At 47.6% G+C, this 115,631-nt stretch overlaps 3 protein-coding genes, 2 long non-coding RNA genes and 1 pseudogene across 10 annotated transcripts; 4 read left to right on the top strand and 2 right to left on the bottom strand.

Moving 5' to 3' along the window:
- Nucleotides 1-9,462: 9,462 nt before the first annotated feature.
- On the bottom strand, nucleotides 9,463-10,877 carry LOC101829562 (annotated as a pseudogene).
- A 1,211-nt stretch (nucleotides 10,878-12,088) lies between these two features.
- LOC101829291 (cytochrome P450 4F5) lies at nucleotides 12,089-30,864 on the top strand. 2 transcript variants are annotated; one of them, XM_005083389.4, is made up of 13 exons: nucleotides 12,105-12,483; nucleotides 12,838-13,036; nucleotides 16,367-16,511; nucleotides 18,157-18,210; nucleotides 18,302-18,429; nucleotides 19,802-19,923; nucleotides 21,189-21,459; nucleotides 22,252-22,318; nucleotides 22,534-22,663; nucleotides 25,606-25,739; nucleotides 25,831-25,895; nucleotides 26,047-26,129; nucleotides 26,404-26,659. In XM_005083389.4, exons 2-13 carry the CDS (start codon nucleotides 12,839-12,841, stop codon nucleotides 26,579-26,581), a joined length of 1,575 nt encoding a protein of 524 aa, XP_005083446.1. In that variant the 5' UTR covers nucleotides 12,105-12,483; nucleotide 12,838; the 3' UTR covers nucleotides 26,582-26,659. The 2 variants fall into 2 exon arrangements, 1 of the variants encoding a protein (XP_005083446.1); XR_005873810.1 differs by lacking the exon at nucleotides 26,404-26,659 and adding an exon at nucleotides 30,813-30,864 and having other exon boundaries at nucleotides 12,089-12,483; nucleotides 25,606-25,895.
- Nucleotides 25,710-31,096, bottom strand: LOC121136726. Its single transcript, XR_005873811.1, has 3 exons — nucleotides 30,934-31,096; nucleotides 25,952-26,002; nucleotides 25,710-25,821 (listed from the first exon to the last, which is right to left on the bottom strand). It is a non-coding gene; the product is annotated as an uncharacterized LOC121136726 (long non-coding RNA).
- Nucleotides 31,097-36,377: 5,281 nt separating this feature from the next.
- Nucleotides 36,378-53,599, top strand: LOC101830103 (cytochrome P450 4F5). Of its 3 annotated transcripts, none has more exons than XM_040739061.1 (14): nucleotides 36,378-36,532; nucleotides 36,853-37,051; nucleotides 40,424-40,568; nucleotides 42,905-42,958; nucleotides 43,050-43,177; nucleotides 44,364-44,485; nucleotides 45,615-45,885; nucleotides 46,191-46,257; nucleotides 46,458-46,587; nucleotides 48,846-48,979; nucleotides 49,091-49,155; nucleotides 49,310-49,392; nucleotides 49,640-49,751; nucleotides 53,329-53,599. In XM_040739061.1, the coding sequence occupies exons 2-14, from the start codon at nucleotides 36,854-36,856 to the stop codon at nucleotides 53,452-53,454; spliced, it is 1,635 nt and encodes a 544-aa protein (XP_040594995.1). In that variant the 5' UTR covers nucleotides 36,378-36,532; nucleotide 36,853; the 3' UTR covers nucleotides 53,455-53,599. The 3 variants fall into 3 exon arrangements, with proteins under 3 accessions (XP_040594995.1, XP_040594996.1, XP_005083448.2); XM_040739062.1 differs by lacking the exon at nucleotides 53,329-53,599 and adding an exon at nucleotides 51,379-52,493; XM_005083391.4 differs by lacking the exon at nucleotides 53,329-53,599 and having other exon boundaries at nucleotides 49,640-50,679.
- Nucleotides 49,637-84,657, top strand: LOC101830370 (cytochrome P450 4F4). 3 transcript variants are annotated; one of them, XM_040739065.1, is made up of 14 exons: nucleotides 49,637-49,751; nucleotides 66,134-66,332; nucleotides 70,612-70,756; nucleotides 73,572-73,625; nucleotides 73,716-73,843; nucleotides 74,302-74,423; nucleotides 75,965-76,235; nucleotides 79,735-79,801; nucleotides 79,969-80,098; nucleotides 81,373-81,506; nucleotides 81,596-81,660; nucleotides 81,818-81,900; nucleotides 82,226-82,430; nucleotides 82,839-84,657. In XM_040739065.1, exons 2-13 carry the CDS (start codon nucleotides 66,135-66,137, stop codon nucleotides 82,425-82,427), a joined length of 1,599 nt encoding a protein of 532 aa, XP_040594999.1. In that variant the 5' UTR covers nucleotides 49,637-49,751; nucleotide 66,134; the 3' UTR covers nucleotides 82,428-82,430; nucleotides 82,839-84,657. The 3 variants fall into 3 exon arrangements, with proteins under 3 accessions (XP_040594999.1, XP_040594997.1, XP_005083449.2); XM_040739063.1 differs by lacking the exon at nucleotides 49,637-49,751 and adding an exon at nucleotides 55,600-56,669; XM_005083392.4 differs by lacking the exon at nucleotides 49,637-49,751 and adding an exon at nucleotides 65,530-65,693.
- A 1,286-nt stretch (nucleotides 84,658-85,943) lies between these two features.
- Nucleotides 85,944-94,761, top strand: LOC121137067. The gene is made up of 3 exons (XR_005874281.1): nucleotides 85,944-89,116; nucleotides 89,211-89,282; nucleotides 93,769-94,761. It is a non-coding gene; the product is annotated as an uncharacterized LOC121137067 (long non-coding RNA).
- Nucleotides 94,762-115,631: the final 20,870 nt, after the last annotated feature.

Genomic DNA, 115,631 nt, shown 5'->3' with positions numbered 1-115,631 from the left:
CATCCCCATGGCTATGTCTCTGTGTGCCACACATGAACAAATTCCCTTTTCTATCATTTCCAGGATTTGATTTTCCCCACTCTACAGGGAAGTCATTAAACACAGTTGGAGTTGGAGAGTAGCCTGGGCTCTATAGAAAGTTTGAGGCCAGCATTGAGAGATCGTAGCTAAAACTAAAAACAAACAAACAAATAAACAACAAAACACACACACACAAAAACAAAACTAGAGTTTTACATCTCTTTGACTTGAGAAATGACTTTAGAGCAAAAATTGGCGCCTTTTTTATTTAATCTGTAGCGTTTCTTGTTTATAGAGTGAGTTTCTGCTTTTGGCAGCACTCTGGTTGAAGCCCAGGTCTTTTATGCATTAGGCAAGTCCTCCACTGGGCTATACACCTTGCTGATTCTGCTATTTCATCTATTTATTTGTTAGTGGTGTGTGTGTGTGTGTGTGTGTGTGTGTGTGTGTGTGTGTGTGTGTGTGTGTGCCAGAGGGCAGCTTAGGTGTTGATGTTTAGGAATGCTGTCCACCTCCCTTTAAACAAGGTCTCTCATTGGCTAGGAGCTCACCATTTAGGCTAACGTCATTGGCCAGGGCACTCTGGGAATCTTCTTGTCCCTGCCTTCCCAGCGATGAGAGTACAGGTGCATACCACTTCATACCCAATTTTATGAAGGTGAAAGGCAATCACATTATTCATTGAGCCGTATACCCTGCCCCTTAAGTGAGATTTTAAATCAGCATGATCCATTTTCTCTAGTGACTCCACTCTGGATGTTCAAGCTGATAATTACTCTTGATTTTATAGTTTCTAGACCACAGTCACCCACATCAGAACGTGAGGGGAAAGTTAGTCATGGTGTCCCACATCTGTAATCCCAGAACTTGTGAAGAAGAGACACATGGATCTTTTTGAGTTCAAGGTCAGCCTCATTGACATAACGAGTTCCTGGAGAACCAGGGATATTTAAAGAAAACTTGTCTCACCCCCTCCAAAAAAAAAAAAAGAACATGAGTGGGAGCATTACTCATTACTAACAGGTTTTGAACTTTGGGAAAAATAGAGGTGTAATTTTAGGTCATCATATTCTGTATGATTTCCCTATATTTTATAGTGTCTTGAAAGGATAATGGGAAACCTGAAACTGTACTTTTATTTTTGGATAATTTTTGGATCTCTTATGCCCTTTGTGTTTTCATATAAATTTCACAATCAATGTATTTACTCATACAAGTGGTCCTGCTGTGATTTTGAGTTTTCAGTAAATTTACCATTACTGAGCCATCCTGTCCATGAACACTGTACCTCCGCATACAGTATTGGGTTATCCTGGCTTTTTGTCATCTGTGTCTTGACATTTTCATCACAAGTGTACCACATTTATTTTGTTTGACTTTTTCCTGAGTACACTTTCATAGTGTATCTTCAATAACCATTTTTGAAAAATTGTTTACTATTTATTGTTATACAGAGAATGAATTGGAACACATTTTGTAAAAAATGATTTACTTATGTATCTATTTTATGTACATGTCAACACACAAGAAGAGGGAATTGGATCCCATATAGTTCTAACCAACTGTCTGTAGCATGAATTTGAATTGTTTTTAATAATAAAAGGTCAGAGCCAGATATTGGCATTAATTCTGAAAATCAGAGAAGCAAAGCAGTCAGGCACTAGAGAGCTCTTAACTCAACCAATGCTCAGACCAAAGGGGCGACCCTGTCCTCAGACTGCATCCTCAGACTGCATCCTCACACTGCACTGCATCCTCACACTGCATCCTCACTCTGCATCCTCACACTGCATCCTCACACTTCATCTTCACTCTGCATCCTCACACTGCATCCTCACTCTGCATCCTCACACTGCATCCTCAGACTTCATCTTCACTCTGCATCCTCACACTTCATCCTCACTCTGCATCCTCAGACTGCACTGCATCCTCACACTGCATCCTCACACTTCATCCTCACACTGCACCCTCACACTGCACCCTCACACTGCACCCTCACTCTGCATCCTCACTCTGCACCCTCACACTGCATCCTCACTCTGCACCCTCACACTGCATCCTCACACTGCACCCTCACACTGCATCCTCACACTGCACCCTCACACTGCATCCTCACACTGCATCCTCACTCTGCACCCTCACACTGCATCCTCACTCTGCATCCTCACACTGCATCCTCACAATGCATCCTCACTCTGCATCCTCACACTGCACCCTCACACTGCATCCTCACTCTGCACCCTCACACTGCATCCTCACACTGCATCCTCACTCTGCATCCTCACTCTGCATCCTCACACTGCATCCTCACACTGCATCCTCACTCTGCATCCTCGCACTGCATCCTCACTCTGCATCCTCACACTGCATCCTCAGACTGCATCCTCACACTGCATCCTCACACTGCATCCTCACTCTGCATCCTCACACTGCATCCTCAGACTGCATCCTCACACTTCATCCTCACTCTGCATCCTCACTCTGCATCCTCACACTGCATCCTCACACTGCACCCTCACACTGCATCCTCACACTGCATCCTCACACTGCATCCTCACACTGCACCCTCACACTGCATCCTCACACTGCAACCTCACAGTGCATCCTCGCAGTGCATCCTCACTCTGCATCCTCAGACTGCATCCTCAGACTGCATCCTCACTCTGCATCCTCACACTGCATCCTCGCACTGCATCCTCACTCTGCATCCTCACACTGCATCCTCGCACTGCATCCTCACTCTGCATCCTCAGACTGCATCCTCACACTGCATCCTCACACTTCATCCTCACTCTGCATCCTCACTCTGCATCCTCACACTGCATCCTCACTCTGCATCCTCACACTGCATCCTCACTCTGCATCCTCACTCTGCATCCTCACACTGCATCCTCACACTGCATCCTCACTCTGCATCCTCGCACTGCATCCTCACTCTGCATCCTCACACTGCATCCTCACACTGCATCCTCACACTGCACCCTCACAGTGCACCCTCACACTGCATCCTCACTCTGCATCCTCACTCTGCATCCTCACACTGCATCCTCACACTGCATCCTCACACTGCATCCTCACACTGCACCCTCACACTGCATCCTCACACTGCACCCTCGCAGTGCATCCTCGCAGTGCATCCTCACTCTGCATCCTCAGACTGCATCCTCACACTGCATCCTCACTCTGCATCCTCGCACTGCACCCTCACACTGCATCCTCACACTGCATCCTCACACTTCATCCTCACACTGCATCCTCACACTGCATCCTCACTGCATCCTCACACTGCACCCTCACACTGCATCCTCACTCTGCACCCTCACACTGCATCCTCAGACTGCATCCTCACACTGCATCCTCACACTTCATCCTCACTCTGCATCCTCACTCTGCATCCTCACACTTCATCCTCACTCTGCATCCTCACACTTCATCCTCACTCTGCATCGTCACTCTGCATCCTCACACTGCATCCTCACTCTGCATCCTCACACTGCATCCTCACTCTGCACCCTCACACTGCATCCTCACACTGCATCCTCACTCTGCACCCTCACACTGCATCCTCACACTGCACTGCATCCTCACACTGCATCCTCACACTGCATCCTCACACTGCATCCTCACACTGCATACTCACACTGCATACTCACACTGCATACTCACTGCATCCTCACACTGCACTGCATCCTCACTCTGCATCCTCACACTGCATCCTCACACTTCATCCTCACTCTGCATCCTCACACTTCATCCTCACTCTGCATCCTCACACTTCATCCTCACTCTGCATCTTCACACTGCATCCTCACTCTGCATCCTCAGACTGCATCCTCACACTGCATCCTCACACTGCATCCGCATCCTCACACTGCATCCTCACATTGCACTAGTCCTCACACTGCATCTCTCTCCTGTCTCCTCCTACCTTATATTCCTCTCTCTTCCAGCTGTATCACTCCTCTCTCCACCTCTTTAGTGCCAGGATTAATTGCATGCCACTGCCAGTGCTGTGTGAGCTCGGTTTCTCGTTTGGACTGGATCAATTTCGTGTAGCCCTGGGTGGCCTTGAGCTAACAGATTTGTCTTCCTTTGTCTCCCGAGTTCTGGGATTAAAGGAGTGAGGCACCACTGCCTGGCCTCTATGGTAAACTAGTGCAGCTAGCATTGTACACTGATCTTCACACAATCTTTGTTTGTTAGATCATTAAAAAATATCACCACAACTGTCCATAATGTAATGTGGGTGCTGGGAATTGAACCTAGGTCCTCTGGAAGAGCATCCAGTGCTCTTAACCCCTGAACCATCCCTCCAGCCTGGGCCTTGTTTTCTAACCAGCTGACACTCCTTCTGTTTTTCAAAATGAAACAAATATCTCTATAGAACAATCTGTATCTGGGGTGTTCAGTCTCTCCTTTCCTGTCCTGAACAGGCTTTGAGATATGGCCTAGGATCATGACAGTGAATGAATAGAGAGGGGGAGGGTGGGTCTGCGGGTCCTTGAGGCTCTGCTACAGCTTCCTGTTTAACTGTGAAAGGTTCAGCCACAGCTTCCGTCCTTGGCTACTGGGGCTATGTTGGTCTCCTGAGCAGGGAGGAGGCTCCTGCTACTGGAGATTATGGGGACAAGAGGTTCTAGTATTCTGGGGGATCTGGTGGTCTTTGGTTCAGTGTCCATGTCCTGAAAGACTGTGGGTAAATTTGATTGTGTGTAAGTGTATGTGTGAGTATATACATTTGTGCAAGTATATGCTTGAACATGTATGCTTTATTAAGCACTACATGTCCTTATACACTGTACTGATGTGTGAGCACATTCATGTGTGTGAGTGAAATTGTCCACATGAGTTGTGCTCATGGTCAGTCTGCCCTAGTCTCCACACTTGACCTTCCTATCACAGGCTCCACACTCCAGAGTGACGCTCCTGGGAAGTCGTGAGCTTCCCTTATCTCTGTTAAGTGGAGGAACTTGCTTATAAATGTAGGAATGCACACTTCGGTCAGGCCTCAGCAGAACTGGCCTTCTGCACTTTTTTGAACATTATCTCAGGGGAAGAAACCACTTTTCAAGATGGCTGACTTTCCTGATAGACAAGTGGCTGAGGGTCTCATGTCCTTCCAGATAGCGATTCTCCACAGGGCTGCTTGGGCTTCCCTTGTTCATGCGTGCTCTGGCCAAGAGTGTATATTCCAAGGGGATGCAAATGAAGTTGTACTGACGTTATGACGTGAGCCCTGCAGTCCAAGAAGTCATAGATACCGCATAGACCCAAGGAGAGAGGACTTTGGCTTCGTCCTTGAATCAGTCAGGGTCTGAATTCATAGAAGCAGAAAATCAACCTCTCTCTTTCTTCCCCCACCCTTCTGTGAGTGTATGTGTCCAAGGAGGCCAGAGGCACCGGATGCCCCAGGGGTGGAGTTACAGACCGTTGTGAGCCGTCCGTTGTGCCTGCTGGAAGCCGACGTCCTCTGCAAAAGCAGAAGATGCTCTTTAACTACCGATTTGGTGCTGCAGCCTCATCTCTTTATGGTTATCGATTTCTAAGAGTCCTGATGTGACCTTAAGTATTTAACTTATTAGTAACTTTTGTATGTGTCTGAGCATACACATTTGTTCATGGATGCAGAGATGAATGTGAGTGTGTGGCAGCCAGAGGACACTTTGGGTTGGTCACCACTTTTCTACAGGTTTGAGACAGGTTCTCTTGGTTTTTGCTGGCCCTTGAACATCCAGAGCAGTGGTTCTAAACCTGTGGGGTCTCAACACCTTTGGGGGATTGAACAACCCTTTCGAGGGCTTGCCTAATATCATCAGAAAACACAAGTATTTACATTATGATTCATAACAGTAACCTAATTATAGTTATTGTAGGAGTGAACCCCAGAAAGCTATCCACCCATGAGGGCGGAGACATGTAAACTGACACAGGTAGATATAAAAGGAAGTGAAAGAAGAAGGAACCTCCCTTTTTTTCTCCTGGAAGCCAGCCACGCTTCTGACTCCTGGTCAGTGCATCTCTCTCTCTCTCTCTCTCTCTGATAAATAAATATATTGTTTTCCCTTTATAGCCTCGATAAGTTATGAAGTAGCAATGAAAATAATTTTATGTTTGGGGGTCAGCACAACACGAGGAGTTGTACTAACAGGTCACAGCATTAGGAAGGGTGAGAACCACTGATCTAGAGATTCTCTGGTCTCCAGCTCCCATCTACATGCAGGGGCACAATGGGGCTTACAAACATTGCCCTATGAGCTCTAATTTTGATCTCAATGCAAAATGCATTTACACAGTTTCTAAACCTGCCATCATTTAAAACAATTTCAATGCCGAAACATCCCATTTTCCTGGCATCTCCCAATATACTGGGGTCTCCATATCAATTAAGCACTGAAGTTCTTAGTAGTATACACTAGCGTGTCAAGTCCTTCCTGAAACACATCACCAGGCTTCAACGGCTTCCTGGCAGCCTGGTGCAAGCCTCCAGGTCCCCCACCAATCTCTTATGTTTCATGCTCAGAACTACGTGATGTGATGCTGTTGATAGGCTCTGCTGCTGTGTCCTGGGAAAACAGTCCCCTAGGTGACCACTTTGCAGCAGGGAATCCTGCCATTAGCATTCTTAGTCCAGACTCCCTCTTTTCAAATGTATTTCTTTTGTTTCAAGTGGAACCATTGTTGTGCCCAAATTCTGAAACCCCAAATTACCAAGAGACCCATTCCGATGCAAAAGTAAGGAGTCTTTTATTGTTTAGCTCTGTCCATCTGACATAGCTGGTGGGGTGAGACTGGGGGGGACCAAAGGGTGGGGAAATTTATTGGGGGTCCACAACAGTCTCAGGACTGGTGCACTTCCAGGCTTGAATGGCCTGTCCTGCATTGATTGGCCAGCTGCAACAGGTCATTACAGTTCCCAGAACATGAACAATATGGGGTCATTCAGAGATTTACCATTCTGACCATAAATAAAGTTTAAGCAGTAAAAGGCTTTATTAAACATTGGCCAGGTCCATAACCGAGATTCATGCTCAAGAGTATAGCACCAAATACATTCGTCGGGGACTTAAAAAGATAAACTTATAGGGCTATGCATTTCCTGTCTCCAATCAGAGGCAAGCACACATCCTGACATACTTCCTGTCTGCATGTGATCCAGCACACATCCTGAAATACTTCCTGTCTGCATGTGATCCAGCACATATTCTGACATACTTCCTGTCTACATGTGATCCAGCACACATCCTGTGCAACTCAGTAGATTTACAGATGTGAAAACACGTGGCTTATTATCTTCCATGAACAACAGTCCCCAGGATTCCAGGAAGGCAAGTGGGGCTTATAGGCTAGAGGTGTTTTTTGTTTTATAGATCTCTTAAGCAATTTAAACTTACAATGTTAGCCATCACAATCAGACTGTCCCATTCAGCTCTGCTTATAGTAATTGAAATGGAAAAATTAATAAAAGTCTAATAACTTAGACTACAAAAGCCCAAATAGAAAAAAGAAAAACTCTTAAGCCTCTCTGAGTTCCCAAAAAGAGTCTGACAAACAGGCTAAACAAAGATCTGAGTACAGAGGCCTGGGAACAGATAACACACCCCAGCTGTGTCAACATTTCTCTGTTCTAAAGAAGATCAGATAGTTGTCAATTCCTAGTTGTAAAAGTCCCTGCCTAGGAGATAATTAATAAACTTATTTCTTATACATCTTCCTGCTTAATTGCATCCTGCCTAAACATACATCTGTTGTTTCGTCCTTTGTAACCATAAAACATTGTAATCTCAAGATATCCAGTCTTTTGAACTTTCGCCTTTAAAAACCCCATGAGCCAAAAAGTGGCTTTCTGCTTTTTCCCGAACGAGTGGGGTCCTTGCTGCAGCTCGATACAATAAAGAAACCTCTGTTCTTGCATTCGGTGAGTAGGTGAGTCGGCTCCTTGGCTCCTTTTTTGGGTTCCAAGATCTGGGTATAACAGTAATCTAAAAATTTGACAACACAGAATTTTAAACTCTTCCATGTTCCTTCAGCAAATCAGCCCCAAATTCCTCCTAATATGGTCAGGTTATCACACCAATGACCTCATTCCTCATACAAATTTCCTGTATTGGTTAACTTTTCTCTTCTCATTGATAAAATACCTGGACAAGTAAGCTAAGGAAGGAAGGATTCCTTTGGCTCACAGTTGAAGGGTCTAGTCCTTCCTGGTGGGATGGTCATGGTGGCAAGAGCATGCGGCAGCTGGTTACATTATATCTTAAGTCAGGAAGCCAAGAGATTGCCTCTCCTATTCAGCTCACTTTCTTATTTTTGTTTAGCCGGGAAAGACAGTTCTGGCAACAAAGTTGCCCACATTCAGGGGTGTCTTTGTTCTCAGTTCAACCTTTATGAAAGACTCTCATGGGCACCCCCAGAAGTCTGCTTCCATGGTAATTCTAGATCCAGTCAAGATGTCAGTGTTGATTAACCATCATTACCATTATATCAGTGTCCATATAATTTATCTGAAGAGTAAGTTATGCTGTATGTCATGCATTTATCTTATCATACGTAGCCTAGGTTGGCCTTGGTTCATATTCCTCTAGTATTAACCTCACAAATGGCCTGATTATAGGTGTAATCCTTGCTTACTTATAGCTTAATAAGTTAATTTTAGAAACTGGCACCTGTGATTATAGGGTTGGCAAGACCAAAGTCTGTATGGCCTCAGCAGCCTGAGTAGGGCTTCAGACAGACGCGTTTAGGGCAGACTTCCTTCTACCTGTGAAAGTCAGTATTTGATCTCAAGTCCTTCCAAGTAGTTCACAATGTCCTGAGGAGGTCACTAGTTTCTTCTGGTCTTGACTCCAGCAGCAGAACCTGTTACTGTGTGTTGGAAAGAGAATTTGGTTGGGGCAGTGTCATAGAAAACACTCAGGATTTTAATCAGAGCAAGGAAGAAAGAAAGAATATACTCTGAGAAAATGAACAAGCGTGAGAGTCAAAGATACATTTAAAATTTTAATTACTATGCCATAGACATCCATGAAACAAAAATGCCTCTGATCTCTGCAAGTTCCTTGCCCAAGCACAGATAGTTCCTGAAATGCTGGAGGGTATTGTTTACAGGAGATAGCAAGCCACATGTGTTTACTCCCCTAAACAAGTTTGTTTGACCCATCTACACCAAATGTGCTTGATCACATGTGGGCAGGAGGTACATAGGCAGGAAATACACCAGGATGTATGCTTGCCCCTGATTGGACCTGATGGGAAACACAGTGAATTATGGGTTTTCCTCCTTCTTTTCTTTTTCTTAAAGCTTTTTACTTTGAGACATCATGGAAAATCTGTACAGGGACACAGACAAGACATGATCACAGAATGAAGATAACACAATTAGAGGAATCAATGTCTGTCAGCTAATGTTGGAGCTGAAGTTCTAGGAGTTTGACATGATCCAGGGGCTGAAAGGACAGATTAGTATTCCTCTCCTTCTTCTTCACCCTCTCCCTCAGCAGAATCCACACCAACCTCCTCCTCATCCTTCTTTAGGGCAGCCATGTCTTCACGGGCCTCAGAGAACTCCCCCTCCTCCATGCCCTCACCCACATACCAGTGCACAAAAGCATGCTTGGCATACATCAGATCAGACTTGTGATCCAGGCGAACCCAGGCCTCAGCTCTCTGGACCTTGGCCAGGTCTCCACCAAGTACCACAGTGGGAGGCTGGTAGTTAATGCCAACCTTGAAGCCAGTGGGGCACCACTGCACAAACTGGATGCTGTGCTTAGTCTTGATGGTGGCAATGGCAGCACTGACATCTTTGGGAACCACATCCCCACAGTACAGCAGGCAGCAAGCCTTGTATTTACCACGGCGAGGGTCACATTTCACCATCTGGTTGGCTGGCTCAAAGCAGGCATTGGTGATCTCTGCTACAGAAAGCTGCTCATGGTAGGCTTTCTCAGCAGAGACGACAGGGACATACTGGGTCAGAGGGAAATGGATGCGAGGGTAGGGTACCAGGCTGGTCTGGAATTTTGTCAGGTCAACATTCAGTGCCCCATCAAATCTGAGGGAAGCAGTGATGGAAGACACAATTTGACCTATCAACCTATTTGGGTTAGTGTAGGAGGGGCTCTCAATGTCGAGGTTTCTACGACAGATGTCATAGATGGCCTCATTGTCTACCATGAAGGCACAATCAGTGCTCCAGCGTGTTGTGGGTGGTGAGGATGGAGTTGTAGGGCTCAACCACAGCGGTGGAAACCTGGGGGGCTGGGTAGATGGAGAACTCCAGCTTGGATTTCTTTCCATAATCGACAGAGAGCCGCTCTGTTGGCAGGGGGTGAACCCAGAGCCAGTCCCCCCACCAAAGCTGTGGGAAACCAAGAAGCCCTGAAGACCCCTGCGCTGGTCAGCCAGTTTGCGAATTCTGTCCAAGACAAGATCAATGATCTCCTTGCCAATGGTGTAGTGGCCACAGGCATAGGTGTTGGCAGCATCTCCCTTGCCTGTGATGAGCTGCTCAGGGTGGAAGAGTTGGCGGTGGGTACCAGTGCGAACTTCATCGATAACAGTGGGTTCCAGGTCTACGAACACAACCCGGGGCACATGCTTGCCAGTGCCTGTCTCACTGAAGAAGGTGTTGAAGGAGTCATCTCCTCCCCCAATGGTCTTGTCACTTGGCATCTGGCCGTCAGTCTGGATGCCATGTTCCAGGCAGTAGCGCTCCCAGCAGGCATTGCCGATCTGGACACCAGCCTGGCCAGCGTGGATGGAGATGCACTTACACATGATAGCTACGGGCTAGAAGGCGAGGGTGACAAAAGCCAACACCGGGTCACGGTTACCGTTCCCGACAGCTAAGAGTCGAGGTAAGTGACGCAGTCGGGTTTTCCTTCTTAGGCCCTTGCCATTCTTGATTCTGGGCCATTTCCAGGGAACCTGGCTATGGACCTGGCCAGAGCCCGTCCATCCGGCCAGCATTTAATTAAAGCTTGCTTCAGATTTGGCTTCACATTGTGGTAGTGGTCTTATTCTCATCGTCGGGATTAACACTACCAAGTTCCAGCTATCAAAGTATTGAAGTCCAGCAATTAAAAACCCCCTTTGCCTCACATGATTAACAATCCCAGTTAAAATTAAACACCTTATCCTAACACAGGGTTTCCCCCTTTACCTTTATAAACCACCATTTCCCTATGGGCCATGACTGTCTCCTCTCTATCCAGAGGCAGTCCTATGCCTTCTGGGTCAAATATCCCCGCCCCTGCCTCCTTTGTTACCTTTCCTTTCTCCCTTATCCTCTGTCTCCCATCCTTGTCTTTTATTCCCTTGTTCTGAGAACTTGGTCTTGCGGGTCCTGAGCTGATACCATTTCTTACAGAAACAGTTGTGTAAAAGCTAGAACACACATACAGGTGTAAGGAGTGCTGAGGCTGAGAGCTTCCTAGTAGAAAGGGGGACAGAACTCTGTGCAAGCCCCCATGGAAAGGGAGTCATGAAGTCACGTTAGTCTGACCTCATCATCATGGACCACTAGGCTCCATTGTCCTTCAGTCTGGCTTTCGGGCCCTGACCTGGCCCATCAGGAGTTGACCGCTGACCTCTTCCCCTTTCTATATATTGACTGTCACCATTCTCTTTACACCCTGTTTCGGAGCCTTGAGCTAGCCTACTCCATTGTTCTTTATACCCTATTTTGGGGGATCTGCTGGAGTTCCTCAAGAACCTAGTTTCCTGTCTAAGAAATAGATTTCAGTGGCTGATAAGTCCAACACAGCAAATCCAGGAGAGTTTCTGGAAAAATAAGTGTGTACCCTTTACTGGTAATGCTAAGCTTCCATGCCGGGACTCCTGGCTGTCTTGCCTGCACACTGTCTGCTTCTGGCCTTTTTCAGTTTGACCCCTCCCCTCCATGTTTCTGTTTTGAGCTCTGACTCCTTAGTCTCCAGGCGTGTTTTCTCAGCTAGGCCAGAGAAGAGAGCAAAACTGGTGGAGGGTCCTGTTGTTTGTAAGGTGTTAATTTGAAGCGGATGGAGGGCATGTTAGCTGCAACAGCCTGAGAACTAGTGTAGGGCTGCTACCTGTTGGAGGCTTGTTTGCGTAAATAAAGAACTAACTAGATGTCCTCTCCCGAGGTCGGGGGCTGTAGGAGTGACGAGAACATAATGACTTTTCCTGGCAAACAGAAGCCCATTCTTCAAGGTTTCTCAGGAATGCTGAGCATTTAAGAGGACAAAGTCCAGCCTGAGCTGAGCCCAGACTGCCATTTCAGGTGTGTGTGTGTGTGTGTGTGTGTGTGTGTGTGTGTGTGTGTGTGTGTGTGTACCCACGTAGGAAGGAAGCAGCCGACCCTGGGAGGGGTTGACTCATTCAGTCCAGCCATCCACACAGCTTCTGTGGGTCAGTCAGAGCGCATAAAGAAGTTCCAGAGGACGGAAGAAGAGGCCCTCTAGCAAAAGTCGCTTCTAAGAGAAGGTACCAGGCTGGGGGCTGGCAGGGAGGGTCCTGGTTCGGGACAAAAACGGCTCTGTCAGAACTTGAGTGGCTCCATGGGGCTAGCTGGGCCAGCAGACCAGTGGTTTCTGGGCAACTGAGCCTGAGCTTCCTGCTGGTCCATTCTAGATGCTAAACAGTTGGCTCTCCATTAGTCCCTCCCCATCTTGTTCTGCCTCCGTTATTTCACTCTCCCAGCAAGGCCCCAAGTCTCCTCCCCCATCCCCGCAGTGCTCCTAATCCAGGGAGCCACAGCTCACAGCTTTGGAGTAATTGTGTAGGGATCTGGTTCTCTCCTGGGCCTGAGAATCTCACCCGTGTTCATCTGCCCCGCAGGATGCAGTCCCTGAGCCTGTCCTGGCTGGGCATGGGCCCAGTGCTGAGCTCCTCATGGCATCTTCTGCTGCTCTTCGGGGCTTCTTGGCTCGTGGCGAGAATTCTGGCCTGGACGTACTCCTTCTATGAGAAATGCGCTCGCCTTAGATGCTTCCCTCAGGCCCCTAAGCGGAACTGGTTTTTGGGTCACCTGGGCACGGTGGGCGTGGCAGGAGGATGGGTCGGGTTGGGTGGATATCTGATAATGGACAGACATGATGAACGGGGATCAGGGGTCGGAGGGCAGGAGAAGTCTGGGGTGTAGGAGGGTGGAGAAGTGAGGGAGTCGTTCTCTGGTCACTGACCCAGCACGTCCCAGTCTGGCGCCTCAAACCCCTATGCTCTGAAACCTCCCCCCTCCCCCGCCCCGCTCCAAGCCTGCTTTGCATCACATTCCCACCGGGACTCAAGGTCTGAAGTCTTTGGTCCTCATTTGTGCATGACGGCCCTGCTCCCAGAGTGGCCCGCACAGACAGAGCAGGGACAACCCTGATCCGATCGGTTTCTGCTGTTGGAGTGGAGGTCTCACTGTAGCATGTGCAAAGTCTGGCCCCTCCTTGACGCATCCCTGTTGATCTCAGGCCAGTGTCTGTACCTCTCTGGGCTGCTACTTGCCCAATTGAAAAGAGTTGGTTTCCCTCCCTCCGCCTACAGGGGCTCTGTGGTGCAGAGGAGAGATGTGGGAAGCATCACTCCTCCAACTGCTTGGACCTTGTCCTTCTTGTTTTGTCCTCTGCTCTCAAGGTTTACCAGCTGACTCTAATGTCCATTTTGGGGCAAAGTTGAGGAGCTTTTAGAATTTGTAGTGCCGGAATCTGACACCCCGCGTTTTGTGTGTGCTGGGGACGAGCTATGCCACCAAGTCACAGCACAGAAGGGCAGGTTTCTTTTCTTTTAGGGGCCACTCTGGCCTCTCACCCAGGCCTAAGCTCCTGGGAGAGATGCCGACTCAGCTCCCTCCCACCATGCAGTGTCCCTACCTCCATGCTGTACCGGCTTCCTATTGCTAGGGCTACACCTTGCATTTCGATGGATGTCTCCTGTAAGGCTGTCACCACCAGTGCCATTGCCACCACAGTCCTCTTTCCTTCCACTTCCTGGATCACCTCCTGCCATCACTAGTCCCCGCAGGACCCCCTTCTTCCCTACAACCCAATGGGGCAGCCTCCTCCAGTCCCCTCCCATCACCACATTAGCTCAGACCCATCAGCACGTAAGGTCTGAAATTCTTGCCAATTACGCTTTTGTTGCTGGACTTACTTCCCTGCCAGGTTCCTCAGCTGCCTTGCCCCAAATACGCACACAGACACTATATCAATTATTAAACTGTTTGTCAATGGCTAGGGCTTCTTATTGGCCAGCTCTGTCTTAATTATTGACCCATAACCACAAATCTATGTATTTCTACATGACCTTATCTTACCAGAGGACTCCTGGCACATCCTATCTTCCCTGTTCCTCCATGGCATCTCCTGGTGGAGCCTCTCTGCTTACCTTTCCCAGAATTCTCCTCATCTCCTAGTTCTGCCTATCTTCCTGCCTCTGTTGGCCAAACAGTGTTTTATTCATTAACCAATGAGAGGAACACATATACAGAAGGACATCACCCATCAGATTTGGTTTCATAGACATTTGGAAAATCTTCACGTTCGATGAACTCACCCACCCATGTTTTCTGATGTGTTTTTCACAGGTGACATATTCACTCCCATCCATTTGCCTCCAATATGATTCCTTCCGTATGAAACCTCCCTACTGCTTGCTCTGCAATCCCACGAGTTATTTCCATCCTCTTCCTGCTTTCTTCTGCCTGCTCCTTGTTCCATCAACCTGTGATTGCCAGGCCACTGAATCCGCACCCCACCTCATCCATGATGTCCCCTTCTTTCCAGGGAGATTGTCACAGGTTTCAGGATGACATCCTCACTTGTATCCCCCAGCTCGCTGTCATCTTTTTGTGTGTACTGCTGGCTCCACCTTCTCCTGACATCACACGGTTCCCCTACCATCCTCCTCTCATTCCTTTCTGCACCCTCGCCCCAAGCTGCCTTTGTAACCCAGGGTCCAGCTCCTGAGCTGCCCATCACTCCCTTCCTTAGATGACTTCCAAGTTCACATCTCCCCTGAGCAGAGAACCAAGATTTAGGAAACCTCCAAGATTCTTTGCTGTGAAACTGGGGAGATGCCTTCCCAGAGCTGGTGTTAGTGGACTGTGCTGTGGTCCAGGGACAAGTGAGAGAGAGAGAGTTGGGTGGAATGAAATTAGCTATGAGTTCACTCCTAATGGGAAGGATGGAGAAAGTGGGGAGGGAGGGAGTAAAAATAAAGATGGATTGGAAGCTGGAGATGAGAAGCATCATAGGGGAAGAATCCTGTAGGGACAAAGGGAGATACAAGAACACAGACATGAACACACACACACACACACACACACACACACACACACACACACACACACACTCCCCGAGAGAGACAGACAGATAGACAGATACAGAGAGAGCAGAGACAGAGAGAAAGAAAGAGGAGGGAAGGGCATGTTCTCATTTGTTTCTCCATTGCTGACCATGACCAAAAGCAACATGGGGAGGGAAGGGTTTATATCATCTTACATTGTGAAGGGAGGTGAGGGCAGGAACGGAAGCAGAGCCATGGAGGGATGCTGCTTACTGGCTTGTTCCCTAGACTCATGTTTAGCTGCCTTTCTTACACCCCCCCCCACCACCTACCCAGTATTGCAACACACAGAAGGCCGGGGCCTCCCAGATCAATCATTAATAAAGAGAATGCCTGCAGACTTGCTAGAGGTCAGTCTGTTAGAGGTGATTTCTCAATTGATGTTATCTTTTCCCAGATGACTCTGGCTTGTGTCAAGTTGACAAAACTAACTAGCACAGACAGTGAGAAGATGAAAAAAATGGAGAGAAAAATAAATAGTAATTATAGTAAAGAAAAATACACAGATATATTTAGATTTAGCTAATAATTTTCTCCTTTGTTACACACCAATCTTTCTATGTCACCTACTTATACGACCCATCATGTATCTGTTTATATCATCTTTCTATCTATCTGTCTATCTGTCTGTCTGTCTCTCTCTCTCTCTATCTATCTATTTCTCTATCTCCTATCTACCTGCTTATCTACTATCATTCCTGGTTCATATATATATTAATCTATACACTTGTGTATCATTTAGTCCATGTATGTATGCAGTATGTATGTATGTATGTATTCATCCATCCATCCATCCATCCATTATCCATACTTAGATCACAAGACAGAGAGATGAGGAGAGTGATACATTCGAGAGAAGTATTGTAGATAGAAGTATGGCTATACTAAGAGATACATATAGTGAACTCCAGTTGACTTGGCAAGAACCAAAGATGAATAATCCAAATAGGAGGGTTATAAGGGTGGGGTGTGGTGGGCACAGAGAAGGAGCATCTATACACCTGCCAGGACTAGCCTCAGCTTTCTTCATCCTCAGATCCAGAACAACGAGGAAGGCATGCGGATGGTGACTGAAATGGGCAAGACCTTCCGAGATGTCCAACTCTGTTGGCTAGGTCCCGTTATCCCTGTGTTAAAGCTTGTTGACCCTGCATTCATCGCCCCACTGCTCCAGGCTCCAGGTAACTCTCCTAGGATCCCAATCCTTGGCCTCTTCTCTGTTTCTTATCCAAGTCCTTCCTATCTCTTGATTGACTATGCTGAGTAGCAGATGGGGCCAGATCCAACAGCAGTCATGCCTCTGCAGCTAACCTGCTGAGTGACTTTGGATAAGGTCCTGAGTCTCCCTTGTTGCTGAGATCTGTTTGAGCTGTGAGGGATGGATACTCAACCCAGTATGGTTCAACCCAAGAAAGAGAATCATCATCTGAGCTCCTGGGGACATAGCTCAGTGGTAGAACACTTGTGTACCAAGAACAAAGCCTTAGGTTCCATCCCTAGAACTAGAAAGGACACTCTCTTTTATGAATGTTTACGAGAGTACATATGTGTATGTGGGTGCACATGTATATATGTGCGTATGCATGTGTGCATGTATGTGGAGGACAAAGGACACCCTTCTTGTCATTTCTAGAGCCACTGTCAATCTTGTCCCTCACCGGCTGGAGCTCACCAGTAAGCCCTGGGGATCCTCCTTGTCTGTTCCTCCAGCAGTGGTATCACCCTGCTGGCATTTTAGCATGGGTTCCTGGGATGAGACTTTGGTTCTTGATCCTTGCAAAGCAAGTACTTTACTGACTGAGCTATCTCCTTGTCCACAAGAGTTATGTCCACCAGAGGAATCTTTAGGTACAGTGGAGTCCAGTTACCATACAGTACAATGAGGAATCTTCATCTTCCAGGTCTATTTTCCTCTTTGGGGACCTTATATTCTTGCTGGGAATGATGGCTTCTAGTCATTCAACCACCAGGGAAAATTCTGTGATTTTAGAAAAAGTTATAGATAATCCACTCTGTTCCCTCTGCTGCAATCAATGAGTCTTGGCTGCCCCAGCCACCTTAGATGGAACTCAATGCTGGAGATGGTTTGGAGAGAGATGGTGTGAAGAGCACTTCAGGGAAAGATCCGCTGGCATCCAGATGGGTCAGCTGGGTCTGGCTGGTCCGGGGCTGCCTGATGGTTGGAGAGGGCAGAGGCAACTCTTCCATTGGGCATATGGCTCTGAGAATAGGGGCGCCCTTAATTCTGAACACCTAATGCGTAGTGTGGCATAGAGGAGAGAAGTAGAGGGGTCTGGGACATATCTAGGTCACATTTGGGACTCGAGAGGGACCGTATTTAAATGCCAATCTGGGATTATCTGAAGGGCACAATTAGGTCATGCCAGATTGTTACACACCAGTGTTGTGTTGTGACATTTCAGGGGATACCATGTGTGTTGGGTTCATGTCAGGTCATGATAGCATGTGCCCCTGTCATAGATACCAGGATGTGTCAGGCCCTGTCAGAGAGCTGCAACTGACAGCGTGCCCTAGGCCTTTGCAAAGCCTGTAGAGTGCTGGATGTGCTCAGATGTGGAAGACACAGGGGATCGTGTAGCAGCCGTGTCAAGGCGTGCTGGGGTGTGTTGTTCCCAGTCAGGCTGACCTTTGCTCTCTCTGCTGCTAGTGTCTGATCTGGTTTTGTCTCACCTCTGTCCCCTTCCCTGTTCCCTTCCTACCTTCCTGTGTTTGGAGGGGAAGTGGGCAGCCTCAGGAGCCCCTACCCCACCCCACAGTCCACTTTTTACCCTCTCCGTGACCCCTGATTGTCCTTCTTCACGGCAGCTTTGGTGGCCCCCAAGGACATGACTTTCTTAGGCTTTCTGAAGCCCTGGCTGGGTGAGTACCTCAAGGAGAGGGTCAGGGGACACCTGGGGCCAGGGTCAGAGGAAGGTTCCACCTTTGCCCACTGCCATGGCTATCCTCCCAGGGGATGGGCTCTTCCTGAGTTCAGGTGACAAATGGAGTCGCCATCGTCGTCTGCTGACTCCTGCCTTTCACTTCGACATCCTGAAGCCCTATGTGAAGATTTTTAACAAGAGTGTGAACATCATGCATGTGAGTTCCTCAAACTCAGGCTCCCATGTAGAACACCGCAGAGAAGGGAGTGACTTCAGATAGATATAGTCTGAATGTGTTTTTCTGCTGCGTGTCTTGGGGACATCAGTTTTCCTTTCCAAGCCTCAGTTTCCCCATCTTTAAAATGAGAATAACAATCTGCACATAAAAGGTGACCAGAGTAACACCCTGAAGTCATACTCCTAGCAGGTAGTCAGGGTTCACAGAAGACCAATATCTACTTTCTCTTACAGAAGTTCTGGAAAGCCAATATGTTAATGTTGAGTATCGAATAGTAGGTCTTTTTTACTTAGTATATCAATTTTGGTTCACTGGCCTTAAGCTGAGCATGGTGTGGTTGTATTCCCAGCACTGGGAAGACTGAGGCAGAAGCATTGTGAGTTCAGGGTCAGCCAAGTCTTGAATACAGTGCATTTCCAGCTAGCTAGCTAGTCTAGCATGTGTGAGGCCCTGGTTTCTGTCAGCAGCATTGAGAAAAAAGTACTTTAACTGGTCTTGGTAAGGCAGCCCGGCATTCCCTCCACCCCTTCCCATTCTTAAGGAATTGTTGCTTTGCTGAAATGGAGACACGGGTTCCAAGCCAGGGACGGAAGAATGCATAGTGGCTTTCCAAGCTACATTTCATCACCAGCAGCATAGCCGGTTTCATAACGCTCTTGAGGCAAGAATAAGTTCCCCATTCAGTTCAGATTGAAGACCCAGGGAGATGGGTCCCATCTCCCAATGGAACTACTCTCCAGATGTCATTGCAAAGGGTGATGATAGAGAAATTATGAGTACTAGGACCATTTCTATAGTCACTTACCAGTGTGCTAATGACGGCGATAATTACTGCTAACACGTAATGAGCACCTCCTGTATGCCAGTTCTGTGATCTATGTTGTCTGCTGTAATTTCTGCACTGCCCTGAGATGGAGGTGACCATGACAGTTACATTATGGATGATGAATCTGAGGGTCATGGAGGTCAGGGAGAGCACCCAAGTTCACCAGTCATAAGAGGGCATGAGTGGTAGAGCAGACATTGAGGTAAGGCTTGTGGGTCAATAGATAAGTTCACGTCGAAGGCTTGGTTGTGAGTAATTGGAGAGGGCAGTAGCCATGACCAAGGGCACACAGAAGGTGGAGGGGTTAACTGGAAGCTCTTGGCTTCCAACCTTGCGCCTTCATTTCCTACAGTCTTACCTTCTGTTCCTGTCGGAGTCTGACTTCTCTGAGGTCAGGTAGAACCTGAGGCAGAGGACCAAGAGGCTGGTCCTAGCAGACAGGTCTATTGTGATGTTTTGGCTTGGGCAGGGGTTCAAGGAGCCAAGGCTCAGTCAGCCCCATTGCCTGTCCCCTTTTCTGGTCAGGACAAGTGGCAGCGCCTGGCCTCGGAAGGCAGCGCCCGTCTGGAAATGTTTGAGAACGTCAGCCTCATGACCCTGGACAGCCTGCAGAAATGCCTCTTTGGATTTGACAGCAACTGTCATGAGTGAGTCCCTGTCCTGAGCCAGAGAGATCAAGAGAGAAGGTTGGGGAGGAGGGACTGGCAAGAGGAAGCAGGGGGACTCCCTGAAGGAGGTGGGTAAGAACTGCCATAGAAGGACAGGGGAGGGAGAGAGAGAGAGAGAGAGAGAGAGAGAGAGAGAGAGAGAGAGAGAGAGAGAGAGAGAGAGAGAGAGAGAGAGAGAGAGAGAGAGAGAGAGGTCCTTCCAGAGTTTCAATTATTTGGGTAAAGGAAAGACTTCAGATGAGTGGTACTCGAAACAGGCAATGGAGGGGTACCTCAGAAACAAGGTCGGAGGATTGTCTGATTTGTTTTTGTGACAAGAAGTCTAAGAAAAGCATGTTAAGAAGGAAAGACATATTTTGTCCAATGGTTTCAGTCCATCTTGGTGGGGAATGAGAGGGCAAAGAAGCTCCCAACCCCACGATGGCTGAGAAGTACAAAGAGAACATGTCTGTGCCAGTGAATTTCCTCCTTCTGCTGTTCTCAAACAGTGGTTTCAGGCTGTCCACACTGAGAGTAGGTTTTCACCTCCCCTCTAGAAACACCCCCACACATTCAGATGTGTGTTTTGACTAATCTTGGAGATGCCTCTCAAACTTACATGTATTACCGAGGTAACCATCACAGACAGTTCGAAACCTTTCCTTTCCAAGCCTTCTCCTCCCTCAAACTTTCTCCTCAGCCAATCTTTCCTTACCTTTTGCTTTCTTGACCTCATCTCAGTCTGTATTTGGTCTGGCCTGGAACTCACTATGTAGATTAGATTGGCCTTGAGCTCTGATCCTTCTGCATCCTCTTCCTGTGTGCTGGGATCACAGCCAGGAGCCACCGTTTCCAGATAGTGGCCAGATCTTAAAGCTGTCGCCTAGGCAGAAGGGTGTGAACTCCATCCTGTGTTTCCCGGGTCGTAGGAGAAGGAGTCTGTACAGGGGTGGGATGGGGTGGTCCTAGGCACAGTGAACGTGGGCAATCTAATCAATGGAGGAGCTTCAATAGAGATACGAGGTCCAAGGAAGCAGGAGAGGAGGGTCACAAGAAACCAAGGGAGGAGAGCAGGGGTGGATGCTGAGTGAATGCGAAGAGGAAATGATGCCCGTATGTGCCCTGGATTCCTGAGGCAGGAGCTACTTGTGGGGAGCTTTGTGGATGCCCTTTTCAGGGTGGATCCTGGTCCTGAGACTCTGGCTGGAGCTTCTCTGGGACTCTGTGTGTGATAAGTTGCTTCCTCTCTGTGGCCTGCCCTGTAGGTCTCCCAGTGAATACATTGCTGCCATCTTGGAGCTCAGTGCCCTGGTAGCAAAAAAGTACCAGCAGGTCTTCCTGTATGTGGACTTCCTGTACTACCTCACTGCTGATGGACGGCGCTTCCGCAAGGCCTGTGACCTGGTGCATGACTTCACGGATGCTGTCATCAGGGAGAGACGCCGTACCCTCTCTAGCCAAAGTGTTGATGAACTTGTGAAGTCCAAGGCTAAGTCCAAGACTTTGGACTTCATCGATGTGCTCTTGTTGGCCAAGGTGGGTTTATGTGGGCTACAGGCAGGTGAATGTTCACTGTTAGAAAATCTTGAATTTGATCAAAAGGATACTGAAGAGCCTTCAATGGTACTTTGAAACAAAGGACAAGTTACAAAGAAGGTCAACAGAGATGCTTCAGTTGAACACTGTGTGGAAGGAGAAAACAGCAGCAGGAAACTTTTTAAAAACGTTTTTATTCTTTGGCTCTTTTTTGGTGGGCCCTCCACCTAGATTCTAAATAAATCACATGGAGTCTTATTATTACTTATAAATGCTCAGCCTTAGCTTGATTTATTTCTAGCCAGCTTTTCTTAAACTATTCTGTCTACCTCTTGCTTTTAGCTTTCTCTATTTCTGTATATCTTTCTTTACTTCTTACTCCATGACTTGCTGGGTAGCTGGCCCCTGATGTCCTCCTATTTATTCCTTCTGCCTGGCAGCCTAATCCGTCCCTCTCCTGCCTAGCTATTGGCAATCCAGCTCTTTTTTTAGAGTAATCAGGTGTTTTAGGCAGGCAAAGTAACACAGCTTCACAGAGTTAAACAAATGCAACGTAAAAGAATGAAACACATCTTTACATCATTAAAAAATATTCCACAGCATAAATGAATATAACATATCTTAAAATAATATTTCAAACAGGAAAACAAGGAGCAAAGTGTTGGGCAGGCTCTGTGGAGACATGGCGGGGTCTTGTGACTATAATGACTATAATGGCTGCCAGAGCTGTGTCAGATCAGGCTCAGCAGCCCTCAGACATGGCCAGTGTTGAGGGTCTTGTTTTGTTCTCAGGATGAACATGGAAAGGAGCTGTCAGATGAGGACATCCGGGCAGAGGCTGACACCTTCATGTTTGGAGGTGAGGGTCCCCATACAACCACAGAGGAGTCAATTCAGGGGCCTCATGGAGAATCTGCTTCAAGCCTAGATACAGCTCACCTGGCTCCTTTCACCCATTATCTGTGTCTACTCATCCATCCCTTCCTATCCTCCTGGGGCCTTTTATACATGAGCATTGCCCACCCTGTGGTGCTGAGGTGACCAGAGATCTAGGTTTGCCTGTCTTTCCCTCAGGCCATGACACCACAGCCAGTGGACTCTCCTGGACGCTGTACAACCTGGCAAGGCACCCGGAATACCAGGAGCGCTGCCGGCAGGAGGTGCGGGAGCTGCTGAGGGACCGAGAGCCTCAGGAGATTGAGTGGTGAGCTCAGGTCCTGTGGTCTCTGTTGCTGTTGTTACAGCTGTGAGTTGCCATGCTGGGTGCTACAGGGTGGCCTGGAAGTTAGTAACTTAATGCCTTCGCATTCAGGGATTGCAGGCCCATATTGGAGACCTCTCCATCCAATTTATTAATTAATTAGCTTGCATACAGTGTGTTAAGGTTCATTATGGCATTTAAAACCTAATTTGTTTTTCTTGGTTCTCATCCCCATGTCTAACATCTTCTCTATGACTTTGTTTACCCTTTTCCCTCCCACCCTTGCCTCTGTCCTTATTTTATGGCATCTCTCTCTCTACCTCTCTCTTAAACATCTTGTATTTGACCCTTTTGAAACTCTAGAATATATCCTTTGGGTCACATGTCATTTGCTTGTTAATTTGCAGCAATTCCGTGTGTGTGTGTGTGTGTGTGTGTGTGTGTGTGTGTGTGTGTGTATAAGTCAGTGATTGTCGATATCACTGGATCTCTCATCTGAATTCTAACTTGGTTCATAGTCTCATTTATTTCTTCTTTATTTGTTCTAACATTTTCTTCTCTTAGACGTTTAAACATCCTTACTGCTAGGTCATAAAGATATTGCTTCCGCTGTGCCTGTTGGGAAGGGGTTAGGTTAGCAGAGTCTTAGTAGGCTGGTAGAGTTGCATTTCTTTTCTGTACGGGGCACACCGTGTTACAGGTCGGAAGGAATGTGCTCCATGGCTCAAAATAACCTGAAGAAAGGATTTTTGAATATACTCACCACAAAGAAATGACAAGTGTTTGAAGTGACCGATTTCCTAGCTGGCTTTAAAAGTTTAGTGTTTTAGATGTAGGGAGAAAAACCTGACCTATATTTGGAGGAGACAAGCATTTTTATTTCCTGTTTTGAGACAGCTTCTCACGAAGGTACTGGTGGCTTCTAATCTGCCGTGTGGCTGAAGCTGTCCTTGACTATTCTGAGCCTCCGGCCTCCACCTCCTAAGAGCTGCAGTTCCACACCTGGCTGATGCAGTGCTTTTTGTTTGCTTATTTCTAGTTTTTTAAAAAGTCTCTTCATCTAATCTGTGTATCCGCATCCAAGCAATGTGTGTACTGTCTTCAGCAGATGCCATATCTTCAGGTATCCATGTGCCCACCTTACTCTGGAATCCACATGTCTCTTTTCATGTTCTTGCTGTGCAGTAGCATCGTTTTGAAACTTATTCTCATCTTTACTACTATGGTTTTGTAATAGGTTTTAGTAAATGGTAGGTGGGAGTCTCTAAAAAATTTTTTTTGTAGACAGAGTAACACTCTATAGCCCTAGCTGTCCTGCAACTTATTATTTAGATCAGGGTGGCCTCCAATTCAGAAATCCACCTTCCTCTGGCTCTCTTTTATTTTCAGATTGACTTTTTTGTACACTTTAACTCTCCCGATTAGAATAAGATTTTCAGGTGGGGACGCAGTTCAGTTGTGTGTACTTGCCTAGTGTGCAAGTTCTGAGGTGCCCAGTGATGGAAAAAAAAGAATCATCTCATTCTTACAATACAGAAAGAAAGAAAAGATAAAATATCAAAGTAGGGAGGCATTCATCAAGAAGGGGAAGAGGACAAAAGAGAGCAACAGAGGGTGAACATGACCAAAACACACTTCTATGAAAATGTCAACAAATAAATTTAAAAAAGAAAACAACTCTGGCAAGAGTTTGATTGGGTGATAGTGAAAATGTTGATTACTTAGAAAACCTGACACATTTATAGTAATAGATCACTCTCGCCTCGAATATGGAGTGCATCTATGTATTCAAGGCATCTTACAACATGTCTCAGGGTTCTGTTGCTGAGAAGAGACACAGTGACCAAGACAACATATAGAAGAAAGCATTTACCTGGGCTTGCTTAAAGCTTCAGAGGGTGTGAGTCTGTTATCATTATGGTGGGAACATGTTGGCGGGCAGATAACTAGCTGAGAGCTTACAGGCCGCAGGCAGAGAGGGAGAGAGGGAGAGGGAGAGACAGACTGGGACTGATGCGGGTGAGCTTTTGAAGCCTCAGAGCTCATTCTCACTGACACACCTCCTTCAACAAGGCCACACCTCCTAATGCTTCTCAGACACTTCACCAACTGGGGACTAAGAAAACAAATATATGTTTGAGCCTGTGGGGGCCGTTCTTATTCATACTACAGCATAGCACCTTATGGATATTTTTCTTTTAAAATTTAAATTACGCTTATTTATTTGTGTGTGTGCGCGCATGCGCGCGTGCATGCGTGTGTGTGCATGTATGTCTGCACACATATGTGGCAGATAGCTAGGCTGCAGTCAGTTCACCATATGTGTCCTGGGATTGACTTTATGTAACCATACTTGGTTGCGGGTGCCTTTGCCATCTGAGCTGTCTCAGAAGCCCATGAGTATTTATTTCTGCTTTTGTTATTGCATAATATAATTTTTTAAATGAGCATTTCCTGTAGCCTAGGCTGACCTTTAACTCCTGATCCTCCTGCCTCTACTTTCTGAGGCTGAGTACCTTCTCATCCAAGTCACTGAGTACAATTTTTAAAGCTTTTTCATTTTGAATGCATTGAAGCATTTAAGGATATCTTTGGAGGGGCGTGTTTCCCTATAAGCATTTCTAATAGCAGGGCAAGTGTTCTTCTGGTATTTTTGTGATTTTCGTTTTTAAGGCCTAATCTTCAATCGAGAACCATCCTTAGTAGCTGATCTCTGTAATCTCAGATTTGAAAGGTAGAAGCAGGAGGATCAGGAGTTCAATGCCATTCTCCATTGCTTGAGACTTTATTTAACAGTCAAAACAACAAGCAAACATCGTTGATTCATCTGGAGTGCAGTTGTTTGAAGGGTTGGAGAAGGTGAAGATGGTTAGTATCCCTGGACGGTAGGGAGGCTCAGTGGGGCTCTGGTTTCCCTCCTGGATAACTGTGTGGCTGTTCCTCAGGGACGACCTGGCCCGGCTGCCCTTCCTCACCATGTGCATCAAGGAGAGTCTGCGGCTGCATCCTCCGGTCACAGACCTGGTCCGGAGCTGCATCCAGGACATTGTGTTGCCTGATGGTCGAGTCATTCCCAGAGGTGCCCACACAAGCTGGGAGGAGGCCCCTGGTAGAATGATGGTCCTTAGAAGTAGCGCAGACCTGGTACTGACTGTCTGTTTCTATAAAAGGCAGCGCATGTGTCATCAGCATTTTCGGAGTGCATCACAATCCTTCAGTCTGGCCAGACCCTGAGGTGAGGCTCCTCCCTTCATCTTCAGGACTTGGGAACGGGGCAGGGCACGGTCCTACCTGGAACCTAGAGGCTGTCATTCTCTAGTCTCCTCTTCTGTCTTTGCTGAGCTGGAGAGACACAACCCATCAGCTTAGTCTTGCTTGGCACACAGGTCTACGACCCCTTCCGCTTTGACCCAGAAAACCCCCAGAAGAGGTCACCTCTGGCTTTTATTCCCTTTTCTGCCGGGCCCAGGTGAGGCGATAGGTCTTGGGGTGAAGGGGTGGAGTCTGGGAATCGCCGGGTTGTGGGTGTCCTTCCTGTCCCCTGCACAGGGTATACCAAAGCTCACCAGAGCTTGGGGTTGACCGCTTTGTGCTCAGAGCCCCGTACAATCGGTGTCCCAGGTGTGTCACTGTCCCTCCTGTCCTTCATGCTGACCAGGCGTGGTGGCGACCCGGTCAGACTGGGTCCGAGGCCTACTGTCTGGGTCCCGGCGCAGTCAGAGTCCCCGCCCCGCCATCCGCAGGAACTGCATAGGACAGACTTTCGCCATGACTGAGATGAAGGTGGCCCTGGCACTGACACTGCTGCGCTTCCGCGTCCTGCCCGACGACAAGGAGCCCCGCAGGCAGCCGGAGCTGATCCTGCGCGCGGAGGGCGGGCTGTGGCTGCGGGTGGAACCGCTGAGCACCGGGACACAGTGACCCTGCTAGCCTAGGACCTCCTCACCCATCCCCCCACCTACCTGTGTGGATCCCTGAAATAGAGTCTCACGAGTGTCAGCAGTGGGTCTACAGGAACGCAGAGATCCTGCTGGTGTGTTGCGGGGGGGGGCTGGCTTGATCCAGTCCCCCTCTGCTCTTGTTCACCGTTAGCCTTCTAGGCTGCTAAGAGTTCTCTAGCTCAAGCATGGGGTTTTATTGAAAGTAATTTTTGTTTAACTCTTTGACAATTCCGCACGTGTTTATAATGTATTTTGATCACATTCACCTCTATTTTCCTCTCTTACCCTCCTCTTGGTCTCCCACTCTGGACCCCTTCCCAGCCATTCCTTCCTATCATGTCTGGTAGCATCAAACCTGCAACACCAGCACTCAGGAGACAGAGCCTGAGAATCTGAAAACGAAGCAGTCATCTACTTTCATATGCATGGCTAAAAAAACAAAAAACCCACACATATAAACCCCCCACGTATACATATACAAATAAACAAAACACATATAAAACACACACACATACAAGGGGGTGGGAGGGAGACATGGTCTCCATGCAGTCCTGGTTGTCCCAGAGGTCCCTATGTAGACTATGCTGGTCTTGAACTCAGAGATCCCCCTCCTCTGCCTCCTGAGTGCTGGATTAAGGGTGGGGGCCACCTGGTTCCTGTTTTGTTATTGCTCCTCCTCCCTCCAGCCGCCACACCCCCTTCTTGTTTTCCTCTCTTCATTTTCCTCTCCATCCTCCTTCTTTGTCACTGAGTTTATTACAGAGTTGTTTGCATGCATGCGTCATGGGCAACTTGTCAGCAGCTACACTCCTGAGGAGGAATGGTGGCCAGTCTAGGCATAGCCATCAGCTGTCACCTGCTCCTCAGCTAGGAGTGGGACCTTGTGTGCCCTGCCCTGCCCATGATGGGTGTTCATAAGCAGGTGACCACAGCTGCAGTGAGTTCATCGGTATTATGACATTTTATGTCTGGAAGACAGGCTTTCCCAGCACTGGACCCCATCCTTCATCTCTAAATTCTGCCTCCTCTTCCTTGACGCTCTCTGAGCCTCAGGAGTGGGATGTCACTGTCCCGCTTAGGGCTGAACACTCAACAGTAGCTTATTACTAGCATTTTGACTAGTCATAGGTAACAGCTGCTCACAGCAAAAAGATGTTTCTCCTGCCAAGGTTGAGAGTAGCACTACTCTATAGGTACAGACGTAAGTATTTTGGAGGCAGTTTGACAGCACACTCATTAATCAAAACAATGGTCCCTGTGGCCCATGATCTTTCTACTCATGTGGTTTGACCGGGTTTACATCACCAGGTATGAATTCTCCTGTGGAACCAGCTTCAAATCCAAGAAAGTATTTAGTTACTATCAAAACATTCACACCGCTATGACATTAATCCACGTAACTTGCCCAGAAAGTCAGTGCCATAGCATCCAGTGATAGGTAAGTCCATTCCTAGCTGTTTGCCTCATACTCTCTGGAAGCTAGCCAGAATGGAAGAAGTTTCCAGGTCAGTTCTAGCTTGACTTCTCCGTGTCTTACAACAAAAGTATGTTGTATAATCAGCAATGAGGTGTTGCTGGATTCTGCCACCCCCCAGGTCCCACCACCCTTCTAAGCCCCAAATAAACACACAGATACTATATTAAACTGTTGGCCGATGACTAGGGATTCTTATTGGCTAGCTCTGTCTTAATTATTAACCCATTTCTATTAATCTAAGTATTTCCATGTGGTCTTATCTTACCGGAGAAGGGTCCAGACCTGTTACTCTTTTGTGGTCTACATAGTGACTCCTTCTGGTGGGCTCTCCTGCCTACCTTTCCCAGAATTCTCCTCATTTCTTAGTCCCACCTATCTTCCTGCCCTATTGGCCAAACAGTGTTTTATTCATCAACCAATAAGAAAAACATATATACAGAAGGACATCCCCCATCAATGAGGTCTTACCCAATAGTTCTGTTGGGAAACTAAGATTAATATGAATAGAGCTTGTATTGTGTTGGGGGCTTGTGGAGCATCCCTGACCAATAATCAAACATAGATTGTCCTGTAGGAGATAAAAGCAATTGTAGGTGTCTGAGGGAGGGGTCAGGTCCATGGCAGGTCTGAAGCTCTACTCTGTATTGTAAGGACTGCTATCAAATGTTTTACATGTCCATCATCATTTTGCTTGTGTCCATTGTAATCACCCATGCTTACTTTCCTGGCCAAGGTCACCTGGTATGTCTGTGATGAATGTAACCAGGCCAGTTAAAGGGTCCATGGTAAAACTTAAACTATGGCAATTTTATTGAGAGCAATCAGACTTTATCAGAAACAGAACATAATGGCAATTGCCAAGATATAGTTGTAGTTGCCAGGATACAATGAAGCTTGCAAGCTATACTGAATATACAAGATTAATGTCTAAGACCAATTGTCCTGTTAAGCGTCCATGTTCCTTGACTACTAAGGGACCATACAGAGAAACACAAAGTAGTCTGAGTACTCTACTGCATCGTGGGTGCACCAGTCTCTCAGGAACTGGAAGGCACACTGTGCCCTGGGAGTCATGGACCTGAACCTGAGACACCTATGACACTTGTCTCATAGGGCAGCTGGGCCAGGCCAACTCCATGGTTCTCTACGATCCAACATGAGTGATTCTCCTTCCTCAGTCATGATTATAGCAATGGGCTCTTATATTAGGTCTTTCGTGTCATATCTAAAGGGATATTTGTAGAGTTGAAGGACAGTTTCTCAGGAGACCGGAGTCTTGGAGCCCTTGAGGATGATGGTAAATGATGCTCATGACTTGTGATCGCCAAGGTCACTGAGGCGGCTTAGGTTTAGAGTGAGGTCACACTAGCAGGCTCATCCACCTCCTTCCATTAAAGTTCCCACCTATGCAGGGGATCTCACCCCTTTCCCTTCCCTGTCGTCTCTGGGCTTTTATTAGTCTACTCTCCTCATGAGACTATTAAAACAGACTTTCAGACATAGGATGCAATGTACCAGACTTTCTTTTAGGCCATCAACCAGCTCCCAATCAGTTCCCAAACAATGACACAGAGACTTACTATTAGTTTTGAATGCTTGGCCTAGCTTAGGCTGACTTCTGGCTAGCTCCTTCAGCTTAAATTAACCTGTTTCTCTTTATCTACCTTTTGCCTCCAGACTTTTACTTTTCTTTCCTTCTGTATATCTTACTTTTGCTGCTTCTCGTGCCTGGCTGGTGGCTGCTTGGCTTCTTGCCTGGGGTATGTCCCTCTCTTTCAGCCTCATTGTCGTCTTCATTCTTCTTGTTCTTATCAAGTCTAGATTTCTCCTCCTGTTTATTCTCTCTGCCTATAAGTCCTGCCTAGCAATTGGACATTTGGCTCTTACTTAGACAAATCAGGTGCCTTAGGCTGGGGAGGTGAAACAGTAACACATCTTTACATAGTTAACAAATGCAGCATAAACAAAAGTAACACACCTTTTCACAGTTAAAGTCATATTATGTAGCATAAACAAAAGCAACACATCTTTGCCTAGTTAAAATAACATTTGACAACAACACAGGAAGATCAAGTCAAGGTCAGTTTCAGCTATATAATGAATTACAGACAAACCTGGAATACTTGAAAAGTATGTCTCAAAAAATAAATAGATTAAAAATAGTTTCTCATTTTTCTGTCTTGATAAATGGCTTTTAAAAAATATGCTTTTTTTTGTCTAGTTGCCCATTTAGATAGATTGCTTGTGTGTGTGTGTGTGTGTGTGTGTGAGCATATGCACACACACGTGGATTGAAGAATGTGCCAGTGTGAACAGAGGCCAGAAGAAGATGTCTTGTGTCCTTTATTACTCTCTGCTGAGTCCTTTGGGGAGGAGTGTCTCTGAATCTTGGGCTCCCATCTTCTTGGCTAAGTTAGAAACCATGGAGCCCCAGCAATCCTCTTGTGTCCACTCCCCTTAGAGCTGGGATTACAGACGTGTGTGTGTGTGTGTGTGTGTGTGTGTGTGTGTGTGTGTGTGTGTGTGTGTGTGAGACGCTTAGCTTTTTATGTGCCTTCTGGGATCCAAATTCTATTCCTCGTGATTGTGTAACAAGAACTCCTAACTGCTCACCTGTCTAGCAGTCCCTTGTCGTTGAGCTATTTTGTCAATTTAGGTTTGGAGTCCAGGGTCTGTCACATGCTGCCTGAGCTCTCCCATAGCTTCATGCCCCAATAACTCTGCTCTCTTTCAGGAACCAGCTCTACTCTGTGCGAAAAGCCCTCCACGCATACACCACTTCACACACATTGCCAGGCCTCAGGGGCTTTCTGGAAGTCTGGTGCGAGCCTCCAAGTCCCTCGTCTCTCTCACACCTTTCATGCTTGAAGACCCAGTACCACTAGATGCTGCTGCTGCTGCTTAAATGGCCGTCTTCTAGCTCATTTCCCAAGAAAATCCAATTTCCCTCTGAGTCCTTGTGAACTCTGCCTTCATGGTGACCATTTCTCTCAGCATCGGGTGCCCCGGACACCAGTCAGAATGTCTCATTCAGATGTGTTTACAGTAATCTAGAAGTTTGTACCACAGAATTCCAAACACTCCCACGTTCTTTTAGTAAATCTGCCAAGTTCCTCCTACCCGCACAGCCAGATTATCACACCCATGACCTCCCCCGTTATACAAACTTTCTGAATTGAAGGGACTCCAGGCCACTTGCGCATGTGGCTCCGGCAAGCCTTGGCCTTTTCCCCATTCCCTCAGCCTTGCTAAAACAGATGACATTCTTAAAGCTAGCCACCAAGTCTATTCCCTTGTTTGGCCACATCTTCCTCCTGAGGCTGACTGACAAAGCCTGGCAATCAGAAGCCCCTTTTTTGGGTCACCTAATTAACATGTCCAATTAAAACCCTTATCCTATCATGAGATTTTCCCTTTACCTTTATAACCTGCTATTTTCCCATGTACAAGTCTGTCTCCCCTCTCCCTAGAGGCAGTCCTTTGTTCCTCCAGGACAAATGCCCCTACCCCGTTCCCTTAGTCCCCTTCTCCCTTGTCCCCTTGTCCTTTGCGACACACCCTAGCCCATTCTAACACAAGCCTCCCTTTTTCTCTTCTCAAGAATGACACCTGCAAGGTCGTTGCTGCTGTTTCCAGCTGCTGTTGCTGTTACTTTGCTTACCCGCTTAATAAAGGGTCTCTCTGTGAAAACAGGTGTTTGGTGCGGCTTGTGCCTCATCCGGGGTCTGGGAGGAAGCCCCTGCTGTGTGGGAGTCCCCTTCATGCACTAGCTACCTATCCCTTCTCAGTGATAGTGTTATGCCAAGTTCTTGAGACCCCCAAAAGACCCCCAAGGAGCCGACTCACTGATACAAATGCATAAGGTTCAATGTTAAGCTACAAGCCTCGGCAGGGACCCTGTCCAGCAAACTGGGGCAGCAGCTGCAGGAAAAGGGTCCCTGGGCTCAGTTGCAAGGGGCTTATAAAGGACAAAAAACTCAAGCAGGGTGGTTCATGCCGTGGCTGTTCAGGATGGTGACCTTTGGACTCACTGACTGGTGTCTAGGGGAATGTCAAAATTGTTACTAACAGTTGCCCACAAGGACATTTGTGATGAGCAGATATTATTTACCAGAATTGGTTATTGTTTAGACTTTTTGGACTGGGGCAGGCACAGTTTGGGTTCTCCTTGGAACTGTTTATGGTTCCTTGGCTGGAGCTGAGTCAGCCTTGTGTCACGCAGGGAATTTCTCATGGTGGCTTTTTCTTAGGATGGAGTTAACTCCATCCTCTCCAGTCTACCTTGCTCTCTCGATAGCTGGAAGAAGTAAGCTAAGAAAGGAAGGGATTCTTTTGGCTCATGGTGATGGGCCCAGTTCATCACGGTGGGAAAGTCATGATGGCAAGAGCATGAGGCAGCGGTCACATGATATCTTAAGTCAGGAAGCAAAGAGTTTGTGTGTGGTATTCAGCTCATTTCCTTTTTGTTTTTAAGACAGAGTTTCTCTGGATTGCTTTGACTGTCCTGGAAGCACTTGCCTCTGCCTCCTAAGCTGTTGGGATTAAAGCCACTGCCCAGCTCTCATTTCCTTATTTTCATTTAGCCAGGGAACACAATCCTAGTGATGAAGTTACCCTTTTCCAGAGTGGGGCTTTCATCCTGTCTGAAAGACTCTCATGGGCACCCCCAGAAATCAGCTTCCATAGTGACTCTAGGTCCAGTGAAGATGACAGTGTTGATTAACCATCATATCAGAGTCTATGTAATTTATCTGAAAGTTAAGTTTCGTTATTATGTCATGCATTTATCTTATCATGTGTAGCCCAGGTTGACCTTGGTTCATATTCCTCTTACGTCAATCTCCAGAATGGCCTGATTATAGGTGCAATCCTTGGTTAATTTTAGCTTGGCAGGTTTATTTTTAGAAACTGGGGTTGGGAAGACCAAAGTCTATATGGCCCCAGACACCTGGTGGGACTTCAGACAGATGCTGAAGCTGTGTATGCAGAGCAGACTCCCTCCTGTCTGTGAAAGTCGTGTTTGTTCTCAGGCTGGCATCAGGCCAAGGATTCACAATGTCGTATCCTGAGGAGGTCGTCAGTTCACTGTGCTCTCGACTCCAGCAGCTGTCTGAGTTCCTGTGCTCTTGAGAGAGAGGCACAGTAGAAGATAAAGCCGTCAAGAGTTTAGCCAGAGCAAGGAAGGAAGCAAGAATATACTCCTTAAAAAGGAGCCTGTGGAGGGCCCTACATAAGCATAGCATAACAGAAGCCATCTTAATATTCATACTGTACTCTTAGAGACTAACACTTAGTTAAGTTTCTGTTTCTCTGTGCCTGCTTATCTTCCTGTACAGCATATTTTCAAGGCCTGCAGTCCAGGCTCTCCCACCCTTCTGCCTCCTGGCCTGCAGTCCAGACTCCCCCAGCTGTAGACTTGTGTCCTTGGAACATACCCTGCCAAGGAGAACTTTTGCTCCCCCGCCCTTCTGCTACCTGCCCTACTTAAGCCCTGTTGGTACTTTCAATAAACGAGACTTGATCAGAATCCTATCTTGTCTCCTTCTCTCACATCTCTTGTCCCCCCATTCTCACTCCCTCCCCTAGGGTCCCTGCTGACTGACCCCGTGGGCTGGGGCAGGAGCCGTCCAGGACAAGAGATATGGCTCAGTGGTTAAGAGCACTGCACATTTTTCCAGGCTCAATTCCCAGCATCCACATGGTGGCTCAAGACTCTGTAACTCCAGTCCCACGGGCCCTTACACCTTCTTCTCTGGGAATCTTCTGGAATTAGGCATGCATGTTGTACATAGACATATATGCAGACATATAACTCAAATAAGTAAAATAAAATAAAAGGTAAAAAGGCTAGGTCAAGCTGGCCAGCCACGGCCTCAGCCCCGACAAGTGTGGGTCTTATACTGCTGTGCTCCCTGTAGTCTCCTTCCTCGTGTCTCCTCCAGTGTGGACTTTTCTAGAAAAGATGGGTGTTTCCCTCGGGTGTCTATTTCATCCAGAATTCATTCTATAATTAGCTGTGTAATTGCAAGAATTTGCATATGCTTTTAAGTGAAGCTGAAAAGTTCACTAGGGGAAAGGGAGAGAACCCTGAAAAATATCCTGGGGAGGAAGGAAGTCAAGAAGTTGTTTTATTCTGATCTCCCTATTGTTAGTATTTGGGCATCTGACAGGACGTGCCCTCAGCTGCAGCCACTGAGAGCACCTCCTGTGCACATTCACTATGTTCCCTTTTAAAAGGGCCCTGCCCACCTCCTCTCTCTCTCTCTCCCTCTCTCCCTCTCCCTCCCTCTCTCTCTCTCTCTCTCTCTCTCTCTCTCTCTCTCTCTCTCTCTCTCTCTCTCTCTCTCTCTCTCTCTCTCTCCTCTTCTGCCTGTCTCCCTGCCTCTCTCTTCTCTTCTGATGCTCCTGCTCCCAGAGGTCAGTCTCCCCTCTCTCCTCCCCCCATTTTTCCATTCACTTTCCTCCAATAAAAACCCCTCCACCATAAGAGAGACACACATGGTCCCCAGAGAAGGGGAAAGGAACAAGATCTCTTGAGCAAATTGGGAACATAGGGAGAGGGGGGAGGGATCAGAAAGATTAAGTTGAGGGAAGAACAGAGGAGAGCAAGAAAAGACATACCTTAATAGAGGGAGCCTTTATAGGTTCAAAGAGAAATCTGGCACTAGGGAAATGTCCAGGGATCCACAAGGATGACCCCAACTAACAATCTAAGCAATAGTGGAGAGGCTACCTTAAATGCCCTTCCCCTGTGATGAGATTGATGACTACCTTAAATGCCATCCTAGAGCCTTCACCTAGTAGCTGATGGAAGCAGAAACAGAGATCCACAGCTAAGCAGTGAGCCTGGAATCCAGTTGTAGAGAGGGAGGGGTGATGAGCAAAGGGGTCAAGACCATGCTGGGGAAACACACAGAAACAGCTGACCCAAGCAAGTGGGAGCTCACAGACTCCAGTCTGACAGCTGGGGAACCTGCATAGGACCAAACTAGGCCCTCTGAATGTGGGTGTCAGTTAGGGGGCCAGGGAAGTCTATGGGGCCTCTGGCAGTGGAACCAGTATTTATCCCTAGTGCTCGAATGGACTTTGGGAGCCCACTCCCCATGGAGGGACAATCTCTCAGTCTAGATACATGGGGGAGGACCTAGGCCCTGCCCCAGATGATATGACAGACTTTGATGATCCCCCATGGGAGGCCTCCCCACCTCCCTCCCCCCCCTAGGAGTGGATGGGGGTAGTGGGGGGCATGGGAGGATGGGAGGGGAAGGAACTGGGATTGATATGTAAAATAAGATTGTTTTTAATTTAAATAAAAAAAACAGAAAAAAAAAACCCTCCCTCCAAGCTCTGTTGCATGGTGTCTTTCCCTCACGGGCCTCTTTTTTAAATTACACCTATCATAGACCACTAAGTCTCTACTGGCCCTCATTTCTAGTTTTGGGGGCCCTGAGCTGACCCATCTGGATTTGCCCACTGATCTCATCGTCTGTGTCAACCGCCAATCAACTGCCTTTCCACCCTGTTTCAAGACTCTGGGCTTGTTTTTATTGGCCAGCCTTTGAGATGGCCCACACAACATTCTTTAAGTCTTGGCTCTGGGGACCTATTGGTCCCTCCTATTTGCATAACAAATGGGGAGCATGGCCATGGGTGAGTTCAGTGACTGCTAAGTCCAAGACATGACAATCTAGGACAGTTTCTAGGGGTGATGCCCCTTCCACGGGCGGGAGGATGGTTCACTGTATGCCTGCTCTTTCTGTACCACCTCGGCTCAAAGCCTCCTTCAGTCTGACTCCTTTCACCCTGAAGTATGATCCTTCAGCCTCCAGTGTGCTTTCCCAGCTGGTACTTCCCTCTCTTCCGTTAGCCAGGGCTGGATTCCCTGTTTTAGTATGGAATGCTTCTTTCCACCCAGGGGCTGGGCTGCTGGAGGACAGGACTTAGCTCTACCTGACAGTGCATCTGGTGAGCAGAGGCTTTCCAGAGCCAGTCCTGCCCTTATGTGGTGAGAAGTACTGCGTGTTGTATCCCCACCAGCCAGAAGCGGAGAGAACCTGGAGAGATGGCTTGGGACTGTCCTGTCCTGAACCAGGTCTCCTGGCAGCTGAACTTCCTCCTGCACACTTTAATCTGAAGGCCAACCGTTGGCCTTGGAAGGGCAGGGGCGGCTGTAAATTGGATGGCACAGAGCCACCTTTGGCCTTGACTCAGAAAAGCTGAATCCCAAAGATGCCCTGCCTGTGTGTGGCTGTGGCACTCCAGGCAAGCCGGGCCCAGCTCGATTTGGCCGGCTGCCCAGGCAGGAAGGAAGTGGCTGAGCCGGGGAGGCACTCATTGGTTCAGCCCAGCAGCAGCCCAGCCTCCCACAGCTCCCTGCAGTTAGGAAGCAGGAAATAAATGCGTTTCACAGGAGGCTAGAGAAAGTCTTTTGGGACAGGCTGCTCCTCAAATCAGGTACAGGCCCGGGGTGTGAGTCAAGAGAGGGCCCCGACTCTGTGATCAGGAGGAGCCTTGGGGGAGGCTCCATGGAGCCAGCTGGCATGAGCGACCCTGGGTTTGGGGGGTCTGCCTGGGGCCAGTTGCATGTACTTGAGGCAGCTTTTTCAGAATCCTAGCAGCTCTTGTCTGTGTATCCCTTCCTCTCCTGCTCCTTCTCTCACTTACTCACTCTACCTGGGTGCCTATGGACCTCCCTCCCCTTCCTCGATGCCAGTGCTCAGGAATCCTGGAGTTTCCCACAGGATCTCCTCCCCCTGTGTTTATTGGCTCTGCAGGATGCTGCTGCCCAGTGTGTCTGGGTTGGACCGGTCCTCCTTGTTGGCCTCCCCGTGGCATCTTCTCCTGTTTGGAGCGGCCTCCTGGCTTCTGGCCAGAATTCTTGCCTGGACCTACTCATACAGTGAGAACTGCTCCCGCCTCAGATGCTTCCCCCAGTCCCCTAGGAGGAGCTGGTTTTTAGGTCACCTGGGCATGGTGAGTATGCAGCAGATAGGCCTGGGGTGTCAGGGGGGATGTGTTCCCTAGGAGTCAGGAAAGGTACTCAAAGAGTGGGGCGGGGTGTGGTCAGGAGGAGTCTGAGCTGGGGGCGCACAGTGAGCCCCTCTCCCCTCCCACACCAGCACACCCTCTGTCTCATCTGTGTGCAGAGGCCTTTTTCTTTTCCCCGCTGTAGTCACCATCTCACCGGGACTGAGGGGCCCTCTGTTCTTGGGTTCTTTCCTATTCAGCAGCTCCCATGGTGGGCAGTGCAGGGTGAGCGGTGACAGCTTTCACTGTTGGACTCGAGGCCTTCCTGCGGTATGTTCAAGGCCTTGCCCTGCCTGGCCCTTCTCTCTTGATTTCAGATCGGCGCCTGCGCCTCTCTGGATTGCTACTTGCCCTGTAGGAATCAGCTGTGATTTCTCTCTCTCTTTAATTAATTTTTTTATTATTTTAATTTTAAATAGCTTGCTTCATGTGTCAATCCCAGTTCCCTCTCCTTCCCCTCCTCCTGCACCCTGCCATCCCTCCCCAGCCTCCAACCCTATTGCCACTTCCTTCCACATAGGGGATATCCAGAGTCTGTCATTTCACTCAGGGCAGGGTCCAGGCACTTCCCTAAGAGTCCAGGCAGAGAGAGCAACCCTTTTTGTGTTATGGACACACGATGTCTGTTAGTATTCGAGGGATAAACACTGATCCACTGCCCAGGGCCCCATAGGTTGCCCAGGCCTCCTCACTGACTCTCACATTGGGGGGGGGGATCTGGATCAGTTCCATGCTGGCCTCCCAGCTGTCGGACCTCTTTAATTAATTTAATTACCATTTTTTCATCATTTATTTTACATACCAACCACAGTTCCCCCTCCCTCTTCTCCTCCTGCCTCCCCATCTAGCCCCCTCCCCATCCCTTCCCCTTCTGTCTCCATTCAAAAAGGGGTGATGGGAGAGGTTCTTCTGTATCTGTGTTTCTCTTATTGGTTGATGAATAAAACACTGTTTGGCTGATAGAGACAGGAAGACAGGTGGGGCTAGGAGATGAGGAGAATTCTGGGAAAGGTAGGCAGAGAAGTGCCATGTAGACCACAAAGGAATAACAGGTCCGGGCATTGTCTGGTAAGCCAAGGCCATGTGGAAACACTTAGATTAGTAGAAATGGGCTAATAATTAAGACAGAGCTAGCCAATAAGAAGCCCTAGCCATTGACCAACGGTGTTATGATTAACATAGAGTCCCTGTGCTTATTTGGGGCTGAAGGGTGGCGGGACCTGGTAGGACAGAAAAACCATCAACAAAGGGGCAGGCCTCCCACGTGACTGAACGAAGCAGGCACATCAAGTTGAGGTCGGCCCGAGCGCCTCCCGCTGCATAGACTGTTGGAGGTAATCCAGCAGTGATTTCTTAGCTCCGTCTATAGGGGCTCTTTGTGGGGGGGGGTAGAAGAATGATTATAGTTACTCTTCCCCTTGGTCACTCTCCTTCCTCATGTTGCCCTTTGTCCTGAAGTTGCATTAGCGGACTCCGCTATACAACTTAGGTAAAAATCGAACACTTTTTAGCATTGGTCGTGAATATCCCAATCACCTAGTGTTTGTGCATGCTGGGCAACTACTCTACTCCAGAGCCAAATCTCAGCAGCACAACCACTTTCTCTCTGATATCAGTTATAACGTTACACTTGCTGGTGTGGGGAGTTCCCTGGTCCCTGGGTCCCCTTGCTCCGCGCTGCTGCGCTGGCACCCTATTGCAGAACCGCAGGTTGGGTTTCAGTGTCACGGCACCCTATTGCAGAACCGCAGGTTGGGTTTCAGTGTCACTCATCATATAGCTATCCCCTCCAGTGCTGTTCGTTAAGTACCGCTTTCTCTCAACAGAGCCCTCTTTCCTTTGACATTCTCCTTTCCCCTCCCTCATCCAACATCCCCTCAGCATCTCCCTCCCTTGTACATGCTAACTTGCGGCTTCCTGAGAGCCGGCCTTTCATCTCCACCTTAGTTCAGATTCCCATCAAGAATCAGTCTGAGGTTCTTGACCAATCAGCTTCCCTTTAGACACTAGGAAACCTGCTGCTTTCAGTGACCGCCAACTCCATGTTTTCTGTGTGTTATCCATCGTGATGCTGTCCAGTCAGAAGACATGTCAGTCCCATCCATATACCTCCCATGGCTCTTCCTGCACTAAGCCTCCAGTCTACTTGCTCTGCCATCTCCTTGTGGTTGTCCCTTCCTGGCCTGCCTCTCTTCTCTGTCACACTGGTGATTTCTAGGTCCCTGGATCCTGGCTCTGTCTCTTTCATCTCCTCACAGCTTCTCCACCTTTCCCAGAAGCTCCTATCTGGCAGGATGACATCCGCACTGGTCTCCCCTGAGCTCCCTGATCCCCTCTGTATCTAGTGCTAGGCCCTCCTTCCCTGATCTTCCCACACGGCTCCCCTGCCACCCTCTCCCGCCTTCCCTCCTCCATCTTTCTTGAAGTTGCCGCCTTACCCCAGGGTCTAGCTCCTGAGTTGGCCATCAGTTTCCTGCATAAATGACAAGACTTGGGAACCTCCATGATTCTTTGCTGCAAATCTAGGGAAATGTCTGCCCGGAGGTGGTGCTAGTGGACTCTGCTGAAGTTAGGGACAAGTGAGAGAGGTGGGCGGCATGGAATTAGCTATGGGTTCACTCCTGACTGGGGGAGAGGATTGAAGGAAGGAGGTAAGGAAGAGGAGAGAGAGATGATTTAGCCGTAGGGGAAAATCCCTTAAGAAAAAGGCCATGCACATACATTGAGGGAGGGGAGAGGGAGCGATCAGATGAAGGGAATGAAGAGAATGACAAAGGAAGCAGAATTATGTCAAAGTAATAAATACACATATGTGTATTTAGACCTACCTCTAATCATTTTCTTCTGCTACCAGTTACCTACCATGTCTCTCAACATCATATACCTATGCTATTTATCATGTATCTGTCTATATATCTACCATATAGCTATCAGCAGTCTATCATCTATCTATCTATCTATCTATCTATCTATCTATCTATCTATCTATCTTCTGCAAGCCCTCTATCAATTAGTTCATACCTCCATCACCTACTATTCAAAATGTGTGTGCGTGTGGATATATCTGTCTATCCATTGATCCGTCAATTGTCTACATCTAGGTCACAAATAAGAGATGAAAGTGGCGCATCAGAGAGAGGGATGTAAGTGGATGCATGGATACAGGGAGGGACACTCATAGTTGCACTCAGGTTAACTCCCCATGACACACAGATGCATGGCCCAAGAAGGAGGGTGAGAGGGGTGCAGCATATTGGGCAAAGGGTGGGAACATCTGAGATGTCCTGCCTGGACTGCCTCAACTTTCTCCCTCCCCAGATCCAGAGCAACGAGGAAGGCATGCAGAAGGTGACCGAGATGGGCAAGACCTTCCAAGATGTCCAGCTCCTTTGGCTGGGGCCCATCATCCCTGTGCTGAGGCTTGTTGACCCTACATATGTTGCCCCGCTGCTCCATGCCCCAGGTATCCCTTCTAGGATCCCAACCCTTCTGCCTCTTGTCCAAGTCCTTTCTACCCTGGATTGTCTAGGCTGAGCAGCAGACGGGGCCGTTTCCAACAGTGGCGGTGTCTCTGTGGTTAACCTGCTGGGTGACTGGATAAGGTCCTGAGCCTCCCTTGCTGCTGAGGTCAGCATGCGTTGTGGGGGATGGATGCTCAACCCAGTGTGACCTAAGCTAGGAAAGAGAATGTATTGACCGAGGATTCCTCAGTGGCAGAACACTTGTCTACCAGGAACAAAGCCATAGGTTGCATTCTAGAACTGAAAAAAAGAAACTTTCTCTTTGATGAATCTTTTTGCATATGTATGTGTATGCATGTGTATGGATCCACGTGCATGTGTGTGTATAAATGCACGCACGCGTATGTATGTAGATGCATGTATATGAATCCACATGCTTGTGTGTGTATGCATGTGTGTGAATCCACATGCTTGTGTGTGTGTGTGTGTGTATGTGTGTGTGTGCATGTGTATGAATCTACGTGCATGTGTGTGTGCACGTGGAGGACAGGAGGTAACCTAAGTTGCTATCCTGGGGACCTCTACATACCTTTATTGGGACAGAATCTCTCATTCCCCTGGAGCTCACCCAGGGGACTCCCCGGCCAGTAAGCCCCAGGGTCCTTCTGTCTCTAAGAAGTATTTATTTTGGAGGCATTTATTTAATTATTTTGAGGTACTGTGTAACCCTAGGTGGTTTGGAATTCACTCTGTAGACCAGGCTGGCCTTGAACTCAGAGATTCACCTGCTTCTGTCTCCCGAGTGCTGGGATTAAAGGCATGCCTGACCGTGCCAAGCCGGGCCTTTCTTTTTATTTTATATGTGTGAGTGTTTGCCTGCATGGATGCGTGTGTGCCACATGTATGCAGCGCCTCAGAGGCCATAAGTGGGTGTCAGATCCTTTGGAAGTAGAGTTACAGGTGATTGTAAGCTGCCATGTATGTGTTGAGAACTAAACCCAGGTCTTCTGGAAGCTCAGCCAGTGCTCATAGCCACTGAGCCATCTCTCGAGCCCTAGGGACTGAATCTTTAAAATGTGCTTTATTTACAAAGCTCGTGATCTGAAGACAGTGAGTCCACAGCCTTGAAAATGACTTTTCATGTCCTCTGCACGCGCAAAAGCAGACAGACCTTCCAGAGCTCAGTCCCAACCCCTGGGTTATGTGGTCAGTCTGGCATCTGAGATCCAAGGTTTCTTTCGTTATCATAATCAGCATTTCTCCCTCATCATTGATTCTCTGTGCCGCTGGGTGCAAACATTCCTGAAGATGTAGAGTTTGGTGAGCCTCTGTGGTGTTGGTCTCACACTCTTCTTGGTATTCTTCATAGTTCCCCCAGAACTGCAAACTTTTGGCAGTGTGTCTGTCTTGTACTGTTCACAATATGTGCATGCAGACTCCTTTCACAATGTGGGGTGCACATAGCTCTGTATGGGACAGAATAATGTAGTGCTTTTTTCCTTCCCTGTGTCCCCAATGAAATCCAACAGCATTCTTCCAAGAAGAGAACCTCCTGGGTGAACAGTTGAGGTTGGGGGGCGCATGTCACATAGCATGAACTCCTTTCCACCTCCTGAGTTCAGTGACTTTTGGCTGCCCCAAAAGTACCAGATGGATCAGCTGGGTCTGGCTGGTCCGGGGCTGCCTGATGGTTGGAGAGGGCAGAGGCAACTCTTTCCATTGGGCACATGGCTCTGAGAATAGGGGCGCCCTTAATTCTGAACACCTAATGCTTAGTGTGGCATAGAGGAGAGAAGTAGAGAGGTCTGGGACATATCTAGGTCACATTTGGGACCCGAGAGGGACCGTATTTAAATGCCAATCTGGGATTATCTGAAGGGCACAATTAGGTCATGCCAGACTGTTACACACCAGTGTTGTGTTGTTACATTTCAGGGGATACCATGTGTGTTGGGTTCATGTCAGGTCATGATAGCATGTGCCCCTGTCATAGATACCAGGATGTGTCAGGCCCTGTCAGAGAGCTGCAACTGACAGCGTGCCCTAGGCCTTTGCAAAGCCCGTAGAGTGCTGGATGTGCTCAGATGTGGAAGACACAGGGGATCGTGTAGCAGCCGTGTCAAGGCGTGCTGGGGTGTGTTGTTCCCAGTCAGGCTGACCTTTGCTCTCTCTGCTGCTGGTGTCTGATCTGGTTTTGTCTCACCTCTGTCCCCTTCCCTGTTCCCTTCCTACCTTCCTGTATTTGGAGGGGAAGTAGGTAGCCTCGGGAGCCCCTACCCCACCCCAAAGACCACTTTTTACCCTCTCCATGACCCCTGATTGTCCTTCTTCACGGCAGCTTTGGTGGCCCCCAAGGACATGACTTTCTTAGGCTTCCTGAAGCCCTGGCTGGGTGAGTACCTCAAGGAGAGGGTCAGGGGACACCTGGGGGTGAGGTCAGAGGAAGGTTCCACCTTTGCTCACTGCCATGGCTATCCTCCCAGGGGATGGGCTCTTCCTGAGTTCAGGTGACAAATGGAGCCGCCATCGTCGTCTGCTGACACCAGCCTTCCACTTTGACATCCTAAAGCCCTATGTGAAGATTTTTAACAAGAGTGTGAACATCATGCACGTGAGTTCCTCAAACTCAGGCTCCCATGTAGAACACCGCAGAGAAGGGAGTGACTTCAGATAGATATAGTCTGAATGTGTTTTTCTGCTGCGTGTCTTGGGGACATCATTTTTCCTCTCCAAGCCTCAGTTCCCCCATCTGTAATATGAGAGCAGTAATAAGAGTCATGCTCTTAGCATGTAGATGGGGCTCCTATCACAGTAGTATCTACTCTCCCTTGCAGAAGCCCTAGGGAGTCAAGCGGCAGGTTAAGATTGTCTATAGATGTAGCTCTTTCTGTGTAGGATACTAGTTTAGACTGCACTGCCCCTTACCTGGCCATGGTGATGCACTCCCCAGTCACAGCCCCGGGGAGACTGAGGAAGAAAGATTGTGAACTACAGGCCAGTCCAAGCTACATTAACAACAAAACCTTGTCTTGAAAAACCCAGGTCCTTCTGGGAGAAGTTGGTTGGCGTGTGGGGTGGGGGTGGAGTGGGGTGGTGGTAGCAGTGTGGAGGGGTGATTATGGTCAAAACTCATTTGAAAATGAAACTAAAGGTTTTGGGTAGAGCTGAGTTCACTCTGGGTTTTCAAGCATGGAAAATGCTGGTTGCAAAAGGGAGAAAGCAGAGACTTTACATGGATACATTGCAGAGGCTAAGAATGGAAGACTTAAAGAAACCGGGGCCATTTCTATAGCCAACTACAATTATGCTAAGCGAGGAGGACAACCATAGCTGACACTTATTGAACACTTTCTGCATATAAAATATTATGCCAGTTCCATGGCTTATGTTGAGTGATGTCATTTCCATAGTGCCATGAGGCAGAGGTGAGTATGACCATTGCATTATGCATGATGAAACCAGAGGTGAGAGAAGTCAGTGTTCTCCATGTTTACAAAAAGTAAGAGAGTGTGAATGATAGGGCAAGCCTTGAACTATTGTTTACTGGGTAACAAATCCTGTCAACTTAATTGCAGCTGAAGAGTTGACAAACAGGACCTAGGAGAAGGTAGCAAGTGGACCAAGGGCACACAGGAGGTAGAATTAGGCTCAGGTGACCTAAGGCCTGTAATAGTACCGTCCCCTGCTCCCATCAGTCAGGATTTCTCTGTGGCCAGGTGCCTAGTCTAGTGTTTAGGGTTGGGAAGCAGTTCAAGGATCAGAGGCTCAGCCCCATGTCTGTCCCCTTCTCTGGTCAGGAAAAGTGGAAGTGCCTGGCCTCGGAAGGCAGCGCCCGTCTGGAAATGTTTGAGAACATCAGCCTCATGACCCTGGACAGCCTGCAGAAATGCCTCTTTGGATTTGACAGCAACTGTCAGGAGTGAGTCCCTGTCCCAACCTTGGAACATTGGCCATGTACCAAGGAAGTAGGTTGTGGGCAGGACTGCAGTGAAGGTCAGGGACAGAGGAGAATGAGTGTCCCCCAGGGTGGACTACTCTGCGTAAGGCAAGGCAGGCAGCCGGTGAAAGAGGCCGTTCAGAAGGAGGCGTCTTCCACAGACACTGAAGGGCGTCTTACAGTTTTGTGGTAAAATATCTCAAACGGAACTAAGAAGGAAAGATTTAGTTTGTCCACTGGTTTCAGTCCACCGTGGTGGGGAATGACAGGTTCCCACCACGATGGCGGAGAAATGCAGAGAGAATGTGACTGCTCCAGCAAGCTTCTCCTCCCCTTCGCACCCTGTGACCCCATCCAGGTGGAAGAAGCTGTCCATATTCAGGGCAGGTGTTACATGCTCATTTAATTCCATCTGGAGACAAAACACCATCTCTGACATACACAGAAATGTGCTTTATTAATCTTTGGTGCTTCTTGGGGTAGTGTAGATTTTCCAAGTTAACCATTACAGAGCATTCCTAGCCCACACATCTTTTCTTTTCTTCTTCCATTCCATCCTCTCTCTTTTATCTTGACCCCATCTCAGTCTGTATTTGGTCTGGCCTGGAACTCACTATGTAGATTAGATTGGCCTTGAGCTCTGATCCTCCTGTATCTGCTTCCTGTGTGCTGGGATCACAGCCAGGAGCCACCCTTTCCAGCTAGTGGCCAGATCTTAAAGCTGTCGCCTAGGCAGAAGGGCGTGAACTCCATCCTGTGTTTCCCGGGTCGTAGGAGAAGGAGTCTGTACAGGGGTGGGATGGGGTGGTCCTAGCACAGTGAGAGTGGGCAATCTAATCAATGGAGGAGCTTCAATAGAGATACGAGGTCCAAGGAAGCAGGAGAGGAGGGTCACAAGAAACCAAGGGAGGAGAGCAGGGGTGGATGCTGAGTGAATGCGAAGAGGAAATGATGCCCGTATGTGCCCTGGATTCCTGAGGCAGGAGCTACTTGTGGGGAGCTTTGTGGATGCCCTTTTCAGGGTGGATCCTGGTCCTGAGACTCTGGCTGGAGCTTCTCTGGGACTCTGTGTGTGTGATAAGTTGCTTCCTCTCTGTGGCCTGCCCTGTAGGTCTCCCAGTGAATACATCGCTACCATCTTGGAGCTCAGCTCCCTCATAGTAAAAAGGTCCCAGAAGCTCTTCCTGTATGTGGACTTCCTGTACTACCTCACTGCTGATGGGCGGCGCTTCCGCAAGGCCTGTGACCTGGTGCATGACTTCACGGATGCTGTCATCAGGGAGAGACGCCGAACTCTCTCTAGCAAAAGTGTTGATGAGTTCCTCAAGGCCAAGTCTAAGTCCAAGACTTTGGACTTCATCGATGTGCTCTTGTTGGCCAAGGTGGGTTTATGTGGGCTACAGGAGCGTGAACGTTCATTGTACAAATTTAAGAGGTTGGACTTGACCAGGGGTACTAGGAGTTACAAATGGTGCTTATGAAAACCAGGCACAGAGCAGAGATCCATTTTAGAGGTGACTCTTATGAAGGCTGTGTTAAAAGACCAAACAGCAGGCAGGACACCCAGGAAGAAGAGGAGGCAGGCTCTGAAGAAGACAGAGGAGGCCCCTTGTGTATACAGTGGGTTTCAGAACCTGTCCTATACCACTTCAGACATGGCCAGTGTTGAGAGTCTTGTTTTCTTCAGGATGAACATGGAAAGGAGCTTTCAGACGAGGACATCAGGGCAGAAGCTGATACCTTCATGTTTGGAGGTGAGGGTCCCTGTGTGAGACTCCAGAGGAGGTAGAGGCCTGTCAATCCCATGTAGGTATCGTGGGGGAACCTAGAATCCTTCCATTCTCTCTATCCATCCCTCCCCCACCGTTCTCTGGGGACCTCACTCTCTGGGTACTGTACACTGTTGTGCTTAAACAGGCCTGAGATCCAAGCTTGCCTGTTTACCCACCCTCAGGCCATGACACCACAGCCAGTGGACTCTCCTGGATCCTGTACAACCTGGCAAGGCACCCGGAATACCAGGAGCGCTGCCGGCAGGAGGTGCAGGAGCTGCTGAGGGACCGAGAGCTTGAGGAGATTGAGTGGTGAGCACAGGTCCTTGTGGTTTCTGTTGCTGTTACTATAGTTATTGGTCACCATGTTGGGTACTACTAAGTATACTTGATATACTTGTAGTATCCCAACATCTTTATATTTAGGGATTATGTGCAAGGTTTGGACATCTCTTCGTTTACTTAATTGCACTGCACACACACAGCATGGCCCAGGTCCATTATGGCTCTTTTCAAACCCAATTTGTTTTACTTGAGTCTCTTCCTGCTGTCTGGTGAATTTCCTTTGTCTGTTGTACCATTCTTCTTTTTGTAATTCTTGGACAGTTCTTTTTCAAGCCTTGTGAAAATCCATGCTATATCTTGGTCTACTTTTCAGTACCATTTGGTTCATTGAACATACCAAGAAAAAGAAAAAAGAGAAGTGATATTCTCACCATGAAGAAATGACACATCTTTGGGACAATAGACATGCTTATTAACTTAGAGTTTGAGTGTTCCTGATGTATTGAGAGACTCTAGCCTGTATTTGGGGGGGGCCAAAATTTTTTTGTTTTGTTTTACTTTTATATAGGGTTACACTGTGTAATCCTGGCTGGCCTAGAACTCACCATGTGGATCAGGCTGGTCTCAAACTCATAGAGATTTGTCTGCCTGTCTCCAAGGTGCTGGATTTAAAAGTGTGTGCCATCATGATGGGCAAGCGTTCTGTCTGTCTGTCTGTCTGTCTGTCTGTCTGTCTGTCTGTCTGTCTATCTATCTAGACTGCTGCTTGTTGAGATAGTGACAGCCCCCAGCTTACTTTGTAACTGAGACTGACTTTGGCCTCTGGTTGTCTTGACTCCTCTTCTCCAGTCCTGGGATTCTTTGTCTGACTGCCTTTAATTCTTATTGCTATTTTTCTTAATGTCTTTCTCCAAACCACCTACCCGTTTACCAGAAGTGTGTGGAATGCCTTCTTGTGCCCATCTCGGCCCTATAGTCCACAGGTCTCCTTAGTAGCTTTAGTTTTTAAAAACTTATTTTCATTTTTATTACTACAGTTTTCTAATAGATCTTAGTGACTGGTAGGTTGTCTCTGTCTTTCATTTTTAAATTGACTTGCCTCTGCATGAACTTTAGCTCTTGTAACTGGAATGAAGTTGTTTTGTGGGGATGCAGTTAGCGGTGGACATTTGCCTATATTGCAAGCCTCTGTGAAATCCAGTCCTGGGAAAGGATTTTCAGGTTCTAAACACAAACTCCTACCCCCACCCCCATGCTCATGCAAAGCCACTTTAACTTCATCCGGTCACAAACAGGAAAGACCTCAGAATAGAAGGGAGATTGGCTAGGTCAGCAAAGGGCACTCAGCAGGAAAGGGAGGGGACCAGAGAGTACTGGAGGGTGAGTATGATCAATGTACATGCATGTCTGAAAATTTAAAAATGCATTTAAAAAAGATAGAAAAACTGCAAAAGGCTTATGGATAGTACTGAAAATTAATGTAATATAAAAAAATAATGTGGTGGTGCCACATGACTTTAATCCCAGCATATGGGAGGCAGAGGTGAGTTCAAGCCTAAATTGGCCTGTAGAACAAATTCCAAGACAGTCAGGGCTACATCTAGAAACCCTGTCTCAAAAAACTAAGATAGATAGATGAGCGCTAAGAGCCGCCAGCTTTGTAGAAGCGGGTCGTTTCTTCCATTACCACCCTCCTAGGAAGTGCACTTATTCATTTAAATAACCATATAGGCCATTAACGATCTTTATTTCTGCTCTTGTTATTTCTTTATATAGTTTATTTCTGGTGCAAAGGCTCCTATAGCCCATGCTGTCCAATTGTTTATTCCTGATCTCCCGTCCTCCATTTTTTTTGAGTATCACCACACATCCAGGTCATTATATAAAACTGTCAAAGCTTTTTTTGCATTGCACATTTCTCAAGTGGTTTAAGAATCAATTTGGAAGGGCATGCTTTAATTAGAAATATTTCATGTTAAGTTTTTTTCTTTTTCCTGGTGTTTTTGTGATGGGGTGCTAATCTTTGGCCCAGAGCCATAGATCAAAGATCTTAGTTGACCCCTGTGACCTCAAAACTTGGGAAGTGGCATGGGGGAATATCAGGAGTTCAAGACTATTCTTAGTAGCTAGAGACAAACAAACAAAGCAAACTTGTTTGCTTCGTCTGGAATACAATTTGTTATAGCACTAAGAATGAGAGGGAAATGGTTAGACTCCAAACAAGTGCCAGTGAGGCTGAGCCAGGCTTTGGTTTGCTCCTGGATAACTGTGTGGCTGTTCCTCAGGGACGACCTGGCCCAGCTGCCCTTCCTCACCATGTGCATCAAGGAGAGTCTGCGGCTGCATCCTCCCGTCATAGACCTCCTTCGCTACTGCACCCAGGACATTGTGCTGCCTGATGGCAGGGTCATCCCCAAAGGTGCCTCAGAGTCGTGGGTTAGGGGAGGTGCAGGGGGGAGGCCCCTGAGTATGGTGATGGTCCCTAGGGGCAGCTCAGACCTGATACTGACTGGATGTTCCTGTCCAACAGGGAACATCTGTATCATCAGCATCTTTGGTATCCATCACAATCCTTCAGTCTGGCCAGACCCTGAGGTGGGGGATCCTCCAGGCATTTCTGGGACCTGGGGAGGGGTGCGGCCTTAACCTGGAAACAAGAAGCTGTCCTCTCTCCATGTCTGCCTTTTCTGGGGCTGGCTGGCTGTGTTCAGAGACACAATCTAGAAATCTAAGCGTGCCTCTCCCCCAGGTCTACGACCCCTTCCGCTTTGACCCAGAAAACCCTCAGAAGAGGTCACCTTTGGCTTTTATTCCCTTCTCCGCAGGGCCCAGGTGAGGGGAGACAGTTTGTAGTGATGGGCTGGAGTCTGGGACTGTCCGTGGGATTAATGGGGAGTTGGGGTGGTTAGGTTCTGGGTCTCCTTCCCATCCTCGGCTCAGGGTGTGTGCAAAAGTCTGCAGAGTCTAGAGTTGGAAGGTGAAAGGCTAATCCAGGGGCGGCCCGGACTGGGGCAGGTTGGGTCTGAGGGTGCCTGGTTGGGTCCCAGCACAGTCAGAGTCCCCGCCCCGCCCTCCGCAGGAACTGCATAGGACAGACTTTCGCCATGGCTGAGATGAAGGTGGCCCTGGCGCTGACACTGCTGCGCTTCCGCATCCTGCCCGACGACAAGGAGCCCCGCAGGCAGCCGGAGGTGATCCTGCGCGCAGAGGGCGGGCTGTGGCTGCGGGTGGAACCGCTGAGCTCGGGTGCACAGTGATCCCCAAGCTTGGCCTGGGACCTCCTCACCCCACCCACCCACTGAACTCGGTGGATCCTAGAATAAGCCGAGCCCCGTTATGCGCCAGCAGGGGGTGCTGGAGGACAACAGAACCCACTGTGGTCTGGGCTGGTAGAGGCGAGGCTGCTGATTTTGCTGTTTGCTGATTAGCCATGCAAGTTTTACATGCTGCTGACAACTCCTTCCTCCCCCCTCCCCCTCACGTTTGCACTTCATCGTGTAAGAGCCACTGTAGCTTTTTGAGCAGAGTAGGAGAAGGAGCAGGGTCTCGGGCTGGCTTGAGACTCCTAAGCACTGAAGCAAAGCCTTAATCGCACCGTTTTCGTTTTCTTCTACCTCCTCTTCTGTTTCCTCGTATTTGAAGCGATTGTCCAGTTTCTGTCCTCTTACAGGAGTGGGCTGTTGCACTACACCTGGAGGAATATTTGTAAAGTTTGGGTAAAATGGTTTCCCAGAAAAGGGAAATCCTGGCGCCCTTGAGAAGCCCGTTAAATGATGTTCCAGGCTTGTGATACCCAAGATCATTCAGGCAGCTTAAAATGAACGAAATCACACTTCCACGATCCTTCTTTTTACTTTTGTCCTGGGCGATGTTCATTGAGAATCCCATTGACTTCACAAGAATCTTATAATTTTCCTTTCTTTTGGGCTTTGGTTTCTACTCTCCCCTCATCATGAGACCATTAAAACTGTTAGGTGGGTATCCTGAAGTCCCAGTACTTGGGAGGGCAAGACAGAGGACCATGAGTTGGAGCCTCTTTTGGAATACATAGAAAGTCTGAGACGAGCCTGGGCAGCTTGATGAAACTATGTCTCCAGAAATAAAAATTAAACCAGCTAAGATTTGGAGTTTTACGTTTTCCTGACTTGAGAAATAGACTCAGGGGTTCAAGGCTCAGTAGGATGCAGGTGAGGGGAGACCAGGCTGGGGCCAGTGAGGCCAGGAGCCAGATGTCCATTGGGGCCAGCACAGGTGTAGGGGTTGGGCTAAAACTGGAGCAGGAGGTATCTCTGAAAGAGTGTAGACGGGATGCTGGATTGCTGGCCCAGGAGGTGGCTACACACTCAGATGGCCATCAGCTGGCCTCATGCTGGCCCTCTCAGCAGGGACCACATTCCCATCTGCTCCATCTCTCCTAACCAGGCAGACAAGGAGCACTCCACTACCTGCTGTCTGTCGGCCTCAGTACCTGGCCCTCAGGTCTCCATCCTTGACCTACAAAGCAAGGCCATCGGGCCAACTACCTTGGGGGTAATTCCAGGCATAATAGTCAGCATTATGAGACTTAAGTGGACACGGTGTCCTCCCCAAGTGCCTCACCACACGCCTCCTACTGGTCCTGAGGGGAGGGCACTGTCCCTCAGTTTTGACCCCAGCAGTCATACTGAGATACATTGGCAATCCAACCAGACAGCTTTGTAGTCTAGATCCCGGCCTAACCTCTACCAACCTAGATGGCAATATGTCATCAGCTATGTCCTTAACGTCACATCCAACCTACTCAATGCCTTTGAGCAATAGTGAGTTTACCTACATCAGATCTGCAGGAGCCAGAACTTTCCCTGTTCTTCCTGGAGCCCATCCACTTCATTGATGAAGTAGTCTGTGAAGGGTGACTGTCACTGCCGCCTATCTGATGCAAAGAATGAACCTGTCTCCCAATGATGCTGGCAAGAGGAAAATGTCCAACATGTCACGTTGCCCACCTTCAGCTTTATGGGGCAGCTGCTGGCCTTTGAGAAGACACTGGAACTCAGCAGCCAGTACCACAGCCATGCACCCGGTGAACAGCTCTACCTCTCCACACTCACTACTGCAACCCGATTCTGATTCTCACGTTCACGGGAAGCCCGATGTACCATTGGGTGCAGCAGTAGGGTCTTTGAGGCCTCCACAGAGCCTGGTGTGTGTGTGTGTGTGTGTGTGTGTGTGTGTGTGTGTGTGTGTGTGTGTGTGGGTTCCCTAGCCTGCTGCCCGACCCAAGAAACCACAGATATCACCTGTGTCCAGAGAACCAGGCTAAGCAGTGGCTGAGTTCCCTTGCTGGCCTGTGGGGTGGAACCACAGCATGGCCACTTGTGGCAGGGTTTCTGGGCGTGGCTTCAGCTTTGGATACTGTGCCATAGAAGTGAGCAGTGACTTCAGCTTTCACACATATGGCTTGTGGGCCTGGGAGGCTTGTCTCTGTTCTAGGACATCCCATTCTGCTGATGCCGTGGCCAGTCTGGCCATTTTTAAGTATGTATGGACCTGAGGTTTTTTTTTTAATTTTTTATGTTCCAATCCCAGTTCCCTCTCCCTCCTCTCCTTCCACTCCCCTACTCCCCCCCCCCCACCTCCCATCTGCTCCTCGGAAAGGGTAAGGCCTCCCTTAGGAAGTTAACTAAGTCTGTGTATGGACTTGAGTTTACTTCTTACTTTGGGCAGATAAATCCAAGCTCCCTGAAGCACTGAGAGTCAATCTCCTGTTGATTTTTCTAATTCAAGGCATTATTTTTCAGGCTACATGCAACAGTGGATTGTATAAGCCCTTTCATAAAACCTGAGAGGTGTCAGGGGAGGTTCTTAGTTTCATTTCTTATTTCAAAAGTCAGCCATTGGTGTGTTTTCTTCTTCTTTTTTTTAATGGAAAAAAGAAAAACCTATGCACTTGACCCAATGTGTTTTGAACATTTCGCCATTTCCAAGCAAGCCATTCTTGAAGGGTGATGGTTTTTGCTCTTGAGGCATCAGGATTTCTGGTCACACTGTCTCCTCCACATGGCCCAACCCAGCTCAGGCCAGCTGCAAGTTGCATGTGGTGGGCATTGGTGGTCTTTGCATTGTCTGCTCACCCATTATCCTTCTGGGAGTTCAGCAGACCTCTCTGAGCCAGAAGATGCTGGCTCTGGCAAGTCCTGCTGGGGGTGGTGTGGGAGCATGTCATTGTGGAGCTACGGTTAGATGCAACTGACTTGCCCATGGTTTGTACCTAAGAGGGGAGTGTAGGTTAAGAAAGGCTAGCTAAAAACATTAAAGGAAAAGACAACAGGATAGATGCCAGGAGGGCAATTCAGTGAGTACTGAACGTGCCCGGTTTATTTTTCACCATTCTTAAATACCTTAACCAAAAAGGGGAACATGATATCATGTATATGGAACAGACTTTTCTTCCTCAATTCTCCAAGGATTCAGTTACCACACCTTATATTTAATTTCTCATTATCTGACCTTGAGGATCAGGAGTAACCACACCTCATACCCAGTCTGTAGTTATTTAGATAAGACACCCAAGGCTAAGATCAATCATCCTACTGCAGCCACGTCTTTGACCTTTAGGTCTTATGACTTGCTGAGGACAGTTTTGAACTCTCTGGCCTTTAGTCAAGATGTTCCATCTTTTTGGGCACCGACAAATTCCCCTTTCTTAATATAACTAAATAGTACCTGCACTTCTGCTACAGGACAGATGACTGTGTCTGTCTTAGGTCGTCTTCTCCCTCCTTCCAGGCTTACCCGTCGTGGGAACACACATTCCGTCATGCGTCACCTGTCTTGGGTCTCCTGAAGGCCAAAAGATCTTATCCGTCTTTGACCACCAGCCTCTGTAATAAAAGGTTAGGGGACAGTGCATAGCTTGATGCCAAGCACCTCTGAGCCAACTTTCCATGGGAGTTCACAAGCAAGCTTGACCATGCTAAGCAATGCATATGCTTTTGTGGCTACAACATCTCCTATTCAAGGAATGAAGGATGATCGAAATGAAATGGCCTTAAAATTGTTCTGGGATGTCTCCAGTACTTTTAGCTGTAACAAAATCTAAATCTGCCATCTTAATTGCATACTATCTACTGACACATAAGCATCATCATGTTAAAATCCTATCAGAATGAGCTGTGACTTTAACACATACATAGCATAGCAAAGGTTGTAAACATTAATAATTTCAGTATGATTAATAACAATAGACACATAATTGGCTGGATCACAATTCTAATAATTTTTAAATCAATCAAAGGACAATAGAATGTTCTCATAGTGAGTGAAGTATGATAAATCCACAATTCTGAACCTTTTCTTTTTGCCTCTCTTAAAGTCCAATGCACTGCTGCTTGTGATTTCCAAAGATAAGTTTGAGATAGTACAGTCCTTGGGTCCTGAAAACTGACTGCAAATCTTTTGTCCATCCCCTCTTCATGTATTGAGGACTTTTGCACACATCATTTCTACAGTAGTGTCCACCTGTCCTTATGAGTCCTTTTCCCCAAGGGGGACGACTGGCAAAGATGAGTTCTGCGTCCCAAGACGCAGTGTGGATCAACTGATGGACACTCAGTCCTTGGCCGGATCCAGGGAGAAAACTCACAGGTCTGGGAAGCTGAAGCAGCAGGCTTGTTGAGGAACTGGAAATCTTTAGTGACAGTCTTTCCTTCTCGGGCTGAAGAAGGATGACATCAGAGGGTCAGGACACAGCTTCAGCAGATCTCACTGGAATTCCTTTGGGGGGTCCCACCGTCACAGGAATGGCCTTCCTCTGCTCCACACACCTCACCAGGCGCTCTGGCAGCCATCGAGCTCTGTTTTCTTCTTCCTTCGAGAAAACACAAACATGCCCTGGACCCCATATTAAAACAGGGTCGGGTCCTTTCCGTAGTCCAGTGCAGGGATCTTTCCATTTGGCTTGAGCGAAAGTCGCTCGAGTTCCATCTTTCCAGAATCTGTCCATGGCAGATTGCTCACGGGCATCCACATTCAGAAAATTTAAAACGGAGAGGGCATGGCTTAGTGCATTATGTGGAGTCTGGGGCACAACTTTCCTTATTTCCTGAATTCATGTTTTCAAAGCTCATGGGCACGTCAATGCCATGCTCCATCTGAGTCAGCGTCTGTCTAGCAGCTTCCATGAGCTGTCTAGAGGGTCACAACTGCCCTTAAGAGTCTCACTGAGGGGGTCAGGATCTCCTGTAGACAATTTTAAATAGGTCATAATTCCCACTAGTTTTTGAGAGTATTTAACGTTTGTAAGTCATCTTTTCTAGTCCAAGATGTAAAGCTTTCATTAGCTGACATGGCCTCCTATGCATTCTCACAGACACCTTTCTAGGCGGGACCTACAGAACCACAGTTCCCTGAGTCCTCTTCTCAATAACTTCTCTCAAATCTTGTATTAACCTCCACCCTTTAGATTTCTAACCACAAAAATAGAATTTCTGAATCCTCTCCTCTGCTAAAGGCTATCCAACCGTCCATACAGGATCCTTGGGCTCTCAGGTCATGCTGGCCTTGGCCATTTCCAGCCGGTCGGCTCTGGGGACCAACTGTGGGAGGCACAGTTCGACAACCTTTCCTGTTAGACACTGTGACCTGGTGCCCTTTCTGACTGTCCACAAAGCAATTCAAGTAGTTCCTTTGTTAGGATCCATGCATTCGCATGCACACTGCACACACACGTGTGTCCACACCATACAGAACATACATACATCTTGTAGTCCTCCTTTTCCCTAGGTCATGATTAGTTTGTTGGAATAAAACATCCTTAACTGAAAACTCTTGAAATACAGCAGTTATAGTTAACCATTGAATTAAGAGCTTTCAAAATCTGAACAAATTTGAATAAATTCATCTATGTCGCCTTTTTTTCTATAACGTCTTAAAACAGTTTCTGACAGACTGCACTAATTAGCATTTTCCATATACTTGGTGGGTGGCGGCCATGGCGGCAGCTCCCAAGGCTGTGAACTTCTAGGTGTGGCCTTCCCACCAGGGACTGGCAATCTGGAGAATCTGGAGACCTTGGCTCACCTTTGCTCTCTGGGCCCGGCTGGCCTGCCGCAGGTCATCTGTGGCTGCAGCTGCTTGAAAAGTCAAAGGCCACCATTGTAGCAACTCTGAGTTCTTGGCACCCTCAGGTCCTGCTGACCTAGAGTGTATTGGGGTTGCACCTTCGCTTCTCCAAGCCCTGGCGCAGCTCTGAGACAGCTGTGGCGGTGACTTCTGCGAGGGGGAAGGATACTTACAAAATTTACAAATTCTAAAAGTTTCTGTACTTGCTTTGCTGTGCCGAAGTCACAAGGATCCCCGAAGAGACCAGGGAGACAGACCACCGATGCAAACGTACAAGGTTTATTGATTGTTCTATCCTTCCGCGGGAGGGACCCCTGTCTAGCAAGATTCCGGAGCAGGCAAAGTTCCCTGTCTACTGCTAGGTTTTAAAGACAAAAGTTACAGGATTACATCAGTAGGTATGGGTTGGTTTCTGATTGGTTGACACTTGGGGAACAATCAAGAAAAATTTCAAAGTCATGCTTTTGGCGTGTAATACCTATGTACCCATTTTTCTCATAGATTGGTGCTGGGAGGGAACATTCTGTGGTTTCTATGGGTTGTAGGTGGTCTATTGTACCAGTATTTTTCAAATCTGAATTTCCTAGAGACTACAGGAGAGTTTCTTTTGCAGTCAAACAGTCCCCAGGATCCAAGTATCTAGGAGACTGGGGGAGGGTGGGGAAGTTGGAGTTCCTTTGTGTTCAGTTTTGACCCTAGACCTGTTGCTTACAACATAGTCTCCAGGAGCTAAGGCTGGGGGAAGGGTTGATGTGGAGTTTTGGCTCTTCATTCCTCCTCTAATTTTTGGCACGAATGCAATCATGGATTTCTAAAGCTTAATTTTTAACTGTCTTCTGTTGCTAGGGGTCTGTAATGTTGTGATCATTGAACCATTAGCTGTATGGTTCCCAATCTATTCTTTGTAAACTGTATCAATCTATTCAGAATACAGGGACCAAATGTAAGCAGGAGCAGGAGGACAACCAGGGGCTCTGTTATTGTGGACATGAACGTGGTGAGCCAGGGTGAGTTATTAAACCAAGACTCAAACCATGCTTGCTGAGCCTCACGTTCTCTTCGTCTTTCTAGCCTTTCTCTGATTTTAGCCATGTTGACTTTTATGTGACCTGAATAGTCTCTGTAAAAGCAACATTCCTCCCTTAAGGCTGCACACAATCCACTTTGTTGGAGGAATAGTAAATCTAAACCCCTATGGTTTTGTGGGGCTGCCTCAGTCAGGGAGGAAAGGGAGTCTTCTAGGAGAGTAATGCAATCTTCTATTCTTTTAAGGCCATTGTCTAGGCTTGTTCTCAAAGTAAAATAATGTTGCCTCTGCTGTATGAGAACCATGGTTCCTGTCCCTATACCTGCAGCTATGTCCGAGCCTACTAAGAGGCTGAGGGTGATTGTAGTTATGGGCTGTCTTTTAGCTTTGTGGTTTTCTATGAGGTCTAATAGCTGCTCCTCCGTATGATAGATGAGTCTGGGGAGGAACTGGATTAGTATGCAGAAGCCCTTAGTCTCTTTGATTACCTTTGTGTGTGCGCAGGGAGCAGGACCTGTGGAGCATGTCCTCCAAGTATCGTGGGGGAATCAAGTATCCCTCCAGGTTAACGGTGGGATACGTTTGGTTACAGAGGTGAGCATGAGTAGGTGGTATGGAACCTTATACAGGTTCCTCATCCAGACACTTGCTGTAAAGTTAAAGAGGCTTTTGAGTACCAACTGCATTGGTCAGAATTTTTCTCAACTGAATAGCTTCCTAGGACCACTACCCCCTCATAGTATGGTGGAGCTGTGTCATAGCAGAGCCAGCAGGATTTAGTAACACTGGGATTCGTGTCATTGAGAAATGGATAAGATTGTTGGAGTACTGTTTCTAAAGTTTCTCGAGTGGAGAGCGGAGCAGAGGTGGGTTGGCTGGAACTAATGGAGCCAAACCTGGGTTTGTCTATTAAGACCTGTTTTGGACCACCAGGTTCAGCCTGGTTGCTTGGCCATTGGATTCTGAGTCATAACCCAAATAGGGCTCCATCATCCTGGCGGCTGAATACCCTGTCTTAATCCCCAGGGGCTACCTGCCTCCCATCCATCATTGTTTGTTTACCCCTTGGGGTGTAGTGTAAGACCAAGGGGTTACAGTTAGTTGCTCGGCATCCGTACAAGGTGGCTCTGCTACCAGAGCAAGAGGGGAGAGTTGAGCCTCCACTGACCTGGATAAGGTCATCTATCAGGGCGGGGGGGGGCACCAGGTGTGCCTGGTGGATGCACAAGACCAGCTTTTGCAATGATAGTAAGGGGCCCCTCCACAGGTCCCCATGTTTGAGAGGTGCCCCGGGCAAACACAGAAATGGACCAAAGATGCCTGAGGTCTGTGACAGCTGGTATAGAAATGGTTCCAGCTGTACAACTCTTGTGGCCCTTGTCACAGTGACTGTTTCCTACACCATCAGGGCAACAGTGGTCTATGAACAGCTGGCAGAGGTCAAACTAGATACTGGGATACCAAGTTCCAGGTGTGGTTATCATACAGGTCTGGTTGAGAATCTTTTCAGTTGAGACATCGTACAGTTGCCGGGTCAGGTTCTGTGGGGTGTGAGGATTGCCGTCAGCAGCCGTGGTGAGCGGGAACAGGTGTATCATGAAGAAGTGTTGTGTTGTTGGCGAAGATGCAGTTTGAGTGGGTTGTTTGAGTATTTGGACAGCTCCCATGATTCCCTCTCATAGTCCTCCAGTACCACGAAGGGATCTGCAGGTCGGGCGTGGGAATAGTGGACCCATGTGGCGATTCCGTCTAGTTTGATGGCTGTGGGGGTGGTCATCAGGATCACGAAGGGCCCTTTCCATCTTGGCTGATGCCTAGGGATGAAGACCCAGTCGCCCGGCTGCAACCTTTGGGGTTTGGGAGGAGCAGCAGATTCAGAAATGGCTTTGAGTTGAGGCCAGAATTACTGTTGGGTGCGTTGTAGCCTCTGGAGGGCATTAACAATATCTTGATCATCTAGGGTAGAAATAAGGTCACTCTGTAGACTAGGAATCATGGGAGGAGGATACTCATATATTTTTAAAGGGGTAAGGCCCATCTGGTATGAGGAGTTCCTCACTCTGAAAAGGGCAAAGGGAAGGAGAGTCACCCAGTCCGCACCAGTCTCTAAAGCTAATTTGGTTAAGGTCTCTTTTAGAGTTCTATTCATTCGTTCTACCTGTCCTGAACTTTGGGATCGGTATGCACAATGAAGTTTCCAATCTGCCCCCAGTGCAGTGGCTAGTCCCTGACTTGCCTGAGAGATAAATGCTGTCCCATTATCTGAGCCAAGCATTGCTGGAAAGCCATACCTGGGCAGGATTTCTTCAATCAGTTTCTTTTCCACTTTGTTGGCTGTCTCATGCTTGGTGGGGAAGGCCTCCGTCCATCCAGAAAAGGTGTCTACGAACACTAGCAGATATTTGTACCCAAATTTACCAGGTTTAACTTCTGGAAAGTCCAGTTCCCAATATGTACTTGGTCTTGTCCCCCTCACCCTGGTACCCGGATTGGAGGGGGAAGACACTGCATTGGTCAGCTGACAGGCTTGACAGCGTGAAACGATTTCCTCAATGGCCTGGTCTTTGGAGCAAGTCCTGCATCTTCCATATCCTCAGATGGGATGTTCTGTGGATCTTTTCAAGTATTTTTATCCCCAGCTTCCTTGGCAGGATGGGCCATCCATCAGTGTCCACCACTAGACTCCTTCATATAACCTCTGTACCATGGGCTGTTTACATATCCAGGCCAGATCCTCAGGTGTGTAGTTGGCAAATTTCTTCCTCCTGGGTCAACTAGGGTCGTCATGACTTATGAAGTTAAGGCCAATTCTCTGGCTACCTTGTCTGCGAGGTTATTTCCCATTTGTATGGATCCTGAACCTTTCTGGTGTCCTGGGAAATGGATTATGACCAATTTGGAAGGTTCCCAAAGTGCTTTTAGGAGATTTAATATCTCCTGTTTGTTTTTGGTTGTCTTTCCTTCTGCTGTAAGGAGGCCTCTTTCTTTGTACCTACTGTCATTATATATACTGAGCCTTTTGTCTTTTCCCATTTTTAAGGCTTGGATAAGAGTTATTAGTGGGGTTCTGCCCAGATGGTTTCTGAGGTGGTAGTTACTGCTGCCCCCCACCCCTCCCCTGTATATCTCTGCCTGTCCCAGATGAAGCTGCTACTCCCCTCCGTGAACCAGGTCTCTTCTGCATCTGGCAACCGTGTGTCCTGCAGATCAGGTCTAATGCAGTGTGCTTGTGCCAGGATTCTGGAACAGTCATGGAGTGGAGCATCCAAGTCAGGGTCTGGCAATAATGTAGCCGGATTAAGGGCTGCTGGAACCTGGAAGGTTATTCTAGCCGGGTTAAGGAGAAAAACTTGATAATGAGTCATTCGAGTGTTACTCAACCATCAGTCTGGAGGTTGTTTTAACACCCCTTCCAGTGCATGGGGGGCAGCAATGGTGAGGTTCTGTCCCAGGGTTAATTTGTCAGCGTCCTTAACCAACAGAGCTACAGCTGCTATAATGCGTAGGCAGGGGTGGCCACCCTGCTGTCACAGGGTCTAGTTTCTTTGATAAATATGCCACTGGTCTCTTCCAGGGCCCCACTTTTGAGTCAGTACGCCCCTTGCTACCCCATTATGTTATCCACAAACAGGTAGAAGGGCTTATTCATATCTGGCAAGCTGGTGCCTCGAGCGACTTTCGTTTCAGAGTGTCAAATGCCTGCTGCTGTTTGTCTGCCCAGGCAATGCCTGCTTTTTCCTTGGTCACCTCATATAGGGGCTTGGCTATCTCTGCAAACCCTGGGATCCAGAGGCGGCAGAACCCAGCAGTGCCCAAGAATTCCCTCACTTGTTTGGTTGAAGTGGGGGTTGGGATTTGTAGCACAGTCCCTTTGCGGGCATCTGAAAGCCATTGTTGGCCATTTATAAAGCACATTATCCCAGGTACATGACCTGTCGTTGGCAAAGTTGGGCTTTCTTTGCTGATACTCTGTACCCTAGGTCTCCCAGAATTTGTAACAGGTTCTATGTGTCTTTAAGGCATTTTTCTTAGTCAGGCACCTCAATCAGAAAGTAATCTACATATTGCAACAGACTGATGTCTGGGTTTTGGGTTCTATACTCAACCAGATCTTCATGTAATGCCTCATCAAAGATGGTGGGTGAGTTTTTAAATCCTTGGGTGAGTCGAGTCCAGGTTAACTGGACATTGATCCCAATTTCGGGGTCATGTCAGTCAAAGGCAAAATATGCTTGTCTTTTAGGGGCCAGCAGAAGGCTGAAGGAAGCATCCTTTAAATCCATTGTTGGTCTGGGGGCAGTGCTGAGTAGGGTATAGGGGTTAGGCACTGTAGGGTGAATGCTCGTCACTCTTTTGTTAACCTCTCTTAGATCCTGTACTGGCTGGTAATCATTGGTTTGAGACTTTTTTACTGGTAGTAGGGGGGTGTTCCAGGCTGACTGTATGGGCCTCAGGACCCCAAGCTCTAAAAGCTGCTGTATGTGGGGTGTAATCTCTTTCTTTGCTTCGTGGGGCATGGGTCTGGGTCTGCCCCTGACTTTATTTCAACATAAATTGGAGGCCAGTGTCATGTCAGTCCCATCGTGCCCTTCCCACATCTCCACCCATGTTAGGGAGTATTTCTGAAGCCAGTCCTTTATGTTAGGTTCAGGCTTTATTGACTCTTGGTGGATTCTGTATTCCTCTGCCAAGTTACTTGTGACCAGGACTTGAACTGGCCTCTCATCTTGATGGAGCAGAGTGGCCCCTTTATCAGAAAAATGGATCTGAGTTTTTATTTTAGTGAACAGGTCTTGACCTAAGAGGGGATAGGGACATTCTGGTATTATTAGAAACGAATGGGTTACCTGTCCCTTTCCTAAGTCTACTGTTATTCAGGTAGTCCATGAGTAGGATTTTGTCCCTGTAGCTCCTTGGACCCAGGTGGTTTTGGTAGACATGTGCCCCCTGGTTTTAGTAGGACTGAGTTTTCTGCTTCTGTGTTCACCATGAATCAACTGCTTTCCCCTCCACTTTTAGGGCTACCCTGGGCTCAGGGAGGGGGCCTGAGGCCCATCCCCCTCAGTCACTGTCCCCAATGTATACCAGTAGGACCTGGGCATTTTTGGGGTGTCTGTTCTTTTTTGGACAGTCCTTGACTCAATGTCCTTTTTATAGTAGGCACATTGGTTTTTCCCTACCTTTGGTTTAGGCTTCCATTCCTCCTCTGTGGTTTGCCGTGGAGGTTTGTTGTTACGGGGAGTTTGAGTGGCCAGGAGAATCTTCTCTAGCCTGTTCTGTTGTTCTAGAATTTTGGCAAGGCCTCTTTCCTGTTTATCTTTCCTTCTTTTTTTTGTTCTGCTGTTTCTCTCTTATTGTATGCCTTTTCTGCCACTGCCACTAGGTCCCTAATGTTCTTTTCTCCTAGTCTGTCTAATGATTGTAACTTTTTCTTGATGTCAGGTGCTGCCTGGTTGACATAGGCAAACATAACTATCTGTGCTGTCCCTTCAGCTTCAGGATCATAAGGAGTATATTTGCAGAAGGCTTCCTGAAGTCTCTCTAAATAAGCTGCTGGACTCTCATCAGGTCCCTGCCTGACATCATACACCTTAGACATGTTGGTCGGTTTCTGAGCCACCACTTTAAGACCCGCTAACAGATTCTGGTGATAGACTAGGAGCCTCTCCTTACCTTCTGCCGTGTTATAGTCCCAATCTGGGAGACTGGAGGGAAAGTTGGCACTGGCTACAGCAGGGTCAGTGGAAGGCTCCCTGGTTGACCCCAGAACCAATTTCTGGGACACTTCCAGGATTCTGTTCTGTTTCTCAGTAGTAAATAAGACTTTGAGGAGTTGTTGGTAATCATCCTAAGTGGGCTGATGAGTAAAAAGGGCAGTTTCTAAGAGGTTAATAAGGTCCCTAGGATTTTCTGAAAAGGAGGTACTCTGTGAGCGCCAGTTGTAAAGATTACTAGTGTCAAATGGCCGGTAGTGAAAGGGCTGATTCCCGCCTCATCAGGGGGGCCCGCTGGGTGAAGTGGCAGGGCAATTGCCTCTGGTTGTGGGGTTGTGCCCCTCCGACTTCTAGTTACCTGAGCTGGCCTTTGGTACAGCATTTCAGGGGGGTCTGGCATAGTAGAGTCTGGCTGTGTAGGTGAATGATTTTCTTCCTGGAGGGGTGCCTGTGGGGGTCCAAGTCAAGGAGGGGGAAGAGAGGAGCGGGGAGGAAAGATATCAGTCTCCTCTGTTCCTCCCTGGAGAATGTGCTTAGTGCCACTTCCTTCTTTATTGGGAAAGCCTGTGAGGCCGGGAGGCCACAGGGAATGGGGGGAAGGGGCAGAGGGAGCAGATGGGGGAAGAAACAGTGTAACTCAGGGAAGGGGCCCATCAATTCGATCAATGAGTCCCTGCCAAGTGACAATGTAGGGGATTTGATCAGTATATTCTGTTCAAGGTCTGAAAACAAGCTCTTTGACCCTGGAAATGAGATCTCAATTAAAAGACCCTCCAGATGGCTATCCAACGTTAAACATAGGCCATTCGTAGGAACAGAAAGTGGCCCACGTGTCCTTTTTGACATTAACATTGTTGTTATAGGCAGTTGCTCTAAAGTCGCCTCAGTGGGTCAAAGTCAAGTCAAGGGGTGAGGATGGAGTTGCACCCATTTTTAGTATTGATGGTGAGGCTGTCAACAGAAAAACCAACAGAAAAGAGACGAACACAAGTTAGACAGAAGGGCCCGAGACAGATTATCAGAATTCCGAGACAGACTGCCAGAGTTCTGCGGAATTCAGAGGGTCGGTTTTGGTCAGGCTCTATTAGACCAAAGACCGTACGAATTGGATGAAAGCTCATCAGGGGCTCATTGTCCTCAGAACTTTCAGAAAAACAGTGGGATCCAGGGATCCTGATGGGATGGCCCTAGATGGGTCCCCATTCTGACCAGGAAGAGGGAAGTCTCCTGGTTCCTTCAGGTCTACCTAATAGTGCGTCTGCCTAGGTACTTGTGACCTGCAGAGAGTTTGAGTCAGAGACGCCAGTGAGAGAAAAAGGAAAATTAACAGAACAACGTAACTTACCCAGCTGGGTGATGAAAACCTCGGGGTGGGGGGATCTGGGGTCCAGAGGGTCTCTGGGGTTCCCAGACAAGCCCCCAAATGTTATGCCCAAGTTACAAGGATCCCAAAAGAGACTAGGGAGAGAGACCACCGATGTTAATGCACAAGGTTTATTGACTGTTCTATTCTTCCTTGAGAGGGACCCTGTCTAGCAAGCTGATGCAGCCTCCAGAGGGGGTGAAGTTCCCTGTCTACTGCTAGTTTTTAAGGACAAAAGTTACAGGATTACATCAGTAGGTATGGGTTGGTTTCTGATTGGTTGACACTTGGGGAACAATCAAGAAATTTTTCAACATCTTGTTTTTGGCATGTAATACCTGTGCACACATTTTTCTCATAGGTTGGTGCTGGGAGGGAACATTCTGTGGTTTCTATGGCTTGCTGGTGGTCTATTGTACCAATATTTTTCAGAATTGAATTTCCTGAATACTACAGGGGAGTTTCTTTTGCAGTCAAACAGTCCCCAGGATCCAAGTATCTAGGAGGCTGGGGGAGGGTGGGGGGGGGTTGGAGTCCTTTGTGTTCAGTTTTGGCCTCAGGCCTGTTGCTGACAACATAGTCTCCAGGAGCTAAGGCTGGGGGAAGGGTTGATCTGGAGTTTTGGCTCATCATGCTTCTGCTTTACTCCAGTTCTCCTAGCTATTAAAATATACCCAAGTAAATATACAATCATCTGACTAGTATTTCTCTGTTTTACTTCTGCAGTTATGCAGCTTTACTCCCAATGTTCACTCACCCCCCCTTCTTTCATCGAGAGCTCTCTGCACACTTGTACACCAGCGGTGTCTACTCCTCTGCGGCATCCATCAGTCCATCACTTCTGTCCTCCAAGCTCAGTTCCATGTTGTGGTACCATGTGTGGTCACCTTCTGTGGTTGCCCCCTGTGGCTGTGCCGATATCTTATCTGTTCATGTCTTTAGTCCACACTCCTCCTCTCAGGCGCGAACCCTGGGCTGCTCGGCTGGCTCCGACTGCAGCCCTGCAAAGACAGCTTCCCACACTGTGGCACCAACCAGGATGATAAGCAGTTTCTCTTTTGAAAATTTAAATAGCCAATGTACAGAATAGTAAATATTACTATTTTTAATTTTTTAAATTAACTTTTCCCGTCCATATGTCCCTGTTGTGTGTGCATGCAGAACCTTTGGAGGTGAGAAGGCGCTGGGTCCCCTGGCACCGTAGTAACAGACAGTTGTGGGATGCCATGTGGACCCTGGTAATTGAACACGTTGAGCCCTAGTAAATATTGTTTTAAGTGCTATCTCTCTGTGTTTCATGTAAGCACAAGAAGGGCTCTGAATTCTTCCGCCTGGATCCCCATCTGCTGACGGCCCCTCCTAGCCTCGCTCGATCATACCTCCCCTCCCCTTTCCATACCTTAGCTCTACCCCAGCTCAGCCTCAGCCGTGTTCTTCTGGCTGGACTGTTGATCCCTGGAATCTGATCTAGGAAATCAGTTGTTGGACAGCTTCTAAAAGAAACGTGGCCACTGAGACCCTGCATTGCTTGGGGGCAGGACTTGACTGCTGCCCGGCTGTGGCTAGAGGTATTCTGTGGCCTCCCCATTCAGCACCGAGAAATCCTGCGGGCCTTCCTCCCAGGCCAACATGCATAGGCGCTCCAGAGAAGTTCAGGGACACGCCTGGCCCCGCCTTCCTGGCACCTGAAATCCCAAGTTAATGATTTTTTAAAAACACGATGTGCCTTGGAAGAGCAGGAGGGGCTGAAAAGGTGGGGCTCGTGTCACCTTTGTCCATACCTGTCTTGTCTCCCACCGCGAGCGGCGTTGGTCAAGTCCCGAGGATCGGGTCCCCGTGCTCAGTGTGTCCCTGACTCAATTCCACTGTGCAGCTGGCTGACTCAACCCGCTTTCCTCGGCCTCCTGCCCAGGCCAGGAGGAAACAGGTCTGGGAAGGGCTGGCTGGCCCCAAGGGGCCCCAGAAGAGAGGAGCTGCGGGGCAATCACCGTTCCTGAGGGAAGGCGCTGGGCTGGGTTGCTGGGGCTGACGGAGCTGTCCGGGGTTAGACGGAGGTCTGCCCGTGTCTGGGGTGGCTAAAGCAGGGTGGTCACAGTGCTCCGGCTGGCCCTGAGAATATGGCGGCTTCTGGGTAACACCTCCCAGTATCACTCATGCAGTCTGGGACACTGTTCAGACTCCCCTGTCCCTTTTTTCCTTTCTGTCTCTTGTCCTACTCTTCACGGCCCATTTTACTGCCTTGGGTTTCTGCCACCACGTGATTTGACACAGGGATTCCCAGTCTCCACCCCTGTCCACTGTTACAGCATGTCCCCATTGATTCCCTGAGATCCAGGAACAACTCACGTTCTGTCATCTATCTTGTAGGATGCCACCTCTGGATCTATCCTGGCTGGGACTGGGACCTGTGTCAGCCTCACCATGGCTTCTCTTTTGCTTGGTTGGGGCATCCTGGCTCTTGGCCCGCTGCCTCACCCGGATCTTCACTTTGTATGAAAAGTGTCGCCGTCTCCGAGGTTTCCCTCAGCCACCCAAGAGGAATTGGTTTTGGGGTCACCTGGGCATGGTGAGTGTGGCAACAGGAGGGTCAGGGGTGTGAGGGTGCGGGGACCTCTCAGTGACCAAGGATTTGGTAGTAGAATGTTCCGGGACTGGGTATAAGGGCACATGGACAGAGTCAGGGATTGGTGTGGGCTAGGGGCTGGGGTTTTGAGGGTGCAGAGATTTCCCCCACCGATCAGGAAATTCTGGGTAGAATGGATTTGGGCCTTTGTGTGCTCTCTCTCAGGCCTTCCCTTACGACCCCGTTTGCTGGAGAGCGCTTGGGAGAGGATGCTCAGGTCCCAAATGTTATGACTAAAGCACGTGGGGAACCTTGGCATTAGACGGGGGTGACCGAGGCGGTGGGCAAGCAAGTCAGGTAGACAGAGCTTAAGTGAGAAGTTTTATCAGAGAAGGGAGGGAGGGATGGAAGGAGAAAAGATGTAAAGAGACACAGAGACAGAGAGGACAGAAGAGAGGAGGGAGACAGGAAAAGTCCTGTCTGCCCCAGGGGAACAGCGGGAAACAGCTGGAAAGAGAGATAAAGACCATAAGTAAGCATCTGCCGACAGTCTATGCAACCGCGGAACCCTGGGCTGACCAGGGTTCTGCCTGAGTCCATTCGGCCAGGTGACAGGGGCAGGCCAGCATAGTGCCTGAATCCTTACGCCAAGGAGGATGTGTTGCTAGTGGGGGCGTGTGGAGATGGGGACGGACAGGATCTGAGGTTTAATCTGGATGACTGCCAGCAGCGATTGATTGAAAAAAGAATACACCTTTTATGCTCTGTAGTTGCACATAGGATTAAATGGGAGACAAAGGACCTGTGAGCTGGGGTGTGGCTTGAGGAATCTAACATTGACCTTGACTCTAGGCAGCAGTCACGTTAATGAAAGGGTCACAAGTCCCTCTTACCAGAGATAAGGAGAATGACTGCTTTAGCAACAGGAGCTTTCCTCAAGCCCCCAGGGAATGGAGACCCTTATCCAAATGCCTGACCTGGGGAAAAGGACTTCCTCTGTGGAGCAGACACTATACTACAGTTTCTTAGTCTTACTGTATGGGTCTGTTCCCCTCATAACACCCCCAAAAGGGAAGATCTTGATATCTTAGTGTTTTCCCATTATAGGATACCATTCTGATTTCTCTGTATTTATTAACTGAATTCTTGCCCTTAATGGCCTCAGGCTCTGGATCTGAACTGTAGGCATTTCATCCTTGGGATCAGGTGTGTTTCTGCGTGTTGGTCTAATTAGGAGGGCACAATGGGATTCCTGGTTCTCTGGTGGCAGGGATTTTTCTTTCCCAACGAATTATTTTGTTTAGAGAGGCTACCATTGTACACGCTTCTATTCTTTACCGAAGCCCGCACAAAATTTCCCAAAGGGAAAGGCATTAATCCTGAGAATCATTAAAGATGAAAGTAAAAAGGTGTTGGAGTGTGGTTTGCCACGCAGAAATGCTGGACTTTACCAACCACAGCAATGGTTGCCATCAGCCCACACCACTGTTCTCCATCCCGAGTCTTGTCTGGGTTTATTTCTAGCCCGTTTTCCTGTCTAGTACGTATTGAAGGGCTCCCAGCCCAGAACCCCTCACATTCCTACACTGTCACTGCGTAGGCCTTCTACAGGGCCCTAATTCAGAGTCAGCTTCCTGTCTGGTCCATTTCTTTCTGTTAGTCCATCTCTGGGTTTCTGCTTCAATCCAGAAGGGATTTTATGCCTCCCCCAATATACCCAGGGCATAGCTGGGCCATAGGAGAGTTCTGTTCTGATTCCCCACCTCCTGGATCATCTCTTCCTTCAGTCGCTCTTTTCTGCTACTGTGGATCATGGAGGCCTATACCACTCTAATCTAGTATTCAGGCATTGGGACTGGCCTGTCCTTGGGGTTCTGACAGGATGCACCCTCAGCTGCAGCCACTAAGAGCACCTCCTGTGCATATTCACTCTGTTCCCCTTTAAAGGGGCCCTGCCCACCTCCCATCCTTCTCTCTCTCTTTCTCTCTTTCTCTCCCCCTCTCTGTTTGTCTCCCCACTTCTGCCCCTTTTTCCTCTCTCCTGCTGCTCCCATCCCTGGAGCCTGGTCTCCCCCATCCCCTTTCCCTTTTTTATGATCCTTTTTCCCTAATTAAAAAAAACCCTCTGCTTAAACCCTGTCACACTTCGTCTTTCTCTTGAGCACTGCTTTTCTTAAATTACAACACTCTTACCCTTCCACGGGACTTCCCTGGTCCTAACGTTTATCCAACACTTGGACTTTGCCATAGGTCCATTCGCTCCATGAGCTGACTTGGTCTCAGTTGCTTCATTTACAACCAGCAGATCTCATAGCATACACACAAGTTCTTTCAACTGTGCACAGGGTCCTCTGCCCTGTGGGAGTGGTTGCTTATTAGGTGAGCTGACGTTCTCATGGAGATTTGGAGGTCCCCCTCTGCTGTCCTGGGGTCTGTTGAGGCTGTGTCACCTTTAGAGGCTCCGGTGCTTTAGCCAGTCTACATGGTTGGAACTGAAGACTTATGCTGGTAGAGATGCATGTGAGGGAAACCTTGGAGACAAACCCTGAGGCCACAGTGTAGTCCACAAATGCCCTAACAGGACCTTCCCTTGAGGCTTCTCCTGGGGGTGGAATTGATTCCACCCCAGAAAGAGGGTTTCTCTGAGGCAGGCAGTGTGACAACATAACTTTTTATTGACCATAGATGCAGGCTTGGTACCAAGACATGACTGTAGGGACAGAACAAGAAGCAGGGATCTCTTCCTCCATCCTTCAACATCCAGACACATGTTCACTGCAGAGGCTGTGTCACCTCCAGGGGCTTCAGGGGGAACCTGCTCAAGGTGCTGAGGAAGTGCATTAGTGCTCTCCAGAGAAGCAGGGGAGGGTGTGGACACACATACACACACAAACGGTAACACTCACAAACACCCCACACACAAGTGCACACACACACACGCGCGCACACACACACACACACACACACGGTAACACTCACAAACACACCCCCACACAAGTGCATGTACACACACATTCACATTCGCACACACACATGTGCACACATAAAACAATGGTAACACTCACAAACACACCCCCACACAAAAGTGTGCACACACACAAGCACATACATATGTACATCTTGTTAGTAATAGGGACAAATTTTAAATATTCATCACTGGGCAATTTTGTCATTTTACCAACATTATAGAGTATACTTAGTCAAGGTATCATGGCGGAGCCTACTGCATATCTAGGTTGTGAGAGACCACTTATTGTTCACAGTACACAAACCCATACATTGTGGTACTGTTGAGAAGATTACAGACAAGTTTTAGATCATGGTATTTACTTGGTTAAATGTATCTAAACATAAGAATAATAGCCAAAATTGTAAGCCATAGATAATCCTCAGGTCTGTTATAATTTTATGTGACCAAGGTAGTATTTACAGTCTGTTGTTGATTTAAAAAATCATTATGTGGGCTGGGGAGATGGCTCAATGGCTAATAAAAGCTCTGGCTGCTCTTCCAAAGGACCCAGGTTCAATTCCCAGCACCCAGATGGCAACTCACATCCATCTGTATCTCCAGTTCCAGGGGATCTGGCCCCCTCACACAGACATACATGCAGGCAAAACATCGATGCACATAAATATATAAGTCATTAAAATCATTATGTAGCGTAATTCTATTCATAGTTATATAGATAAACAAATACGCACACATATACACTTATAGCATGTGAAGGTATGCAAATAAGAGAGAATGAGGTAAGATAGATAGATAGATAGATAGATAGATAGATAGATTGATACAGACAGACTGACAGACAAATAGAGTTTGGACTTAAGTAATAATGGAGATTGAGAAATTCCCTAATGCCACATGCAAATTGGAAGGCCAGGCAGCTGGTGGTGTCACAGTCCTAAGACTGTTCTAAAACACAGGCCGAGTGTGGAGTGAGGTGGAGTGTCAGGTATAAATGCTGAAGTTCAAAGGTCAAAGACCTGAATTTTGATATCTGAGGGCAAGAGAAGCTGGGTGTCTCGGCTTTGGAAGCAAGAGTGAATTTCCCTTCCTCTGTCTCTCCCTTCCTTTGGATCCTCAATGGGTTGGGTGGTACTTCCCGCACGGTGGATGGCGGGTCACTGTGACACAGTCTGCTAATGTGTTGCGGAAACCCCGTCACAGATCCAGCCCGAAGTCAGCTTGCATCCTCTTCTGTGGGCATCTCTTGGCCCGTCCAGTCTGCTCCCTGAAAAGAGCCATCTCAGAAGGGATTGCCCATGTCTTCCCCCCCAGTCTTCTCCCACGGAAGAAGGCATGAAGGAGATGACCGAGCTGGTGGCCACCTATCCGCGGGGCTACATGACCTGGTTAGGCCCAGTGGTTCCCCTCATCCACCTGTGCCACCCCGACATCATCCGATCTGTCGTCAGTGCCTCAGGTACCCACGGGAGCTGGTGGCGGTGTGGCTGCGGGGATCCGAGAGCTTCCCATGCCCTGCGTGCGGATCCCGGGGCAGCCTCGTCTTCCCTTCTGCTGCCTCTCTCCGCCTTTCCGCCCTTTCACGTGCTCGCCACCCCCACGCCAGTCCCTTCTCCTCCTCTGCCGCCATTTCTTCCTCCCCGCCTGGTCCTGGCATTCTTGGTACCCTCGGGGATACTAGGAGACCCCAAGCCAGACTCAGTCCCGGGGGAACTCAACCTTGAAGAGACGGGTCCTGACAAGGACACTCCAACCACCTGTGGTCAGGAATGGTCCTCGGGAGGATGGGTGACGGCAGAATGGAGACGTGAGATCTCTGCTAGGGCAGGTAGGGAGGCCTCCTGGAGGAGGAGACATGACAGGACCAGAGTTGACCAGAGGCCAGACCAGTGAGGTCTGGGAGAGACAGAGCTAGGTGTCTGGAATGAAGGCTGGAGTGTTTAAGCAGGGCCGGGCTGCATAGGGCCCATGTATGGCTGCAGCCCAGCCATCCCCAGGCACAGCAACAAGCCCAGTTATGCTAAGGTGTGATCCAGCTGCTGTTTCCATATTCTTCCTCTCCCTGCGCTTTGCCCATTCTTATGGTCAGTCATGGCTCACCGACTAGGCCCGCAATCTCCCTTAAGGAATTCCACTCCAGCCTGGCCCGCTTACCCTGCCCCTTGGCATTACTGGCACAAGGCAGGCCGCGGAGAGAGGGGGCAGTGTTCCATAGCGACCATGGCTCTAATGTCTGCCACGCGGGCACCTGGCGCTCTTTGCATGACTAGGTCTCTGTCAGGCGTGAGTGGTAAAATCTCACCTGGTTTGATTGAAGGAAATAAAGGGAATCTATAAAGACCTTGGAGGGTGGTCTCCAGGCATGGCTGGATCCAGCTTTCAAGCAATGACATCAGACTCTGTGTTCTTAGGTCTGTTTTTACCTTCCTGAGCCCATTTCCCTTTTCACGAAAGCCTCCTCATCAAGGTCCAAGTGACGAGTCTCAGGCATTCCCTTCCATGGGGCAGCTTGCTTTTCTCCGGGAGATCCCAGGAGTTCTGGGCTTGTAATTGATTTTAATTTTTCGAGCCACAGGACAAACTCTTTTTCCCTTTGGTTTTCTGAGACCAGGTTTCTCTGGGTAACAATCCTGCCAGTCCTATAACTTGCTTTTGTAGACCAGGCTGGCTTTGAACTCCCAGAGATCTGCCAGCCTCTGCCTCCCGAGTACTGGGATTAAAGGCGTGCATTGCCAGGCCGGGCTTCTTCCTGCTTTTGTGTAGCTCTTCCTGTCTGGGCACTGCACTGGTCCCAGCTTCCCCGATGCTGAGGTATCTGTGCTGTCTCCAATTGGCCAGGTGACCTGAGGCAGGCTAGTGGGGTTGTGGCAGCCTGTGGTAGCTGAGACACAGGATATGACACAAACAATTTAAATGAGGAATGGCCTTTTGGCTAATGGTTTCAAAGTCTTTTGTGGTGATGCATACAGTTTACAACATGTTGGCCATATTGGGGAGGGAAAAGGGAAGAAGGAAGGGGGAGGGGGGAGAGAAGATACAGTCCCAGGTAACTTCTCAAGTCCCTCCAGTTAGGTCCCATGTCCTATGGGCTCCAGAGTCTTTGAAAACAGAGCCACAATCAAGGAGGCAACTTTACAACACAGGAGCTTGGGGAAATTTCACATTCAAACCATAATACCTGGTATAGTTGTCCCTAGCTAAGCATGGCTCATTCCCGGGATCATGTGAAGGTGGCCCTATCTGGGACTCCTAAGGGGCCACGGACATAGGCATGTTGAGTTCCATGTGGTTGTTTGAGCAGTTGTTTGGGATTGCATTTTTCTCCTTCTGATAACATTTTGAGCATGTTTAGGGTTGCCTGAGATCTGTCATCCAGAGTTCCACTGAGACATGATTTGAGGTTTGTGTGAGGCAGGTCTTGGTGTAGATTTGTGTCTGATGTCCAGCTGGATCACACCTGGTACACACCTGAGGGGTTAATGGGGTTATTAGTTTCTAAATCTATGTACAGATACACATGTGTGTTTATGCACATGCATTTGTGTGATCATGTGTGTGGAAGCAAGAGGCCAACATTGGGTGTTATTCTTCACGAGCCACACACCTTGTTTTGGGTCTTGGGGCTCACTCATTAGGCTGGGCTGAATGGCCAGAGATCCACTTGGATTTTGCCTCCCCAGAACTGGGATTAACAGTGCATGCCACCACACTCAACTTCTTCTGTGAAAGTTGTGGATAGCACTCAGTCATCATACTTGTATGGCAAGCACACTACCAAATCTCCCTACACCCTATGGTGACCATTTTAAGATAATTTCTGGGACACACTGAGATTCATCATACTTTATCTATGCTACATTAGGTCATGTCAGGGAGATTCTGTGTGTTTTAACCATGCTAGCACATGTTATGACATATGCATCTGTGTCACGTGTATATATTTCAGGAGATGACAGAAAGTGCTGGATGGATGGGTGTACTAGGTCTCCAGAGTGTCATGCTGTTTTGACATGCTAGACTGTGTAGGAGCCATGTGAATGCATACTTGGGTGTGTTATGCAATTTCAGGCCATACTTTCGTCTTACCTCCTCCTAAAGCTTGGTCTGGCTCCCAATTACCTCTCCTCCATTCCCTGCTACCTCTGTCCTTCTCCCCAATCTTGTCATGCTGGTTGAGGTGGACACACACACACTCCTAATGAGGGCACCACATTCTTCCCAAGTTCATCCCCTGTGCTCTCCTGGTCCCTGATCATCCTTGTTCATCATGCTAGCTGCGGTTGCCCCAAAGGACGCCATCTTCTACAGCTTCCTGAAACCCTGGCTGGGTGAGTCCCTGTAGGTGAGATGACTGGGGACAGCCCTGGGGCCCAGAGAAAGGTGCCACCTTTGCCCACTACCAATGCTCACCCTCCCAGGAGACGGGCTCTTGGTGAGTGCTGGTGACAAGTGGAGCCGCCACCGTAGCATGCTGACACCCGCCTTCCACTTCAACATCCTGAAGCCCTATGTGAAGATTTTCAATGACAGCACCAACATCATGCATGTGAGTTCCTGGTACCCAGCTTCCCAGCTGGGGACTGGGTTGGGGGTGGTGAGGGACTGCAGATAGGTCTAGTCCATGGTACTGGCCCTGAAGGGCTACACTGCAGGAAGTGGGCTAAAAATGGTGGCGCACAGTTTCCTTTCAGTTTCGCAGACACCAAATCAGATCAACTTAGGTGTTCCTAACCATGCGACAGACAAGAACTAGGAGAGGGAAATGGACTGAGCATGGGAATCAGAGCTTGGACTTGAACTCAGGACTCCTGAGCCAGCCTTGGCTCTTCATCTCCCATAGTAACAACTTCCACAATTACTCAGTTTGGGGGATCTCTGAGGCGGGGTACCTTGGGGGGAGATTCCAGAAGACTGGTTTGAGGGTGTCCATTATAGTGGTTGGGGTTGGGCAGAGTCTCCCGGGAGCCAAGATCCAACAATGTCACAGTCTCTTTTTCTACCAAGGCCAAGTGGCTGCGCCTGGCATCGGGGGGTAGCACTTGTCTGGACATGTTTGAGAACATCAGCCTCATGACCTTGGACACTTTGCAGAAATGTGTCTTCAGCTTCAACAGCAACTGTCAGGAGTGAGTTCCCACTCTGGGCCTTGGAACTTGGTCTATACAGTAAGGCAAGAGGTGAAGGGGGGAAAGCTGGCCAGAGCAGCAGAAGAGACTCCATGGAGGGTGGCTCACAGCTAACAGTGCACCAACCCCCGGGGGATGGAGCAGCCTTTCCCATGGGAAGAAACTGTTCAGAAAAAGGCACACAGACTCAGATGAGACATGGGCATCTGACATGAGGGAGCTTGGGATGAGGTTGGGAGAGCAGATGGCAACAAAAGCATAGACAGTAAAGCCAAGGAAAACGTGGAACTTCATGCTGTGGTTTCTAGGAAACCATAAAAGGTCTTCAGCACCTCTGTCTCTATAACAAAATATCTACGATTACCAAATAGAGGAGATTTTTTTTAGCTTATGTTTTCAATGCAATTTGATTTCATTGCTTTTGTGTCTGTGCCCATAATTGTATCATGGAAGGAGCATATGTTGGAGGAAACACAGGCAGCTAGGAAGCAAAGAAAGACAGAAAAATTCCAGGGTTTTAATACCCCTTTAAGGGTACCCCCATAATTGAAATGACTAAGGTAGTAGCATCCTGCTTTGACTCCATTTTTGTGTTTGCTTAGATATTTCTCAACTCTCAAACCCTTTCCCCTCAATGGTCACATCTTCCTTGGTAACACATTGAGGTTCCCATGGCCTTGACTAGGGTAAAGATGTAGTAACCAAAAGAATTGGCAAGCTATGTCTAAAATGACTGCCCTGCCAGAAATGAACATAGTAAACCAATGATGAGCTCTGGAGACGGTGGTTGCCCTTTAAAAGAAAATGGAGCTGATGTGTAAGGAACGGGCCTTAGGCCAACTGGAAGAATTGATGGGTTCTTGTCTGGATGGACTGTTGTGGAGGTTTTTGTCCTGACTGGTCCTGCTGCCCTGCTCAACCCCAAATAAACGCACAAAGACTTATATTAATTATGAAACTGTTGGCCGATGACTAGGCCTTCTTACTGGCTAGCTCTGGTCTTAATTATTAACCCATAACTACTAATCTATATATTCCTACATGGCCTTATCTTACTGGAGAGGGCCTGGTGTGTCCTATCCTCCTGGTCCCTTAAGGTGACTCATCTCTGGTGGGCTCTCCTGCCTACCTTTCCCAGAATTCTCCTCATCTCCTAGTCCCCCACCTATCTTCCTGCCTCATTGGCCAGACTGTTTTGTTCATCAACCAATAAGAGAAACATATATACAGAAGGACATCCCCCATCAGTGGACAATGTTAGGGACTGGGCAGAGCAGACTGACCCCTCTGTCTGAGAGGAAAGAGAGGGGTTTGGTGTCCATACTATGCTGTGAGAAATGCCTCCACTTATGGGAATGAAATATAGAGAGAGAAGAGATTGAGTGTTCAGGGCCCATGTCTATCATGCATTGCCATCTTTTCCAGATTAGTTGGGCTACTCTGTATCCTGTGGGGAAATCGTTCCCACCATCTGCTGAGAAATGCAGCTCAGGTTTTAGGTCTGTTGCGTTCTTGCTGCTCCTCACGTTCTCTTTGCACAGGAAGCCCAGCGAGTATATTGCTGCCATCTTGGAGCTCAGTGCCCTGGTTGTGAAAAGAAATGAACAGTTGCTTCTATACATGGACCTGCTCTATCGCCTAACGCCTGATGGGCGGCGCTTCCATAAGGCCTGCCGCCTGGTGCATGACTTCACAGATGCTGTCATCCAGGAGCGACGGCGCACTCTGCCCAGTCATGGTGGAGATGATGTCATCAAGGCCAAGGCCAAGTCCAAGACCCTGGACTTCATCGATGTGCTGCTGCTGAGCAAGGTGGGTTCTTGAGAGGTGCAGTGGCGCTTCTAAAAATTAGTTAGTCGGGGTTTTGGTTTTTTCTTCTTTTAGATAGCATCTCATGATATAGGCCGGGCTGTCCTCAATTTCACCTTCCTCTTGCCTCAGCTTCCTCGGTGCTGGGATTACAGATGCCTGTGAGCCCTTTGGCGTTCAGTAGCTTTTTTTGTTGTTGTTGTTTTTGAGACAGGGTTTCTCTGTATTGTTTTGGAGGCTATCCTGGAACCTGCTCTGTAGACCAGGCTGGCCTCGAACTCAGAGATCCTCCTGCCCCTGCCTCCCGAGTGCTGGGATTAAAGGCGTGCACCACCAACGCCCGGCCAGTAGCTTTTTTGAGCTGTGTCTTACTCCATTGCCAGGCTTATCGTCAGGGCTGGGTAAATGAATCTGCCTGCCTGCCTCAACTTCTGACACTATGTGTTGCACCGTCCCTCATGACTTAAAAAAAGATTTTTTTTTGTTTTATGTGTATAAGTGTTTGTTTACAAGTATGCATGTGTACCATATGTGTGCTTGGTACCTGCAAGAGGCCAGAAGAGAGCACTGAGTCCCCTAGAACTGAAGCTATGGATGATTGAAAGCCACCAGGTGGGTAAGGATGCTCTGAACCATTGAGCCATCTCCCCTGCCCCAACATTTTAGGATTAAAGGACAGAACGGATGCTGGTATTGAATGTGAGATGATTCAACATTTTATATTTTCAGTAATAACTTGGGCTTGATGGAGAGAACATCTAGAAGCCATGAAAGACATCTGAGGAAAAGAGAGGAACAAGTTAGAGAGAAACACATTGTAGCTAGAACACTGGGTATAGCCGGTGCAGCCTTTCTAGGTCTGAAACTGAGGGGTCTTCTTTGGTTTCTATTGCTCAGATGAAAAAAACACCATGGCCAAAATGCAAGCTGGGGAGGAAAGGGTTTGTTCAGCTCCCACCTCCAGATCACAGTGCACACTGGAGGAAGGACTCGAACCTGGAGGCAGGAGCTGATGCAGAGGCCATGGGGGGTGCTGTTTACTGGTTTGCTCCCCTGGCTTTCTCAGCCTGCTTTCCAATAGAAGCCAGGACCCCCAGCCCAGGGGCACCATCCCCATTGATCAGTAATTGAGAACATGCCTTACATATAGCTGAATCTCACGGAGGTCATTTTCTCACCTGAGGCTCCTTCTTCTCTGATGGCTCTAGCTTGTGTCAATTGACACACAAAACCAGCCACTGGGCTTTTGGAACCCCAAAGCCTACCTGTGACACACTTCCTCCATCAACAAGGCCACACCTCCTAATCCTTCCCAAACAGCTCATCAGCTGGGAAGTAAGCATGCAACTATACGGGCCTATGGGCCCTTCTCATTCAAACCACCACAACAGGATTTACGGAACAGGAGAAAACCCACATATCACGAATCATGGAGAGTTGTAGGGCGGCTGGCACATCTACGCCTTCTTTGTTTAAGAGAGGGCAATAGGATGAACGCTGAGAGGGAGGGGAAGAGGAGACCAGGAGAGGGGAAGCAAATGGAAGGGGGCAGGGGAGCAAGCAAGGGATATTAAGATGAATTCTTAGCTATAAAACAATCGATTTCTTTTTTATATGTTTTAATTTAAATTAGAAACGTGAATGTTTCACATGTCAGTCCCAGCTCGCTCTCCCACCCTTCCTCCCTTATCCCTCCACCAGCTCCCCAGCCCCCTACCCAATCCCCACATCATTCCCCAGGGAGGGTGAGACCCTCCTTGGGGGGTATCTCTAAAGTCTGTCATTTCATCCTGGGCAGGACCTGGGCCCTTCCCCATGTGTCCAGGCTAAGAGAGCATCCTTCTATTTGGAATGGGCTCCCAAAGATCATTCATAAACCATGGTAAACACTGATCTACTACCCAAGCCCCCAGTGATTTCTGTGGCCTTCTCACTGGCTCTACATTCATGGAGTCTGGATAAGTCCCCTGTTGGCCTCTCATCCATCAGTCTGGAATTCAAGAGCTCCCCCTTATTCAGTCAGCTGTCTTTGTGGGTTTCATCATCATGGTCTTGACCCCTTTGCTCATCACTCCTCCATCTCTGTCACTAGGTAAAACAATGGATTTCATTTTCATTCTCATAAATCACCCTGAATTTCTCTCAAGCTTTTTCTAAATAAAGAGGAGACTTTATTTTTGAATATGAACAACTTTAATCAAGTGTTATGGTAGATTTTGATAGCTTCCAAAGGAAATAAGATAAATTCTCTAGGCTTAGGCCCAAGAATGGGGCAGGAGAGTAGAGAAGGAATCCGAATGCAAGAAGAGAAAAGCGGAAACACATTTGAAAAAATGCTAATTGAGATAAAGAAGGGAGAAGGGACACTTACTGATCACACACAGTGTGGCATCATCTGTCCTCACACTTTGCCATCTTCCCCTATTTCTCCTGTCGTTCTAAACCTTCCAGTCCCGAAGACACAACCTTTGGTGACAAAGCAGATGGCAGTAAAGGAAGAATCCGCCAAAAGGAAAGCCACTGTCCCCACCTAGTGAGCAAAGTGAATGACTTAGAGCAGCAATTCTCAACCTTCCTAATGCTGCCACCCTTTAACACAGCTGCTAATGTTGTGGTGACCCCCAACCATAAAATTATTTTTGTTGCTGCTTCATAACTGTAATTTTGCTACTGTTATGAATCATAATATAAGTATTTTTGGAGATAGAGGTTTGCCACAGGTTGAGAACCACAAGTTGCCATGCAATGATTCTATTTGCAAAGTGGCTAGTCATTCTTTCCCACAGAAATCACTGGTCATTCAGAAATTGAAAATATCCATGGGTCTTTTAGTCCTTAAACTGGGAAAAAACAGGAGGCAAGGGAGCCAAGAACAATGCCTGTGTGCTGGGGACTCTGGTAATGGTGACTGAAAGGGAAAAGTATTTGCTCAGGACCCCCAAGACCAGGTTCTCAGCACCAAGGAGACTGATTTGTTCCAGAGGGACAGAGACAAAGACAGGAGACAGAGGACAAGGGAGAAGGGGGAGGGAACGTGGGAAAGGGAGAGGGGTATATGCATCTGAATACAGGGGAGACAGGGGTGACACATTGGAACACGGGAGTTTATAAACATACAGGGGGAAACTCCATGTTAGCATGTTAATTAGGTGAGCCAAAGGGGACCTTTGATGGCTGGACTTCAATATTTTGATAGCTGGAGCTTGGTGGTTAGCCACAGGAGGAGGAAATGGTCAAATAAGGGAGTAGACTTTGGTAGCTAGCTTTAAGAATGTAATCTAGTGGTTAATTAGCAAGGCAGAGGAAATCGGGGAGAAGGGCAAGGCCTGCCAGAGCCTGCTTGCCATGCTTAAGCTAACCAGAGTCCTTTCAGTGACCAAGAGAGATGCAGGAGTATGGAGGTCTTGTTTGCCTGGTTGGTAAAGGATCTCTGGATATTATTTTATGTTAGACACAGGAGCCTTCAGAAGTGGTGTGATGTAAGACTTTGCCTTGTTTCCAGGATGAAGATGGAAAGGAGTTGTCAGACGAGGACATCCGAGCTGAGGCTGACACCTTCATGTTTCGGGGTGAGAGTCTCAGTGTGAGACCAGAGAAGGGGTAGGAGTCTCTACATTTCAGGGATCTGGGTCTCTATCTTTTCTCCATCCCTCCTGAGGACCCCACCTCTTGAGTGCTGTCTACTTAGTGGTGCTGAAACAGCCCAGAAACCCAAGCCCAACTGTCCTCTCTTCAGGCCACGACACCACAGCCAGTGGGCTCTCCTGGGTCCTGTACAACCTAGCAAAGCACCCTGAATACCAGGAGCGATGCCGGCAGGAGGTGCGGGAGCTGCTGAGGGACCGAGAGTCTACAGACATTGAATGGTGAGTAACCCACCCCCAAGCCCCTGGTTTCCAAGGTGGGGAAGGGAACTTTTTAGATGACTCTCCTATTATTGGTTGGTGGTTGAGGCATCTGCTTCATCAGCAAGGAAAAGCCTCATGTGTGGGAACAGAAAGATGTGGGCTTCAAAGAGAATTACTGACAAAATAACACGACATGAGAGCAGATGATGCTACTTACCCCCCACACTTCTGTCCTCAATCACACTTTCCAGTGTTGTCCCTTCCTGAGAGGTTGTTCACCTGATTCCTAAATGCTTTCTTACTGTTCTTGTCAGGGATTCACAGGGGGCATCTGGGGATAAAAGTCATGCCTATGTTGTCTTGAACCTGCGACTCATCCATGCATCCGGTCACTAAAACCTCTCACGCTGCCTTTCCATTCTAATTTTGTGCCCAGCTTAGTCTGTGCTAAGGACTCAGCCCAGGGACCCGCCTTCCAGGAGCTCTCAGTGGAGAGGGAGAACAGTCTTTGGTCACGACACGGCTAGGACACACGGACAGGCACTGGGTAGAGAATAAGAGAAGCATCTGTAGGGGGAAAGGGTATGCTTCATGGGAAATCTGCGTGAGGCTGGGGGTAGGGTGCTACACCCAAGGGTGAGGCGGGCTGCTGGAGGAGGAAGAGAGTAGAATTGGGGTGGTTGACTGGGCGCAGGAGGGGTGTGGGACACAGAGAAACGGGGAAGAGGAATGGAGAAGGGGTGAGGAGGGGTAAAGAAGGGGTGAGGAGCCATGGAGGGATGGGAGAAAGAACTCTGAGAGAAGACTAGCTGAGAGGGGAGAAATACACAGGGGGAAAGGGGAGGGAGGCAGGTGGATGTCCGTGAGCTCGAGGCCAGCCTGGTGTACAGAGTGAGTTCCAGGACAGCCAGGGCCACACAGAGAAACCCTGTTCCGAACAAGGACGACGACAACAATGAACAATGTGTGATGGAAGGGTGGCTTTGAGTGAGTGGGGAAGAGTCGGAAGAGCAAACACAGTGCATCCGTTTATTCCCTTTCCTTCTCCTTTGCCATAAGAAATATTCATTTTAATGTAAATTTGTGGGTGTGAACACTGGTTTTCTCAGAAAAAGAAAAAGAAACAAAAAACAAAAACCTCTCTAAAGATGCCTGGCGTAATTTCCTCCAGCACTTTCCTAACTCTTTGCTCTTCTTGGGATTATTTTACTACTGAGGAAAGGTTAAGTGGGCAACACAGGAACTGGCTGCCTGTGTTTCGTTACTGGTTAGTTACCTGGCCTGTTCCTCAGGGACGACCTGGCCCAGATGCCCTTCCTGACCATGTGCATCAAGGAGAGTCTGCGGCTGCATCCTCCGGTGGCAATGGCCTCCCGCTGCTGCACCCAGGACATTTCCCTCCCAGATGGCAGGGTCATCCCCAAAGGTAGCCACAGAATAGGGGAGAAGGGTCCTGGGCACTGAACAAGGTTTACCAGGAAGCGAAACTTACCCGGCCTCCCCCGCCCTCCACAGGTGTCATCTGTGTCATCAATATTTTTGAAACCCATCACAACCCAACTGTGTGGCGGGACCCTGAGGTGCGCTGTGCCCCCTCCCCTGCCTCCCATTCTCGTTCATCTCTCAGTGGCCCCGGGATATCAGACCTCACTTTTCCCAGCACACGCAAGCGTCTCTGTCTGTCTCTGTCTGTGATGGTAGATGCCACTTACTCACTGTGGCTGGTCTTTTCTGCAGGTCTATGACCCCTTCCGCTTTGATCCAGAGAACATTCAGGACAGGTCACCTCTGGCTTTTATTCCCTTTTCGGCAGGACCCAGGTGAGGCCAAAGAGCTCAGGATTGTGGAGTGGGATCTGGGCCTGGGGTTGAGATGGTCGAGGTTTCTGGTCCCCTTTCCCCCACCTCCAATTCAGAGTCAAAACCGAGGTTTTGAGAGCCGGTTTGGGAACTTTCAAGAGCGGCCACGGATGCTCAAAGCGTAGCCCTCTTGCTGATTTGTATTGTGGCCTGAGCTCTGGGCAAGTTAAGCATCACATGGAGTCCCCGGTGTATTTGCAACCCTCGCTGCACCTCAGTTACATTGGGTCCTATGGTGCCTGGTTAGATCCCTGCACAGTCAGAGTCCCTACCCGACCTCCCACAGGAACTGCATAGGACAGACTTTCGCCATGAACGAGATGAAGGTGGCCCTGGCGCTGACACTGCTGCGTTTCCGCATCCTGCCTGACAAGGAGCCCCGCCGGAAGCCGGAGCTGATCCTGCGCGCGGAGGGCGGGCTGTGGCTGCGGGTGGAACCGCTGAACCAGGAGCACAGTGACCCACTATCTTTGCCCCGGACTTCCTAATAGGTAGATATGCGAGAGTCTGCCTTTGTAGACTGCAAAGCACAAACCGTGCTGTCACCCTGCAAGCAGGAGCTGTGAGGGGTCCATCCAGTGACCAGGGTGGTTGATGTGAGCCAAAGATCCCTGACTTCCTCTGCGTGGTCACAGATTCCTGTGATGAGGGTTCATTCTCTAGCCAAGCTGTACTACTCCGGGCTATTGGGAGCCAAGGGGAAGTGACCGAGCAGGACAGGGATCAGGATGAAGGGCCAGGCTGAGACTCAGATTCTCAGAGGCAAACCCTTTACACCACCTTGACCCCCATTCGAATCTCATATGTCCATCTTCTCTCATCTGGGCATTCTGATTCCGTGGGTTCCAGTTACCATGCATATTAAATCTAACAAGCCATCATTTTGCTTTGTTTTTGAGATGACGCTGCCGTGTTGCCCTGGGTCGTTCTCAAACTGCTGGCCTTAAAGGAAACTGGACCTAAACCTTCCAGCCATCTGCGACTGCAGTCTTAGGGACACCGTATGGGGCTGGTTCTTATGTACTGTGTCTGATAATTGTGGTGCTTGCCGCTTTGACTCGTGAGAGGAACCCAAGGAGGAGAAGCTGACCATGTTGGGTGATTTTCAGCACTGCGGAAAGCAACAGCACTGGCCTTGCTACTCTAACTGTTGCGGAGTTCACTGGGACATGGAGTTCAAGGTTTGACTGTCTTTCAGGCTTATGGCAGGGCCAGTTCATTAGCTTAGTGGAGCAGTCCTTGTTCAGCACATGTGAAGTCTGGCCACCCCACGTTAAAATAATGGGGGGGGCAGTAAAACAGGACTCCAGAAGAGATTTTTAAAATGTTTGGTGTTCTCCTTTGGAAGCCACATTGTTTTCTTCACCTTTATTCCTACTCCAAATGTTTTCCTTATTCCAAGGCACAGAATTCCATTTACAGAAGTAAACAAAATAGGAAAAGAATATCCTTTAGTATTCTGACATGTGAAATAATCACTGGCAGCACCATCTCATAAGATCTGGTAAAAATGAGATCAGTTTTCTCCACCTAGAGAACAAAGTCAATGCCCCAGAGCAGTGCTTAATCTGTACTTGCCTAAGTTTGATGTCAAAAGGTAGCTAGTCACATCACTTTCCAGCAACTCCAAAAGAGGTAACCCAGTTCTGGAGATACATTTTTAATTTGTTATCCGTGGATGTCTAGTAGAGGCATTGTTGCCAGTTTACAGGGTAATCCCATTTTAACACCTGCTACATATGTGTGTGTATACCTTGTAGGAAGCTTCTGCAGTACTAGGTTTCCATATTATTTTTTGAAATGCCTTTGAAATGCCTCCCCATATTCCTCATCTACCTCCCCCATTAAACTCTTCTTGTATCATTATTTCCCTTTAACACTTTATACCATTTCGTTCTGTTTTCTCCCCTAGAAATCCTGACTCCATGACTTCTTACTAATTTTCTGACCTCTGTGGTCATTCCACACATTTCTCGTCTGTTCATCTTTTGAGAACTCTGTGTTCAGTTCCATGCCTTGGTTTTTAATTGGGTTGTTGGCTTTCTTGATGATTCATCGGAACTTTGGAAGGTAGGCTAAGTGCTTTCTGTATTATGAGATGGCCACGAGCCAATAAGGACAAGAAGTAGCTTTAAAGTGATGTGTTTTACTGTCAAGTTGACAAGCAGTAGAACTGCGGTGGTTATATTGACTGTCAACACGACAGAGTCTAAATTCATGTCAGAGACAAACTTCTGTTCATGTCTCTGAGGGGTTACATAGATCAGTTAGCAACTGGACACAGCTGTGAGGGGGTATGCAGATCAGTTAGCTTCTGTTCATGTCTCTGAGGGGTTATGTAGATCAGTTAGCATCTGGGCACAGCTGTGGGGGGTTATGTAGATCAGTTGGTTTCTGGTCACAGCTGTGAGAGGTTGTGTAGATCAGTTGGTTTCTGGGCACAGCTGTGAGGGGTTATGTAGATCAGTTAGCATCTGGGCACAGCTGTGAGGGGTTATGTAGATCAGTTGGCTTCTGGGCACAGCTCTGAGGAGCTATGTTAACTGAAGTGGGAAGACCACCAGGAGAGAATAAAGGATAGGAGTGGAGCTGAGTAGCAGCATTCTTCTGCCTGTTGCCTGACTGTGGATGTGTGACCAGTTGCCCCAGTCTGCTGCCACCCCCTGTCACGATGGACGGTATCCTCCAACTGTGATCTAAAATAAACCTCCCTCCGGTTGTCTTTGTCAGTTATTTTGCCACAGCAAGGGAGATGAATAATTAATACATTCTCCATTTCCTCCTCCTTTTGTGCCTTATGTATAACTTTTAGTAATATTTAAACTCTAACAGTAGTCCAACTTCTCCCTTCCAGCCATTTTCCCCACCTTGATTTTTTTCAGATTTAATTATGATCCACATATTTACCCAGCCAAAATCCTTTCCACTCCTAGCCTTAGAAACTAATATCTTCATACACTACGTATCACCACTGTCGACTCCACCACCATGACTTATCTCCAAATAGTTATTGAAATTAAGTGAATGATGGTCTTTAACTCACTGCTATATTTGCATAGGGGAGATATCCTGGGATTGTGGTTGTGTCTACAGATCATATGCTATTCTTGGATTGATATAGACCATCATACTATTAACTATGAACCTCAACCTTCTCTAGCCTTGTCAGGGACCTCCAGCCATCAACCAGGTACGTACTCATAAGAAAAGATGTGACTCAACCCTCATAGAGAGTACGTGACTCTGGACCACCCTGCTACCTGCCAAATTCCAGAAACAGACCTGTGGCTTATCTAGGGCACAGGCTTAAACCGTAGAAGGTGGAATGTGAAAGATACAGTTAGAGTCTGCAGTTAGGTTACCTGAGGATACAGGATGCCCTACCCATCCCACTGACCTTCTCTCCTCCAGGTTCATCGCAGCTACAGCACATCCCCATTCCTTCCCCTCCTCCCTTCCCCTATATAAATCCCTTTGGGATGAATAAAGTTGTCACCTTGATTAGACTCTTGACTTAGCATCCGTCCTTGTATCCCCTGCCCCCCATCTTTTTCCTAGGTGTCCACCAGACCCATGTTGAGTGTCCTGTGGGTCTGGACATAGCCTAGCCTCATTTTATTACTGCTCATTCAGCAGCTGAAAGAATAAAGCTGAATAAAGGAAATCCAACCAATGAAATAATAGTAGAGGCTCAATTTTGGCTCAAAGATATAAAGGCTATGAAAAAATCAAGGCAATAGAACCATTCTAAAAATATAGATCCAGAGCAATAAATTCTTTGTGAACAAATTAGAAGAAACAGAAGCAAGATATTTTAAAAAGATTATTGTAAGAATGATTAATAAAATAAAAAGAAAATACTAACACTTGGATGGTATCTGAGCATGTCCGTATGTGGTATGTATGCGTGTGTGTGTGTGTGTGTGTGTGTGTGTGTGTGTGTGTGTGTGTGTGTTTGTGCGGTGTGTGTATGTGGTGTATGCGAGCTCTGTGTGTTGGGGAGGGATATATGTGGTATGTGTGTGTTGGAACCAATGAGTGACTAAGCTGTTCACACAGGGTTATGCTCATGGCTGAAGCTGCTGTCAGAGTCCCCAGACCTCATACCCCCAGGCCTGACTCTTGTAACAAAGACCACATAGTTCAGAGAAACACTGACCTTCAAAGCAGCTGAAGCTCTCAGGGACAGTATGGCTGGGTAATCGCAGCTCCCCCACTCTGGGTAAGATGGCTCTGAGGTGTACCTGTGTGCTTTCTGTCTTCTGGAGCTCCCATCATGTGTGAACCCTGGCTGCCTCTGTGGCAACCTCCTTCCTCAGCTGCCTCTCTCTCCTGCCTTCTCAACCCATCTGACTTCCTCACTGTCTTACTGGTGTCCAGCTCTCTCCCAACGAGACACCTGGCAATTGAAACCTGTGTTTGAATAGCACCCAAAAAATTTATTTGAACTTGGCCTCTCACATCAGGGTCTGCTTTTGCAGAACACTTATTCGGTGACCATCCAGCAATCCTCACAGATATACCCTTTCCATGAGGTTGAGAGAGGCTGGCTTGTGTAGCCAAGATCACACAGCTGGAGAATGAAAAACCCCAGGTTTTTGGAGTTTCTGATCCAAAGTCACATGCTCACATCTTTAGTAAAAGATTATCAAGGGCCAGGAAATGTAAATGTATGTTTACAAACAAGTAGTTCCCTGACGAATGTGGCAAAGGGACCAAACTGTCTTTATTCTGTCACAAAATAATAATGACAGACAGAAAGGAGCTCCCTGCTGGGTGTTGCTTGGTTTAACTTATTTAATATTCATGAAACCTTGATATGCCCTTCGATCTGTACGCGAGAAAACATCAAAATGAGTAGAAGTGATAAGAACCGCACAATCTCTGCGTTAGCCTTTGTTCAGAAACCACATCTACGAGTCCCACCACATGCTAGGCATGGCTTGAGACGGTGCTCTCAAAATTTAAATGAAAATAATACAGAATAGCGAATATTATAAAGTGACATTCATACTTCATATAAAGGAAGATTTTACTAGGAACAGCTAAGTGAGAGGGATATGGTAATCTGACACAATTACATTTGAGTTTAGTAAGATTTCTCCAAAATACAGGGATGATGAAAATATAATAATGCAAATGGGAGAAGAGCTTTTCTTTCGTCCTTACTGCCCAGTCCTGAGTAAACATACAAAAGTGTAGAGATACAGGGCTGGCTTAGAGAGGTGCAGGCTCCTCTTGAGTCAAATGAGGCAAAGTCTGAGGCATGAGACTTGGCATACAGAATAGCTGCAAGCACACTTCTGCTGACATGTTTCCAACGATCTGCTGGAATTTGTTACTCAAGATAAGGAAGTGGCTCTCTGGGCCAGTGAACTGTGCTCCACTGTTCTTCAGATAAAGGTGAATTGCTTGTTGCTACATAATACTTTAAATACAGTAGACACATTGTTTCATAGGGAGAGACATCTCCTGATGCCTTGTGTAGTATTGCGGTTTGAAGATTGTGAGACAGCTTGCATAAGCTCATGCATAAAAGTTCTGCAAAAATAAATTTTGACATGCAGTCGCTTCTACTCTGCATCCCCTGGGTCTTGGTTTCGGTGAGACCTTACCCAGGGACCCCAATGCACTAGACATTGACACAAAAGCTTATATTAATTGCTGAATGGGCTGCCTATAGCTCAGGCTTATTACTAACTAGCTCTTACAAGCTAAAGTAACCAATTCCTATTCATCTATATCTTGGCACCTGGCTGGAGGCTTTACCTGTCCTCTAGCATCTTGCTTCCCCAGCAGCTGCTTGCATCTCTCTCTGACTCCTCCCTTCTTCTCTGTATTTTCAGTTTGGCTTATCCTCCTAGTCTTATTCTGCCTCGCTATAGGCCAAATCAGCCTTTTCATTAACCAATGAGAGTCAAACATGTTCACAGCATACAGAAGGATTATCCCACAGCATAATAACATAGTGAAATGAGATGATGACAATGGCAATAAAATAAAATCAAGGGTTCTGTAGAGATATGGATTGTTAAGTCGTGTTTTGATATGAGGTGTGCTTAGGGTTCATCAGAGTTACTAGAGGCATTAGGTATTCTTCCCCCAGTTGGTGTCTGGTGTCTGCTTGCTTCAGAACTCCGGTTAGAAAAGTTCTATGTGATGGAGTCTAGGGTGGGGAAAGAGGTTCATTGAATGAGGCTTTGTGTCTTAGGCCTATGAGATGGGAATTGTGAGAGGGGTATAGGTTCCAGACTATAAGAAAAGGAATTTCTTATGACCAGGAGATTGTAATGACTGCTGTCTTGGTTGGAGAGATGGCTCAGAAGTTGAGAGCGTTTGCTGCTCTTGCAGAGAACTGGGATACTATTCCAAGCATCTGCATGGTGGCTCACAGCCATCTGTAACTCCAATTCCAGGAGATTGGACGCCCTTTCTGGCCTCCCTGGGCACTGCAGGCATGTGAACTGACATACATTCAGGAAAGATATCCATTCATATAAAAAGAAGCAAACAAAAACACTGACTTGTGCCAAATCAGTATACAGTCATCATATTTTGCCTTTTCTATAAGCTGTATATTACAAAAGCCTTCATTTTCACTTGTTTCTTTAATTTGTTACCTTATTTCCAGCTCTGTCCTCCCCTTCTTGACCTTGTCTGCAAAGGTCACCTCTCAGGCTCATCCCCACATGCCTTCCCTCCTCCCCAGCTCCAGTCTACAGTCAAACCAACCTCATCTATGTCCTTCTAGCTGGGCTGTTGATCTCACCAATAAGACCTGGGAAATCAATAATTGAACATATTCGAAGAGAAAGCTGCCCACTAAGACACTGGGCTGGCTGTAGTTGGGACTTGACCTCTGCCTGGTGTGCAGCTGGTGAACAGGCATTCTGGAACCTCTAAGTTCTGCACCAAGAAACCCTGTAGGTCTTCTTCCTTCATACCAACGTTCAGAGGAGCTCCTAAGAAGTTCATGGGACAGGCCTGGCCCTGGTCTTCTGGCACCTGAAGTCCAAAGTTAATGATTATACTAGATATGCTCTTGAAAGGGCAGGGACAACTGTAAATATGGGATTTACAGAGCCACTTTTGCACTTCCATAGTCTTCCCCACAAATACATGGGAGGGTCTGGTTCCTAGGCTGTGTGTACCTGACTTGGTTCCTCTCTGCAACTGGGTAACCTAACCCCGTTCTCCTCGGTCTTCTGCCGAGGGAGGGGGGGAGGGATTGGTTGGCACAGCTGATCCAGCATCCCCATCACCTCTTCCAGATTAGGATCCAGGAACAACGAGGCCACCGAGGACAGAGAGGAGCTGTGGGAAAGACTCTGCCCCCAAAGAAGGTGCTGGGCTAGGGAGGGGGTGCTGGGAGGTACTGCCCTGGATTAGAAAGAGCTCAGCACACGTCTGGGGTGCTGTTAGGGACCCAGGTGGTTAAAGCAGGGTGGCCGCAGTGCTCCGGTCAGCTGAGGTGGTGGTGGTTTCTGGGCTGGACACTGGGCTGTCATTCAGGCAATCTGGGGTAGTAGCCAGGGTTCCTCTTTGTACTCTGTCTTCTGCTTCCTCGTCATCCTCTTCACAACCTGTCCCTCCCCCCATTTTCCCTGCATCGCTTTGGATTCTGCTGCCTCCTGCTCTGACACCTGCATCCCAAGTTGTTATGTGGCCTGTCTCTGGACATCCCTTTCCATCTGAGCCTCAGGAACCCACACTTTCTCATCTTTCCTGTAGAATTCCTCAGTTGGACCTGTCCTGGCTGGGATTGGGGCTTCTGTCAGCTTCACCATGGCTGCTCTTTCTTTTGTTTGGGGCTTCCTGGCTCTCAGCCCACAGCCTCACCCAGATCCATATGTTGTATGAAAGGCATGGTTTCCCTCGTCCACCCAAGGGGATTTGGTATTTTGGGTATGATGAATGTGACACCAGTATGTGTCTGTATATGAGAGTCTAGGAACCTTCCAAGGGTCATGGGATGGGATGGGCTTATGTCTGTGTATGAGGGTACACGAACTCCCAGGGTTGAGGAGTTGAGGGTAAGATGGCCTGGTGTCTGGGTTTGAGGGTGTAGGAATCTCCCAGGGATCAGAGAGTTGGGGATGGGTATGAGTGTTCAGTGACCTCCCAGGGGTCATAGACTTGCTAAGTTGGCCTGGGGTCCAGGCATGTGAATGCATGGATCTCCCTGGGGTCATAGTATTGGACGTAAGATAACCTGGGCTGTGAACATCATGGCAATTAAGAATATACAAAGATACTGTAGTAAAGTTTTATTTATTATTCTTTGTGAAGTAATTTTCAATTGTCATAGTGAAAGTCATAAATCAAGATAAATTAGAATATAAACTTTAAGTCGCTGTATTATAAAATGTTAAACTAAAATTAAGAAAACAAAAACAAATATTGTCAAATTACTAGGGCTTTGAGTGTGACTAGGAGGTAGAGGCACTGAGTTTGAGCCCCAGCATCACAAAAACAGTATTTCAGTTATTTTGCTATGTTTGTTCCATTTGTGAATATATTATAGAAAACTTAACATCTTAGCTACAACAAAGGAGATTTAGACTGGAAGATCTCTATTAAACCTTCAGAGTTGTGAAAAAAGATAACCTGGGCTATTTTATGAGGGGCAGCCACCTCCTAAGAATTAGGGAGTGGGTAGAAGGATAGACTGGAGTCTGGGATTTGAGGGTGCAGGGACCTCTGAGGGCCCGGGAGTAGGAGATAGATTAACTAGGGTCTTTGGGTGTTCTACAGCAAGCCCACACATGCCTGTCCTTGTCCCCAAGTCTACTCTGGATTCAGTTCCAGCCCATTTTCCTGACTCTGGTACACACTGAGGGACTCTAGGCATGAGCTACACAGAGTCAGGACCCAAGGCGTTCTTGCAAATCTGCCGTTTAAGCCTTCTGGGGAATTCTAGCCCAGGGCTAGCTACCTGACTGCTCTATTCCTTTCTGTGATCCATCCTTAGGTTTCTGTTCTATTCCAGGAAGGATTTTTGATGTCCCTTTCCCACTATATACACACACCCAGGACACAGAAAGACTATAGGAGAGCCCCCAAGTTGACTCTGCCCTTTCTTTCCTGGGATATGTCCTCTGGGATCATTTACTTTCTTATGGTTGTTTTAAAATGCCACGGCAGGGTTAACTTATAGAAGAAAAAGTTTATTTTGGCCTGTGTTCCAGAGAAATAAAGGTCCATCATGGTGTGGAAGCATGGCAGCAGGAGCAGGCGTGACCGCAGCAGCAGCAGCAGGCATGGCAGCAGCAGGGGCAGGCATGGCAGCAGCAGCAGCAGGCATGGCAGCAGGGGCAGGAGCAGGCATGGCAGCAGGGGCAGGAGCAGGCATGGCAGCAGGGGCAGGAGCAGGCATGGCAGCAGGGGCAGGGACAGGAGCAGGCATGGCAGCAGGGGCAGGAGCAGGCATGGCAGCGGGGACAGGAGCAGGCATGGCAGCAGGGGCAGGGACAGGAGCAGGCATGGCAGCAGGGGCAGGAGCAGGCATGGCAGCAGGGACAGGAGCAGGCATGGCAGCAGGGACAGGAGCAGGCATGGCAGCAGGGACAGGAGCAGGCGTGGCAGCAGGGACAGGAGCAGGCATGGCAGCAGGGACAGGAGCAGGCGTGGCAGCAGGGGCAGGAGCAGGCATGGCAGCAGGGACAGGAGCAGGCATGGCAGCAGGGGCAGGAGCAGGCATGGCAGCAGGGGCAGGCATGGCAGTAGGGGCAGGAAGCTGAGGGCTCACTTTGTGAACCACAAGCACTAAGCAGAGAGCAGAGTGGAAGTAGGTGAGGCTTTTCAATCTCAAGTCCACCCCAAGCGATGCGTTTCCTTTAACAAGAGCTTGACATCTAAATCTCCCCAGAAGGTGCTATCTACTGGGGACCACGTGTTCAGATACTGAAACGTAAGGGGGACGTTCTCTTTCAAACTACCACACCCTCCTTATATGACAATTCTCTAAGATGGACCGGTGAGGCCTGCTGCACAAACTTGATTAGAGTATCTACCCATCCTACCATGAGCTTTTCTTGACCTCATCCTTTATCCCACACTTGGACTTTGCTTCAGGTCTGTTCTCTCCTTTGGTGGACTTGGTCTTGCAGCTTCGTTTGCGAACAGCAGAGCTCCAGCATGCCCACAAGCCCTTTCAGCATGACAGGATCCTCTGTTTTGTGGGCAGCCATTGCTTGTGGGTAGGAGCTGCCAACTTCATAGAGGTTTAGAAGCACCCTCTTCATCCCTCTGCTGTGTCCTCAGCACCAGCAATGCTGACGTTGGGTGACTCCTGATGCTTGGACCATTTTGTATCTGAGAGGGGTAAACTAAACTCCAAGACTTCACTTCTAATAATTTAGCAGCTGTGACAGGCTACAGAAAAGACACATAGGCCTCTGACACAAGGAAACTCCAGATCCTCTGGCCTCCCAGAGCCTAGGGCCAAAACTGAACACAATGAAACTCCAGACCACCACCACCACCACCCACAGCCTCCTAGATACGTGGTTCCTACAAACTGTTTGGCCACAAAAAAAACTCTAGGGGAGACCAAAACCTCCCCTGTAGCTTCCAGGATGCAGTTCTGAAAACTATTGGTATCTGTGAACAACAGGCCATCTGCAAGTAACAAGACAAAGCCATAAAAACCACAGAATGCTCCCTCTCAGCCCTGACCGATGAGAAAAATTGGTAGACAGGTATTTCATGTCAAAATATGACTTTGAGAAATTCCCCTAATTGTTCCCAAATGTCAACCAATCAGAAACCAACCCATACCTACTGATGTAATCCCGTAACTTTTGTCTTTAAAACCTAGCAGTAGACAGGGAACTTCCCTCCCTCTGAGGGCTGCTGCGTCAGCTTGTTAGACGGGGTCCCTGTCATGGTTGGATGAACAATCAATAAAATATTGCTTTTACAGTTTGTTGGGTCTGTCTTCCTGGTGGTCTCTGGGGATCTTTTCGACTTGGGCACAACAGTCGAAAAGCCTTGAATCCACACATTTCTCCAGTATTTTTCCTGGGGCTATAATTTACTGAGAAATTTGTCTTTTCAAGCCAAGGTGGACACTTCTGAGGCAGACAGCACAACTTTTATATAGGACCTTTAATATGCTTATGTAACTCCAACATGGCCCTGAGAGGGGCCAATAAGGAAGAGGCGGGGATTGATTCCATCTTTGTAAATTCTAGGTATGATCTTTACAGAGCTGTGTCACCTGCAGAGGCTGCAGGAAGGACCTGTAAGCATACTGGAGGCTGGGCGGTGGTGGCGCACGCCTTTAATCCCAGCACTCGGGAGGCAGAGGCAGGCGGATCTCTGTGAGTTCGAGGCGGGCTGGACCGACAGCCTCCAAAACAATACAGAGAAACCCTGTCTCGTAAAAACCAAAAAAAAAAAAAAAAAAAAAGCATGCTGGAGAAGTGTTTTAGAAAGAAACAGAAACAAAGGTATGGCATGCACTCACAAACATGTACACACACACACAGAGCCACATATACACACTCACAAACATGTACACACACAGAGAGAGACACACACAAATGCACACACACACAGAGGCACACACACACACACACACTCACAAACATGCACATATCAGTTGCCCTGTGTTAATTAACAGCAGTGACAGGTTTTTGTGAATGTACTTATTTATTCTTTGACAGTCTCAAACACGTGTAAGATGAGTTCTAGTTGTTTTTAGCGTCCCATTACTTTACCTCACGTCCTTCCCTAGCCTGATAAACCCTTTTCCCTGCATGGCCCCTTCTGCTTCCATGTCATTTGTTGCTGTATGTTTGATTTTAGTTGCATATATACGTACAGGTGGGGATTCATTTACTGAAACATGGACCAACACATCAGTGTCTACAGCACCGATGAAAGTGACTCTCCCTCCCCAAGAACCACTAACTAACAGTCCCTCAAGGAAGAGTGGTGCCTCACGTGTATCTCCTCATCCATGATGAACTTTCGAGTAATTTAGACTTCTGTCAGTTTTGTGGAGACAACCACAGCTATAGTAAGTTCGTGAGTGTAATGCCTGTGTCATGCTCATAGGGGATCTCTTTTCAGCACACTACCTCCTCTTTTGCCATTTACATTCTTCCCAGCCCCCTTCTGCAATGTCCCCCAATCCTTGGAATGGGCCAAATATGTTCATAGATACCCCATTTAAGGCCACGCACTCCACCGTAACTCCTGCTTGGTACTTGGACCATTGGCTAGCTCCTGTGTTAACTGCCATCCACAGTGGTAGGGAGCTACTTTGATGGCTTCTGAGCATTTAGAGTGCAGTCTGGCAAATGACAACTAAGTAAAAGAACAGCAGCGAGTTTCCTCCTGGGACCTATAGCTGCCCCAGGCATGGGCTTGCCTAGGCCTACAGACCCGACGTGGACTTTATGCTCCAATCCAATGACAGAGCAGCTGGTTACACCCACAGCTATGCTGCTGTGCATTAGAGGTTCGTCTTGCCTGGAAGGCCCTTGTTGTTGCTTGCAGGGTTCTTGGTTGCATATGACTTTATCTGTTTTCTTTTCCCAGCAGTCTACACAGCACCTTCTTGCACAATGAAGGCTAACCAGTGGTGAGGCAGAGTCTAGCTCTGTTCCAGCTTAATATCTCTATGCCTGTGACCAAAGTGTATGTTGTCTTCAGTAGTAGAGTCTTGCCATCAAGTCACTGTGGGTAACTAAGAGCAATAGAACCATTCTGAATTGTTTTAGGGGTCTTCAGCATCTCCATGGCTAACAAATTTTGGAGGAAGCCTACCCCCGACTATTTTAATTTAATAAACTCTGGCTTCTGAAAGAAAAATGCTGTGGTGGTTTGAAAGAAAATGGCCCCCAGGAGTGGCACTATTAGGAGGTGTGGCTTTGTTGGAGTAGGTGTGGCCTTGTTGGAGGAATTGTGTCACTGTGTGGGTGGCCTTTGAGGTCTCCTACGCTCAAACTACTCCCAGTGAGACAGACCACTTATTGCTGCCTACAAGTCAAGGTGTAGGGATCTCAGTTCTGTCTCCAGCAGCACGTCTGCCTGCACTCCACTGAGTCACACTGTGATAATGGACTCACCCTCTGAAAATGTAAGCCACCCTAACTAAAGGTTTTTCCTTCTAAGAGTTGCCATGGTCATCATGCCTCTTCACAGCAATAGAAACCCTAACTAAGACAGGTACCCATGGAAGGTGTCTCCCCATTCAAATTCTTTTTTCTAAATTATATTTTAATATTCTTACAGAATAGTAAGCTTCCTGGTGGTTTTTTGTAAGTCCTTAGTTGTGGTTACACCTCACCTGAAGTTGACAGTCCGTCCTCATGCCTCTCTTCCCAGGTGACTTTAGGTTGTGTCAAGTTTACAGTTAAAGCAAACCATCATACTCTCATGTGTGGATATGATTCTACACAGAACATACAGGTATATAAATGAGAAGTAAGGAGAGAGGAAGAGAAACACATGCATGCAAATGTGTGTGTGTGTGTGTGTCTAAGTATTGACTTTTACCACGGTGATGACTGAGAAATCCCACAGTGCCAAGCCAGAGGACCAGAACCAATTTAATTAAGTCTCAGAACAAAGGCCAAGGCCCCCAAGGTAGGGTGAAATGTCAGTTATAAATGAAATGCGGGAGTAAAATGTTGATGGCTCAAACTTTGTTGTCTGAGGACAGGAGAAGCTGAGTGTCCTAGCTCTGAAAGTGTGTTGGGGAAGTCCTGTGTATATGTCAACAAAGCACTGTTGGCCAATAGGGAAGCAAGATAGGTGGGACTAGGAGTCCAGGAGGACTCTGGATAGGAGAAACACAGGGAGTCAAGATGTAACTGCCATAGGGATAAGACGCCCAGAAACTTCTCCAATAAGAAAATACTTAGATTAGCAATTATGGGATAAATACTTAAGTCAGATCTAGCCAGTAAGAAACAAGCAAGGCCAACAGCTTCATAATTAATACAGTGTCTTGTGTGTTATTTGGGGACTACAACGTGGCAGAGCCCAGGAGACTGGCGGATGAAAAACCAAGCCGCTGGCAAGGGAAAGGCTTCTCTCAACATAATGGTGTCAGGAGTGGGATTGAATTTCCACGTAGAATGACAAAAACTTTAAAGGAATTTTAGAAACAAAAGAACAGAGAAAAGCATGGGTTTTTGGTAGCAGCATTTTCTCAGGTGGGCTCTGTTTTGCTAGCGACAAGCAGAGACTCACGCGATTCGCTTAAGGGAGTCTTCCTGACTCAGCATAAGCAAAAAAAAAAAAAAAACCCAGCAAGATTCTTTTAAGAGGCTCTGTTAACGATTGAAAGGTGTGTACATACAGCTGTAAATGGTAGTGACCACATCTCCAAGCTGGCAGCTTTTGCTGGATGTCAGCATAGACTGATCCAGTTAGCTGGAGTCACGCTTATGCCCGCCATCTTGGAAAAACTGCAGTTTAAACAGCTGCAGTTTTAACAGATAAGACACATGGCCAGAAAAACATAAAGATTTACAGTAAAGTCAGACTTGGATGAAGAAAAACCTCTAAAGGTTTACAGTGTGTTTAAAAATATACATAGAATTGAGAGAGAAAAAGAAACGACATAGTGGTAAATAAATAGAGAAGCCGGATGTGGTGGCGCACGCCGGTAGGATTTGCTGCAGAGGCAGAGGCGGGCGGATTTCCAAAGAGAAACCCTGTCTCAAAGAAAAATAAATAAAAGTAAAAGAAATAGAATAATAATAATAGATAAATAAATAAGCCACGTAAAGATGGAAAATACACAGAAAGTCTGGATACTGTATGCTATTGTGTTTTTCAGTTTTTTGATTGCTAAGGAAGGAACAACTACTAAAGTACACTTGATTATAAATGCTGCTGAATTAATTCAACTTATATCTTTTGAAAATGCCTTGACTTCAAAATTTAAGTATAAGGATATGTTACTTGGAAAAGGAATTTTTGTTTATGTTTCTACAGAAAATGAAAAGCTGAGGATTTCTTCCAGGCTTCTGTGGTTTGATGAACCAAAACCCTGGAAGCAATGGCCCAAGTGATTCAACATCTAAAACAGCTAAGATGATGCAGTCTTACAGACCCTGAAACTAAGGACTTATACAGGTTTCTGAGTTTTGTCATGATCCCCATGGTATAAACAGCACCCCCTTCCAGCACGAAGCAGTTTGGAATGAACGATGTGCTAATTCCCATCTTGTTTATAAATCTTTGTTTTCATTTAAATGGGTTGTTTATAATTGGTTAATGATCACAACCAATCTCTTTTTAAAGGAAAAGGGGGATTATGGTTTGGAAATGAGTACTTTGGTATGGTTTTTCATTTATTGATACAAATTTAAGGTCAATTTTGTGATATGTGTATTTCTCCTCTTGATTAAGTATTGTGTTTATACTAATATTTTAAAACGTAATGCATAATTAAATGCAGACTATAGATAGTTACTTATAATAGAACTTATAGTTAGGTTTTCTGGATATACAGAGATATATTTGAGATAGATAGACAATCTTCAAACCTTTTAAAGACCTTCAGAAAATGGCACTTAAAATGGTTTAGGGTTTTTTTTTTGACAATGAGAAATGTCTGCTCCTGGCAGCACCAATTGCATCTGAGAGGAAGATGGGCATCGAAGAAACTCGTTATGGAGTTTGTTTTCAACATGGCAAGATTAGCCATTTGGGCAAGAAACTGCTCTTGCCTGGACTGCTTGACTGTTGCTGTATAAACTGGACATGCAGAACCCACAGGAAAGTGACTGCTGAACTCAAACAGTCCTACAGGGTTCCTGCTTCATGGAAGAGCCTATGAGACTTTTTGCAGGACACAGAAAAATGACTGACAGACTGCCAATGCAGATGGACAGTTTGAAATTTCCTGCTTTGCTGAGAAGTCTTCCAGATACACTATGGCCTGTGGGCTGAAGATGGATGCCTCAACATTACAGAGGAACTTTGGGTGACTGTCCAGGTAGCAAGATGTCTCTGTCAATTCTAGTGTTTATATGTTATCCTTCTGTGGTCTTTGATGGAGTTGAAGGCAGATAGTTATAATTATAGTTTTCCTTAGTTACAATAAAAGATAAGCTAAATACAGAACTTTGGACTCACAAGGATGGGATGGATGATATTTTCTTTAAATCTTGCTAAATGTTGATAGACAAAATATTGTAACTGTGTTCTTACTTGATAACTCTTCTGTTATATATAATTTGACTATGTTAAAGTTAAGACCTTTCTTTTTGTTTAAACAGAAAAGAGATGTTGGGGAAGTCCTGTGTATATGTCAATAAAGCACTGTTGGCCAATAGGGAAGCAAGATAGGTGGGACTAGGAGTCCAGGAGGACTCTGGGTAGGAGAAACACAGGGAGTCAAGATGTAACTGCCATAGGGATAAGACGCCCAGAAACTCCTCCAATAAGAAAATACTTAGATTAGCAATTATGGGATAAATACTTAAGTCAGATCTAGCCAGTAAGAAACAAGCAAGGCCAACAGCTTCATAATTAATACAGTATCTTGTGTGTTATTTGGGGACTACAACGTGGCAGAGCCCAGAGGACTGGCGGGTGAAAACCAAGCCGCTGGCAAGGAAAAGGCTTCTCTCAACAGAAGTGAGAGTGAATTTCCCCTCCCTCTGCCTATTGTTCTACCTGGATCCTCAGTGAACTGGACAGTGTTGTGATGGGGAAGGTCCTTCTGTGTATGTTTGTCTTATTGGTTGATGAATAAAACACTGATTGGCCAGGCAGGATGATAGGCAGGATTAGGAGACAAGGAGGATTCTGGGAAGTGTAGGCAGAGAAGAATCATCATGTGATCTCAGGAAGTGACATAGCTGGGCAGAAACTGCCACTAGCTAACCATAGAGGTCTGTAGGTCTCTACCGACAGGCAGAGAAGGGCGATGGTGGGACCTCGCCAGGCCAGAAAACTTCATGTTACAGTGTTGCCTGCATGGTCCAGGGCAGATTCTCCTGACTCAGTCTACTAATGCAAATACTAATGTCTTCTGGAAACACTGTCTCAGACATACCCAGAGTCATGAGTTACATGAGCTACATGGACACCACTTAGTGCAGCCAACTGGATCCCTGAAAAGAGCCATCTCAGGAGCTGATTGCCCTGTCTTTTTCCAGGTCCCTCTACCTGAGCAGGGCATGAAGGAGGTGACTGAGCTGGTGTGCACCTATCGTAGGGTTTCACGACCTGCATGAGTCTGACAGTTCCCATCATTATTCTGCACCACTCCAACATCATCCGATTAGTCCTCTATGCCTCAGGTGCACACAGGAGCTGCTGGGGGTGTGCTGTGGCGATCTGAGGGCATCTAGTCCCACCCCCATACTTCATAGCCCAGTCCTTCCTTCCCTGACTTATTTCAGCAGTCCTGCTCTTTCTTCCAAATGCTCACCGCTCGTGTTGTAGTTACTTTTCCATTCCCGTAATGAAATACACAGACCAAAAGCAATTTGGGGGAGGGAAGGGTCTGTTTGGCTTACACTCCCATGTCACAGTCTATTATGGAGGGAATCCAGGGCAGGAACCTGAAGGCAGGCTCATGCTGTTTCACACAGCATTACCCCAAGCCAGGGAAGTCACTCACAGTCAAGGAAGTACAGAAGGAACTGAGGAGGAGGAGGGTGCTTGCTATTGGACTTGGAGACACGCTTATATTCATATAATTTTCTTACATAGTTGAAGACCACAGGTCTGAGTATGGTACTGCTCACAGGTGGGCTGGACCCACCTGCATCCAGTAACAGTCAAGACAGCCCCCTCCACAGACAAGCCCACAGGCCAATCTGAGCTACACAATTCCTTAACTGAAACTTTCCTCACAGATGACTCTAGACCAGTGTTTCTCAACCCATGGGGCATGACCCCTTTAAGGGTCGAACAACCCTTTCACTTGGGTGGCCTATTATCATCAGAAAACAAAGCTATTTACATTATGATTCATAGCAGTAGCAAAATTACAGTTATATTTCAACAAAAATAGCTTTATGGTTGGGGGTCACTGTTGTTGTTTTGTAAAAGTTTAAAAATTAGAAAAAAGAAAGGTGCGTGAGATGGAACTGGGACCAGCGTGTTGGAACACGAGCCGCAGAGAGCACGAGCCGCGGAGAGCACATTAACCGTAGTTAATTACAGTGGGGGAGAGCGAGAGGAGGAGAGAGAGACACCGGGGGAGGGTGGTAAGGGCAGAGCAGGAGAGAGAAAGGAGGAGAGAGGAGAGCAAAGAACAAGAGGTGAAGAGAAGTAAGAGAAAAGAGAGCGTAAGCGGGCAGGGGTCAGTCCTTTAAAGGGGTCCTTTGCACCTGCGTGGTTCTCACGGAACTCTGGGCTGGCCAGAGTGCTGCCTGAGTGCATCCTGCCAGATAACAGGGCAGGCCAGAGTAATGCCTGAACCTTTCATTCTCATCTTTACTTATTATTTAAAAGGTGAGGAGTTAGGCATGGAAGGCTAGGGAATAAGGACGTCGAGTTCTCAAGACTGTGTCCTGCTGACCTTGGGGGTGCTGACCATCTTTGAGGGACCTGAGAAAGTTGGGGTGCTGCCACGTACTAGGGTAGTTGGTTGCTCCATTGTAGTCCAGGCTGTATGGAACTCTCTGGCGCCTCTTAGACATGGTAAGATGTTAGCAGAATAGAGGACACGGTTAAGTTTAGAAAAAAATTTTTCTTAGGTCCTGGTATTTGAGGGGAAGACTGGAAGATGAGGGAGGTGTTCCTGAGGGGTCCAAAGATGAGGGGAGGGAATCCCCGGGGTGGGGGCAGGTTGAATAATATTTATTTGGAGTGAATCTGACCTGTTTGGGTGGGTCCAGCTTGGCTCCCTGGAACTTACAAGAGTCCTTTGAGTCTGTGAAAACATTAATTTTAGACACATTAGCAGCATATTTATGTAAGAAGTGACTTGGTTGAAAGTACTAACATTTTTAAAACTGACAGATATTTTTAGCATAATAAAAAGTACCTTAATCTTGACCTTGCAGTTATAATTGTATAGTGGGTATAGTTGATGTTTAGTTCTCTGTTGGAGTTGGATTAATAGCTTATCAGAACTTTATTAATATTAAGACTATGAACAGTAGCATAATGAAAGAGAGAAATCTGGAACATAGTTCATTCTTTTTAATGTCTCAATACACTTTGTCATTACTTAAGCGTTTTTATCCTCGGAACTTAATAACTTTAATTCATACACCTTACATTACTATCTTATATAGATAAACCTTAAACCACCTGTTCCTGAAATCTGTTTTGTGATAGAGCTTTGGCTGTTGCTTTATGTTGTCAAAGCTACCAGCTGTCAAAAGCGTCAGAGTTCTTGAGAAGGATAAACGTTTACCTGACTAATGATTAGAGCATGAGAGAGATTTCCTGGCTGACTGCATGGACAGCCACCCCCACCTGGCTGTATGGACAGCCACTCCCAAAGTCTTCCACGGTTGTTGAGGGCAAAGGTTTTAATGACACCCACCCTCTGCCAATAGCATGGAACCTGTGGACATTATTGAGTTAATGATTAGAGATGAGAGAGACTTACAGAGACTTACTAGCTGGCTGCATGGACAGCCACGCCCGAGGTCCTCTATAGTTGTTGAGGGCAACAGCTTTAAGGACACTGCCTTCTGCTCATAGTATGGGACCTGTGGACCAGGAACTCTAGGAAGACTTGTTTGTCGTTGGCCCAAGCACTGTGGAGAAAGTCGATTCCACTGTCCTCTTGTCCACAGTCTGAAGAGTCTTTTGTAACAGTTGAGGTGAAAGGCAGGGTTGGTCAATGGCCAGCGTTGCCACTTTCATGGGTGGAGTTTCTTCGGTGCCCACCAGTCCTCTTGGAGGAAATGGGGAGGGGCCAGCAGCTGGCCTGTCTCTCTGTTATAAAAAGCTTTTTAATGAAACATTTAAATGCCATGTTCTCTAGATCTCTGAGCATCTGAGGGCTGTCTGTCTGTTTAGTATATCTCAGTAGGCAAAATTTATCTTTAGTGACTTGTGTTAAGTGCATAGGTGGCTAGAGAAAAATCCCCTTTTGTAGTAGAAGCTTTACCTTTGTAAACAGCTTACAGGAAGGACTGGGTGCTATAAATATTTCATTAATCTGAAATAGACCTTTATAACTTTAAATGTTTACCATCATTTAAAGATACATAACAATTTAGAAATAGTTGAGACTTAGCATAGTTGAAATTAAATTGTATATAAAGTTACCTTATATTCCTTCAACAGTGACTACAATAGATACATTGAATAAAGGAAGAAGGAAGAACCAGAGTGTAGTTTCTGATTCCCACGTTGTAGCAAACAGACAGGGTATTTAAGAGACAGAGTAGACTTAAGCTGCCAGGTACATGAAAGCAGATCCCTGAAGATAGAACAGGGGCCCTGGAAGGACACAGTGTCCCATGAACAAGTCATGCGCAACAGAGCCAGTCAAAGAAGAAATGAGAGGCAAAAATAAATGCAAAAGTAAACAAAAATAAAGCGCAAAAAGTAAATGAATTGTGTCTGTCAGCAGGGTTGGCCGGCAGAAGCTGGCTAGACTGAGTGGGCGTGCCCACAGCTAGGCCTCATGGCCAAGATGGCAGTCCCCATAAGCACATTTCCGTTTGCTGGCAGAAGTGAGGCAGAAAGATGTGTGACCACCATAAGTCTAAGAAATGAATGCACCAGTCTACACATCCAAAAAAGACCACCACAGGTCTGATAAATGGACAGTGCTAGGGTACAAAACCCGAGAGACCCCTTGTGGGTCTGAGAAAGTCATGTACCAGTGAGTACAAAACCCGAAAACGTCAAACCTTATTTGTGGGGAAAAAATGGAAAACTCTGGTAGTAACCAGAAAGGTTCGGTAAAATGTAGTAAGTTCCCAATTTGAAGTATACTTCTCATGGGTGAGGCTGAAGAAGGCTCAGTACAATCTCAGAACTCCTCAGAAAAGAGCCCGAACAGTCCAGAGGACACAGAAGTTCTAAAGGCGACGACACCGAGACACACTGCTCTGCGAATGTGGTCATGGACCTCATTCGTGGGAAGTGCACTGATGGGAGAAGGGGCGGGCCTACCAGATACAGCTGCGGTGGATGGAAGAATCCAGAGACCCCTAGTTGGAGAAGCAACCGAGTTAAAGCCACAGGCAAGAGGAGATGCCCGGAAAACCTGCCAAGTCATGGCATCAAAATACTGTTCTTTTGTAAAAGTTTAAAAATTAGAAAAAAGAAAGGTGCTTGAGATGGAACCTGGACCGGCTGATTGGAGAGCACGAGCCGTGGAGAGCACCAGCCATAGACAGTACATTAACCATAGTTTATTACAGCGGTGGGAGAGCCAGAGGAGAGAGAGAGAGAGAGACGGGGGGGGGGCAGCAGCATGAGACATAGACAGTACATTAACCATAGTTTATTACAGCGGTGGGAGAGCCAGAGGAGAGAGAGAGAGAGAGACGAGGGGGGGGCAGCATGAGCCATAGACAGTACATTAACCATAGTTTATTACAGCGGTGGGAGAGCCAGAGGAGAGAGAGAGAGAGAGACGGGGGGCAGCATGAGCCATAGACAGTACATTAACCATAGTTTATTACAAAGGTGGGAGAGCGCGAGCAGAGCAGGAAGAGAGAGGGGAAGAGAGTGGAGAGCAGAGAGCAAGAGGTGAAGAGAAAAGAGAGAGTAAGTGGGCGGGGGTCTGTCCTTTTGAAGGGGCCCTTTGCACCTGCGTGCAGACTGGTTCTCATTGGAACTCTGGGGTGGCCAGCCCTCTGAGTGCATTCTGCCAGGGAACAGGGCAGGCCAGTATCATGAGGAACTGTGTTGAAGGGTCACAGCATTAGGAAGGCTGAGAACCACTGTTCCACACTAACTCAAGTTGAGAGTTAAAGCTAACCAGGACAATGTCCTGCCCTTTCCCTCTTCACCCACTGCTGTCACCCCCCATCTCAGTGTTATTGGGGCCCCTGGTATGACAGAAGGCGGCTGTACAAGTCCTTAGGGGAAACAACTACAGGTTGAGCAGAGACTATAAGTGGAGCAGAGGAGTTGGGTTGTGATGGTTGAACGGAGTGAGCTCTCTACCACGTTAGGCAGGGAGAATTCCTGGAGGAGGAGACACAGCCAGAGAAGACATAACCAGAGGCCAGAACAGCAAAGGTCTAGGAGAGACAGAGTCAAGCATATGGAACGATGGCAGCTCTATGGCCATCAGTAGGAGTATTCAAAGCAGGAATGGACCATATAGCGACAACGATCTGAGGGCCCGCTATTTCTACCCTACCCTACTCTACTGTGATGATTCTACTGTATGCTCTTTGTTCACCCGAGACTATGGCTCTAGACAAAAAAAAATGCTAAGTGTCATATGCATTTGCCAGGCAAATCTGTAGCTCTGTCTGGATGCCTAGTTCTCTGTCATTTGTGAGTGATGGAAACTCATGTCATTTGGCTGGAGAAAAGAAAGGGAGTTTGTTACTGACTAGAGACCAAAGAGGATGGTTTCAGCCACAGCTGGACCCAGCTTTCAGGCAATGACACCAGATCTGTGTCCTCTCCACACCCACACCTGTGTCCACGCATCTCTGACCACCATCAGAGGGGCTGAGAATCAGGTGGGCTGGATCAAGGAGGCCTGTGGGCATCCAAACCAAAGATCCCTGACTTCTTTATGTGGACACAAGGTCCGATGGTGAGGGTGATTCTTCTCTTGCTTAGTCAGACTATTTTCTGGGCAGTAGGGAGTCAACAGGAAGTGATTGAGAGAGAGAAGGACCAAGATGAAAGACAAGGCTGAGACTCAGGTCTTCAGAGGCAAACAGTTATCTCTGCTATACATCATCACTTTGATCCCATTGTAATCTCCTCATATGTCCATCTTCTCTCATCTTTGGATTCTTCAGTGCTTTTGTGGAAACTAAATTACTATGTTTAGTAAACCTAATGGGCATGGCACTTTTGTTGTTGTGTTTGTGTTGGGATCTTACTGTATTTCCTGCATGGTCTCATGTGCCGAGCTTTAAAAGCTCCCCCTGCCTTGATCTTTCATATCTAGGACTAGAGCCTATGGAACACAAAACTGGGCTGTTCTGTAGTGTGTCTGGTCATGTTGTGTTGGTTTTCTCTACTGAAAAGATGGTGAGGATGGAAAACAATCTGTTCAGTACTGTGGTCAGTGGGGGTCTCTGAAACTCCCACCCTGTGGCTGGAGGGGCATCTCAAGATTCTCAAGATAGCATCTATGACTGCGAATGTCTTTTGCTATTACAGACTGGAGGAGACCTAGGATTCCTAGTGGTGTTCAAATAAGAAAGGGATACTGGATGGCTGGGCATGTAGTTTAAAGATAAAACTGTTGCTGAACATTGGTGAGGCCTTGTGTCCAGAACCCGTGCACTGTGTTGAGAACAGAACAACACATGGGAAAGGGGTTGTGTGTGTGTGTGTGTGTGTGTGTGTGTGTGAGAGAGAGAGAGAGAGAGAGACAGACAGACAGACAGACAGACAGACAGACAGACAGACAGACAAAGGTCCTTGTGCTCACAGATAAGCTCTAGGGGAACCTGGAATATCAGTACACAGGATTGGTCTTTCAAGGGAAGGAAAGCATAATCTGTTACCTACTCAGAAGGCTGGGAGGAGGAGATGTGCATTCCAGCCTGGTGGCCTTTGTGCTATCTGTGTGGCCACAGACTACGCTGAACCATCCCCAAGACCCGTATTGAGGCTTCTTTTTCTCAGTCAATCTATAGAGCCCAATTTTATGGAAGGTGTCACACATACTTTACAAGAGTTTCAATGTAGTCTGATCTTTATTTAGCTTACTTTGTTCCTCTAGGAGTTTTATTGTGCACACAGGGTTGAGTTATTTATCACCAGGAAGGTTTTCACCACATTTGTGCTGGGCTTTAAATATGCTTAAAATAAACTACTTGGGGTCAGACTCACACAGTTAGAACCAACACAAGCTACTTAGTTGTGTTGAACCAAACCACTTTCTTGCCTCTTTTTGGATCATCACTCTGCCAGCCATGGAAGTTGCAGGGACCCACACCCCTCACAGGGAGGATCTCCTAGAGGAGATGGAAAAATACTTTGCTTCCAGTCTTCACATTTTGAATGTTCTCAGGGTCCCCAAACCCATGTATAAAACAAAGTACAATCAAAACAGGAACTAAAGGGTTGCAAGGTGGTTCAGTGAGTAAAAGCGCACTTGCCTGGTGGTGGTCATTCCACTCCTGGAACCCATATGTGCTGGTTAGTTTGTCAACTTGACACAAGCCAGAGTCACTTAGGAAGAGGAATGTCAGTTGGATATTTATTGTAGCTGGAGTTTCTTTCCAGCCTGGTCTTTGCTACCAAACAATTAAATGGTGTTTAGGAGCAGCCAGCAGCATACTTCTTGGTGGTAGCGTGGACCTACAAACTCCGCAGAGTTGTGGCAATAAACATGGCTCCCACCAGCCCTCCGCCATGAAGCTACTCTCAGAAAGTCAAGGAATAGGGCAGGGTCAGCCGCTGCTTGAATTTTAGCCATGCTGTTTAACAGATTAAAGACTCCTGGTCAGAAAAAGATAGAGATATACAGTAAAGGCAGATTCAGAGGGAAAAAGAAAAACCTCTAAATGGTTTACAGTGTTTACAAATATACTTAGACATGGAAGAGAAAAGAAAAAGGAGAAAAGAGAAGATGACGGGGGATATTCTTCTGTATATATGTTTCTGTTATTGGTTGATGAATAAAACACTGATTGGTCAGTAGCCAGGCAGGAAGTATAGGCGGGGCTACCAGACAAGGAGAATGATGGGGAGAGGAGGCAGAGAGAAGCCAAGGAAGGAGTAACAGAACCTTCTCCTGTAAGATAAGACCACATGGAAAAACTTAGATTAATAGAAATGGGTTAATAATTGAGAGAGAGCTATCCAACAATACAGAGAAACCCTGTCTCGTAAAAAAAAAGAGAAAGAGAGAGAGAGAGCTATCCAATAAGAATCCTGAGCCATTGGCCAAATAGTTTCTAACTAACATAAGCTTCTGAGTGTTTATTTGGGTCTAAATGGCTGTGGACAGAAACTCAGTCTACAGAGTATAATTTTTATTACTCCATGTCTTAGTTAGGGTTTCTATTGCTGTGAAGAGACACTATGACCATGGCAATTCTTATAAAGGGGGATGTTTAACTGGGGTGCCCTGCTTATGTTTCAGAGGTTTAGTCAGTTTTTGTCATGGTGGGAAGCAGGGCAGCATGCAGGCAGACACAGTGCTGGAACAGGAGCTACATCTTGCACACAGGTCTCAGACACTGGGTGGTGTCCTGAACATGTATGAGACCTTAAAGCCTGCCTCCAAAGTGACACCCTTCCTCCAAGGCCACACCTTCTAATAGTGCCACTTCCTTTGGGGGTCATTTGCTTTCAAACTACCACACAGCAATGGGGAGCAGACTAGGATGCTAAAGGTGGTTCACTCTGCCGAGTTTTCCTTTGACAAGCACACACACACAATCCCCCATGTTTACATAAATAAAGGCACATTTTCCTTAGAATGGGAAATATAATCTATAACTGACACATGTTAAATATCACTAATATGCTTTTGTGCATTGCCTCAGTTCTTATGTATAAATTATGCATGCCAGTGGATATTTTTTATTAGCATCTAATAGTGTTATGCTGCATACACGGTCCTGCTTAGGGCTGCTCCTTTGTTGATTATAAAGTACCTGAAAAGATGTTCTGCATCAGTAAGAATTAGGGAATGTAGAGAAAATCATGCTGACATGCTACTTCACACTCATCCGGAAGGTTAGAATCTAACATGGGCTTATGGAGACGCATGAGCGGTTTGGGGACTGACACACACTCCTGGAGGGAAAGCCAAGTACTGCAGCTGCTGGAACAAGAGTTTGGCAGTTTGTGGAAGGTGATGCAGAACCTCACTTCATCCTGCGGGTCAACCAGGCATGGAGCAACACAATGAAAACAGGTGCTTAAGTGCACACTGTGTGTGTGTGTGTGTGTGTGTGTGTGTGTGTGTGTGTGTGTGTTTGATGAAACTCTGTGTTCCTTAGCCCTCACATCCATCACTGGGACTGAATACTTGACAGGAGCAACCCAGGGGAGAAAGTTTATTTTAGCTCATGGCTTACGCTGCCACGGCGCAGAAGGCACGGTGGCACTAGTGTGAAGTGATGGCTGTTCACATGGCCTGGATGGTTCCTGGGCTAGGAGAGTGAGCAGACACGACCCCATTCACATTCGCCTGCTTCCCCCAACTGCTTCCCCCAACTGCTTCCCCCAACCGGGCTGTTTTAGTTAGGTAGTGAGGGTTCTCTAGAGAATGAGAACTGACAGAACGGTATGTGTGTGTGTGTGTGTGTGTGTGTGTGTGTGTGTGTGTGTGTTGTGTGCATGCACACTCGAGCACTGTTCAGTCCTTGGGCATCCTAGCCGGCCTCCCTGCCGTATACACTGAAATTCTGAAGACATAGGCTCTAATACCAGGGAAGGAGTGAGCTTGCCAGGGAGAGTGAGGGCGAGCAGGAGCAAGGCAGGTACTTCCTGCTCCCGCGTCCTTGTCCAGGCTGCCGCCAGGACTTCCCACCGCAAGTGGTGCCGATTTAGGGTAGGTTTTCCCACCTCAAATGATATCATCAAGAAAAGTCCATCACAGGCATATCCAGGAGCTTGGGTTTTAGTTCATTCCAGATGTTGTCAAGTTGACAACCAAGAATCACTATTGCATGGGCCCCATCTTCCCAACAACCCACAGCCTTTAAGACAGTGGGTGTCACAAGCCGAGGACACTAGCTGATGAGGCCCGCCCCTTTGTTTGTTAGAGGTGGTCACTCTAAAAAGCTAGGACTCACCCTGAAGAAACCAGCCCTACCCTATCTAGCTTTCAACATCCTTTCTTTAGGACAGACTTAAGAAGCCACACCATACTGTGGCCTACCAGCCCGTAATTCATGGCACCTGCTTCCTTCCTGCTCTTTGTCTCCAAAGCTATCCTAGACTACAAATGTGGTATAGCACTTCCTGAAAATACGGGAAAGTCAAATATTTTCCTTTGCTCAGATTTCTCTGAATGTTCATGCCTGCGCCTCCCCTGTTATCCTGTTCTCTCACTTTCACTGTGCATAATTGAGTCCTCTTCTTGTTTACAGTGAAGCCTCTCTTGCCTTCAAGGTCCCCATGATGTTGTCTCTGATATGCTGTACTGTTTTTAATGCTTCCCCATCTCAAGGCCTGATCATGGCTCCCATAGACCTGGTGCCCCTTTTTCTTAATAAAGTTAATTTTTAAATCTTTCTTTTTATTTATTTAATTTAGAAGCAGTCTTATTTTCTGTATCAATCCCAGTTCCCTCTCCCTCCCATCATTCCATGCTCCCCAGCCTGCCAGTCCACCCCTCATCCACACCCCAGGGAGGGTGAGGCCTCCCATGGGGGATCATCAAAGTCTGTCACATCATTTGGGGCAGGGCCTAGGCCCTCCTCTGTGTATCTAGACTGCAATAGTAACCCTCCATGGAGAATGGGCTCCCAAAGTCCATTTGTGCACTGGGGATAAATACTGGTTCCAGTGTCAGAGGTTCCATAGACTGCCTTGGCCTCCTAATTGGCGCCCACATTCAGAGGGCTTGGTTCGGTCCAATGGTGTCTCCCCAGCTTTATGGCCGGGGTTCATCTAACAAAATTAATTTTGAAGGGTAATTTTGCTCCAGCTCCTTTCCTGAACTCACTCACTTTCCTATCAGGTACCAAATGCTTGACATACGAGCCTGTGTGGGTAGTTCATATTCCCAGCTCACAGTTGCTAAGTGGTGAGAGCGACACAAACACCCACTCTCAGATGAATCAAAGGACATAGGCATTGAAGTCACACCATGGGACATCCCTCCGCCAGAATAGGAACACTCTTGATGGGTGCTGTGACATGACGGAGTCTTCACATCACACGGTGTTACAAAAGCCAGACATCCAAGCCACGTGTTACGACTCCTTTCATGTTTAGAGTAGGCAAATCCGTAGCAGCGGGAAACAAGCGGGTGGTTGATAAGGATATGGGAAGAGGAGGAAGGACTGCTTAATCAAGGTTCCCTCATGGGCTGACGGAATGTCTTGGAAGTCAGTAGTGGAGAAGGTTGCACGTCATTGTGAAATACTAAATGCTACTGAATTGTGCGCTTCATGTTCATGTTATGTGACTTCAACCTCAAAAACGTTTTTTATTATACACAGCTCTTGTTGGTTTGAGCTATTCACACAAACTCTTGTTAATATCTTGTCATGACACTAAATTGTTTTTTATGAATCTTCATGTGAGTATTCTTTAAAATCTTTTGGGAATGCATTGAGGTCATGTTACTATATTATTAGTAGTTTTTAACTTACTTGATTTTTGTTTGGAGATATCCTTGTTATTAGTGTACTTATTTATTTTAAAGATTTTTTAATGTGTGTGTCTCACTGTTCTTTTGCTGCTACAAGAGATCACGATCAAGGTAACTTATAAAAGAAAGCATTTAATTTGAGGCTAGTGGTTTCAGAGCATAAATATATCATTCCACGATATCAGAGCAAAGGCATGATAGCAGGGACAGATGAGAGCTTGTGTCTTGATCCACAAGCTGAAGACAGAGACACTCACGCACCTGGGAATGATGTCTTTTGAAACCTCAAAGCCATCCTCAGTGACACACCTCTTCCAACAAGGCATGGCTCTTAACCCTTCTACAGTTACACCTACTAGCAGACCAAATATTCAAATATAAGAGCCTGTGGAGACAGTTTTCATTCAAACCGCCACATTCCATCCCATGACCTCTATAAGAATATGGCCATATAATAATGAAAAATGTACTTAGTCCAGCCTTAAAGTTCCATAGTCCTGGACAAATCCACAGTCCCTCCTGAGACTCAAGGCAATCCCTTAATAGCAACCCCTTGGAAAGCCAAAGGCAAACAACATATTTCCAATACAGAATATACATTGCCATCCAAAAGAGAAGAATAGTGGCATAGTGAGGGAATACTGGTTCAAAGGAAGACGAAACCCTGCAGAATAACCCCAAGCCCTGTAAGTCTGTGTCAGTGCACTGAAAGGACTGTGCAGATGTCCCACTCCTCCTAGCTTTGACGGCAGCACTTGTCTCTCTCTCTTGGGCTAGCTCACAGGCACTCTGCAGCCTTCATTGGCAGGTAACCCATGGCTGTGGCATCTCCAACATCTTAGGGTTTCCAACACAATCCAGGTTTCACTTCCAGAGCCTCTCCGGACATCCATGCAGAGACTACCCTGCCACACGCTTGCCTTGGGGGTTTCCGGTAACCACGGAGGAAGATTCCACAAGCCCTCTCTTTAGTCCTGCATCTTTCTTGACGCTGCTGCGTGGGATGGAAACTGGTCCCCTCCTTGAATTATGCTTGCACAGACTTTGATTTCTAGTTACTGTTTAGGTGGAGGGAATCCCTTGGGCCTTTTCCTTTCACAGGTTGCAGGATTAGCTTCGTGGAGCCGTGCCCTGAGCACACCATTTCCTTTATCCCATTTAGCACCAGGCCTCTCTTTAAACTTCTCATCTCTTAGAGCACAAGGCTGGGCTCTAACCTCATATTTCCTGGATTCTTTCCCCCCTCAGATTGCACATTTTGTATTTCGTTTTCATTATAGACCCACATAAGAGTCATCACTAATAACCAAGTGACTTAGCTAACATTAGGTTAACTTGAAATTTCATCTGCCAATGAAATTAGTTCAAAACATTTCAATTTCGCCTCAGGCAGGGGGGAAAAAAGCCACGTTCTTTGCAGAAACGTCACGAGAATGGTCTCTAGGCCAGTTGCTAATGTTGCTGTCCTCTGAAACCTCTTAAGCAGGCCTTACAGTCTACACTGTCCACTGCACTGCCGTCTTCCATGCTCCCACTTGACCGCGTAAAGCATCCAACAACTTCTCTAGTCCAAAGTCCCAAAGTCTTTCACTTTCCTCCAAACACAGAGCATGGTCAGGCAGCACACTGTTTCCTGGTACCAACCTTTGTCTTAGTTACTTTCCAATTGTGAAGAGACACCATGACCAAGACAACCTGTAGAAGAGAGAGTCTATTGAAGCTTACAGCTTCAAAGGGTAAGTCCATGGCCACCATGGAGGGGAACGTGGAGCAGGCAGGCATGGCACTAGAGCAATGGCTGAGAACTTTTGTCTGTTCACAGCAACAGGAGGCAGACAGGGGGAGAGCTAAGTGAGGTGGTATGGGCTTTTGAAACTCCAAGCTCTCCCCTACTGACACACCTACTCCAACAAGACCACACCCCTAATCCTTCCCAAAGAGTTCCACCCACTGGGGAGTATTCAAACACATGAGCCTATGGGGGCCGTTCTCACTCAAACCAACACTCTGGGGGAGGGGTGGTCATTTTCTCTGCTGGCCTCAACCTCTGACTCCCAACCCACTCTTCTGCCACTCTCTCCAGATCTTTCCTATACTGCCTACTCACCATGTGGGACTCATCCACTGTGTCCTAAAGTTTCTCTGGTCTGGACCTTCTGCCTCTGGAGCTGACACACTCCCCCATGAGAGTTCCTGTGTGGGGCTCTGGTCTGCATTGCAATCCTGAAGAAGAAGGGTCTCAAACCAGCGAAGGGGTGTCTGGGTATCAGGACAGATGAGCTCGCCAGTGAGAGTGAGGGCAAGCAGACACAAAGCAAAGGCTTCCTTCCTCCATGTCCTTGTGTGTGGCGGCCACCACAAGGTGTGGCCCAGATTCGGGGCGGGTGCTGACCTCAAATGATCCATCAGGAAAAGTCACTCACGGGCTACCCAGCCGCTTGGGCTTTAGTTGATTCCAGATGTCAGGTCCAGATGACAACCAGCATTATCCATGACACACGGAGAAGCAATGCAGTCACCCGCTCTGCTGTGGGCAGCCTCTTATTCATGCTCTGTAAGTGAGTCCAGCAAACTCATTGGTTCCTGGTGGCGAACTATAGTGGAACTGTGCTCTGGGTTCTTTAGAAGGAGATGTTGTTTACATAGCCTCAGGCAACAAATAGATCCCTCAATTACAAAGAAAGACAAAGGATGCACATTCACACCACAAGGGCATTTGCTCAGCTATGTTCATAGCAGCATTATTTGTAATAGTCAGTCCTTGGGAACAACCTAGATGCCCGTCAACTGAGGAATGGATAAAGAAAATGTGGTACATTTACACTGTGGAGTATTACTCAGAGGTAAGAAAAAAATGACATTCTAAAATTCGCAGGCAAATAGACAGAAATAGAAAAAAACCATCCTGAGACAGGTAACACAGACCCTGAAAGACAAATATAGTATGTACTCACTCATAAGTGGATACCAGACATAAAGCAAAGAATACCCAGTCTATAATCCACAACCCCAGAGAAGCTAGAACCCTCTTCCAGAAACAGATGGAAGCAGATGCAGAAATCCACAACTAACCATTGGGCCAAGCTCCTGGAGTGCAATCGAAGTGAGGGAGGAGCGATAATATGAACAAAGGAGTCAAGACCTTGATGGGGAAACCCACAGAATCAGCTGATCTGAGCTACCGAGAGATCACTGACTCAGGTCTGACAAATGGGGAACCTGCATAAGACCAAGCTAGACTCCCTTAATATAGGTCACAATGGTGTGACTGGGACAATATATGAGGCCACTGGCAGTGGGTCCAAGATCTAACACTAATGCACTTAATGGAGCCCATTCTATATGGAGAGATGCCTTGCCAAGCCTAGACACAGAGGTGTGGGTGGAGAGGTTGCCTTGGTCCTGCTTCAATGTGATGATGGGACAGACTGAGTAGACTTTCTAGAGGAGGCCTTACCCTCCCTGAGGAGCAGATGGGAGGTGGGGGAAGAGGGAGTGAGGGGAAGGGAGGGGAAGTGGGATTAGAATGTAAAACATAAATTAATGAAAAAAAGAAGAAAAGCCTTCCTTCCCTTAATCTTGCTCTCTCACCAGCTAATCTATTCTTTGCAAACTGCTTCATTCCATATCGATTCTATATTTGGGATCTTAAATGACTCATTTCCTGCTCGGAACAAACAAATGAACTTTGAGATTCTGCCTAGGATGAGGAAATGACTGAGGATGAGCCTGTCGGGCTGAGCATGGAGGAGGCTCCCTCTGCTGGCCTGTCTGAGGATAGCAGGCTCTTCGGTCGTTAATTCAACCTGTCTGTGATAGACTTCCTGGGTGTGTTTGGTGATAAGTCTGTGACTGTGTGCACTGGAGCAGGTGTATTTATAGTGGGTGCCGTGTGTGTACATGTAGAGACAAATGTGTAGAGTATGGAAGAGGTTTTTATGTGTGCCTGTTTGTGTGTGTGTTTACATACTGTGATGGTTTTTAAGTGTGTGTATGTGTTTATGTGTGTGTGGTATGTATGGTATGTATGTGTTGTGTGTGTGTTGTGGGGTGTGTATGTGCTGTGGGTGTATGTGTGCACGTGGGGTGTGTGGTGTGTGTATGTGTGTATATGTGTGTGTGTTGTGTGTGTGGTGTGGATGCATATGTGCATTTGGTGTATGCGTTGTGTCGTGTGTGTATATGTGTGTAGTGTGTATGGTGTGTATGGTGTGCATGGTGTGTGTGTATGCTGTGTGCTGTGTGTGTGTGTGTGTGGTGTGTGTGTAGTGTGTGTGTGCATATGTGTATGGTGTGTGCTGTGTGTGCTGCGTGTATGGTGTGCATGGTGTGTGTGTGTGTGGTGTGTGTGTGTGTGGTGTGTGTGTGTGTGTGTGTGTGTGTGTGTTGCAGTTGCTAGAGCTCCCGTCAGAGCCCTCTGGCCCTGTTGCTATACCTGACCTTTGCAGTGCAGGCTGCACATCCCAGACAAACCTCGCCCTCAGGAGCGACCTGGGCTGTGTTTCAGCCCTGAAGGATGGCCACGGTTGGAAATACGGCAGCTCCAGGAATGACTAAGGTGAACTTGATGCTGGCTGTCCCGGGGTCTCTCCCTGGACTTCAGCCCAGGTGGCCACTGCAGACTTCCTTCAACACACCGCCTTTAACTCCTGCCCCCTTCCCAGCCCCCTCCCCACTGCATTGCTGGGTTCAGGGATTATCTCTCAACTCTGGGCAGTTAAAACCTTGTCTAAGGGTCACCTCCAAAAACTTCACTGTTTTTTTAAATAATGGTCTGCTTATGGGGACCCTGAAGTCGACAAACATGGCGAGTGGCTCAGGCACACTCCTGAGGTCAAGGGTCATGCCCTTAGGAATATGAGGCTCAGAGAAGGCAGCCAACGTGCTCCACGTCCCACAGCCGGTGAGCGACAAAGTCAGCTTTTTATAGTGTTACCCAGTGCCAAGACAGACGTTCATGGCTCTTGCAAAAGGCTGGTAAGGGCAGAGGATGCTCAGTGTGAGTTTACAGCTACCAAGTTCCCCGATGAGTGTGTGACAGGGACCCAAGAGTCCCAGCTGGTAGCCATGTCTTCATTCTGTCACAAAAGAAATGATGGCAAAGCCAGTCTTGGTGCTGGCTGTCCGCTGGGGGTGAGTGTTGCTTTAATTCTTCACTCAGTATTAACCATTTAATAGTCACACCAACCCTTTGTTTCTTCTGATGAGTAAGAAAAAAACCCGCAGCACAGTCAGTGGAAGAGACGGGGCCCCAAGTCCCAGCTGGTGTTGCTGGGTGCCATCAAGTCTGTTCCCACAACGCTGTCTGATT

Source organism: Mesocricetus auratus, unplaced genomic scaffold, assembly GCF_017639785.1.
Source record: "Mesocricetus auratus isolate SY011 unplaced genomic scaffold, BCM_Maur_2.0 Super-Scaffold_100676, whole genome shotgun sequence".
Taxonomy (NCBI): Eukaryota; Metazoa; Chordata; class Mammalia; order Rodentia; family Cricetidae; genus Mesocricetus; species Mesocricetus auratus.
The sequence above is the reverse complement of the archived record's forward strand: the minus strand, read 5'-3'. Positions and strand labels throughout refer to the sequence as shown.

Coding starts and splice junctions, on each gene's coding strand:
- LOC101829291 (XM_005083389.4), top strand. CDS start 12,839: ATGCAGTCCCTGAGCCTGTCCTGGCTGGGCATGGGCCCAGTGCTGAGC. Junction 18,211..18,301: donor CTTTCTGAAGCCCTGGCTGG/GTGAGTACCTCA, acceptor CTATCCTCCCAG/GGGATGGGCTCTTCCTGAGT. Junction 22,319..22,533: donor TGACACCTTCATGTTTGGAG/GTGAGGGTCCCC, acceptor TCTTTCCCTCAG/GCCATGACACCACAGCCAGT.
- LOC101830103 (XM_040739061.1), top strand. CDS start 36,854: ATGCTGCTGCCCAGTGTGTCTGGGTTGGACCGGTCCTCCTTGTTGGCC. Junction 43,178..44,363: donor AGAGTGTGAACATCATGCAC/GTGAGTTCCTCA, acceptor TTCTCTGGTCAG/GAAAAGTGGAAGTGCCTGGC. Junction 48,980..49,090: donor TGGCAGGGTCATCCCCAAAG/GTGCCTCAGAGT, acceptor CCTGTCCAACAG/GGAACATCTGTATCATCAGC.
- LOC101830370 (XM_040739065.1), top strand. CDS start 66,135: ATGCCACCTCTGGATCTATCCTGGCTGGGACTGGGACCTGTGTCAGCC. Junction 73,844..74,301: donor ACAGCACCAACATCATGCAT/GTGAGTTCCTGG, acceptor TTTTCTACCAAG/GCCAAGTGGCTGCGCCTGGC. Junction 81,661..81,817: donor CTGTGTGGCGGGACCCTGAG/GTGCGCTGTGCC, acceptor TCTTTTCTGCAG/GTCTATGACCCCTTCCGCTT.